The sequence below is a fragment of the Ursus arctos genome, unplaced genomic scaffold, assembly GCF_023065955.2.
Source record: "Ursus arctos isolate Adak ecotype North America unplaced genomic scaffold, UrsArc2.0 scaffold_6, whole genome shotgun sequence".
Taxonomy (NCBI): Eukaryota; Metazoa; Chordata; class Mammalia; order Carnivora; family Ursidae; genus Ursus; species Ursus arctos.
Genome location: NW_026623078.1, coordinates 65,360,338 through 65,504,516, shown reverse-complemented (window position 1 = coordinate 65,504,516; position 144,179 = coordinate 65,360,338). Strand labels below are relative to the sequence as shown.

At 38.0% G+C, this 144,179-nt stretch overlaps 1 protein-coding gene across 6 annotated transcripts; it reads left to right on the top strand.

Moving 5' to 3' along the window:
* The first annotated feature begins 34,998 nt into the window (after positions 1 to 34,998).
* Positions 34,999 to 129,323, top strand: RAD21 (RAD21 cohesin complex component). 6 transcript variants are annotated; one of them, XM_048212490.2, is made up of 16 exons: positions 34,999 to 35,265; positions 35,391 to 35,496; positions 67,703 to 67,791; positions 108,597 to 108,771; positions 113,339 to 113,468; positions 115,472 to 115,571; positions 117,204 to 117,310; positions 118,198 to 118,404; positions 118,865 to 118,990; positions 119,312 to 119,434; positions 121,088 to 121,311; positions 122,389 to 122,548; positions 122,935 to 123,083; positions 125,014 to 125,163; positions 126,897 to 126,980; positions 127,602 to 129,323. In XM_048212490.2, the coding sequence occupies exons 4-16, from the start codon at positions 108,628 to 108,630 to the stop codon at positions 127,791 to 127,793; spliced, it is 1,896 nt and encodes a 631-aa protein (XP_048068447.1). In that variant the 5' UTR covers positions 34,999 to 35,265; positions 35,391 to 35,496; positions 67,703 to 67,791; positions 108,597 to 108,627; the 3' UTR covers positions 127,794 to 129,323. The 6 variants fall into 6 exon arrangements, with proteins under 6 accessions (XP_048068447.1, XP_026351319.1, XP_044238563.1 ...); XM_057307715.1 differs by lacking the exons at positions 34,999 to 35,265; positions 35,391 to 35,496; positions 67,703 to 67,791 and adding exons at positions 101,647 to 101,873; positions 108,398 to 108,441; XM_026495534.4 differs by lacking the exons at positions 34,999 to 35,265; positions 35,391 to 35,496; positions 67,703 to 67,791 and adding an exon at positions 101,203 to 101,534.
* Positions 129,324 to 144,179: the final 14,856 nt, after the last annotated feature.

Here is a 144,179-nt window from a genome sequence, read left to right as displayed (position 1 = left end):
GCATTTACACTTAACATTATTACATTTTCCTGCTGAGTCAACCCTTTATCATTATGAAATACCTTTCATTATCTCCTATATTACTCTGCCTTAAAGTCTACTTTGAGTGACATAAATATTGACATACCAGATTTCTTCTGGTTAGTGTAATATATGCTTTTCCATGCTTTTAAACTCAATCTGTGTCTTGATTTCATATGTGGTTCTTATAAATTAAACGAATATGATAATTTTCATCTTGTATTTGGTGTGTTTTAGTCCCATACATTTAATATAGTTACTAATATAGTTGAGTTTATTCCTGTTATTTTGATATTTTCCGTTTGTTCCATCTGTTCTTTGTTTCTTTAGTCCTCCTTTCTGCATTCTGTGAATTAATCAAGTCTTTTTAATATTTTTGTTGTATCTTACGTATTAGCTATTTTGTTATACTACTTTGAGTATCATTCTCATAGGGGTCACACTACAAATTACAATATGCCTCCTTAATCTATTATAACATACTTTAAATTGTTACCTTTACTACTGCCCAAACAACACAAGAAATTATATCTATTTTTCTTTCATTCTTTATCCCATTGTTGTCACATATTTTACTTTTATTGATGTTATGGATGTAAAAGTCTTTTTTTATTGTTTTAATCAGTCAATATTCATTATAATTACATATTACCTTTTATGATATACTTCATTCCTTCCCATGCTCTCACGCTTTCATCTGGGATCACTTTCCTTCCATAGGAGGAACTTTCAGTGTTTCTTGCACTGTGCGTCTGCTGATGACAAAATCTTCCAGATTCAATTTCTGTATATTTTGCTTTCATTTTTTCAGAGATATTTTGCGAGGTATAGCAGTTGAGGTTGATTTTTCTAGCACTTACAGTTATCATTCTATTATTTTCTGGCTTCCATTGTTTCCATTAGAATTCAGCTATTAATTCTAATCCATTTCCCCCCCCCCCCCCCGGCTGCTTTTAAGACTTTTCTCTTTTCAGATATATCATTTGCAAATATCTTCATTCAGGAGGTTGCCTTTTTGTTTTGTTGATGGTGTTCTTTACTGTGCAAAACCTTTTAATTTGGTGTAGTCCCAATAGTTTAATTCTCCTTTTGTTTTTCTTGCCAGAGGAGACATGTCTAGAAAAATGTTTCTACAGCCAATGTCAAAGATATTACTGCCTATGTTTTCTTCTAGGAATGTTACATTTTCAGGTCTCACATTTAGGCCTTTAATTCATTTTGAATTTATTTTTGTATATGGTGGAAGAAAGTAGTCCATTTTTATTGTTTTGCAAATTATGTATCTGATAAGGAGTTAATATCCAAAATACATGAAGAACTTCTACAACTCAACACCAAAAAAACTAAATAATCCCATTAAAAATGGGCAGAGGACATCAATAGACATTTTGCCCAAGAAGATATACAAATAGCCAAGAGACACATGGAAGGACGCTCGACATCACTAATCACCAGGGAAATGCAAATCAAAACCACAGCAAAGTATCACTTCATGCCTGTCAGGATGGCTAAAATCAAAAACACAAAAAATAACAAGTGTAGGCAAGGATATGGAGAAAAAGGAACCCTCATGCACTGTTGGTGTGAATACAAACTGGTGCAGCCACCATGGAAAACAGTATGGAGATTCCTCAAAAAATTAAAAATAGAAGGGAACCTGACTGGCTCAGTTGGAGGAGTGTGTGGCTCTTGATCTCGGGTCTTGAGTTCAAGCCCTGCATTGGGTGTAGAGATTACTTTAAGTAAGTAAGTAAGTAAGTAAGCAAGTAAATAAATAAATAAATAAATGTATGTTAAAAGTAGAATTACCATATGGTCTAGTAATTTCACTACTAGCTATTTACCCAAAGGAAATGAAAACACTAATTCAAAAAGATATATGCACCCCTGTATTTATTACATTATTTACAATAGCTAAGATATGGAAACAACCCAAGTGTTCATCAATAGATGAATGGATAAAGAAGTGATATATATATATATATACACACACACACACACACACACACACACACAATGGAATGTTACTCAGCCATAAAAAGGAATATGATCTTGCCATTTGCAGCAACATGGATGGATCTAGAGGGTATAATGTTAAGTGAAATAAGTCAGGCAGAGAAAGATAAATACCATATGATCTCGGTCATATGTGGGATTCAAGAAACAAAACAAATGAACAAAGAAAAAAAGAGAAAAAAAAAACAGATTCCTTAATACAGAGAACAAACTGGTGGATGCCAGAAGGGAGGCTGGTGGGGGTATGGATAAAATAGGTGAAGGGGATTAGGAATACACTTATCGTGATGACCACTGAGAAATGTATAGAATTTTTGAATCATTGTATTTTACACCAGAAATTAATGTAACACCTACGTTAATTATAACATAATTACATTATGTTATATATACATATATATATAATATATATATATACATAATGTACATAATTGTACATTAAAAAATATTTTTCTCTTTGTCTTTGAATTTTAGAAGTTTAACTATAATTTGTCGGGTGTGGTTTTCTTTGTATTTGTTTTGCTTGATATTTATTCAGGTTCTTGAATTAATGAAGTAAAATCTTATTATCAGATTTAGGAATTCTTGGTCAATATTTCTTTAAGTGTTGTTTCTGTTCCACTTTATCTCCCTCCTCTTTTGGAGACGTCAATAGTTATGTAGGCCTTTTGATTGTACTCTTTCATTTCATGTTCTATTTTCTTATTATGTTGTCTTTCAAACTGAATATTTGCTGTTGACATGTCTTGAGTCTACAAGTCTTGTATCCAGTCTGCTTTTATTTTTTTTTAAGATTTTATTTATTCATTTGTCTGAGAGAGAGAGAGCACAAGCAGGTGGAGTGGCAGGCAGAGGGACAAGCAAGCTCCCTGCTGATCAAGGAGCCCAGTGCAGGACTCAGTCCCAGGATCCTGAGATCATGACCTGAGCGAAAAGCAGACGCTTAACCAACTATGCCACCCAGGTGTCCCTCCAGTCTGCTTCTAAACTCATTCAATCCATTCTGATTTCAGATACTGTACTTTGCAGTTCTAAAATGTCCGTTTGATTCTTTTTTATAGATTCTGAATATCTGTTAGTATTCTCTGTATTTTGGTTTATTTCCATCTTCTATGTTTTCACATAATAATTGTGGTCATTTTGACATGATTAAATGCTCACTTCAGCATCTGGATTATCTCTGGGTCTGGTTCTGTCTTTTCTTTAAATTATTGATCACTTTGCATGCTTTTTTGCATAGCTGTAATTTTTTAGGCATCAGAGATGCTTTCAATTATATTTTGTTCATCTCAAGAATGTTGTTTGTTCTGATAGACAGTTATATTACAAGTAAATCACCTTAATCTCATTAAGACTTAGTTTTAGGTTGTAGAAGTGTGGGTTTTAGGTTTTAGTTTTGCCCACATTCGTAGGGCATTGTCCTTACTTCTAAAGCGTGGCCTTATTGCTGTCCCATCTGAATTCCAAGGTATTTCTGAGGTTTCTCCACTCTGTCTGGATTTTGACTCCAAACTGTCTCTCAGCACTGTGCAACCTCTAAAATATTTGCTCAGTCCTTACGCCTCACAACTATTCTCTGCTAAGCTTCCCAGGAGTTGCCCACTGTGCCTGTGGTTTAGGAGTAGGACAAGGATTCAACGGGGTTATTTACTCAGACGTGGGGAACTTTCCCCCCTAATAATTAGGTTGCCTTTCTTCTGGGACCAGCTTCCAAATCCCAGACACCTTGGCAGTCTGAAATTTCCATCTCTATCTCCGTCACTTAGCAAGACCACAATTCTCTGCTTAGGCTCCATTTTCTTGCTCTGAAAATTGGAAACTTACCATCAGAAAGAAAGTACTAAGAATGTGGGGATCATGTCTTATGCTTTTCTTCTCTCAAGGATTATCCGCTGTGCTATTTGCTGTCCAGTGGCTGCAAATTGTTATTTTACATAATCCATCCATCTCTTATATAGGTTTATAACAATAGGGTAAGTGATACCAGATGAAAGAAGTCCCTTCTTCTTAGGTGGTAGCCTCTTAGACTCCTCTCTGCTTAGTTTCTAAGCTTCTTGTCCCACACGTGCCATCCTTTGTAAGTAGTAGACACCTCATGGGGAAACTGCGTACGAACTCTCAGACTCACATTTTCGTGACTGCCTTGATCATCCTGCTCTCCCACTTTTGTCTCCCCCATCCGCGAGACTGCCACAGGATCCACGACACGACCCCTTAGCTTCTAAGCCTCATATTGCATGTAGGCAAATGCTCTTAGGGGATAGAATTATGACAAACTTAGGGCTTATGATGTATGTTCTTTCTGTATTGAATCTTGGTCCCGGACTTCTGGTCACCTTGGTTGCTTTCCAATACTTTCAGACATCAGCTTTTTGCTTTGTTTTGTGCTTTAATTCAGCTTTTATAGTTGTTCTCAGCAGAAGGGTTAGTCAGATACAAGTTCCCCTGTCACTGCAAAAATCCCTCGTTTGCATTTTCATTTTGACTTTCCACCAGAACCATTTTCAAGTTCTGGCCCGAGAGTTCAAATAAGCTAAAATCAAATCAAGGGAAGAGATGGCGTGACTGGTTTTTCTAAGCTTTGTCACCTTGTTATTTTTGAATCCCCTCCTACATAATTTATACCGAGTTTCACCTATAATATAGTTCATTGATGCAAGTAATTTCACTGCATTTTAGTCAAATAAATCTCCCCAGTGAAATATTCTTAGTTAATAACTAACACATAAAAAGCCAGAAGTATTTGCCAGAACCATAAATTTTAAGTTAATTTTATAGCTGTTGAAGAGCAGGATGTTATTCCAGGTTGTAGGCCCTGCCCTGCCAATCTTCAGGGCCACAAGACACTTACTGCGGGATTAAACGGACCTTGATAAGCATCATCAAATGTGGCTCTCATGTTATCCTTTTTCCACATTAGCAGTAGACCCTTGCATGAGTCCCTCTGACTATAAATCAGAGGGAATATGTTTTTCTAGTCAGGAAAAGTAATTTAAACTTCAATATTATGAATGTGTACCAACTAATATCAGCGGGAAAATAAAAGACAAACGGGCCGAATTTACATATCTATTGTTAAGCCAAATCTTTTATTTGGTATAAAGATTAAGATTCACAACTGATGTCATGAATGATAAAAATGTGTCTGAGTTTTCCAAGTAAATTGGAAGAAAATAGAAAGTAAAGTAGTTTGGATTATCATATGAAAATGCAGGCAGACCTCAAAAAAGGATAGATTCCTGATAGAAGATAGCGGAACTAGTATTTGAAAGTAGAGGAAGTGCAAGGAAAATGGTGACTATTCCAGCACTTCATTTATAAAGAGAAAAGGAGGGAAAAAATTTCTAACTGCCCTAAGATGAGGAAGACTCAAAAATAGAATGGTGAATATTAACTAAACAAGTCACCAGTAGCACTCACCTCACGAAATTCTCCTCAGACGAAGTATTCTGAAGCCTAGAGTTCCGATCTATAGTATTTGAACAAATGTTTAGAGCGCATGTGCACACACAGCAGACAAGAATACACACACTTCACTAACAAATTTTGTGTAGTTGTTGGTTTTTAAACAAACCGTTTGTTTTAGAATGAGTATAGATTTACAGAAAAGTTGTAAAGATAACAAAAGGTTCCTCACCTGGGGTATCCCTCACTGGGCTTTCCTTAATGTAACACCTTACATTGTCATGATACATTTGTCAAAACCAAGAAGCCAACACTGGTTCCTTGCCGTTAACTAAACTTCAGACTTTATTTTATTTTACCAGCTTTCCACTGACATTCTTGTTCTGTTTCAGGAGGCCACGCTGCAGTTAGTTGTCATGTCACCTTAGACTCCTCTTGGCGCTGACAGTTTCTCACTCTTCCCTTGTTTTGCATGACTTTGACAGTTTCGAGGAGTATTGGTCAGATAAGTTGTAGAATGCCCCTTAATTTTGGTTTGGCTGATGGTTTCTTATGATTAAACTTGGAGTTAAGGGGTTTGGGGAGGAATACAAAGTGCCCATATCACATATCAAAGAGTACATATACCAACATGATTTATGATGGGGGATGTTCACCTTGAGCAGTTGGTTAGAGAGGGCTTGCCAGTTTCCTCCACTGTAGATAGATAGAGATAGATAGATGATAGATAGATAGATAGATAGATGATAGATAGATGATGATAGATAGATAGATAGATAGATAGATAGATAGATAGATAGATATCCCCCCCCCCTCTCTGCGTGCTATCTTTGGAAGGGGAACGGGAGAAATTAGGCTCTACCTCCTGAAAGGGGCAAGGAATAAGCATGAAAGAACAAAAACAAACAAACAAAAAAACCCACCTCTTTCACTCAGTGCTTTATAATAACTCCAAAACCAACTTATAGTATATCTTACTGCAGAACCCGGTAGAATAAAAACCTAAATACCATCGTTTTAACCTCAGGAATTAGGAATTAGTTTTGAGTTCTTGCTATTCAATTGCATGACTAGGTAGGTGCATAGTCCTGAGCTGGCGAATCCAGGAGCTTGCTGTCTCCGTCCTCATGGCAGACATCACTAACGAAGCAAGGAATCTTTTCTAATCCCATCCAATGTAGCTTTGGAGCTCTTTAATTTATTAATTGTGCTGGTAGTAGATGTGCAAATAGAAGCCTAACATCATTTTTTTTGTTTCTCGCAGTGAAGAACACTGCTGCAAAATTTACCATCCTGCTTCTGCAAACAGTTTAGCATTATTCAGTGGTCTTTCTTGAGAATCTAGATTTGCACAACACATTCCAGAATTACTTGGGTATCTTTATTCATCCCCTCCTCCGTGTTTAATTTAGCAAAAATATACTATGATTCTAGGAAATCAACAAAGGCGACCCTGCTTATTATCTATTTTTTATGCATTCAAAAATTTTTTTGAAGATCTGCTTCATTCAATGACTTGTGATAGGCTCTGAAGAAAACACAGAGTTTCACAGGATAGTGCTGCTGCCGCAGAGAATTGATTCTCTACAAAAGGAGACATCTGCCTAAATCAGGGAACACAATGAAAAATCTGTATAAATGGGAGAGGGTATTACAAGCATTAGGAGGATGGGGATCTCTTTGCTCTGAGAAAATCCAGAGGAAGCAGCACAAAAAGCAAGTATACTTCCCCATGCAAACGTGGGTTTATCCAGTCACTATTTATCAAATATTTATCAAATTCCAAGTGTATGCCCGTGGCTTCCATAGATGCTGGGGATTGTAGTACAGTAACAATAACAACAATAATATCAATAATTACTTTTAATTAGAGCTTTCTCTGTGCTGGATGAACAGAATTACAGGCACGGTCTTCGACAAGTGTTCTGAGAGGAGCATGCATAAGATGCTAAGGAAACACAGAGGAAAATCATCTGAAAAAAGAATATATGGTCAAGAAAGGTAAAAACTCTAACAAGCTTCCTAGAGGAGTGACTCTTCAGCCAAGTTCTAAAGGATGAATAGGAGGTAACTATATGAATAGAACCAGAACACCACTCCGGAGAAGGAAGAGTTTGGGGCAAGTCTCCAAAGCCAGAGGTTCCATGACGCACATTGAAGGAGACTTGGTGTAAGGAGAGGAAAAGACACTGCCTGTGCAAAATGGCACTGGAGAGCTGGGTAGTGTATGGAAGGAAGAATGAAGATGAAGACCCACGCTTCATAGGACTCAGCCTGCCAGCTGACTGTGTACTGTAATGCAACAGTATTAAAAACGAATATCTTTTAGTCACCTTCCATGAGCTCCTTTGGATAACAGTATTGCCTCCAGAAACCCATTGAATGTGTTGCCCACCGAGATCACCCAACATCACATTTGCATGGATGAGTTCGTCAGAGTAAAAGTGATCAGGGCAGAGAGCTAGTGGGGTCAGACAGGGCCCAGGAAGATCCTAATGGTGGGGAACATGGTCCTGGGGTGTAAGTCTAAAATATAGACCTGAACCCTAACTTAGTAAAGTTCTAAATGGGATAGCTCAGTTTAGGTGTGCGGAAAAGAGAGCATCCACCAAAACAAAATTTTTTTTTAATTTTTATTTATTTATTTATTTGAGAGAAAGAGACAGAGAGAGCGACAGAGAGCACAAGTAGGGAGGAGAGGAAGAAGCAGGCTCCCTACTGAGCGGGAAGCCTGACTCAGGGCTTGATCCCAGGAACCTCGGATCACGACCTGAGCCGAAGGCAGACGCTCAACCATCTGGGCCACCCAGGCGCCCCTCACCAAAAAATGTTTTAATAAATTTAAATAAATAAAAATATTAGATCAAACTTTACTTAGTTCACAGGCAATGGATATATTTTTATTTTCTTTTTATTTGTTTTTTGTTTGTTTGTTTGTTTTTGGTACATGGTGGTGAGATGCCTGGATCTGAGGCTAATCAAACAGCTAATGGAACTTCTCAGTGGTAGTGACTTGAAAGGGGGATGCAGAGAGTTCTTAGGTGTGGAATTTAATTTTTCTGGGCCCAGCCCAGAAGATGTTTATTTTAGTCACCTGTTCTTCACAGAGCCTTCCCGCCACTATAAAAAGCCTTTCAGAAAGATATCCTACAGAAGAAGTTTTATACCATGACGTGGATGGAAGCTGGATTCTCTGGCTTGGGCAACACTTACCCTGTTTCTAACTCTGAGAACTGATTTTGCTCCTACGCCCATGTGCTACTGTCGGTGGGATAGCATATTGTGTCTTTTACTCAGAGATGTGTTTTCACAGATGCAGGCTATATGGTGGTGCTATAGATCCGTAAATGCCTGTGTGACCTATCACTTTATCATCTCTCCTAGGCAGTGAAAGGTGGTGAAGTAAGAAGAATAAAGATATATGGAGTAGTTTGATTTTTCTCAGGTCTACACTTGTGTTCATCATAACTAGTCTTTTTAAAAATAGAAAATGCTCAGGGGCGCCTGCGTGGCTCAGTCAGTTAAGCCTCTGACTCTTGGTTTCAGCTCAGTCATGATCTCAGGGTCATGAGATCCAGCCCTGCATCAAGCTCCACATTAGGTGTGGAGCCTGCTGAAGAGTCTCTCTCTCCCTCTGCCCCTCGCCCCGGCCCCCCATTCATACATGTGCTCTCTCTCTAAAAAACAAAGAGAAAGAGAAAGAGAGAGAGAGAAAGAAAGAAAGAAAGAAAGAGAGAGAGAGAGAGAGAGAAAGAAAGAAAGAAAGAAAGAAAGAAAGAAAGAAAGAAAGAAGAAAGAAAGAAGAAAGAAAGAGAAAGAAAGAAATTAAGAAAGAAAGAAATTAAGAAAGAAAGAAAAGAGAGAAGAAAATGCTCATTCGTAAGGACGTTCCTTACAAATTGTGGTGAAAATCCACCTCACACCATATGTCTATTTATAAACCCCCTGTGTGCCTGCCCTGCCCTCCCCCCGGGCTTGCCCTGTGTTTGCTAATGGCTGAGAAGGCAGTCACTGTTTGTTACACAACTTTCCTGACTGGTTAATTCTTTTTGAACACCATACAGAATGAGCTGCTAATTTTGTTTGTTTTTAGGCCTATCTGCTGACGTGGTGATTGATTCCCACTGCAGATCATCAATGAAAATTAAGTGTTTTGGTTCAGCTCTTAATTTGAATTAGAATTAAGTTTTCGATCCGGCTTCTGAAATGTTCAATAAGTAGAATTGTCCTTTATATCTAATCATCTGCTCATAAGGATGGGATTTAAGCATGCCCTCCTCTGTCTTGGCCTGACTCCCTGTGCTGGAGTCTTTGGAGGCTCTTCCTGGTTGATGTGAGCACTAGTTTTCTCTGGCCCCTCCCCATCCCCACATCAGACTGTAGGTCAGTAGATACAATCCTCATATCCCCAGTGCCTTAGGCCTACGCCAACTAGATGGTAAATAAATAGTCCTTAAATAAACAAATGAGCGGATGGATGAATGGATGACTAAACCACAAGAAAAACTAAGAAGAAACTATTTATCGGATATTCCTCTGTTTACAGACAATCTTCCCCCACTCTACAACTACTAGATGATACACTCAGACTTCTGGAACTTTGCAGTGGATGGGATTTTTCCTCCTGGTGATGTTTGAGGAAGCCCATCATCTCCTTCGTAGCACAACAAAGCAGAAAGTTGCTGGCTTTCCAGAGCGTAAAACTCATCTCAGTTGGTTTAGAAGTGTATCCTTCCTTCATTTTATAAGACCTTGGTCATCACATATTCCAAAGAATTTGAATTTTACAGAGTTAGATATAAAACTGTGCTCTTTAACAATCCTATAGACCCCCCCCCACACACACACACACTCACCATCTCTTAAATCTATTTAGAAGTCAGAAAAACCGGAGAGCATTTTTTACTTTTCAGAGAGGCAGAGAATAAAAAAACTGGGTAATTTCCAGAGTAGGTGAGGAGATTGGGAAATTAGCACTTCCGTACACTGTTAGCAGGAATATATTTTGATGATCCATTTTTATCTTTATTTTTTAATGATTTATTTATTTATTTGATAGAGAGGGAGAGAGTGCGAGTGGGGGGAGGGGCAGAGGGAGGGAAACTTCAAGCAGACTCCCAGCTGAGCATGGAGCCAAATCTCACAACCCATGAGATCATGACCTGGGGCGAAACCAAGAGTCGGACACTTAACCGACTGAGCCACCCAGGTGCCCCAGTGCTCCATTTTTAAAGGACAGTTTGCCAATACCATCAAAATTCTCAAAGCATGTACCCTGTAATTTAAGAATTTTACGTACAGGAATTTATTCTTCATAAATACTTGTACGATTATACGTACAAGAAAATTTATTGTGGCATTATTTAGCATGGCAAATAAAACTCCCATAAACAACTTAATTGTCTATTATTAGGAGAAAGATTATATAAATTATGGTTTATCCCTGCAGCTGTTAAAAGTAATGAGAATGATCTTTATGTACTGCTGCAGAGAGATACATCAAGTGGAAAATACTGTTATGAAACAGTACATGCCCTATAATCCCGTTTGGGTTTAAAAAAAGATAGTTGTGCGTGTGTGTGCTTTTATGTGTTTAGAGAAATTTTAGAAAAAATTGACAATGACTATCTTAGGAAATAAGATGGGCAGTAATAAAGGCCGTTTTGTCTTCAAATTTTACCTTCTTACATTTGAAATTTTTTCAAAGATTTTATTTATTTATTTATTTGAGAGAGAGAGTGAGAGAGCACAAGCGGGGGCATGGAGCAGAGGGAGAGGGAGCAGCAGACACCCTGCTGAGCCAGGAACCCATCCCCAGCTAGTTCCTGGACCTCCTCCGGGATCATGACCTGAGCCAAAGGCAGCCGCTTAAGCAACTGAGCCACCCCGACGCCCCCACATTTGAAATTTTTTAATGGGCATGTGTTACTTTTATAAATTAAAAACAAATTAGTAAAGAAAAACTTCTGTCTAAAAATGGGTTAATTTTATAATTTTGGGATGGAGAAGGCTTTTCTAAGCAACACATAAGCCCAGAAACCATAAATGAAAAGATAACAGATTTGACCATGTAAATCTATTTTAAAATTTTAACACCAAGTGGGAAAAAAAAAAATTAAAAGGTACTGTCTAGGGCTGGGTGAAGGGTTTTTAGAGTTAATACCAAGAATATAATTCATAAAAGAAAAAAATGATACTTGGTTTAGATAGAGAGTAAAAGCATCCTTTGTGAAAAACCCAGTGAAGAGGATGAAAAGATCAACTACAGATTTGTAGAAAACATCTGCAAAAAAAAAGAAAAAAAAGAGCAAACAACACTTGCCAACTGCTAAGCTTACCCGCATTTTTATCCTTGGTTTGCAACGCTACTGATCATCTCATTTAGGTCGGGAGCCTGCTACGAAGATGCTTTATAAAGCATCAGGCATAGTGCTCGCTTCGGCAGCACATATACTAAAGCATCAGGCATAGTGCCTGCTCAAAACAGATGTTAGTGCTTCATGGCTGATGCCCTTCTATTCATTCCTTCTACTTTTTGGTAAATGATGTCAGTGTTGTTCAGAATTCCCTCCCACCCTCCCAAACAAATCCTGAATGGTAATACAGATTTTCAGTACCTGTTCCCCATTCAGCAGGTCAACAGCATGTTTATTGTTAATAACAGCAAATACTGAGAACGGTATGCAAGCTCCTGTGCCAACTTCACACACGTCACCAGTATGCCAAAGACTCAGACTTCCATGTCAAGAACTAGAGTAAGTCTCCACTGGCATTAAAAAATGACCAAAATACAGCGGCTTAAATGAGAAGGTTATGTTTCTCATTAGGACAGTGCAGAGGGGGACAGGCCAGAGCTGGCAGGATAGCTCCACTATCCTCAACTTGCAGACTCCAAGGGTCTTCAAGTAGAAGCCATTTCCCATCGAGCAGAAAGGAAGACAGGGAAGATTCATGGCAAGCATCTTATCTTTCAGCATGGCAAATAAAAATACAACTAGCAGAGCTGAGAAAAACTGAGCTGAGTGTATTTCTTGCCAGGCAAAAGAGAGCCACAGTACTCAACAGCAAGGGTAGATCTTTGTACAAGAAGAACGCTTTGTCTCTACAGGGCAAGATTTGGAAGGATTCATCTGATTGCTTAAAAAGGGGATAATTAGTCTCCTTCAGGATGGGTCATTTCTGATTTACATCACAAAAGCATAGGACGAGTTCTCAGAAGTCCAAAATGGCATTGCAGGCCCATTGGCATGCACATCAGTCCACATGTCCAACGAAAACTCTAGGGGGCTTATTACTAAAAGGAAGATAGGGAGACTGGGTGCTGAGAAACAGTTATTGATGCCTTCTGCATTCTGCCTTGCTGACCACCAGTGTATCTATGATCACCCTTCTTCCAAGTCATAAAATACCCTTTCATTCTCCTAAGGAAATAAATCTAAATTCTGTCCAGTTACCATAGCCAGCCCAATCCCCAGGGTGTCTAGGTGACGTGCAGTAATCTGCATCGGGTCTGAGGTGGACTTCTGGTGGTCCAGTGACTTCAACACTGATAGACAGGTGATTTGCACCTGCCTGCTTTCCAGATCCAGGGGACAGTGGTAAAGCAGGAACAGCATATTCCCAGTAGAAACTCCTATTTAGAAGAGGAAAGAATGGGAAGCACTGGGGAGTTGTTGTTGTTTTGTTTTTTAATAGTCTAGGGTCCCTAGCCCTGATGACACACTGCTAAGCAGGAATTGTGAGGACCTCCTGCTTGTCCTGAAGGGGGGCAAGTAACTGGACTGTGCTCTCTCCTGCTGTCTGTGACCCTAGCTTTACTCTCTGAAAGAGTCGTCCTTATCCATGACTTTCTGTGGCCGCATCTGAAGATGCTCTATAGGATGATTCATCTCCTCTTTCGTAGTGTGAGAGCCCGGTGGGTAACTAAGGGATGAGAAAATGCACAGGCCTTTGTAAGCCAGTCTTGGGTAGTACAACTGCTGCCAAAACTCAGAAAGGTACCTGCCCCCCCTTTTTTTCTTTTTTTCTTTCTTTCTTTCTTTTTTTTTTTTTTTTTTTTTTCCCAGTTTGTTCCATGCAGGGCTATGCTGGGTCTGGCTCACACCTGCTTGCAAGAACATACTGTACGCATCTCTTCCCAACTCCACATGATTGGTGACATCATATGGGTAGCTTAAAATGGACTGTGGCAGGAGTATTTACCCCATGAGTATCAGCAGACACTAAAAATCCAAGGTTTTTTAAACATAGAACTGGTTATTAAATATTTACCAGCTGGTTCCATGTGGAAGTCATCACACCCAAATTTCTTCTGAAGAACCTTCCTAAGCCTGCCCCTTCCTGTTCCCTATAACTAGCTCAGCCCATCTTCCTCTCCCTTATTTCAACAACTACCTGAAGGCCTGATTCCGGAGGCCATAACTACCTCCCACTAGCCAAACAGTCTCAATGGGACACGCTAGAGAAAGGCTGTGAATGCATCTTATCTCCTGCTCTTTCAGGTACAGATAAAGTTGGCTTGTCTAACCTTGCAGGCCCCAAATTTCGAGGCCTTCAATCTGGATGATAGACAAAAGGCAGAGAAAGTTTCCATTAGCCCAGCTCCATTTCCTTTCATCTCCAGTAACAAATTGGCCAGTTCTCACCTGGGTTCATTTCTTTCTTCTGAACTCTTGCTAAAAGCAGCAAGAAACAATCCAAACACAGAGTCAACCTTTTGCTAATCACTTTCCTAAAGGTAAATGGTCCTCCCTCCATGTCATTTCAGGTGACAGTTTTACCAAACATATTCCCAAGGCATTAGAGGAGGGTCACGAGCCTCCCAGCCTTAATTTATTTCTTGGTTGCCTTCTACCCGACCACTAAGATGGGCCACATGTTTTAGGTTTTTGTTATAATAGCAACATAATTTCAGATACTAATTTCCATAGTAAACAGGGCACAGGTGAAGCGTTACAGCAGATACCAAAATATACAATGTCTTAAATAAATACGGTTCATTTTTCCTACAATATACTGTCCCAGAGCTAAGCAGTCTAATGCTGGTGGCCTAGCTCTTATATCCAAATTATTTCATTCATTGCCATTCCCCATCCATAAGAAGGCTTAAATAAAACAGATCGTTTTTAAGACAGTGACCTAGAAGCTCCCGAGAGCACTTGCACCCACACGCATTTGTCCAAACTTAGTTATACGAGCACACTGAATTGCAGTTACAGCTGGAGAATGTATCTATGTGACCAGCTCAAAATTAGGGGCCTTATTACTGGTGAGAAAAACAGTTGGGATGGAATCCTGTGAACAATTAGTGGTCCCTGTACAGGCCTAAGTGGAAAACAAGGTATTGTTTATCATATGTCAGCATCGGAATATCAGCTCTAGGGAGCAGCTCTTCTCTGACCACATGGGTGAAATCTAGGGGCGGTCCTATGATTCTGTGGTCACTCTCAAATATTCAGAAGTCTCCTGGTCACTTTGGTCCCCCAAATAGTCTCGGTTCACTAATTCATATGTCTAGTTAAGTGTAATAATGAAAACTCAAAACATCCATTAAAAGTTAAAGTGTCTTCTCCGTTGAGCTCAGGTCTGTTGAAAGTAGGAAACCTACATTGAGAAAAGAGTGTATGGTTGACTTTCTTTTCCTTGTAGTCCTAACCATCTTAACCAGCTCAAAAATAGCAGCCCCTTATTCTTCCATGGCTGAGGTCATTCACCTGTTGACTCACTTCCCTTACTCAGGTCAACAAGAGTTCACAGACTCTACTTCACTTACTTGGTGGGAGGACTGCAGAAATCAGGTCCTGGACCTCTCATTCAAGGCTGGTGCCTGGACAGCATTTTCAGCAAATTTATAAATTGTTCCCCCCAGATACCTGAATCATGTGCCACCAGGAGTAGGAAGAAAGTTGCATAATATTTCTGATGAGTAGAAGATGAGGTATAAATGCATGATTAGACATGTTTCATGGGAAGGAGGAGAAAGTAAAAATTTTTTGGAAAAGAGATTGTGTAGGTGGTTCTTTTCTCACTCAGCAGTGCTTTTGCTGTATCTGAAATGAGCAGTTATGGGATTTGAGCTAGTTTTTCACTAGGCTGCCTGCCTTATGGTAGGAAAGATTGTTCTAGTTTAAACATTTATTTGCATGAATATCTCAGTTTACAGATACCTCTCCTTACCTAGTAAATTTCAGAGGTGCTATTTAAAGGAAATCAAGGCTGAAATTTCAAGCAGAATCTGTAATATAGGTAGAGGAAATAAACCACACCCAGTTTGCACTATAGAACCACCATCATTATGGCGGTGAGACCGTGTGCGTATTACTGTTTCAGCGGTATTTGGGAATTGCCTATTCGGTTATTCCTCAGAATAGAGTATGAAAGTAGTGCAAGGATGCAATGCTCATTTTCTAAGGAAACAAGCCCATGGGGGGGAAAAGAGTAATGTCCATTACCAGAAACCAGTATCTTTCTGAATTTGATGCTTTGAAAACATAGAAAAACATTCCAAAACGACAAGTTACTTTGCCTAAAAACTGTTGAAAATGGAAATATCAAAGGTCTCAAAACAAGGAAGAAAAGTGAGTGGCTTATGCCATAATGTGAGCCATCATATCTTCCTTCCACTCCCTCTCCAAAGACTGATGATTGTAGGACAAAAGAAGAAGGTGATATTGAATTGTGCAGAGAAGGTCAGTTGACTGAGAGATGTGGGAAATTTATATACCATCCCCCACCAGAGCTACTTTAATTTGATTTGTGTTTCCTACAGGGGGTACCTCTGCAACTTTACTCTCTCCTCAGTGTAACAGTGATAGTAATGACAGCTAATACAGAGTACTTACTATGTGTGTCAGCTTTTGTTCTAAGTAAATATATACACACACATGACCTCGTTTCATTTCTTACTAATCCTGTGAGAGATGGTAGATAATATTATCCCGATTTTCCAATTGAGCAAACAAGCACAGAAAGGTTAAGTAACTTTTTTAAGTTCCTATAGCAAGTAACACTGGAGGTGAGATAAAAACCCAGGCTTAGAGTCTATGCTTTTACTGACCATCCAGTGCAGCCTCTCTGACAATAGCAATAATTATTATGGTAGATTGTATTATTGTTCCCAACTATTCATTCCCTCTTCCTATCAGAAAATGAAATGTACTCATTCATTGCCATGAGATTTAATGTCTTTGGGGGAGAAGTATACCTCCCTTTCCCATTCTCCATTAATGGCAGTGTTGGCCACGTGACTTACTTTGGTCAATGGAATATCAATATCTGTGGGTCAAGTTCCCACAGAAACTTACAGAGCCATCATGTATTTCCTCCAGGTCCCTCAATCCTCAGTCTCCCTCTCTCTGTGTCTCTCTCTGCTATGAATAATACAGGTTCTCCACAGATGGGGCTTCTCTAACTTGCAGCTGTTGACATGTAACAGGGACTAGAATAAATGTATGTCATCTTAATCCACTGAGATTTGGGGCTTATTTGTTACTGTGACACAGCTGATTAATACAATAAGCATCTCCTGAGTGCCAGTGGGAGCTGAAACGTACTCTCTGATCTTAAAAGTATAATACATTGTTCTTCAGAATTCATAAGGGTAATTGAATAAACCAAGAATCTTCACAAGGTTTATTAGGAAAATATCATTACCCTCACTCTGTAAAGGGAAAAACAGATCTCAACTTCAGTGTCTTGACCAAAATCACAGCATTAGTATTGCAAAGCCATCTCCAACCCCTACCTATCTGTATGATTTCAAAGCACAAGTCTGTCTTGATAGCACATCCCATCTTCTTCCAGGAGAGAGAAGATCTCAGGAAACCTCTATTACCTATAGAGAGTTTGTGACACTGGAGTTTGAAAACTCAGAATCCCCAGCCTACAACCAGCTTGAGCTGGAAATACCCCTAAATTGCTGGATGTGTCACAGCCTTTGTTCTCCTTACCAATCTGAAAAAGTACAATTTGAGTTATGCTGTTTAGAAAGAATTATCGCTTCCAACTCTACCTGGTTATGCTTGATAAACCTATACGCTACCGTGAGAAAACCACTATATATTTTTATCAGTGTTAATCATTTTCTTTCACAGACTTTCATTTATTTAGGTACATACTCCTTCCCCCTGTGAATACTGAAAGACAAAGTATTATCCTTTGAAGATTATAAAATCCAATTGAACTTGATGGTTCAAAGTTACAGAAGTGAAATGTAGCTTGCCCAACATGGAAATTAGAAAGTATCACACTCTTGTTAACTATTAATGTCCTGAGTGGACAGTCTCCAAGGCAACATGGAGAAAAAGGTATGATTGGACAACTTGCTTCATGGAGTATAGACTAGTGCAAATTAAATTAATTCCCCCAGGCAATTTAAAAATCATATGGAAAAGATATTTGGTTCTTCTTCAATGTTTTGTGCTAACTTTTCATTACCTCCTCTCTTCTCTTCCATCTCCATTTTCAATATAAGCTAAATTGGAGCCACCAAGGTTTTAATGGGTTTTATTCGTGTGTTTAAATTTAGACTACCACTTAAGACTGAAGAATCTTGAAAATGTATTCATTCTACATTTTTAAAAGTCCATTCCCTGACTCTGGGGGATTTTTGTTTGAGTCATGATAATGTCTTAGTCGTTTGTATAAGTCACACCTTTACTTTTCTCTTGTGACAATGGCAAGATACAACTATTTATTGTGAAGGTTTAAAAGTAGGAGCTAAACAGTTAGAAACATTCAAGGAATGAAAATAGATTGCTGCAAATTATCCTGAATCTCCCTTTGGTGAATGGGTCAGAGACATTTCATTCAAACTTTTGGTCCTTGTATTTAGGTGCGTGTGTTGGAGATGGGGGGTTAGCAAGAGTGTCTTCTGGGACTCTGCTTCGTTGCCTGCATGGCACTGAAGTAACAATTTTCTTCCATAATTGGACAAGTTTTTTTATAAGAATCTGATGTCACCTGGGAGTATTGCTATTCTCATTCCTATTTTATAAAACAGGTTACCCGCGGGCAAATGCGTCAGAATCTGTATCTCCTTGTAATTCATTGATCCTGGAGAACCTAAAATGTGACAGTTTGAGAGGCTGCCTGTGATTACAAAAGCTAGAGAAGGAGGAAGAGGGCATCATGAAAAGGACTCACAGATAGGACAGACTCGTGGCATTGCCTTTAAGGCGAAACATATTCCTGGGGTGATGGCCTCAGCCACTGCTTCTGCTCCTACTGGATGAACTTGGGGGTTAGGGGGGCTGGAAGCTCCAACTGTCACCTCGAGGAGGCCTGAGGAAGGCAGACACAATCAATGGGGAGTAGAGAGGTGTCAGTGGGTAGCAAGGTAGAGTCCAGGATAAAAGTCATATATATTTAAGGAGCCATTGAACTGGAGCAAGCCAGAGCCCACGCTGATCCACTGGGTTCTCAGCTGTAAAGACTTTAAAGTCCCCAAACCTCCGTGTCTTTCTTCTCTTGCATGCTCCCTCTCCATGGACTCCCAGGGATTCGAATCAAGCTCCCGACGACACCCTTAGTTCACTTCACCTTATTAAGAATTAAAAACATTCTTAAGGAAGAACCTCTCGTAAGGAGACTTCGTAGTAGTAAAAAGCTGGTTAGTGACAAGAACTATTCAGGGATTTTTCTGCTCAAAGTTCACATAAAAAGAATAAAAGGTTATTTAAGCCAAAGTTGACTTGAGCCAGTGAGTTTATTCTTTATTGCCCTAGGAGACACTGTTGGGGGGGGTTGAAGGGGAGAAAAAGTGGGGGAAGGAAGAAAAGGAAAAGCTCCACAAACAACTATTTCAGAAGAAGCTGCAGCTTAGAGTCAGAGAGAAAGGTAAGCCCCTCAAAATCTGGGGAAGACATGGAACTCACAGGGAACAGAATGACTTCAGCTGACATCTAGGTAGTGGGCAGCTAGGTGTAATATATCTTTTAAATAATCTGATGTATATATTGGCTTGGAGGAGCATATTTAAAAATTTTTTAATATTCATTATTAGGCTTATTTTTTTTTCTTATTTGATTAGAAGTCTACTGGCATGTTAGCAAGATCGCAGAGTTTGAAATGAGCTATCCTTTGGTTTGCATTTCACTTTTGCCAATTATTTATCCTTTGGAGACCCTGTTTCTTCATCTCTAAAATGAACATGAAAGTACTATCTACTTCACATGGTTGTTATGAAGATCTAAAATAAGAAATACACAATACATAACACATAGTAGGTACTAAAAAACTTGATGCTTGGGAAACCTGTTCGGTGTTTTCTGGGTTAAAACACGTAAAGTCTGTGAGGCACCTTACCCAACACGGAGCCTGCGTAGGTTATGGAAAGATGTTGTGTAGCATCAGGCAATTTTGAAATTGATGAAGTGGAGACGAGACAGAGCCGTCAATATCTTATTTTTGGCTTCTGTGCCTGCTGTGGGAGCTTCTGCTGACACGTGGTCCATTACATACATCCTGGGTTGATTCAAGTCTAGGAAACAGATTTTCCTCAGAGTCTGGCATCCAGGAACCCAGATGCTCTGGGGAGAGGTGCTACATACTTTGCTAAATTGATGAGCTTCCCGAAAGCACCGTGTGAGCCAAATATATAATAGGAGTTCTGTGTCTTCACAAGAGTCTTTAAAATACTGTCTAGACCCACAAAAATAGTTCTAATTTGTTTTTCACTTGCTTATCTCTCAGAAACCATTATTAAAGTCTGCTAAAACAGCAGCAAACATCATCTACTCAGCCATGCTTTTGCTTCTGCCTTGAATTAACAGTGATCTTGGGTTTCAGTTCATTAGAATGTTCTGAATAGAGATAAATTAATTAATGGATTTAACAACCGGAATCAGCGTGCCCATACTTCAAAAGGATTGCACTTTCTTTATGCCTCCAATATCTCATTAGGAAAAACAGGTCAAATGGAGGCAAACTAATTCAACTCAATTTGTCTCCTTTCATCTTCGGGTCTTCCAAGATTGTAAAAGCTTACACCTATACAGATCGAATTTCATGTAAATTTATTGAACTATCAAACTCCTTGCAGACTACACTCTAATGAATGCCTGAGTACATAATATGTTTAATTTATATAAAGGCTGCTTTTGGAAGGCCTTGAACAGTTTCACAAAGATTATTAGTCCTCAGAACAATCTTTTGAAATTGGGAGAGAGAATAATTTACCAAAACACAGGGTAGCCTTGAAAGAAATACTTTTCTCATTAAAAGTAAGTCCAGTAAAATGGTGCAGCTGCTGTGGCGAGCAGTGTGCAGCTCCATAATAAGCTAAATATAAAATTACTGTGTGACTCAGCAATTCCATTTCTGCATAGATGCCCCCAAAGACCTGAAAACAGGTGTTCGCACAAAAACTCTCACATAGATGTTCATTAGCAGAGCCATTCTCAATAGCCAAAAAGGACCCCAGTGTCCATCAACTGATGAAGGGATACACAAAATGTGGTATATCCATACAATGGAATATTATTCAGCCATAAAAGGAATGAATAAAGCATATGTTCCTATATGCTATAATGTGCATGAAATCAGTATGAAACTTTGAAGTCATTATGCTAAGTGAAGGAAGCCACACAGAAAGCCACATATTGTGTGATTCCATTGAGGTGAGATACCCAGAATTGGCGGATCCATAGATACAGAAAGAAGACTAATGGTTGCCAGGGCCTGTGGGGTGGGAGAAATGAGGTATGACTTCTCAGTGGGTACGGGTTTCATTTTGAGGAGATGAAAATGTTCTGTAACTAGATAGGATGGCTGCACAACATTGTGAATGTGTGAAACATCGTTAATGGTCGATTTTGTGTATTGTACCACAATTTTTTTTTTTAAAGTATTTTTTTGAGTAAGTTTGATTCTCATGTTTCTGGAAGGGTATCACTACAAGCCTGCCTGAAATCTAAGGGGGACTATTAGACAGCCTCATGGTTCCCTTCCAATCTGGTGTTCCAGAGAAATAAATGAAGCCCAATTTAAGTAATTCCCAAGTTCCATGAAGTGAGCTTTCTCCTTCTAGGCCTAAAGATCTCCTAAGTTTTTAAATAAACTACCTGACATCTCCTACTCCTGGTCCAATTTAGGGGCTGACGTAATACCTAAATAGAGGTATCCTACAGTACGTGTATTAGTATCACCACATTATGTCATAACCATTTGCTGGCTCATCTCCCTTCCCCAGCAGACTCTAAGTTGCTTGAGTCTTGCATCTTTTTCTGTGGTCCTTGCATTCTGCCTTGACACACGGGAGGGATATCAGAAATTACTCTACCTCATGCATTAAAATGACAGCCATACACTGCTGCCAAATTATTAGCCTGATAATGCACCAGATAATCCTTCATAAAATAGCATGTCCATTTCCCTTCCATGAACTGAAACCAGATCTTTGCAGGACAGCGTTATGCAAGGAAAGTAGTGCTTTTAGACATGGCTGTGGTTATACTATTTACTATCTGGTAGTTAAATGTGTCAGGAGCAGCATGAGATTTTTGGACTTTTGTTGATCATTCTTTAATTTTTATTTCTTTGAAAATGAACCAACTACTGACTAAACCAACTACTGACATAAACTCAAACTGCCTCCAGACTACTGATGCTCATAAAATGTCACGACTTTAATGCCATGACTAGAGTAGGCATCAATAAGAACAGTTTTGTGATGGTTTGAGAGAATAAAAGCTATGATGGGGTAAGATCTGTGTTAATGTCTTGACATCAGTGTAGAATAAGAAGGTTAAAACGGAGGTGGGGAAAAGGGAGATTACTTAAAAGAATTAAGATAACCATTTTTTTTTAATATGGAGGAGGCATCCTTTTACTGACGTCACCAAAAATTGGCCTACACAAAAAATGGCTCCTTATTTTTAGTTACTGCTCTGTAAGGCCTACTGTTCAACTACCCTGAAGCCAAAAGTCATCATTTCCAGCAGCTTTCATTGGACCTAATTGCCTTATGGTTAATGAGCCAATAAAATGAGTTAGCTTTCAGTTCCTAGACACCTGTATTGCAAACAATTTGTTTTCAATGGTACGCCAGAAGTAGACTAGGTTATCTTTTTGTGTTTATTGTTGTTAGCTGTTAGAAACCTTGCAGCTCAATATTCAGCCCATTACTTGTAAATACTCAAGACAATATTTCGAGTGCTGACCTCACCCTCGTGTCAACTGTTGGTCCATTTGATTTTTCTTCATCTCACTTTTTCATTTGAATCTTATTCTCTGCCTTTACATTGTGTATATTTTTGTACGTTGACATAAGTCCTTTTAAAACAAGTTATTTCTTATATATAAATAGAGGAGACTCAACTATGTCTTGAATGAATGAGAGATTGAATAAACAACTATACTTTGCCAGTTTCCCTCCCTCCCTTTCTTCCTTCTTTCCATCTTTCCTTCCTTCCTCTCTCCCTCCCTTTTCTTTTCTTTTTCCTCTCCTTTCCTTTTTTCTTTTCTTTCTTTTTTCTTCCTGTCTTTCTTTTCTTTCTCTCCCTCTTCCCTTCCTTTACTCTTTCCTTCCTCCCTCCATTTCTTTCTTTTTCTTTCTTTCTTTCTTTCTTTCTTTCTTTCTTTCTTTCTTTCTTTTCTTTCTTTCTTTCTTTCTTTCCCTTCCTTTCTTCCTTCCTTCGGTCCTTCAGTCCTCCAGTCCTTCCTCCTTTGCTTCTTTCTTTCTTTCTTTTGTTCTTTCTTTTTCTTTCTTTCTTTCTTTCTTTCTTTCTTTCATTCTCTTTTTTCTTTTTCTTTCTTTCTTTCTTTCTTTCTTTCTTTCTTTCTTTCTTTCTTTCTTTCTTCTTTCCCTTCATTCCTCCGTTCCTTCCTTCATTCTTTCCTTTCTCCTTTCCTTTACTTTGTACTAAGGACACTGAAGAAATCTTGGGGACATTCATTGTTTAAGATAGGAGAGCCATAAAGAGCAAAAGCATAAAACAAGTTACAACAATATGCAAGCATTAATATCTTCCACATTTTTTAAGACAAAAATCAAAAAGAAGAATTTCCTAACTTTAAATTTTCATTGAAGATGTGGAAACCTGCATTTCCCTCAGTTCCTCGAATATGATTGCTTCAGCTTCTGTAGAATTCTTCCAGATTCTACCCCCTGCATTCCTAAACAAGTAGGCAGAAATTATGAACACACTTAGTATCTTAAAATACTTGGCCAATTACCTTAATGAACTTCTAGAGTTGTTTTAAAAATAACCGATGTGTGAATAAATGCAACCATTCACTGCCTCTTACCACTATGTTGCATGTGGAGACCTGTCTGTGGACTTCTACAAAAAGGAATCATTTTCCCACTATACTAAAATTGGGGAGAGTGAAGGGATTTGAAGGAGTGGGTATAAGAGGTCATCTTATAAGAGGTCATCCACTCTGTCTAAAATCAACGAAAGAAAGAAGCGCACTCATATTATTTAGAATGTCAAAGAACTGAAGTGGTTCCCTTTGGGGCAGTATGGGGTCAGGGTAGGGATACCATTAGGGCACCAACAGTGCCCTTTTGTGTAAGCCTTTATTATGTTTTATGTGTTACTCACATGTACCACTATCATAAAAGTTAAATTTTAGAATATCCTTTAATGGCTACCCTTGCTTCTAAAGACAACATCTGAAACCCAAAGAAGAGCAGAAAAGGCTGTCATCATATAGCCACCTCTGCTTACTGCTCCAGGTGTGCTGCTTGATACCTTACCCCTCCCTCCGAAGCTCCAATTATACTGAGCTTTTTTCACCTCCTCTTGGTATATGATGACTTTGCTCACTTCTGGGACTTTCCACGGGCAGTTGTTTTTGCCTAAAATTTCTCTTCCTTTACCAGCCTTCTCTTGGCTATGCTTCTGGAAGCTTTCCCCTTCCCATCACATCTGGGTTAAATGTGCTTCCTATTTACTTACTCCTTACCACTCTGAATTTTCCCCTACCGCAGCATTTATCATCTGTCCCCTCATCTAGAGTGTAAATACCATGAGAAGGAGAACCCCATCTTCCGTGTTCATTGCCCTGTATTCAGCACCCAGCAAGATGTTCATTTCAAAGTGCATGCTCAACACATACCTAGAATAGTGCCTGACACCCAGTAGGCACAAAAAAGTTGAAGGACAGGAAGAAAGGAAGAGAGGGAGGGAGAGAGAAAGAGAGAGAGAAACAAGGATGTTTGGACCTTTAGATTCATGCTGTTAATTGAACTTAAGGCAAAATTATAAGGTACGGATAATTTACGTGTAGTATCTTTTCTTTTTTTTTCTATTCCCTTCCCTTCATCAGTTGTTCACTATAGGTACTCTAGAACTCAGTGTTTTCATATCACCACCTAAGCTAATTCACACTAAGGAATCAGCAACAACATTGTATTGAAAGATTATTTTAAAAGCACGATAATGCTAAAACCAAAGAATCTTAAAGATCATTTCGATCTCAACTGCTCACTTTATAAATGAGGATATTGAAGCCCAGAGATATCCATGAGTCACCAGACATCACACAGCAAGTTCAGCCCTGAGCTGACCCATAGTGGAGTCTCCTGACTCCCCAAATTTCACTTTTTCCAAGAGGTAACACCACCCACCTAGGGAGGGTGACATCATAGGAAGCCAGCTGAGCGTGATATTTCCAAAATCAGCCAGGCAAGCTTTCTTGCTGCCCCCTGAATTTCAACAGCCTTAAGCAACACCGACCTCAGAGGGTTGGTGTGGGTTTAATGAGCTCTTGGCCATGGCAGCACCCAGAAGACTATAAACTGCAAAGCACTTGACTAGCTAGAAGGCTCAGGGTAAACTGGAAACCATAATGTCAGTGCAAAAGCTGGTAGACTCCAAAGGACATTGGTCATGGGCCCAGCAACCTGACAATCCCATCTCGAAATCCTGAGAAATTCCTTTGCAGGATGATTGCTAACTGAATCCTGTAGAAGTTTAGAGACACTAACATCCTCAGTACCAATTTAGAAGTGATTTTTGCAGAAACTCAATTCCAGGTTGTTTTTTGCTAAACTTCCCTGATATAAAATTTTAAGTGCTGATGAACAGTTGGTATATTTTGCTGCCAGTTCACTCCTGAGACACTTTAAGAAATTATTTCATCCCCACTTCTTTCAATCGCTGAAAACTAAAATGGCTTCCCTGACAGAATTAGATAGGTAGTAGGTTCCATAGGCATTTGGATATCCTTAATGGAGTTAAAAAAATTTTTTAGAGTTTATATGAGCAAAAATCGATTTGGATCGGGCAGAATCCAATCTAGCAAATAGAAAGGAGCTCCAAGGAGCTATATAAAATGAAAGACTTTTATAGGCAGAAGGGAGTGTGAACAAGGAAATTATACTGGGCAAAAATGTGCGTTAGTTATTGCGAAGTTACTTTCCTTTCAGGGTTGGCAAGGGTCTATCAGGCTGATTACCTACTAGTGCTGACAGGCGATTTCTGACTGACTGGTTCAAGATTCCATTTCTGGGAGCGCCAAAACTGTAAGTCTCAGTTTGGTGATGTGGGGCTTAGCATAGTTTGGGGCTTGTTGTCTTGTTTTTAACAGTGTAAGAATGAGGAAATTTTTTCAACAGTCAGAATATTTATTGTGGAATTCCAGAGTCTCCTCCATAGGGTTCCAGAAGGGGTTCCTCTCAGACAAGTCTTCCCCAATATGCTTTAATTGGTCTCTTACTGCATAAGATGGGTCTTCACTACAGGCATGTGTGAGACCCTTAAGCAGCTAGATGGTGTCTCTGGGGTCCTTTGCCCATAGTTTCTGGTGATATCCACATTTGCAATCAGACAACGCCCAAACCTTTATCCCAGGAGGTTGTTAAGTGTGTCAGGGTGCTCCAGATGCAAGAAACTGAATGCCCAAATAAAAGTGGCTTAAACAATTGGATCTTTTTTTTAAATATTTATTTGAGAGAGAGAGCACGGGCATGTGCACATACCGAGTGCGGAGGGGCAGAAGGAGAGGGAGAAGCAGACTCCCCGCCGAGCAGGGAGCCTGATGCAGACTTGATCCCAGGACCCTGAGATCATGACCTGAGCCGAAGGCAGATGCGTAACCGACTGGGCCACCCAGGCGCCCCTAAACAATTGTATCGTGTTATTGCCGCTGCCTCACAGGTAAAGACTAGCCCTAGGGAGGCAGCCTGAGGGTTGGCTCAGCAATTCAGCGATGCCATTAGAGACTCTGCTGCTTTTCATCTCCCCATCTCCCCATCCTCCAAGTGTCCCTATATCTCCCACGTGGGTCACAGGGTGGCTGCAGCAGGTGCAGCTTTCCCACCTCATGTGACGATGTTCCTGCGCAGGAAAAGAAGAAGTAAGGAGGAAAAGAGCTTCCCTCCTGTCTCTCCTTTTGTAAGGAAAGCACATGTTTCTCAGAAACCCCCCCCAACAAACCTCCCCTTATGTCTTTTTGGACAACACTGGATTCCATAGCCCTCCTGAGCTGTCCGAGCGTCTGTGAAAAGTGAAACTGTCAGTCTCAGTCTCTGTCTTGGAGTCAGGCTCTTCCAGCAGGCAAGAAGGTTGAGCAGAAGGGTTGTTGGGTAGGCTATTAGAATAGACACTAGCTGAGAGTGTTCTCAGCACTTCACGTGTATTGATCCGTCAGAGCTTCACAACAACCCCAGGGGGGTGGGTGTGATTAGTGCCATTTTACAGAGAAGCAAACTCCACTCGGAGACGGTAACAGAGCAAAGCAGTGAGGAAGCCCAGATTCGAACTCTATCGCCTGACTCCAGAGGCTGCACTCCTAACTACACATGACACTGCTTGTGGCCTGTCGTGTCTGCCACAGCAGGCAATCCACCAGGCTGCTTCTAGAATCTAATACATGAAAGGTCTGAGCAGTGCCTGTCTCCCTCTGAAGTGCAAATGTGACATTTCCCCTGGCTGCAGTCACATATGGGGGAGAAGAGCAGAGAGGCTTCCCAGAGTGACAAGAATTGCTTCCTGTCATCATCAAGGCTGCAACAGCTGGGGCTGTGATCAGGGCAAGGGCTGGGGCTGGGAGAGTCCACTTCCTGGCCGGGGCCATGGATCGAGTCCATGACCCACCGGGCTACCACAGGTATCAGAAAGTCAGGGTGAGTGATTGAAGAGTCCAGTTCCAACAGGCAGGATTAGACTAGAATAGTTTCTAAATTAGAGGGGTGTTTCACAGGCCACTTTCACTCTTTCATTTTTAAATGAGAAGAGTGAGTCCCACAGAGGGCAGTGTAATTTGTCCAAGATCCCCCAGCTAGTTTATGCTGGGGGGAGGGGGGCAAGTCCTCAATGATGCCTTCTTTGTCCCTTGCACAAAAGCATCCCCGCACTTCATACATGCTTCTGTTATCATTTCTGTTACACTGCTGCATTTATTCATCTGTGCGTGGGTCTCCCCCATCACTTTGGAAGGGGCTCGGTAGCGAGCCCACGCCCAGCCCTGGACCCTAATCTTGTCTGCGCTGCCTGCCAGCCGAGTGACCCAGGGCAAGGTGTATAACTTCTCAGTACTCATTCTCCTTCTTCTACAAAAGGGCAGAAGTGGTGATTCCGACTCACAGTGCTGCTGAGACCATTAAGCTTTAAGCTGCGCATAGCACTGTGTGCCAGGCAAATTCAGGGTTTGGTAAGTTGTGGTTACTATTCATTTTGTATCTCCCTGGTGCCCACGCCCAAGTTTGGCAAATCAACGTTATCAATCAGCAGAGGAGCTGGAGTCAGCGCCCCAACAGAGGGCAGGCAGCACAGTATCCCAGAGACACAAAGGTGCAGTGAAGACGGAGGCAGGCACCGGAAAGGTCTGAGTCCCCGAGGGTGGGAAGGTCATGCACAACGGTGCCCCGGAAAGAAACACACAGGAAATAGAAAAGCCCTCACTCATGCAGTCTCCCAACCCTGCGCCAGCACTCTTCAGTTTGGGCTGCTCACGGTTTAAGTAAGAATGGTACTCATCACGAGATTTTTCAGGTGGAGCTGAAGAATTAGCTTTAGCCCAGAGAGTTCGTGTCAAAGCCAAGACTAACTACTGAGGCCAAATGCCTCCGAAAATGTGTTCTACATGCCTACTAATCACGGCGAGGATTAACGAAGCTATTACACAGGCGGCTCTGGGCACGACGCCCAGCACAGGAGTGGCAGCTCCCACCATCGCTGGTTTCGTTATTATCCTGACATTGCAGGGCTCCTCCTGCCCCGGCCCCCGCGGGGAAGGATGGGGCACCGCCACTCCTGAGGAAGAGGTGGAGTCTCCTAACCCCAGCCTTCATGAGGGTCAGATCTCGATGCAGCGAGGGCACGGCCCCCTGAGAAGCCGTACCCAATTCAGGCTGCTGCGAGGCGCACGGGTTCTGCTGCCCAGCTCCTGGTTCCGGTGAGACGAGAAGAGCCTGCCAGATGCAGAGGTAGGCAGGGTGACAGAGGTTCGGTGTAGACCTGCACCTATTTCTAATCCTCCCCAGACCCTCCTTAATCGCACGGCCAAGATGCGGAGGCGGTGGCGGCGGCAACCCTAAATGCATCAGGAGAGAAAGCAGCTGGGACTGGAGGGCCTTGTGCCAGGCCCGCGGCCGGGAGGGACCCCAGCAGTGATGATCGCGGTAAATAAACGCAGCTGATGGCGGCCCTGGGGCCCCAGACCCTGCCAGCGAAGCGCCCAGGGGAGATGGGATTCTTGTGATGACACTGGGGTAGGCTCAGCCATCGTGGATTTACTCCGATTTGTCCCCAGGCCGAGCGCTCCAGAAACACCTGTTACAGCGGAAATCATTTGGCAAGGCAAACAAAACGCGGACTCATCCAGGCCACCTGTAAAGGCATTTAATACCTAACAACCTGTGCAGAGCTCCTAATTGTCATAATTAATTTGGCGCCTCTTCACCGGTAGGTGCCAACCAAGTATCACACTGTCTAGGGAAAGCCCATTTCCTGCAAACAGGGTTTTTCCCTCCATAATGAAAGCTGTGAGAAATTGTGTCATTTGAGAGGAAAAAAAAAAAACCAAAACAGTAACAGCATATTTTCCTCGCTAAAACTGTTTAAGTTGCTCTTTTTTTGGCCCTCTCTATCCACTATCGGTAGGAACATTTGACTTTCTTTGGCTTATCCCGTTCCTGCTTCCCTATTGCATAATGGAGGTTATAATTATTTTCTCATTTTCCCCTCCAGCTGGCAGCAGTTTGGTCCCTTCTACCTCGTATTTCTTTAAAACGCCACACTGTTGCTCTAGTTTATTTAAACACTCTGGAAAGCCAGGAAATGTAGCCATTGTAGGCACATCCCCACACCCCCCAGAAAAGTGTCCCTGCTGTCCTTGCGTGTGCCATGGCAGGACCAGAATCCAGCAAGCAAACAACAGCTGAGAGCCACTGTAAGGAAAAAATAGGAAAATAGTCTGGCTTCTGCTACTTTAAAAAATCAAGCAAACCCAAAAAGAAGGGATGTCATAAGAGAACAGAAGTCACTTTATGAGGGGAAACAAAGCAAAAACATTGAACAACAGTAGTGTCCCACGTATCATGCTCTCGTCGAATCTCGGTCTTGACAGCTACGATCACAGGCCAGTTCCACTGGTTAGGGTTCCCGAAATCTCAGAGGCTTTTGAAACAAAGAGTTTCTTACTCTGTTTCTGCATCTGTGACTCCTAAAAGATACAGGGACCCAAAGCTTATCGCTAGAAGATAGGGAAAGTAAGGACCGAAATCTTTACAACAAATTGATCAGCACTTTTATATCTGAGAAGGGGAAAAACAGGGATCCACTTTCAGAAGTTCTCCTTTAAGTTTCTTTTGATTCCTGATACAGCACGTCATCCGTATAATCGAGTTATTCACGTGAAAACTAATCAGTGTTGGCTTCTCTGTGTTTAAGGAACAGAGCTTATAAAATGAATCATCTTGAATATTTTCTAAACACAAAATCACAACTTATAAATATTAACTTTAAAAATGTACTTGAGGGGGCGCCTGGATAGCACAGCGGTTAAGCGTCTGCCTTCGGCTCAGGGCGTGATCCTGGCGTTATGGGATCGAGCCCCACGTCAGGCTCCTCCGCTATGAGCCTGCTTCTTCCTCTCCCACTCCCCCTGCTTGTGTTCCCTCTCTCGCTGGCTGTCTCTATCTCTGTCAAATAAATAAATAAAATCTTTAAAAAATAAAAAAATAAAAAAAAATAAAAATGTACTTGAGAATGACTGGCCCAACAGTTTTTTTTTAACGAGGCTATTTTTCAAAGAACAGATCACAAGGAATTCCACAAACTCTTCAGAATATCTCTGTGAGGAAGAGACATATAGAAAATCTATTTTATAAATATAATTTAAGAAATCAGTCTGGGGGTGCCTGAGTGGCTCAGTCAGTTAAGTGTCTGCCTTCAGCTCAGGTCACAATCCTGGAATCCCGGGATGGAGCTTCTCCAGTCAGGCTCCCTGCTCAGTGAGGAGTCTGCTTCTCCCTCTCCCTCTGCTCTCCTCCCCCAGATCCCCCCTGCTCATAACTCTCTCTCTCTCTCTCACACTCTCAAAATAAATAAAAAATCTTGAAAAAAAGAAAAAGAAATCGGTCTGTATATTTATAAGCCAAGAGTTCATATGTAGAATTTCTCAAGAAATCCAGAGACCGGATAGAATGCTACCCATGGCTCATTGACAATGTCCTGTAAGTTGAATATAGTAATACCTCAGTTTTACAGAGGAAAGAAATAAAGTCCCAAAGGCCTTGAATAATTCACTTCTAGTGGGAAAAAAAAGTTAAGGACAAATAAAACATGGTCCAGATAATCCTTAAATCCTCACACACATAAAACAACTTGTATTTATTTTAAGAGAAAGATCATGTCTGTTCTGTTCTTCTTTTCTTCAACAACTAATTTTTATTAAATACTAAAATTATGTCTTAAAAATTAATTTTTATTTTTACAGATAATGACCATTATGAATATTACTTAGATCTGCAACTATTTTTTATTAATTTTATTTTGTGCATTACAGAGGCAGTACTTTTAAGATAAAGATAGATATTCTATATTTTTTTATTACGTTCAGTTAGCCAGTGTATAGTACATCATTAGTTTTTGATGTAGTGTTCAATGATTCATTAGTTGTGTATAATGCCCAGTGCATTCTAATTCAACATGAATCATCTTCACTCCTAAAAACTTAACAAAGGAATTGTGTTAGGAATCTTTGGGGTACAAGTCATAAAAATCCAACTGAACTGACTTAGGCAAAAGGAGATTTTATTAGGAGGATATTAGGGTATTTTCATGTATCCAAATGACAGCAAGCACTGGGATTTTATGCAGCTCAACCCCAAGGACAAGGAAGATCAGCTCTCTCCCTGACTTTTGTGCACTCTGGTTCAGTTTCAACCTCCGTCACTAGAGCTGGCACTTTCTCACATGGTGGCCACCAGCAGCTTCCAAGCCCCCCATCCCAAGGCTTCTACCATCAGGGAATACTCATCCACTCCCTTCGTTCTACCTCAGAAGTTCCTAGGACAAGCTGATCAATCTGCCTTGATCTGAGTGACTATATCCAAGGGAGGAGGGCCATCGTTATTGGCAGACTCTACCCTAAGGGTATGGTTAGAGTCTAGGTGGAGGTAATTCTCAAATAAAAAGGGGCGGAGGGGTGGACACTGAAAACGAACTGGACAGATAAACCAAGAATAATCAAGTAAAACAAAACCGTGCACAGATTCCAGAAGTTCAGGTAATGCCAGCAAGTTGAGATGGCACAAGATAAAAACCTGCCTTAGGCATTCTTCAATATATATTATTTCACATGTATTTCCCAGCCAAAACTCTAAAACTTGATAACACACTATTTTCTCTCTCCCTTCTCTTAAATGCTTTCTGTCACTTCCTGACAGCATCTAAGTTTTTGGCCTACAAACTGCCCCTAAAATCTTATGCAAAGCATCCATTGTTTTGGAGTTGTCTGTGTTATTTTAGGGTTCAGATCTGCGAGTGTTGCACTTCCTTATTCCAGATTCACAACGTCATCTTCAGAGCTTTGAGATTCGGATACAATTTCCAGTTCATACTCCTTTTCAATTGTTGCATTTTCATGTTTAAATCCAGTAAAGTTTCTGGCCAGCTGGCGGTTTTGGAAATGCATTTCCAGCTAAAAGTCAGAAAAAGAATAAGGATTTTTATTAGCCTGAGATAACGGATCAAATGAAACCGCTCTCTGCACAGGAAAAATAAGGACTTTGTGGGAAAGGAAAATAAGATATCAAGAAAGATGTATTTCTCATCTGATACTCCATTTCCGACTGTTTGGCCTGGCCATAAAACTGACTTTCTATGAGACAAGGTAAAATCCAGATATACAAATAGCTTTTGAAATGGCCTTGAGATGAAAACAAAAATAGCTGACGCACAAAGCTGTCCACATGAGAAATTCCTGTGCATGGAAGGCTGTTTTCAAGCAATGCCATGTGATCTGCAATGAAATTATTTATCTATACGAGTTTTCTGAGCTACAAGATAACTGCCCAAGGCCACCTGAGCTTTCAGAACCTGGGCCCATTTACCTGATAACTTGTCATTTCAAGTTTTTAGGATTTTAAATGGCCTCCCTGTCGAGCAAAAACATTTAATGGCACCTTGGAGGCACATGTACGGTTATATGTACTTATATAATCTAACAATTTTCACTCTAGAGTGAAATCTGTTACACAGCAAGGCTGATTTGTACCCTCCTCCGGGGGGGGGGGGGCGGTTATGAAGGTCCTCACGTATTAAAAAATAAATCTCTAGGGCAGTTTACCTAAAACACTGCCCAACAAAGCTTAATCCAACACAATCTTTATTTTGTAGTTGAGAACTAATAATTAAATATTTGCAAATATCTTCAATTAGGGTCTTGTTTAATACATGAGGACCTTGTTCTCTGCCTAAAACCCTCATCAACTCATCAAGGGTGAACCAGGGTGTTCCATCCGTGAAAAAGCAAATAGTGGTCCTACCCTCCCCCAATTTACAAAGTAAAGTCATCGGATAAAATTTTCTTTTAGTTTTCCTCTGCCACATTTTTCTTCATTCTTCAGCACCTGGGAACACTTTTCTGATAGCAAAAATTTGCAAAGAATAAAGCAAATGAACACAGAGCAAACTAAGAGTAACAACACAACCAGCAGCACAGAAAGCCCGTGGCCCAGGCCTCCGTGGGGGCTTCCGTCCTTTGGTGTGGCACAGACGTTCTACAGTCCTGCCCTGCTCTTCCAGCCTCCTTGCCTGGCACCGTCTCCACACCAGCCCCCACCGCAGCTGGTCAGTAGTGCACTTCATGCACATCCACATTTGACATACAATTTTAACTATATGGAACTCCTGAAATTCACTCACAGACCCTAGAAATCAATGCACCTTATTAAGAAGACCAGCTCAATCAACAAATAATAGCACAAATGACATAAATAGCAACATCTCTAAATTAACTGAACCTGTTCATTGTTGTCCCTTACACAAGGACGACCCTAATGCATGATACATGGACATACGTGTACGGTTGTGTGCAATTCGTAACGACGTCTGGTTAACAGCCTTTTATCAGAAACTGCTTCTTCTAGCGGTCGTGGTGTTAAGGTTAAGAAAGCCTCCACACCCTTCTGCCTCTTCCTCATGACCAATCATATACCATGGTGAAAATGTTGACCGAGATGTTGACCATGGTCTGTAGCCCAGGAACAGAGCGTCTGTGCATGTGTGAAATTCCCTGGCTCCTTTCTGGAAAAAAACTTTGATCTTTCATATCTGTGTATTTGTCATCTTTTCTTTTTCTTTCTTTCTTTCCTTCTTTCTTTCTTTCCTTCTTTCTTTCTTTCTTTGGCTACAGTCTTCAAGGTCTATAATAATTATTATAATAATAAAAGCCACTGAATAGTGCCTATGTTCTAGGTTCTTTATATAACATTATCTCATACAATCCTTAGAGCAATCCTATGAGGTTATTACCTCTATTTTACATGAGTAAACTGAAACCCAAAGTTGCCCATTACCATTCCTAAAGTCTTAGGGCCAGTAGGAATTAGAAGAGCATGTAAATGTTAACGCCGGTATTTGAACCTTCATTTGTTGGGAATTTTATTCTCCACGTCCTCCCCACCGCCCACAGGCAACTTTTTATTTGGTAGAAACTACAGAACAAGTTGGGGAGGGGCTGGTTACGGGGGTCTGGGGTGTGGCACTAGTAGACTCCGCGCCGGACAGGTGTCAGCACCCCAGGTCCCGCAGGGCTCCTTCCCTCTCGGATGCCACTGGGGAAGTAGGGGCATCAGCACCGAGTCGGGACACGAGCCGACGGCTGGCCCCAGAACACCGACGACCGGTTCCCAGCTCACCCTAACTGTGCGCTCTCATCTCTTCCTTCCCGCGAAAAGCTCCTCGCGGCCTCGAAAGTCCTCGAATGGCCCACGCGGCTCTGGAGGCCCAGGAGAGGAGGAAGGCAACAGGGTCCCCGAGAGCCCGCCGCGGACGCGCGCTCTCGTCAGGTCGGCGCGCAGCCCAGCGAGGGCGCTCCCGATGGTCGCCCTGCTCGGCTCCTCCCGCGGCGCCTCGGCCTCCGCCTCCGCCCCCGCCCGCCGGCGCCTGGAGCCCCCGGGCGGCAGAGGCCGTGGCAAGGCGCGTGCCCGCCGTCGGCGGAGGTCTTCCAGCAGCCGACAGGCGGCGTGGGCCTCCTCCTGGCCGTGCACGCTCTTGCTGCCCCCGGGGAGCCGCGCGCGGGCCCAGGGGCTGGGGAGCACAGCACGACGCTGGCTGGGACTCCGCCGGGTCCGGGGAAAATTGCCTCTCTGCGGCGGTCGGAGTCCTCGGGGCCCATCTCGGTGACGCCGAGTCCCGTTCCGGGCAGGTATTGCTGACCATTGGTTTCCAAGTGCGAGAATTAGGGCGGGTGAGGGCGGGGCCGGGCGTGACCCCTGCCAAGTGGGACGCCGCTCCTCCTAGCCTCATCTCTGGCCTTCTTCCCATCTTTAGCAACAGCCGAAGGAGGCGGTCCCCATGACTCCGAGAAGAGGTTTCCACTGGATCACTTCTTGCTGCTTGGAGTACCTTCCTAAGAGGAAGACTTGTATCTATCCAGGTAGGTGGAAGTTGAGGTACAGATGGAAAAGTTTGAGACCAAAGGTAGAATATTTTGTCGTAAAGGCTGCCCCGGTTGCCTTTATTTAATGCTCCATTCCTTTAAAATACTTTTTTCTGACTTTCTTCTGCTGGTTCGGCACTGTGTCAGGCGTTGGGGTTTTAGTCTAATTAGGGCCTTACCTCTCCACAGGTGTTGCGCATGTAGGGGAAGCTTGTCTCTCTGAGTTAGAAAGAATAGTCTTTCCCCGTGCCCAACAGCGCGGAAAGCACCTGATACTCAGAAACTCTGTGCCCCTTTTTATATTTGACTCATTTCTAACACCTTCGCGTTTATGAAGGGGTTAAAATGAAAAATAAAAAATCCTCTTACCCCAAAGTTATTGTCTTATAATTCCCAATTCAGTGTAATTATAGGCCAATATTACTTATATATCCTGTTCCAATAAATATACTCAACTGCCTCTTTTTGATGGAGAATTTCTAAAAAGGAATAAACAAAACTTTTGTGTCTTCATGAATACAATCCCCCTGTCCTCTCCAAAACGTGTCAGAGATGTTCATACAATATCTTAGTTACTCATTTGTTCAATAAAGATCTACAAATCCCCTGCAATGTTCTAGGTCCATGGTAGGCTTTGATGGCATTAAGAACTAATTTTTAGCGGCGCCTGGGTGGCTCAGTCGTTAAAAGCCAGCCTCTGGCTCAGGTCATGATCCCAGGGTCCTGGGATTGAGCCCCGCATCGGGCTCCCTGCTCCACTGGGAAGCCTGCTTCTTCCTCTCCCACTCTCCCTGCTTGTGTTCCCTCTCTCGCTGGTTGTCTCTCTCTCTCTGTCAAATAAATAAATAAAATCTTTAAAAAAAAAAAAAAAAGAACTAATTTTTATTAGTGCTTACTATGTGCCAGGCACTTTTTTTTAGATTTATATATTTGAGAGACAGAGCGCACAAGTGGGGGGAAGGGCAGAGGGAGAGAGAGAACAAGAGAGAAGCAGACTCCCTGCTGAGCACACAACCCCATGTGGGGCTCAATGCCACAACCCTGACAACCCCATGTGGGGCTCAATGCCACAACCCTGAGATGACCTGAGCCGAAATTAGGAGTCAGTTGCTTAACTGATTGAGCCACCCGGGTGCCCTAGCACTTTTCTTGTACTAACCCATTTGATCTTCACAACAATCCTATAGTGTGGGTACTATTTGTTTCTGCATTGTACGGATGAGGCAACTAAGGCAGAGGTTAAGCTGTATGCCAAAGATCACGACCCTGGTTAAGTGGTCTAGTGAAGATTTGCATCTAGTAAGTCTGGTTTATGCTGTAAACCACTGGGACGCACCTAGGTATATACTACCTCCTCAAGAGGGGAAAGTAGTTGCTCAATTTACATGTTGTGTGAGTGTTCAAATTCCCTATGCTCATAAAATTCAGCTCTAAAATGGCATAACACTTGGCTAGATAAGGAAGAATTCAGATTACCAGGCCTCTGTAGCTAACTTGCCAAATTCAACACCTTATAATAGTTTACAACCTAAACACAATCAAACTATCATTAGGGGCACCTGGGTGGCTCAGTCGTTAAGCGTCTGCTTTCAGCTCAGGGCGTGATCCCAGAGTCCTGGGATTAAGCCTGCATCGGGCTCCTCTGATGGGAGCCTGCTTCTTCCTTTCCCACTCCCCCCGCTTGTGTTCCCTCTCTCACTGGCTGTCTCTCTCTCTGTCAAATAAATAAAATCTTTTTTTTAAAAAAAGCTATCATTATATATTGTTTCATAAAGATTCTCTAGAACATTTGAAGATGGGTTCTATTGATGGAAATTATAAAAATCCATAAAACGTACAAGAAGCCGACAGAGTATATAAATTTAGGGGTTTTTTTGTTTGTTTTGGTGATAGATTCACTTCTGTTTCTAGATCGTTTACTTCAACAAGAACTTCAGTTAAGTTTGATTTAATTCAACAGTGAATGGGACCTATTCAGTGTCAAGCATTATACCTGTGAGGAAAATAAAAAAGATGAATAAGACATAGTTTTTGCCCTCCAGAAGCTTAGAGCGTGGAGGAGCAAATTCAGTCATGCATTCATCCACTCAGCAATATTTATTTAATGTCTTATTATATACCAAGTATTATACAAGGTGCTCAGACTGCAAAGGTAAACCAGAAAGACAAAATGGTGTTTTAAAATAGATTGGTGTTACCAAAAATTAATAATTTTCTTCCATAGATTGATTTTTTCAGTTGTACATCTTGAATTTTATATTTTTTAATAGAAGTGAATTGAGGCATTGGTGAATTAGAGTGACTATAATGTGTAGAGATATTTGAGTTAGGAAATGTAGTTATCCATTGCTGTATAATAAATTATCTCAAAATTTATTGGCTTAAAACAACAAGAAATGTTTATTATCTCTCACATTTTCTGTGAGCAAGAATTTGAGAACAGCTAAGGTTATGACCTGGGACTTTGATAACATGGTAGATGTCACCAAAACTATGGTCCTCTGAAGCTGGATGTGATTGGGGCTGGAGGATCTACCTGGAAGGTATATCACACACATGGCAGGCACTGGTGCTGGTGGTGGGTGGGAAGCCTCAGTTCCTCTCCTCGGGAACCCTTTACCAGAACTGCTTGAGTGTCCGCATAGTGCCCACCCTCCATTAGAACAAGACAGAGAGACAGATCAAGAGAAAGCCAGATGGAAGCTCTTTATATGTGTTCTGAACTGAAGGCCAGAAGATATTAGGACAATATTTTTTAGATTCAGAAAGGAAAAATTTAACAGATATTTCTATATCCAGTAAAAACATCTTTCAAAGGCAAAATAAATGTGTCAATATAGCAGAAAATTAAGAAAATTTGTTACCAGTCTATCTACATAACTAGAAACACTGAGGGAAATATCACAGGTTGAAGTAAAATGATAGGAGAGGGAAACTTAGATGTATAGACAGGAATGAGGGTTATAAAAAATTGTAAATGTCAGGTAAATATATAAGTGATTCTCATTCCTCTTTTTAAAAAAAACCATATGACTTTAACCTCTATACCCAATGTGGGGCTCAAACTCATGACCCCAAGATCAAGAGTCACATTTTCCACCAAATGAGCCAGCCAGCCAAATTATGGAAACAGCCCAAGTGTCCATTGCTTGATGAATGGATAAAGAAGATGTGGTCTGTACACACAATGGACTATTACTCAGCCATAAAAAAGAAAGAAATCTTGGGACACCTGGGTGGCTTGGTCAGTTAAACATCTGCCTTTGGCTTAGGTTATGATCCCAGGGTCTTGGGATTGAGCCCTGCATTGGGCTCTCTGCTTGGTGGGGAGCCTGCTTCTCCCTCTGCTGCTCCCTCTGCTTGTGCTCTCTCTGTCAAATAAATAAAATCTTTAAAAAATAAAAAGAAAGAAAGAAAAGAAAAGAATGAAACCTTGCCACTTGCAATGACATGGAGCGAGCTAGAGAGTATTTAATGCCAAGCAAAATAAGTCAGTCAGAGAAAGACAAATACCATATGATTTCACTCGTATGTGGAAGTTAAGAAACAAAACAAACGAGCAAAGGGAAAACAAGAGAGATGGGGGAAAACCAAGAAATGGACTTAACTATAGAGAACAAACTGATGGTTACCAAGAGTCTTGGGGATAAATGGAGCTATATATTTTATGTGAAGTGATATGGTATTCACCGTAAGTGCACTGTAAAAGATTAAGAGCATATATTTTAAAGCCTAGAGCAATCACTAAAAAGTAGTGCAAAGAGGTAAAGCTAAGAAACCTACAGAATGAGTGTCTATGTAGACAAATCTGAAAAAAATCAACAAAAAACCTCCTGGAACTAAGAAACAGTTACATCAAGTTTGCAGGATGCAAGTTAATCACTTTCCTATATATCAGCAATGAACAAGTGTAATCTGAAATGTAAAGCACACATCACCTATTACGTTAGCACCAAAAAGAGAGAGAGAGGGAGGGAGAGAGAGAGAGAGATTATACTTAGGTATAAATCTAACAAAATATGTACAAGATCTTTATGGGGAAAACAACAAAACTGCTGAAAAAAATCAAAACTTAGCTGAATAAATGGAGAGATATTCCATGTTCATGGATAGGAATTCTCAATATTGTCAAGATACCAGTTCTTCCCAACTTGATTTATAGAGTCAGTGCAATCCCAAACAGCAAGTTATTTTGTGGATATAACTAAACTGATTCTCAAGTTTATACAGAAATTCAAAATACCCAGAATAGCCAAGATAGTATTAAAGAAGAGCATAATTTGAAGATTGACACTCCCTGTCTGTAAAACTTAATATAAAGCTATAGTAATCAAGAGGGTATGGTATTGGCAAAAAAATGAACACATAGATCAGCATGACAAAATAGCCCATAAACATACCCACATAAATATAGGCAACTGATCTTTGACAAAAGAGCAAAAGCAACATAATGGAGAAAAAACAGTGTTTTCAATAACTAGTGCTGGAAAAACTGAACATCCATATGCCAAAAGAATGAATCTAGACATAGACTTACACCCTTCACAAAAATTAATTCAAAATGGATCATAGACCTAAATGTAAAGTACAAAACTATAACACTTTTAGAAGATAAGATAAAATTTGGATGATTTTGGATATGGTGATGACTTTTTAAATACAATACCAAAGATGCAATCCATAAAAGAAATAATAAACTGAACTATATATTAAATTTAAAAACTTCTGCTTTGTGAAACACCCTGTCAAGAAAGTGAGAAGACAGACCACAGAGTGGGAATAAATACTTGCAAAAAAACGTATCTGATAAAACACTGTTATCCAAAATATACAGACTACTCTTAAAACTCAACAATAAGAAAATAAACAACCCAATTAAGAAGTGGGTAAAAGATCTGGAAACCCCACCAAAGATACACAGAAAACAAGCATATGAAAAGATACTCATCATATGTCATTATGGAGTTGCAAGCTAAAACAATAATGAATTATCATTACTACCAATTAAAATGGCCAAAATCTAAAACACTGACAAAACCAAATGCTGACAAGGATGTGGAACAATAGGAATTCTCATACATTGATGCTGGGAATACAAAATGGCACAGCCACTCTGGAAGATAGTTTAGTAGTTTCTTAGTAAAGTAAGCATGCTCTTACCAAATGATCCAGCAGTCATGCTCCTTGGTGTTTGTATAAAGGAGTTAAAACATGTCCACACAACAACCCGAAAACAAATATTTATAGCAGTTTTCATCATAATTGCCAACATTTGGAAACAGCCAAGACACCCTTTAGTAGGTGAGTGGATAAACTGTGGTACATCTAAGCAATGGAATATTATTCAGCTAAAGAGATATGAACTATCAAGCCATGAAAAGACATAGAGGAACCTTAAATGCATATTGCTAACTGAAAGAAGCCAATCTAAAAAGGATGCATACTGTTATAATTCCAATTCTCTGACATCCTGGAAAAGGCAAAATTATGGAGACAGTAAAAAGATCAGTAGTTCCCAGGAGTTGGGGGGAAGGTTGAATAGGCAGAGCACAGGATTTTTAAGGCAGTGAAACTATTCTACATGATACTTCAATGGTGGATGCATGTCATTATACATTTGTCAAAACTCATAGAATATATAACACTAAGAGTGAACCCTAAAGTAAACTATGGACTTTGGATGATAATGATGTCAATATAGGTTCATCAGTTGTAACAAGTGTACCACTCTGGTGTAAGATTTTGACAGTGGGGAGTTTATGTAGGTGGGGAGAGACAAGGGTACTGGAAACTCTCTGTACTTCTAGCTCAATTTTTCTGTGAGCCTAAAACTGCTCTAAAAATAAAGTAAAAAGCTGGTGGGTAAACTAAATGTTCTTCTAAAAACTTTGAAGTAATCCAGAACGAGGCAGGAAAGGGGGTACAGAGGATCAAAACACCAAGGTAACAAATATAAAATAACTAGTAAAATGGTAGATCTAAATTAGATCATATCAAAATAACATTAAATATTAATGTACTAAATATTCCAACTAAAAGGTAGAGATGTTCAACTAGATTAAACAAAAGTGGGAACCAAATATATTCTTTCTAAAAGAGATACACATTAGATACAAAGACACAACTTCTGTGCCTAGTAAAGCTAGAGTACCATGAACTAGATTTATCCTCTGTTCTGAAACAACCAAGAAACACAAAGTATATGATAGAAGAGACTTTAAGACACTGGATAAAAAGCAATGAAGGACAGTGGTTTCTGAAGGAATTTTTTCCCAACATCCTTTTCAACCTTGCTTACTGATTCCCCTCATCCTTGAGTTCTTTATATTTAGAGTATCTCTTAAACATTAGATAGATGTTGACATAGATACAAGTACAGATAGATATCTATATCTATATCTATATCTATCTATCTATCTATCTATCTATCTATATATATATATATCTGATAGATATATATATCTATATATATACACACAGCATAGGCACAGATATGACATAGATATAGATAAGTATACAATTTATTTAATTTTCACAAAAATTCTACATTATATTTGTTTTGTTTTGTTTTGTCTTGAGATGGGAACCTGAGGTTCAAAGAAGGTAAGAGACTTGCCTAAGGTCATATAGTAGTCAGGGACATAGCAGAGGTAGGGTTTGACTCCAGATCTATGTGGCTGCAAGGGTTATGCTCTTTCCCTTATAGCTCATCAAGCAATATACAGTTGCAGAATTCTTAAAACTCAGCTAAAGGAGGTTAAAACTTAAAATTTTGTTTATTCCAGTTACCTAGACCAGTTCTTCCCTAGCCCAAGTGTCATCCTGCTTCCACCCTTACGTTTAACAAGGCTACCTTCTCTCAGTCTTTTTGACATCAGAAGGTTGAATGCACAGATTTTACTCCTTATTCATGTAGAACATCAGCCAAATAAAAGCCTGGAAGTTCTTATGCAAAAACCTGGGTGTCTCTCTAAATCTCTTTACATAAATTCTTGAGTTAATATTTACCTTTGTTGCAACTCATTCTACCTTTTTTCCTGCCTATTCACCTTTCCCTAGGAAACCTAATTCCCAGTTCTTCTATGTGTCCTTTAGCTGTGCCTTGGGAACCTTAGACTTAATTCCACTTCTTCGCTTCCTCTCCAGCCATCCACTGACGATTAGTCTTTTGAGTAATGGGTTCTGTGTGTTCCCCCTGCAACAGAATGTCCCTGAGTGCTCTGTACAAAAAGGATGAAATACTTCTCTAGGCTTCACAGAGGGGAATTTTCCTTATGAACCTTAAAACAAATACATGTAATTTTTTCAATGAACAGTTTATGGTCTTGAGTCATTAAAAGGTCTGTGGGGGAATGTGGTCATTTTGTCTTCTGGCTAGCAAATGGCTGGCAAAAATTCCTTATTAGTTGTGCAATGTCCAAACTGTAGTCATTGTCTTTCCAACTCAATTTTCCAGAACTCTATAGTCAAAATGCTGGTCTCAAATCCCAGTTTCACATGTTGCTGGCCATGTGACTTCGTGTAAGCTGTCTGGGTTGATTTGTTCACAAGTAAAATGAGAATAATCTTTTCTTCCTCAATTGGCTGCTGAGTAGATTAACTAAAGCACCCAAGAGTGCACTCAACCAAGTAGGGCTTTCATAAATGTGATTCTTTCATCTCACATAGGGGATTTGATAGGGGTTCTTGACATAGGGACATGTTTTTGTACATTACATCAGTGAACATCACAATACTACGTAATCTAAAAATCCAAGAGAATTGGTGCTAGGATTGCAAGGGAAACTGAATCAGGTCTAAACTACAACAGTGAAGTCAAGTTGGACAATGCCCATTCCAATGGGTTGGATGACCATTCTAAATTGTCAGTGGTCATATGGGACCAGTTTAATCATCTCAATCACATCGCATCTTCTAAGTATGTATAGTGAGTTGTGTTATCATTAAAATATTCTCAGTCTCTTGTGGTAGGAAGATTGTATTTCTCCACTCCACTGGCCTCAGACTTGGCCATGACCTTCTTAAGCCAGTAAACTATGAGTAGAAAGGACATATGTGGTTTCCCACTGACATCTTTAGATACCACCCCACAGTCCATCTTTTCTTTTCCATCAGTGTCCCAAAGCAGGCAGTTCTTTCACCCTGGGTCCTGAAATAAAGACATCATTGAGCATGGGGCGCCTGGGTGGCGCAGTCGTTAAGCATCTGCCTTTGGCTCAGGGCGTGATCCCAGCATTCTGGGATCGAGCCCCACATCAGGCTCCTCTGCTAGGAGCCTGCTTCTCTCTCTCCCACTCCCTCTCTTGTGTTCCCTCTCTCGCTGGCTGTCTCTCTCTGTCAAAAAAAAAAAAAAAAAATCATTGAGCAGAGGGGAAGCTGACCTGTCATGAGTATGTAGTTTGAGTAATAAACATATGTAGTAATTCAAGGAGGCTAGTGTATTTGCTTTCTTGAAAGCCCTGATACCAGATTAACTTTTTGATTTATTTCCTTTTCTGAAGTGTACAAAAGTAAGCATCCAGAGGACTGAATTCTGGTAAACAGAAGTTTTACTGGATAATTGCTGAAGAGATGTACAGAAGCTTACTTGCCTCAAACGAGAAAAATCTACTTGTTGTAAGGTGCAAATCATGTCTAGTATCTGTCTAAATACATTTTCTCTTTTCTTAGATTATTTAAATGACTTATGAAAGTCATATATGAAATATACATAATAGTAACTGGTTTTTATTGACAGAGAATATATAAAGGCTCATATATAGGATACTGTATAACATTAGACTGTCAGTTTATAGTCTGAGAAGAATATCACAACTTCATTTCTACAGCAAGTATAAAAAGGGATATGTTTCTTTTAATATAGCTTTGACTGTTTATCTTGTCTTCATGCTCTGGATCTTAAAGACATTTCAATTACAGCCTTCTTTTAAGATTCAACTAAGCATGACACCAGAAAAACATAGAAACTAGAAAACTTACTGGTGCTTTTCTGTAGGGCCTTTTATGTACCATGACATTCAAGACTTTTGAGATATAAAATAAATGTCAAATTTGTCCAAACAGCTTTAATAAATATATTTTAGCATAAGATACACAAGTTAACTATTTTCTTCGGGAATGTCAATTCTAAGAATAGTTATATGTACTCAAGAAGCAATATCTGCTGGAAAACTTTACTGCCTTAAGATTCAACCGTCTTTTCAGTAAAAATCAAAATATTATCCAATCAGCATATATTTGTTGAACTATATTTAGTGCAATGCACTGTTCAAAGAACACCCAAGCAAGGAAGTATGTTAAGAAATGCATTCCTTTTGTAACTGATAACACAATTTAAATTGAAATGGTGGTAATTGCCAGAAAACGGTTTAGTATTTGAAGTAGGCAGCCTTTAAAATGGTCCCTTGGAATGGGATGTCATTTTTAAGATTATGCTACAGAAAGACTGAATTTCATCTTGCTCACTCCTTTCTTGCTTGCTTCTTTTGAAGAAAGCCAGCTGTTTTGCTGTGAACTGACAAATGAGGAGGCCCATGTAGCAAATAATAAAGGGAGGCCCCTATCAGCAGCCACCAAGGAAGTGAAGCCCTCAATTGAACAGCCATGAGGAACTGAATCTTGGTACATGTAAATGTGAATGAGAATCCTCCCTCAGTCAAGCCATCAAATGGCATTGCAGCCCCACCCAACACCTTGATTGCATCCTTAAGAGACACTACCAGATTCCTGAACACAGAGATTTTGAGATAATAAATATTTGTTATTTTAAGTTTGTAAGTTTTATTTTAACTTTTTTTTATAAAAAAAACTTTATTGAGATGCGACTGACATACAAAAAGCTGAACATATTTAATGTGTATGACTTGATGAGTTTGGACTTAAGTATACATTCATGAGACCATCACCACAACCTATGCCATAAACATATCCATGACCTCCCAAAATTTACTCCTTTCCTCTTTATTTATTATTATTATTTGTGATAAGAACACTTAAGATCTACTCTCTTAGCAAAATTTTAAGTGTATCATACAAGATTGTTAACTATAGACTCTTGAGGATTTATTCATCTTATATAACTGAAACTTTGTATACTTTGATTAATATCTCCGCATTGCCCCTTCCTGCAGACCTTGAAAACCACCACTATACTCTCTGCTTTTATGAATTTGACTATTTTAGATTCTTCACGTAAGTGGTATTATGTAGAATATATCCTTCTGTTTCTGGTGTATTTCACTTAGCATGATGTCCTCTAGGTTCATTGTGTTGACAAATGGAAGGATTTTCTTCTCCTGGCTGAATAACATTCCAGTGAATGAGTGTGAGTGTGAGTGTGAGTGTGTGTGTGTGTGTGTGTGTGTGTACACTACATTTTCTTTATCTATTAATGGACATGAAGGTTGCTGCCATGTTTTAGCTATTGTGAAAAATGCTGCAGTGAACCTGGGAGTGCCTATATCACTTTGAGATCCTATTTTAAATGCCTTTGCATATATACCCAGAAGTGGGATTGCTGGATCACATGGTACTTCTATTTTTAATTTTTTAAGGAACCTCCATACTGTTTTTCCATAATGGTTTTAATAATTTAATAATTTATATACCCACCAACAGTACAAGGGTTCCCTTTTCTCAACATTCTTGCCAACACTTGTTATCTTTGTTTTGTGTTGTTTTGTTTTGTTTTGTTCTGTTTTGATAATAGCCATCCTAACAGGTGTGAGGTGATGTCTCATTGTGGTTTTGGTTTGCATTCCCCTGATTATTGGTGATATTGAGCACCTTTCGTATACTTGGTCATTTGAATGTCATCTTTGAAGAAATGTCTATTCAGTTCCTTTGTTTATTTTTTAATTAGGCTATTTAAGTTTTTACTGTTGAGTTGTACGTTCCTTATATTTTTTCAATATTAATCCTCTATCAGATGTATAGTTTGCAGATATTTTCTCTGATCCCTTAGGTTTTTACATATGGTCTTTACATACTGTTGATTGTTTTCTTTGCCATGTAGAAGTTTTTCCATTTGATGTAATCCCACTTGTCTGTTTTTGGTTTTCTTGCCAATGTTTCTGGTGTAATATCCAAGAAATCATTGCTAAGACCAATGTCAAGAAGCTTTTCCCCTATGTTTTCTTCTGAGTTTTGTGGTCTCAGGTCTAACACTTAAGTCTTTAATCTATTTTGAATTAACTTTTGTGTATGGTATAAGGGTCCAATTTTATTTTTTCACATGTGAATATCCACTTTTCCCAACACCATTTATTGGAGAAATTATCCTTTCTCTATTATGTATTCTTGGCACCCTTCTTGAAGACAGGTTGATAGTTATATACATGTTTATTTCTAGGCTCTCTATGTGTTCCATCAATGTATATGTCTGTTTTTATTCCAGTGTCATACTGTTTTGATTACTGTACTTTATAATATGCTTCAATATCAGGAAATATGCCTCCAGTTTTGTTTTTCTTGCTCAAAATTGCTTTGACTATTTTGGGTCCTTTGTGATTACATAAGAATGTTAGAAATTTTTTTCTTGTAAAAAATACCGTTTGGATTTTGGGGAGTTTTTGTGGGTTTTAGTTTTTATTTAAATTTCAATTAGCTAACATAGTGTAATATTAGTTCCAGGTGTACAATGTAGTAATTCAGCACTTCCATACAACACTGGTGATCATCATAGCAAGTGCACTCCTTAATCCCCATCACCTATTTAACCCATCCCCCAACCCTTCCCCTCTGGTGACTATCAGTTTGTTCTCTATAGTCAAGAGTCTGTGTCTTGGTTTATCTCTCTCTTTCTTTCTCCTGTTTTTTGTTTGTTTGTTTGTTTGTTTGTTTGTTTGTTTGTTTGTTTCTTAAATTCATCAGTTTTTTTCTCCACAGTTGAGAGTCCTGGTTTGCCTCCCTCTCTTTTTTTTTTCCTTTTGTTCATTTGTTTTATTTCTTAAATTCCACATATGAGTGAAATCATATGGTATTTGTCTTTCTCCGACTGACTTATTTCACTTAGGATAATGCACTCTAGCTCCATCCCTGTTGTAGCAAATGGCAAGATTTCATTCTTTTTTATAGCTGAATAATATTCCATTATATATACATATACCACATCTTCTTTATCCATTCATCAGTTGATGGACATTTGGGCTCTTTCCACAATTTGGCTATTATAGATAATATAAACATTGGGGTGCATATATCTCTTTGAATTAACATTTTTGTATTCTTTCGGTAAATACCTAGTAGTGCAATTGCTGGATCGTAAGGTAGTTCTATTTTTAACTTTTTAAGGAACCTCCATACTGTGAGTGGCTGCACCAGTTTGCATTCCCACCAATAGTACAAAAGGTTCCCCTTTCTCCAGAAATGTTGAGCACCTTTTCATGTGTCTATTGGCCACCTGTATGTCTTCTTTGGAAAAATATCTATCCATGTCTTCTGCCCATTTTTTAATTGGATTGTTTGTTTTTTGGGTGTTATGTTTTATAAGTTCTTTATATATTTTGGATACTAACCTTTCATTTGCAAATATCTTCTCTCATTCCATAGGCTGCCTTTTAGTTTTGTTGATTGTTTCCTTTGTTGTGCAGAAGTCCTAATAGTTTATTTTAGCTTTTGTTTCCCTTGCCTCCAGATACATATCTAGAAAGAAGTTCTATGGCTAATGTCAAAGAGGTTACTGCCTGTATTTTCCTCTGGGATTTTAATGGTTTCAAGTCTCACATTTAGGTCTTTGATCTATTTTGAATTTATTTTTGCATATGGTGTAAGAAAGTGGTCATTTCATTATTTTGCATGTTGCTTTCCACTTTTCCCAACACCATTTATTGAAGAGACTGTCTTTTTCCCACTGAATATTCTTCCCTGCTTTGTTGAAGATTAGCTGATCATATAGTTGTGGGTGCCCTTGGGATTTTGATAAAGATCAAATTGAATCTATAGATCATTTTAGGTGGTATGGACATTTTTAACATACTAATTCTTCCAATCCATAAATGAAGAATTACTTTCCCTTTATTTCTGTGTGCTTTAATACTTTCATCAGTGTTTTATATTTTTCATTGTACAGTTATTTCACCTCCTTGCTTAAGTTTATTCCTAAGTATTTTTTTTAAGTTTTGATGTTATTATAAATGATATTGTCTTCCAAATTTCTCTTTCAGATAGTGCATTGTTACTGTGTAGAAATTCAACTGATCTTTCTATGTTGATTTTGTATCCTGAAACTTCGCTGAATTCATTTATTGATTTGAGTTGTTTTATGTGTGTTTATGGAGTCCTTAGGGCTTCTATGTATAGGATCATGTCCTATGCAAACAGATAATTTTACTTCTTCCTTTCCAATTTGAATAATTTTCTTTCTTCTTCTCACCTAATTTCTCTGGCTAGGACTTCCAGTATGATGTTGAATAGAAGTGGTGGGAATGGGCATCCCTGCCATGTTCCACATCCTGTAAGAAAGTAATCAACTTTTCACCATTGAGTATCATGTTTGCTGTGGGCTTTTATATATGACCTTTATTATGTTTAGGAAATTTCCTTCTATACCTGATTTGTTGAGAGCTTTTATCATGGAAAGGTTTTAAATTTTGTCATGCTTTTACTGCATGACATCATTGTTAAAATGATCATGTGATTTTTATCCCTCATTCTATCAGTGTCGTGTATCATATTGATTAATTTGCATATATTGAACCATCCTTGCTTCCCAGGGATACATCTACTTGGTCATGGTATATAATCCTTTTAATATGCTGTTTAATTCCCCTTGCCAAAATTTTCTTGAGGATTTTTTTATGCAGGTTAATCAGGGATATTGGCCTATAATTTTCTTTTTATGTGGTGTCTGGTTTGATATGAGGGTGATTCTGACCTCATAAAATGAGTTTTGAAGTGGTCCTTTTTCTTCTATATTTTGTAAGAGTTTAAGAAAGATTGGTATTAATTCTTCTTTAAACGTTTAGTGGAATTCACCTGTAAAGCCATATAATCTGGGCTTTTCTTTCTTGGGAGGTTTTTTATTACTAATTCAATCTTCATCTTTATTATTGCTCTGTTTGGTTTTCTATTTGTTCTTTTTTTTTTTTAAGATTTATTTATTTATTTATTTGACAGAGACAGCCAGCGAGAGAGGGAACACAAGCAGGGGGAGTGGGAGAGGAAGAAGCTGGCTCCTAGCAGAGGAGCCTGATGTGGGGCTCGATCCCAGAATGCCAGGATCACGCCCTGAGCCGAAGGCAGATGCTTAATGACTGTGCCACCCAGGTGCCCCAAGGTTCTCTATTTGTTCTTGATTCAGTGTTGGTAGGTTGTATGTTTCTAGAAATTATCTATTTCTTCTAGGTACCCAATTTGTTGGCATATAATTGTTCATAATAGCTGCTTATGATCTTTTTTATTTCTGTTGTATTGGTTATGATGTTTCTACTTCCATTTCTAGTTAATTTATTTGAGTCTTCTCTCATTTTTTCTTAGGGTTTGTTTTGCTAAGAGGTTGTTGAATTTATCTTTTTATAAGATTCATTTATTTATTTTAGAGAGAGTGCAAGCAGGGGAGGGGTGGAGGGAGAGTGAGGTAGAGAAGCCAGTTGCCTGCTGAGTGCAGAGCCCAACATTGGGCTTGACCTCATGACCATGAAATCATGACCTGAGTTGAAATCAAGAGTCAGACACTTAACGAACTGAGCAACCCAAGTGCCCCTATTGAATTTATCTTTTAAAGAAAGCAAATCTTAGTTTTGTTGATTTTTTTATTTTCTATTATTTTTCATTTTTCTGCTTATAATCCTATTATTTCCTTCTTTCTGTTAAATTTGGTCTTGATTTGTTCTTTTTCTAGTTCCTTGGGGTAAAATTTAGGTTATTTTGACCTTTTTCTTTTTTAATATAGACATTTATCACTATCAGATTCCCTCTTAGAACTTCTTTTGATGCACTCCCTAAGTTTTTGTATGTTGTGTCATCTTTTTCATTTTTGTTGAGATATTTTCTAATTTCCCTTCTGATTTTTTCTTTGACCCATTGGTTATTCAAGAGTGTGTTAATTTCTTTTTTTTTTTTTTAAGATTTTATTTATTTATTTGACAGACAGCCAGTGAGAGAGGGAACACAGCAGGGGAGTGTGAGAGGAAGAAGCAGGCTCCTAGCGGAGGAGCCTGATGTGGGGCTCGATCCCAGAATGCCGGGATCACCCCCTGAGCCGAAGGCAGACGCTTAATGACTTTGCCACCCAGGCGCCCCAAGAGTGTGTTAATTTCTATGTGTTTGTGAATTTTTCCATTTTCCTATTTTTTTTGAATTTCTAGTTTCATTCCATCGTGATCATAAAAGATACTTGGAATGATTTCAGTATTCTTAAATTTGTTGTCTTGTTTTATATCTTAGTATGTGATCTATTCTAAAGAATGTTCTACATGAACTTGAGAAGAATATATATTTAGAATGCTTCCTGTATGTCTGTTAGGTCCATTTGGCCTATTGTGCTGGTCAGTTCTGTTGCTATTGTTATGTTCCTCTTTCTCCTTTCAGATCTGTCATTGTTTGCTTTAAGTAGTTAGGTGCTCTGATGTTGGATTTATACATATCTATAAGTGTCACATGTTCCTCTTGGATTGACTCTTTTATCACTGAGTGATGACCTCTTTGTCTCTTGTGACAGCTTTTGACTTAAAGTCTATTTTGTCTGATATAAGCATAGCCATTCCTGCTCTATTTTGCTTATCATTTGCATGGAATATCTTTTTCTATCCCTTTACTTTCAGTGTATATGTGTCCTTAAATCTAGAATGAGTCTTTCCTAGACTGGATATAATTCAGATCTTGTTTTTCGATCCATTCATCCATTCTATATCTTTTGATTGGTGAGTTTAATCCACGTACATATAAAGTAGTTATTGATTGGTAAGGAGTTACTATTGCTATTTTGTTCATTGTTTTTTGTTTGTTTTGTAGTTCTTTTGTTCTTATTTTTTTGCTGTCTTCCTTTATGATCATTTTTGTTGTGCTATACTTTGATTTTTCCCCTTATCTTTCTTGTGTCTATATAGGTTTTTTTCTTTGTGGTTATCAAAGGCTTGCATAAAACTTTTGGTTGTTATAACAATCTATTTTAAGCTGATAACAACTTCAGTTATATACATAAAACACTACACTTTTACTTCACACACATACTTTGTTATTAATGTAATAATTTATTCTTTTTGTATTGTGTATCAATCAGCAAATTGTGGTTATAGATATTCTTAATATTCTTGTCTTTTCACTTTTATACTAATGTTAAAAGTTATTTACACACCACTATTACACAATTACATTATTCTGTATTTTTTCTATATATTTACCTTTACCAGGAAGATTTATACTTTCATAAGCTTTCATGTTGTCATTTAACATTCTTGTTAACATCACTTCTTGTAAGGCAGGTCTTGTGGTGATGAACCTCCTCAGATTTTGTTTGCCTAGGAAAGTTTTTATCATTTCTTCATTTTCAAAAGAGAGTTTTGTTGGGTATAGTAGTTAGTTTCTTTCAGCACTTTGAATATATCATCTCATTCTTTCCGAGCCTTCAAAGTTTCTACTGAGAAATCTGCTTATAGTCTTATAAGGATTCCCTTGTATGTGACTAGTATTTTTCCCCTGGCTGTTTTTGAAATTCTTTGTCTTCAATTTCTGACAGCTTTTGCTATAATGTTTCTCATTGTAGGCCTCTTTAGGTTCAACCTATTTGGAACTTTTCTGCTTCATGAATACAAATGACTATTTCCCTCCTCAGAGTTTGTGGTCTTCAGCCATTATTTTTTTTTTAAATAAGCTTTTTGCCCCTTTCTCTTCACCTTCTGGGAATCCCATAATAGGCATTTTGAGTCTTTTGATATTGTCCTATAAGTTCCATATGGTTTCTTTACTCTTCTTTATTCTTTTTTGTTCTTCTGACTAGATAATTTCAAATAACTTGTTTTGAGTTGGCTGTTTCTTTCTTCTGATTGATTCAACCTGCCATTGAAAATCTCTATTGCATTTTTTCAGTCCAATCATTGTATTCTTCAGCTCCAGAATTTCTGTTTGGGTCTTTTTTATGGTGTCTATATCTTTGCCGAACTTCTCATTTTGTTCATGTGTTGCTTTCCTGTTTTCACTTATTTGTTTTGTCTTGTAACTTACTGAGCTACTTTAAGAATGTATTTTGAGGGGCGCCTGGGTGGCTCAGTCATTAAGCGTCTGCCTTCGGCGCGGGGTGTGATCCCAGGGTCCTGGGATCGAGCCCCGCATTGGGCTCCCTGCTCCACTGGAAAGCCTACTTCTTCCTCTCCCACTCCCCCTGCTTGTGTTCCCTCTCTCACTGGCTGTCTCTCTCTCTGTCAAATAAATAAATAAAATCTTAAAAAAAAAAAAAAGAATGTATTTTGAATTTTTTGTCGGATAGTTTGTAGATTTCCATCTCTTGTGGGTTGATTATTGGAGCTTTATTTTGTTTCGTTGGTAGTGTCATGTTTCTCTGATTCTTCATGATACTTTTAGCCTTGCATTGATGTTTGCACATTTAAAGGAATAGTCACCTCTTCCAGTCTTTACTGACTAGTTGTGGCAAGGAAAGCCCTTCACCAGTCAGCTCAACCAGAGATTCTAAATGGCAAGGTCAAAAGTTGAACAAGCTGCCTGGGGCCACAGGCTAGCTGCTGAAATCTTCACATCAGTTGTTGAGAGACTCTGCCCTTTATTTTTGTTCTTAGCTAACCCCAGTTCAACCTAGCCATGCCAATTCCCTCCATGTTCTGGGTGAGGTGTGACAGAAGTGCAGTACTCAGGTAGTGCTCTAAAATGCTAGAGAAGTTGAACATTCACTTTGCTCTCTTCTTCTCCCATGGGAGAATTCATGGACTGAGGGAATCTCACTTGACCCTGTGCTGTGCTGGCTTCAGAGAAGGGTGAAATGGAAAAAGTGAACCCTTTTAAAGGCGTCTTTTCTCATTTCTGTCTTCCACTAGGGTGCTATAACCTCTTACTCAGATTTCAGAACTCTTATAAAGGTATTCCATTCATTGATGGTTTTGTTTCTGCAGGGGACAAGGACAATCTCCTATTCTGTTATCTTGCTGACATCACCTAAGCTTCTAAGTTTTAATATAATTTAAGATACATAGAAACAAATAATTAATATACAGTTGACCCTTGAACAACATGGGTTGTTCAAATGATAGTTTGAACTGCATGGTTATATGCAGATTTTCTTCAGTAAATACAGTACAGTACTGTAAATGTATTTTCTCTTCATTATGATTTTCTTTTTTTTTTTTTAAGATTGTACTTATTTGAGAGAGAGAGCATGAGCAGGGGGAGGGGCAGAGGAAGAGGGAGAAGCAGACTTACCACTGAGCAGGAAGCCAGACATGGGGGTCGATCCAGGAACCCCGTGATCATGACCTGAGCTGAAGGCAGATGCCTAACAGACTGAGCCACCCAGGTGTCCCATGATTTTCTCAATAACATTCTTTCTCTAGCTTACTTTATTGTAAGAATACAGTATATAATACATAAAGCATACAAAATATGTGTTAGTTGACTATGTTATCAGTAAGGCTTCTGGTCAACAATAGACATTAGTTAAGTTTGGGGGGAGGAAGTCAAAATTTATATGCAGATTTTCAACTCCGCAGGGCATTGGTACCCCAACACTCATGTTGTTCAAGGGTCAATTATAGTATATCTAAGTATCAAAAATTTTTTTTCTTTTTTTGGTGATAATTCAAATGCTAATTTAGGTACTACAGTGTGCCAAGACTTCAAAGGGGATGTAAAAATGTGTGGCCTAGTCCCTGTCCTAAAGGATGTAGAGTCTAGTGATTAAGGTAGACATGTTAACAACTCATAGTATCACATCCAGTGTTCTGCAACCTGAGGTCATCAGCCTCTTTTTGAAGATACCATTATACGATCTTCTTTGTCACTATCATGCACTGGCTTTTAAGCCATTTCTCCACATTCAGTGCAGGCTTTGGTTCTTGGCCCACTGACATTTTCTTGTCTGTCTGTAGTGTCCTTGAGTAATTGTAAATTCCACTTCATATTTCATTCACTAGTCTATCCTCCAGTCTGCCAAATGGCAAGTAAATTGAGGTTAAGAAATGTGTTAATTTTGTTCACAAGAACATAGAACACATTCACTGGCATATCTGAGGTGGCCATTAACTGCCAATTTAATTAAACTGAGTGGAATCGTTGATTTTCGCTATTTCCCTGATGCTCATCTCTGGCATTTGTTTCACGTCAACAATCTACTCAGAATTTATTATCACTCAGAATGATATGTTTAAAAGCCTGAATTCTGAAAATCCACATCCTTCTTTCTATCCATAATTTATCCTACATCTCAATTCAAGAGAAATCAATTTTTGAAGTCATCTCCTGCCTTCATATTTCTCCTTTCCCAGCCAGAACCCCATAGCAAGTTTCCTCTACTTCAAATCAGCACCATCTAGTGTCCTATACTCCTGGCCTTCCACCAATCCTACCCAGTCAATCCCAACCCTTATTTTATCTATTTGTCCATTGTTTTCACTCCTGTTCCTAAGCAGTCAAGTACTGCCATGTGCCCATGTTCATCACAAATACACGATTCCCAACCTCAGCTGTTTTTTCAATATTGCTCGACAGTCCTTTAACTCACTCCATTTTGGCCATCTCAAATTCCTCATAAAAACTCTCTGGACTCTGAACACCAGTCACCTTTCCTTTGTGCCTGCATTCCCATCATCCTACATACACATTTTTTTTTAACTTCACTGAGACAATAGTTGACAACTGTAAAGACAGAGCACTTACTTCATATCAGCTACTATTCCAAGTGCTTTACTTTCAATCCTCACACTAACCCTATGACTTAAGTACCAAAATTAACATTTTACAGATCGAACAAATGAGGCACGGGGAACATCAGAGAGTAAAATGTTATACCCAGTGTGTGCTCCCAGCCACTGGACTACCCTATCAGTTAAATAATAAAGGCCAGGTGGGGACACTTCCAATTTATCATTTGTTCATGTATAAACATCAATATCTGAACCTATTATTCTGTTTTTACCAAATAAGGGAAAGCTTAAGTAGAGGAAAGAAAGGAAGTAAAACTTAGATGAGAGTAGAATACTTGTGTTTTTGAACAAAAGCAGAAGAAAAATGGGCAAAGTTTTAAACAGAGGATATAACATAATGGAAAATAGTTAATAGACTCAAAGTCAAAAACAGGAGTTACAGGGAAAAAATGAAGTAAATACCATAAAAAGAAATATGCTTATGGATATTCTTTGCAGTTCCATTTGCTATAGCAAAAATTATAAACTAATAATAAGTGTGGTAGAAATTGCTTAGATACCCACTCAACCTTCATTCTCCCCTTCTTCCTTACTGAAAGATCCTGATTGTTGGATGTGTCCACACAACCCCCTAAATACATTTCCCTTAAGTCCTTATAGAAAGGGATGGCTATTTGTTAAGATTTGAACAATGATATATAAGCAGAAATTGTTAGGGAAACTTGTATAAGAGTTTTTTGAAAAATGGACTGACGTTCCTGGCATATAACTTTTGTTCCTTGCCTTCCACTTCTTCCCACCTATAATAAAGATTTGATTTCTAGAGCTCCAACAGATATTTTGGGACCATAATATTACTTTGAGGATGGGTGCCACAATCAGTATCCGAACACTAAAGGCATTCTATTCCTAAAGACATCATGGAGTCATCACACCTGCCCAGGACTCCTCAGCCTTTGTTATGAGAAAGATAAAATTTCTAATGTTTTTGTGACACTTCTTTTTTGAGTCTTTGATGCTAATAGCAGAAGTAATTCCTAACTAAACCAATGGAGATAAATAATTAATTATGGTATTCATAATACGGTATATTCAGAATTCCATAGACTCAAATTTTTAAAAGATAGATCTATGTGCTAACATGGTGAGACGTTCATAACATGATCAAAAGAGAAAAGTAAACTGTGGAATATGTGTCATATGATACCTTTTTTTAAAAATAAATTATGAGTAGATGTGTTTTCATATGTATTAAAGGGAAGTGTAAATAAGTAAATGCAAAATCATCAGCAGTGGTTCCTTTAGGGGCTAGGAGCTGGGGTAAGAAAGGCAGGAGTCTTTCGTTCTTTAATTTGTATATCTCTTTGTTTCAATTTTAACAACAAATACATGCAGCCTTACTTCTATCATAAAAATAATAGGGATGAAGAAAAAGAAAGAGAAGTCAAAGAATCCATTCTATTCTAACTCCCTGGGATTTCTTTAGACAGAGTTCTATCTCAGTGATACAGGAGGGAGCTTGTAACAAATGTTTGCGTAGTAGTCTGAACACATCGGTGCGCTACGTCAAAATAGTCTAAAAGTTCAGATTCATTGTTCTGACGTTTCACTGATTGTCATTTCTCTTTGGAGTTTAATTAAATATTATATCTAGACATAAAATATAAATCTTTAAGCTATTCATTATCCATTTTTTTCTTGCTTCTTGAATGGGTCCCAAATTTACATCTTTTAAATAGGTAAGTTCCAGAAACTTGGCAGCTATATGCTGCAAGACCTCCTTTCCATTGAATCACTCCTCTTTGGCATACACACCAATATAAACAATAGGAGAGGTTTATCTGACTTGGAAAACTCAACCAAAGTGCTGTGGGCTTGGTAGGAAATGTATATAAATGCATCCCTTGTGGATTACTGGTAAATACAGGAAGCCAGTAGAAACCTTCAGTTACATAATGCCAAACTCCATTGTTTAATCCAAACACAGACACCTACAGTATTTATATGAGTTTATTTTTTTTAAAGAATACCACATATACTCCATATGTCTGTCTGCACAAGAACATTTTCATAATGCTCCTTTACCATTTATCAAAAGGAGTTGGCGACCCCCAAGACCTGAGATTCTCTTCATAAAGCTCTGAATAGAGAAGGCAACATAACTTCTTTCTTTTTTTATTATATTCTTTATAGAATCTATCCTGATTGAGAAGTAATATCAAATTATAAAACCCTAAACATAAGATTTTAAGCAAAAAAGTATTCCTTTTCATCAGTACAACACTATACATTAAATTAAAATTAAATAGCATTAATACTAAATGTTAAAAAATATAACATTAAGTTTCTAGTAGGAAAAACAAGGTGACATTTAGCTACAACTTACCTAGCAATGCTCATATATCAATAGAACTAAGTAGGTTTTATTGGGAACACATGAACATTCTCTGTTTCTCCATCAGGCAGGAAAAGGCCATTTCTTCTACCAGAAGACCACTTCCATCTCACTGTATTGAGTTGATCAGAAAGAGAATCAGAATTTCTAAAAGAATTTCCCCCATTGAATGGAGAAATGAAGAGCATTACTTCTTACATTTGATTTACACGTCAGTATTACTTTTTATGAAATCCCTCTGTTAAAGGAAGAGTTAACAGAGTTATAACCACATTGACTACTTCTGGCAAACACAGAATAGAAAAACACCTAAGAAATGGTGATGCATATAACAGAGGAAAAGAACCTGATATTTTAAATGGTCATGAAGATAAGAAGAAACAAGTTGTACTTCAACTTACAGTTTGTTGTTTTGAAAAAACACCAGGGCTATCAAGCAGAGGCTTGGTTTCTATGCAACATTGAAACAGCCTAGCATCCAAAGTCGTTTGCACCCATTCACACTGACTTTAATATTTGTGGAGATAAGGGGCAGAGAATCAACATTCATTCATTCAGCATTCATTTATTCAAGTATTTTTGGAGCACTGATTATCTTCCAGGCACAGTGCTCTAGATGCTAGTGCGGACATTTTTCTTGCCACTGTTGCTTTTTTAAATTATTATTAATTAGGTTGTCCTTATTAACCTTTTATTTCCTTCCATCCCTTCAAATCCACACAGAGTGCAGAACAAATGAACTTCCCAGTCTTGAAAAATATTAACCTCAAAATTAACATACATGCCTGAAACTACTCCACTAATAAAACAAAAACAACAACATCTCTTTTACTTTAAATTCATCTAAGGATTAGACTAAAATTTTCACAAAGACCTGGCTTCTTGGATGACTTATGAATTTCTTTGTTTATGGGCGCACTCAGATTGCTTAGGACAGCTGAGTGCTCGATGTGAAGCAAGACGATGAAAATTGTGAACCTGAAGTGGATACTACTTGTTTGCTATTGAAGGTTAGAGTAAGACTATATAGATACCTACTTTTTAAAAGCTTTCCTTTATTAATTACAGAAAAATATATTAAATAAAAAAAATGTGGGGGCGCCTGGGTAGCGCAGTCGTTAAGCGTCTGCCTTCGGCTCAGGGCGTGATCCCGGCGTTCCCGGATCAAGTCCCACATCGGGCTCCTCGGCTGGGAGCCTGCTTCTTCCTCTCCCACTCCCCCTGCTTGTGTTCCCTCTCTCGCTGGCTGTCTCTCCGTCACATAAATAAATAAAATCTTTAAAAAAAATGTGACATCAAATTTAGAGAAAAGTGACTTCCGAGACATGACTCTTTGAGGAAGGAAAGAATTAGTAACAGAAAAATATGCTGATAGAAATGCTGCATCTAGAATTGCACAACCAGTGATTTAGTGACCCATAGCTCTGTTAACCCTAGCTCTCTGTAAAACAGTAAAGGTCGTAGGGAACCAGAAATATACAGACATGTGCTCTTTATCGCTTGAATCTTGACTTCTCTTTATCCTGTTTGTTCATTTTCTACAAACTACGTTTGCTGCTCCTAGAACATTTCTCACACATTTTCTTTCCTCTACACCTTTGAGCATGTGCTGTTCCTATGTGTGGAATGCCCTTCTCACCTTGCCCAGCTCTTCGGATGAGTTGTCCTCAAATTCCCTATAGGCAGGATTACAGCCTCCCTCTTATGTGTTCCCACTGCTGTACCTGCAACTTCAGCTCTTACTCCTTTTTATGCTAGACTGTTCCTTTGTTTTCCCCCTTCAACCTGTGAGTTTCTGGTGCAGGCATCTTCTCTTATTCGTGGGGTCTAGCCCACTGTTCCATAAATGCTATGGGAAGGATGGATGGGTGGATGGATGGATGGATGGATCAACAGATGGGTGGATCGATAGTTGGATGGATCAATGGATAGATGGGTGGATGTTAAAACTACAGACTGAGATACACTCCAGCTCTATACGGTTCATTGGATGTCATGTACCTAATAGAGAAAGTTATGCATTTATGATTCTAGAATTACACAACTTCTTTTTAACCATGGCATCAGATGAAGCCAGCTCACTTTTGCCAGCAGTAAGAAAGTTAACTGAGCAAAGTACAGAAAACAATAGACTTGCTTCCTGCTTCCCAGTACCTGGCAGCCCCCTGCTGTCCTGAAAAATAAAAGATACTGCAACTGCCCTGAGACAGTGTTAGACACTTAACATACAACCTTAAAGACTTACTTTCACTATTTCATACGCCAAAGCATCATTATCAGCTGCTTTTATTAAACATCTTAAATCAGAATCATCCAAATCCACTTTATGAGTTTTCAGGTTTTCTTAATGGTACCACCATCATCCATTTTGGAGACACGTGGATTTGAGCCCCTGCTTAGCCAGCTACCTGTTAATTGCATGATGTTGAACAAGACTTACCATCTAGCCTAATGTGATAATAGAACTGAATATTTAAAATGTTTTCCCCCAAGTACAAATAATAATTTTATGGATTCTATCATTTTATACTCTTAATACTCTTTTCCCCAAAAACTTTAAAATAATAACACCTGTAATTAATTGACTACGTAATTTACAGCAATAGCATTCACTGGGTGTTTTGTGAAGGGTAAGATACGAGTGTATGAAATAATCATTAGATAAATGAATGCTGTAAGAGCAAATACAAATAACATTAATAATAATTTATGTTTTTAAATTATCAAAATATTTTATTAGTAAAATGGATTAGTTGAATACAGATTGAACATTTTTCACTTCGCTAATTTTTAACCTAACATCTTTTAGCAGATAATTTCAAATAAGTAAATAGCACACACACTTGAGCATTTTGATTTGATTTTTGTTATTTCTATAGAAGCTACATTTCAGTGCACTTGAGTATGCAGAGCCAGTTCGCCTTCCTCCCTCAGTGGTCTTCTCCCTCCCATCATATACAGTAAGATCGCTTCAAATCTCTCACATTTAGCCAGATACAGACAGAGGGCATAGGAAAGAAGAGAACAGGTCATGAACAAAAATGGTCTGAGCCTCCCAGATTGCAGAGCCCCTTCCTGGCTGCTGGTAATGGTTTACTTAGAGGCAAAAACCAACCTGAGAAGACCTTATTGGTTCTAAGTTTGCTCAAATATATTATAATAAAATGGCTAATATTGAATATAACTCTTCCTTCTCTGGATGTGTATTTTAAAGTACCTTTGGTTAAAATTTATACCTAACTTTTGTTTTCTTATAGACTTACTCCAAAGAAAAAGGTATTGAATCAAGAGAATATTGGGCAAAGACCCAATATGCATGTGAAAACTGTGTGTGTTTATTTGATGATTATTTTGAGAAATATCTTCTTGGTGAGCATGTTGTAGGAATGGGGGCTGGAAGGTAGAACTGAACATTCCATAATTTGGAACGTGACTTGGAAGTTTAAAGTCAAATATCATTCGGTAAATTTTTATCAAAGAAATGCATAAAAATGTGAGCTCCTGGTGATGTTTATGCTCCACACTGATACCTATTCATCACTGATACCCAACCTGCTTCCAGAAAGAGGCAGTTTATGAAATTTGACACATTTCCACTGATGGCACTGTGATAAATCTGTGATGGTAGCTCCCAGGATTCTAGGAGAATACAAAGATGGAGGGCTATGAATTCAGACTGGATGAGAATCAGGAGGTTGGAGGAATTGCCAAGAAAAGTCAAGGCCAGAAGAGTAAGACGAGGCCGATCATGAAGCCTTCTCTCTATCCTGTCAGTATAACATAAATAAGCAGGACACAGAAAATATCTTAAGTAATGATCACAAACCAACTATGTTTGCAACCTTGGCTCATCCTCAAATAGGCAAGGAGCAACAAAAAATATCCCAGTGGTCAGAAGGTCTTTCATCAACATTGATATTGTGTCCTGATCATGAAACCTATGCCTCCACAGCCTCAAGGAAGCTCCACCCTCAAAGAATGGTAATGCTCTGTTTACTTGTTCTGCCTGTTAGCAACTTCACCAGGAAGGGGGAAAGCGGGTGATGTCTTTTCAAAAGATCTTCAACGGAGTCACCTGGGTTTCTCAGTTGGTTAAGCATCCAGCTCTTGGTTTTGGCTCAGGTTGTGATCTCAGGGTCATGAAATCAAGCCCCGTGGTGGGCTCTGCTCAGAGGGGAGCCTGCTTCTCTTCCTCTCCCTCTCCCCTGCTCTCTCTTCCTCTCTCTCTCTCTAAAATGAAAACAAGTCAATCTTTAAAAAAAAAAAAAAAGCAGAGATTTTTGAGAGTTTTCTAGTTAATTCTACATTAATTTAAAAAAATGTTTCAAGGTTTCTGGGTACATTGTTTCTCAAGAAAGTTCATCAAGGTTTTCTTTTAGTGATTCAAGGCATTAAGTTGAAACACTAAATATGCATCTGAGTAGAAAAATGGGGAAGATTCTTCATTACAGCTTTTAGTAATCAAATAATTAGAAAATGTTACTCAGAAATAAGTCAAGGTACAGCATGGTACCTAGAGTTAATGATACTGTACTGCATATTTGAAAGTTGCTAAGAGAGTAGATCTTAAAAGTTCTCATCATAAGAAAAAAATTGTAACTATGTATGGTAACAAATGTTAACTAGTCTTATGGTGATCATTTTGTAATATATACAAATATTGAATCATGTTGTATACGTGAAACTAACAATGTTATATGTTAATTATATCTCAATAAAAAAATTTTTTTAAAGTTAAGGCATATGAAAAAGGCTAAGAATATAGGTATTAGATGGAAACAATCAGAAAGCATTCAGTAAATTGTGTTCTTTAAGAGAAAGATTTATGATTCTATAGGTCTTTTTAAAGTTTTTTGATAAAAGGTAATGTTTATTGAGGAAAGCTTGAAAAATATAAAGAGATAAATGCCACTCAATTTCACTACTTGGAAATGACTGCTATTAATATTATGGCATTTCCAAGTTTCTTAACATCCATGAGCTTTAGTTTCCTTATTTGTTAAATGAGGTTAATAATACTACCAACATCATAAGGTTATTCTGAGAATTAAGTAGATAAAATGCATGAAAGCTTAACATTTGCTCAGAGTGAGCACACACGTAAACGATTACCTGTCATTATATTTCAATGCTTATCTCCATTTTTTAAATTTTACAAATCAGGATCATACTTACCTTTTGTCTCATATAATGATTTTTTAATTAAAACATTTTAAGGGGCACCTGGGTGTCTCAGTCAGTTAAGTGTCTGCCTTCGGCTCGGGTCATGATCCTGGGGTCCTGGGATCAAACCCCACATTTGGAGCCCCATATCGGGCTCCCTGCTCAGCGGGAGCCTGCTTCTCTCTCTCCCTCTGCCACTCCCCCTGCTTGTGCTCACTTTCTCTTTTTCAAATAAATAAATATAATCTTTAAAAAAAAACATTTTGAACATCTTGGGTCATGAGAATTTTTTACAATATATTTTTGATAGCTTCATAGTATAGTATAGTATTCCATCCTGTAGACTTGTGGTTAATGTGGTGTAATTTTGCCCCCAGTGGACATTTTGCAATGTCTAGAGCCATATTTTGTTGGCACGGCTGGGGAAAATGAGGTGCTCCTGGCACCTAAGATGCTCTAAACATTCCACAATGCACAGTACAATCTCCCACAACTCTCCAGCCCAAAATTTCACAAGAGCTACAATTGAGAAACCCGAGAATATATCATGATTTTTTTAAGCCAAGCCATTCTTATTAGACACTTAAATATAATGTATTATTACACATACACTAGGATGAATATCTTAGTAACTATTACTTGCTGAGGCTGTTCTGTGGTGTGCATGATCAGTTACTTTAAATTGCATCAATATAGCATTTGTTGGTCGTGGGAGGGTGGTTGTTGCAGGCTTGCACGTGGGAGTATAATGCAAATTATCCCTAATCCACATCATAGAGGCAATTAATTACCACTTCAAATGTCCTAAAAAGGACCAACATTTTAATAGATTATTTGGTACTTAGAGTACTCTTATTGATAGCTACACCAGAGGGTGTGTTAATTCACATAAACAGTATTAAAAATAATTTTCATTTGTGTAGTGAGTGGTGTTTGCAACAGGTGATTAAGAATTGGTTAATGTGTCCTTGAAATATGCTTATTGGTCGCTACACCAGAGGGTGTGTTAATTAGCATAGGAGGTATTAAAAATAGTTTTCACTGATGTAACAAGTAATGTTTCCTAAAAGTGACTGAGAAGGAATAAGTTACAAGACACACTGTTCTTGGATGCCAGCGATGTAGGGATAGGACAAGCTCAGGAATTCAATGCCACTGGTAAAGTATTTGAAGACACAAATTCCTTTGGTCTCTAGTCCCTCCCTCCATGACAGACCCTGAAGGCTCTTAGACTCAACACTCATGGTCCTGCCTTTGGCCATTGTTGTGTTAGCCTTTCAAGCAAGGTGCTGTTAACTGTATATAAAACAGAAAGCCAGCCTTTCCGAGAGAATGCAGGTAGAATGTGTTCAAGCTACGTACTGGGAAATATAACTAACACATCAAAACCATAATTTCCCTGAAATTGTTTCTTAGGACAAAACTACCCTGAAACATGCACACACACACACCTAGAGGTAGAACCCAAAAGATTGCTCTTTGGAAAACAGAAAACTGGACACAGGGTCATCAGGTAGATTTTGGGTTAATCTAGATTCTTCATAGGTTTATGATTTGGGGTAAGTTCCTGCTCTGAGCCTATTTCCCTTATAAAATGAGGATCATAATATCACCAACCTTAGTTTGGTTTTTTTTTTCTTTTTTTTTCTTTCCATTGTGTTCTCTTTTTGGGGAAGAGAAGGTTAGTCTTTCTTTTGTTCTCTTTTAGTGGGAATTAGCTTTTTTATTTGGTTTCAAGAATTTACTTGGGGAACCTGATATTCACATTTCTCTCCCACCTGCCCTGTATTCAAGTGCAACAGCTTACAGAATCCTCCCACCTGCCTTCTGGGATAATTCTAGAAAGAATCCTAAGACAGAGGGAAATAGATCCTGTTCTTTGCCCTTAGGAAAGATTATTTACATTTTATAACTAGAAAGATAAGACATATGCAGTTCTTCAAAATCACACAGGTTGTCTATGTTTATGTATACATATAAAGAATTGTCAATGTAGGTTCATGAGTTGTAATAAATGTCCCACTGGGGTGGGGGATACTCATGGTGAGAGAAGCTTGGGGTGGGTGCAGGGGTAGCAGGTATATAGGAAGCTCTACACTTCCTTCTCAATTTGCTGTGAACTTAAAACTGCTCTAAAAATTAAAGTGTTTTTTTTTTTTTAATAACAACAATACCTCCATCATAGGCTTTGGGTAGATGGAATGAGCTATCTATAAGCAAACCTCTTAGTATAATGCCAGGCATGTAGTAAGTGCTGAGTGTTTATTATTGCTATGGTTGTTGGGGTAAACATAAACAAAGGCAATTGCTTAATTTGCACATCTGTCTTCTCCATAATAATAAAATAATCTAAATACTTGGTTAAAAAGGAGATAGAAAAGGAGTACTGTGTGGAGTACTTGAGACTACAACTCAGGTATCCTGCCTCAAACATTTAACTAGTTCTTCATCCAGCAGACATTTATTGTCCACCTGGTGTGTGTAAGGCATGCCCTGCTGAGCACGGAGGATACAGAGATGAATGAGACCCAGCCAGCCCACAAGGCTGGAGGCTTGCAAACAAGTACGTGTGGTCAAGAGTCACAGGGAGGAGAGTCTATATCAGATCAACTTCATATTCAAATACTAACCATTTTTAAATATCAGGGGAGAAAAGATCTGATTCACAATAACAAGACATGGAAAGAAAGCCCTGAAACTTTAGTAAAGTATATAAAAGTATGTAAAAGAAGACAAATGGCCATTACACTTCTGAAATTAATCCATAAAGTCAATGTAATCCAATGTGCCAGTAGATTGAGTTTAACTGAACCAGTTTTCAAGTTCAAATGTAATCAAATTTGTGAAAATATCTAGGAAAAATTAAAACAAGCATAAAGATAAGACTAGCTAGACTTACCAAATATTAACTGTATGCTGTGTTCCATTTAAAAAAAAAAAAAGGCTGAAACCACATGGGTAGCCACATGGATTCATGCATAGATGAAAGATACAGGGTAGATGAAAATATGCCTCTCTCCTCCTCTTCCAGTTCCTCCTCCTCACCATCTCTTCCTTCTCCTCTTCCTCCTTTTTCCCCATCTTCTCTTTCTCCTTCACCTCCTCCTCTGCCTCCTTCTCCTTCTTCTGATGTAGAAATATTATTTTGAACTTGGGCATGTTATCCCGCAGATCAGTTTGAGGATCTGGAAACCGACCACCAAAGATAACTGTACTCCATTTGAAGACTACAAAGTTATTTGAATGAGGGACTGATGTGCCAAGCAAAGGGGTGTTCAATTTATCCCACAGCCAGGGTTGCTCAACTTCCACACTATTGACACTTTGAAAAATTGGAGGAAATTGTTGCAGGGGAGGTTGTCTTCTGTAGTGCTTTGAGACTGTTCAGCGGCATCCCTGGCCTTTAACCACTAGATGCCAGTAGCAGCACTGCCCTCCCAAACGCAACAACCAAATGCCTCCAAATATTGTCAGGTTTTTCTGGGGGATAGAATCACCCTTAGTTAAGCACCACTGCCCTAAACAAAAGGTAAGCCATTGAAGAATTGAAGAGTTTACAGCAATAAAACACAATAAAAATTACAAGATTGTTTTTACTACCTTTAGAAGCAATTGCAGTGTTATTATGGGGGAAAGCCTAATACACTTTTTAAAGAACTGGTGAAAAAGGAGGAATCTTCAGGGACATTTGCCTATCCCAAATCAAAGCACACTCTCCAGCTTTGCTATTTAAACTGTGGTACTGACATAGGAATTGATAAAGAGACCTAAGAAATGGAACAAGCCATCCAGAAACAGATTAATGTTAAAAAAAAAATAGTGAAATAAGCACTCCTACACAATATGATGGTATTTGTGTAAATTGGTACAATGCTTGGAAAGCTGTTGGTCTATATGTATAAAGTTAATAACATACTCATCGTCTGGGACTATATACTTGTCAGAACACTGTGAAGTTGTTACGAATATCTTTATGAGGAGTATGTTATAACATGAAAACATGCTTAGGATACATTGATAAATGAATAAAATATAGAATATAATATGCATGTACATATTGAATAAAGAATGCAATATACATTTTGGATGTATATTTTATATGAACATGATTAAGCTAAAACAGTTTAGGGAAGTGTACAATAATATTTAGAGTGTTTTTCTTGAAGTAATAAACATTTCATAGGATCTTTTCCTGCTTCTGATTTCTTTTCACTTTAACATTTTTCAATAATGAGTGTGTGTCAATTAAGGGGAAATTCTGCAAAAAAATTAGACATTCTAATTTAAAAATTGAATGGAAAATTGACCATATAAGCATGGATTTATTTCTGGACTCTCTATTCTCTTCCATTGATCTATGTGTTTATTTTTGTGCCAGATCCTACTACCATACTATTTTAATTACTACAGCTTTATCATGTCACTTATCATAATGAGCACTGAGTAATGTATAGAATTGTTGAATCATTATAGTGTGCACCTGAAACTAATGTAACACTTATGTTAATTATTCTTCAATTTAAAAAATGAATGGAAAAAAAACTAAATAGAGATAACCTGGTGTATTTCTTTTTTTTTTTTTTTTTTTTTTGCCTTTCTTGAATGTTTCTCTTGACAATTTACCATTACTGCCATAGCTTCTTGGAGAGACATTTGTTTGTGCTGGAAAAATCTGATACTTACTGACTTATCCAGGAAACACTGAAAATTGAAGACTATATGACAAAGGTTTTGCTTTGGCCTGGTTATGAGTCAGTGTTTTGGGGATGCTGGTGATATGTATTAAATTGACTTCTTAATTTGTCTTCTTTACCCTCACATGGCTGGCATTTTATTCTAGGAGGATCTTCATGGTGGTTTAACTCCATCGTCCATTGTTATTCTTGACAGTATTCATCATGAAATGGAGACATATTGCTGCAGCTCAGGGTAAGAAAAAACTAAATTGAAATTTGTTAGTTTGAAGTTATGTCTGGTTATAGTTATGAACTTAAATCTTTATCTGGAAGTCAATTCTACCCATCCATCTTGCCTTAGATTTAGAATGCAATTCCTCTTTTTTATTTGATGTTCACATTTTTCTTCAACCTGTGTGATTTATTTTTATGATTGGCATCTTGGTAAGATTAATTTTTATCATTTACTCTCAGTATGTTAATACTTACACATAACTTTATTAGTTCCTGCCTTGATGAAGTAAAATTTATTCTTAATTAATGAAATATCCTACCTAGGCTAAATGGTATTCATAGAGAATTGTAATAAATGTATCAGAGAAATGAACTATGTTGAATTATTTCTAGAAAGTGAATCAAGATAAGTCTTAGTCAGGAATAGCATTTTTTTATATATTCACCCCATCATTAATAATACTGATTCCTATTACCATTAAACACGTCCCTACAATGTCTCTTAGTTAATAAAATCTTTCTACTGATTTTCGGAATCTTAAGGAAGACAGAATTTGATGCCACAGTCTAGGAATCATAAATATCTATTGAGAAGTGTTTAAAATTTTAAACAACTCCGGAAATAATATCTTTGGCTTATAGCTTTTCTATTTAAGTAGAAATGTTCCCACTCTGATGAAAATTTTTAAGGTATAAGACCTACCAATTTATAATGCTGGCCTTGGAACAAAGGCTCACACTTGATTAGTAAGCTTTATGAATCATGTTTAGAGGGAGAGATTGTACTGAAGGAAGTTTATTTGACCCTCAAACTGCTTACATGAAATATGAGCCACATTTTTGCTTTCTGATTTGCTAAACCAAAAGAACCACCTATTATATTACCCTAAATGATACAATTATCAGACCAGTCAGAATGTTCTTATTATTTACTGTGTCATCTTCCAAGAAGAAAAATGTCTAACTAGGAAACAAAATTATTAGATCTTTTCTCCCCCCAACTTGGCAACCCTTTAAGTGAGTCATGTCTTACGTGTCTAACACATAACACTACTTTCTTCCACTGTTAAGCATGACACCCTCTAAGTGACAGGATTATTACCAAAAACTTTTTGGAGGATGAGCCTGGAAGTGTAGCCATAGTGATCTTTCTTTTCTTCCTTTTTCTTTCTTTCTTTCTTTCTTTCTTTCTTTCTTTCTTTCTTTCTTTCTTTCTTTCTTTCTTTCTTATTCAAGTATATTTAATATACAGGCTACAATGTAATGATTCAACAATATTATACATTACTCAGTGCTCATTATGGTAGGTATACTTATGATCCCCTTTATCTATGTCACCCCTCTCCCACCTATCTCCCCTCTAGCAACCACCAATTTGTTCTTTGTATCTAAGAATCTGTTTTTTGTCTCTTTTTTCTCTCTTTGTTCATTTGCTTTGTTTCTTAAATTCCATATATGAGTGAAATCATATGGAATTTGTCTTTGACTGACTTACTTCACTTAACATCCATCTCTCTAGCTCCATCCATGTTGTTGCAAATGGCAAGATCTCGTTCTTTTTTATGGCTGAGTACTATTCTAGTATGTGTGTGCACATACCACATCTTCTCTATCCATTCCTCTATTGATGGACACTTGGGTTGCTTCCATATCTTGGCTATTATAAATAATGCTGCAATAAATATATGTGTGCATATATCTTTTCAAATTAATGTTTTTGGGTTTTTTGGGTAAATACCCAGTAGTGGAATTCCTGGATCATATGGTAATTCTTTTTAAATTTTTTGAGGAACCTCCATACTGTTTTCCATAGTGGTTGCACCAGTGGGCATCCCCACCAAAAATGCACAAAGGTTCATTTTTCTCCACATCCTTGCCGACGCTTGTTATTTCTTTGCTTTTGAGTTTAGCCATTCTGACAGCTGTGAGGTGATAGCTCATTATGGTTTTGATTTGCACTTCCCTGATGATTAGTGATGGGAGGCATCTTTTCATGTGTCTGTTGGTCATCTGTTTATTTGCATGTTTCCTTTGGCAAAATGTCTATTCAGGTCCTCTGCCCATTTTTTTATTTGGGGTTTCTGGTATTGAGTTGTGTAAGTTCTTTATATATTTTGGATGTTAAGCCTTTATTGGTTATATCATGTGCAATATCTCCTCCCATTCAATAGGTTGTCTTCTTGTTTTGTTGATCGTTTCCTTCACCGTGCAGAACCTTTTTATTTTGATATAGTCTCATTTGTTTATTTCTGCTTTTGTTTCCCTTGCCTGTGAGACATTTCTAGAAAAATGTTTCTATCGCTTATGTCAAAAAAGTTACTGCCTATGTTTTCTTCTAGAGGTTCTATGGTTTCAGGTCTCACATTTAGGTCCTTAATCCCTTTTGAATTTATTTTTGTGGATAGTATAAGAAAGCGATCCAGTTTCATTCTTTTGCATGTTGCTGTCCAGTTTTCCCAACACCATTTGTTGAAGAGATGGTCTTTTTCCCCATTGTATATTTTTGCTTCCTTTATCATACCTCAACAAAGTTCATATATGAAAAACCCACAGCTAATATCATACTCAATGGTGAAAAACTGGGAGCTTTCCCCTTAAGATAGGAACAAGACAAGGATGTTCACTCTCACCATTTTTATTCAACATAGTGCTGGAAATCCTAGCCACAGCAATCATATAAGAAAAAGAAAAGGCATCCAGGTTGGTGAAGAAAAAGTAAAAATTTCACCATTTGCAGATGATGTAATACTGTATAAAAAAAAAGCCCTAAAGACTGCACCAAAACTACTAGAAGTGATAACTGAATTTGGTAAAATCACAGGATACAAAATTAATATGCAGAAATCTGTTGCATTTCTATCCACTAATAATGAAGTAACAGAAAGAGAAGTTAAGGAAACAATCTACTTACAATTGCACCAAAAAGAATAAAATACCTAGGAGTAGACTTAATCAAGGAGGTGAAAGACCTGTACTCTATCAATAAAACATTGGTAAAAAGAAGTTGAAGATGACACAAACAAATGGAAAGATACTTCCATGCTTATGGACTGGAGGAACCAATATTAATATAATGTCTATACTACCCAAAGCAGTCTACAGATTTAATCTGTAGTCCTTACCAAAATACCAACAACATTTTTCATACAACTAGAACAAATAATCCTAAAATGTGTATGGACCCACAAAAGACCCTGAATAGCCAAAGTGAGTTTGAAAAGGAAGAACAAAGCTAGAGGTATCACAACCCTAGATTTCAAGATATGTGACAAAGCTGTAGTAATTAAAATAGTATGGTGGTAGGCTACTGGCACAAAAATAGACACATAGATCAATGAAAGAGAGTAGAGCTCAGAAATAAACCCACGGTGATCTTTTTTTTTTTTTTTTTAAGATTTTAGTTTTTTATTTGTCAGAGAGAGCACAAGCAGGGGGAGCAGCAGGCAGAGAGAGAAGCAGGCTCTCCACTGAGCAAGGAGCCTGATCTGGGGCTTGATCATAGGACCCTGGGATCATGACCTGAGCCGAAGGCAGACACTTAATCGACTGAGCCACCCAAGCATCCCTCACAGTGATCTTTCTTACACTGCATTTTTTAGTGCTCACTAGCAACCTGTGAAATAGTCACTCTTGCTATTCCCATTTTACAGATGAGGATACTGAAGCAGAGAGAAGTCATCTGCTTACATTGGAGGATGTACCTGATCTGATGGTGGGGCTGGAAATGTGAAGTCAGGCAATCTGATTTGAAAACCTACAATTAAAAATACTGTCTGCCTCACTTCACCATCCTGTTTTGATGTCAAGGGGATTCTAATACCTTAAGAACAAAGTATAAGCTCTTCTGTTGCACTACTACCTTTCAGTCATTTTAACAATTGCAGATTTCTCTGAGTCACTTCCATTCAGTGGCAGCAACTCAAATGAAGCCAGAAATTGTGAGGGCCACCAACTCTAAATTAACCACAATACTACCCTGGCCATCTCTGACACTGACTGCATGTTTGGACATGGACTAAACCTCCTCCCTAGTCTACCTCACAACTCTCAACCCTTCACCATTCAGATTAGAAGGAGTCAGTTGCCTATTTTTAAAAGTGCTCTGATCCTTCTGGGGGGTGCAATGAGTCATGCCATCCTCTTGACTCCATAGCACCCTGGAATCTTACTCAGCTATCACTCATTACATGAATTGTAATGAGTGCATGTACTTGCCTACAGACAAGCTTTGTGGAGACAGGATTGGCATCTTATTTATCCTGGTCTTCCTGGGACTTCTCACACCAATTATGTGCTTTTAAAAAATGTAGGCTGTTTAATGAATGTCATAGAAACATAAAATTTAGTACAATCTTACCCTTGCTGTTTGAATTCCTTGTACAACTCTACAGTTCTTCCATGATATCTACCGAGGGCTATAGAGTGTGAACATAGGGTCTGCTGCTTATGTGAGTATTTAGCTCTGGGTGAGAGGAAACTCAAAACTTGAGAAGAAAGCAAGTAAACTTTAGGTTTAAGATATTTTTACACATTTTTATCTAAAAACGAATGCATACTAGTTGTAGAAAAATATAAAAATGATAAAACACAACTCTAATAACTTCACCTTACTTTAACACCATCAATTATTCCACCTAATCTTTTTAATAGCTGTTGTTAAGCCATCAAAAAATAGAAAGGGGAGGAGCACCTGAGTGGCTCAATCCTGAGATCGAGAACCGTGCGGGGTTCCACGTTCATCCCAGAGTCTGCTTGTTCCTGTCCCTCTGCTCCTCCCCCACTCACTCTCTCAAATAAATAAATAAAATCCTTTTTAAAAAATAAGAAGGAGGGGTAAAAAAGCCTCTTGGAAAAACAAAATATTTTAGTTACAATGATGAGTTATAAAGAGTAAAGCAAGTCAGTGGTAACTAAAGACAAATATGGTGATAACAATGAAATCACCTTTGTGACCTCAGAACCCTCAGCTCCCAGATGATTATCCAGAGATAATTCCTTTCATTAATTCATTAAATTACTGTGACATGGCACAGTATCATATAATGGTTAACCCCTAATAGATTAAACAGAACTGCAGAAAACGTTTCCTCCTTTTTCCAATAAGATCACTCATAAAAAATTTCCAACCACCTACTGAGCAGAAACAAATTAAAGATAATCCCTGCCCTAGGTGATTTTATGTAGTGATCTCTTGTCAACCTCTAGGCTCTATCTCCCTGGAAAATCTTACTTTTGTCAAACTCTAGGTTGGCACAAATCAAGGTCTCATATAAAATAGGGAGTTAAAAATGACTGAAATGACATTAAATATATTTTTAAAAGAATAAATAAATTTTCCAAAAAACAGTTTCCAAAACAAGTCAGATCCATGGCATTAAAACCCAGTCATATTAGATAACACTTTTCATTCATCACTTCTGTTGTTCAGGATACCTTGCTGCGGGGGCGCCTGGGTGGCACAGAGGTTAAGCATCTGCCTTCGGCTCAGGGCGTGATCCTGGCGTTGTGGGATCGAGCCCCACATCAGGCTCCTCCGCTATGAGCCTGCTTCTTCCTCTCCCACTCCCCCTGCTTGTGTTCCCTCTCTTGCTGGCTGTCTCTATCTCTGTCGAATAAATAAATAAAATCTTTTAAAAAAAAAAAGGATACCTTGCTGTGGTATCCTTTTGCTAAGGCAAAATTGATTTCTCCACAATTTTAATATCTCGCAGGTCTTTGAGGTCTTCCTGTGTTTGAACTAGCCCTTACTGGCTTGCAATGTAATGCCATTAACACTTGCATTCATGTTGTTCTGTTTCAACATGCTCTGCAACACCAGCCTGATCGTAAATGATCACAGTGCTTGAGGGTAAGGTTTTCCTGATCTTGAATCTGTAGAGAGGCTGGAGCTTACACACACACACACACACACGCACATTTTCTCTCTGTAATATCCTCATTAATTATACACCTGTGATCTCCAAGCGTGAGGAGCTAAATTTGGGTTCATTAACAAGACTGAACTAAACCACATATATTTTTTTAATCAGTGTTGTTTATATATACAAGACCTCATTATCTTTGTGAAAAAAAAAATTGTCTAAAACCTAGTATGAGACAGAACCCTATTTTGTAAGTTTATTCCAAACTTCCCACTGGGAAGAAATTAGCCCTCCTGAAAAAAAATGCATAAGCATTTCCTCATGAGGCTTAATAGGTTTAAGACTTGTTCTGAGAAAGCAGTCATCCACCCTTCCAGCTGACTCACTCAGTGACTATTATAAAATATTATTTTCTATATTTCAACAAGGATTAGATAATCATTCCCTTTTCCTATAGGTATTCTTACCCAGAGTGAATCTGTGAATTAACTTTCTAGATGCCTTTTTGCTTGTGTCATGCTCATAATTAAATCCTCCAAAAACTTTTTTAACATTAGCATCATAGTAAAGAACTAGTAAAGACAGCAAAGTAAGCTTATAATTACAGTGCAGTGTAATAAATGCCACTTTATTTTTCTTAAAGTTATCTTTTTTTAAAAGATTTTTTATTTATTTGAGTGAGAGAGAGTGCACAGGCAGAGGGAGCAGCTGGCAGAGGGAGAGACAGAAGCAGGACCCCCACTGAGTGGGGAGCCCAATGCTGGGCTCAATCCCAGGACCCTGAGATCATGACCTGAGCCGAAGGCAGATGCTTAACCAACGAGCAACCCAGGTGCCCCTAAATGCCACCTTATAAATCTATCCAGTGTGCCATGAAGATGGAGTAAAAGTGTTGAAAGTAGACTGGGGCCAGGTTAGCACAAGAGAAATTGAAGGTTGGAGAATTTTTGTGAATATTTTATGGACCACTTTTCATTCAATGTGTTTGTTTTGTTTAACTATTAGTTGTAATACAGCTACCATTTCCTACCTATTTTTTGCTAAAAGTACAGAGTTTTACCTATGTTACAGCTCAATAAAAGTCTTTTGGGAATAGTTTGCAATTTAATCACGATGGTAATATCATTACTTAGGAAAAAATATGGCACAAATTCTAAGCAAGAAAATCCCGAATTGACATTCAAAACACAGCCAGTTGGTAAATCAAGACTTCTTGCTATTTGTATAGGAAGGAAAATAAAAAATGATGAAAAAAATTCTTAGCAAAATTCAACTGGATTTTGCTCTGCAAGATCATTCTGAAGAAAGCAACTTTCTGACTAGTTGAGTATAAGTCCCAGTTATTTGATATTAGGAAGGGGAATTTCAGCTGGTAGACACAATGATAACATTAGTCACAGCATATAAATCTTTTGTTACAACAATCCATTGGCATTCTGGTGTATGATTAGACTTTTGTAACTTAGAAAAGGCTGTGTTAGTGCTAAAGTCGAGTCCATGTATATACACGTGGTAACAGAATCAATACAACTGCTTGAACTACATATTGACTCTGTCCTTGGTGCTGTCTAGTTAATATTTCTTTTTTTTTTTCAAGTTTTTTTTTATTTATGTGACAGAGAGACAGCCAGCGAGAGAGGGAACACAGCAGGGGAGTGGGAGAGGAAGAAGCAGGCTCCCAGCGAGAAGCCCGATGTGGGACTCGATCCCGGAATGCCGAGATCACGCCCTGAGCCGAAGGCAGACGCTTAATGACTGCGCTACCCAGGCACACCTAGTTAATATTTCTTATTTGCTTCATTGTTTATTGTTAATGACTTGGATAAATATAGCCAAAAAATTTCCAGATGACACTGTTAACAAATTCAAAACTGAAAAAGACCTACATGAATTAAGATGAACCAAAAATTCACCAATAAGGGGGCGCCTGGGTGGCACAGCGGTTAAGCGTCTGCCTTCGGCTCAGGGCGTGATCCCGGCGTTCTGGGATCGAGCCCCACATCAGGCTCCTCTGCTATGAGCCTGCTTCTTCCTCTCCCACTCCCCCTGCTTGTGTTCCCTCTCTTGCTGGCTGTCTCTATCTCTGTCAAATAAATAAATAAAATCTTTAAAAAAAAATTCACCAATAAGAAGTTAACTAAGGACAAATGTAGGAAACAATTGCACAAATACAAGAAGATGTGACTTAGCAGCAGCAGGTATAATAATAATTTTAAAAATTAGAGGGGCTTTGATTGAAAGTTTATGATGGGTTAAATGTAGGATATAGAAGAAAACAATATGAACTTAGCCCATTTTCAAATGCAATTAATATTCAGTAACTTCTTATTTTACACTATGCTTGGGTCTTCCATATCATTATTAAAGGTTTACAATGAGAAAGAGGATTTTATTCTTTGACAGTCAGACCTCATGTGAAGAACAGTGCTATATTTAGAATACAAAGGAACATTTTTGTATGTTGGATGGAATTAGGTGTTTGGGCTTGCCAGTTTTTAGTGAAATAAAGTCTGCATAGAAAATGTCTAACAGAGCATTTATTATAAAAAGTGTTTAATACAGAATTATATGTTTACCATTTGTTTTGAATTCTTAAAGGCGAAATGGTTAATATAAAAGGATGAACTTGTATGGAACATTATTCAATTTTCACCCTATGAAGAATGTTCCTGAAAAGTATCTCAGTCTCAGGTCACTTCAGCCTGGCAGTCTAATGACTGAATCAACAATTTCTGATATTGGCTGATAACTGATTTTTTTCTGTATCATATGTGTTAAAAAAAATTCACTTAATCCGATAGAGGCATCTTCTTAAAGTAAAATAGAATGAGAATTACCTAATTAAATCAATGAGCAAACTACAATCTTTGGCAAAACCAATCTCAGCCTAGCAGCAAAGGTTTTTTTTCCATCAGGGAAAAGGACTTTTATTCAACCCTGAATTTAGGACAAACTCTACAGAACTGGAGTTGCATGAACTATTAATTTAACAGATAAGAACTGACTCCCAGATGTTTCATGCTACTTAAGGTGAAAGATTCATTTGCCTCTGAGCTACACTCAGAAAACTTCAGATAGTAAAAGGCTTCTCAACATAAATGAACTAAGAAAATTACATGAAAGTCAATTTGCTTTCCTACTTGGAAACTTTCAACTTCGGGGATGAAAAAAATGAGTATAATTTTCTATAGATTTATGGATTCAACTACATGAATACAAGCACCAATAATATATCTTAATGGAAACATGGGAAGTTATTGGTGGCATCCTCATCCTCTACTTCCGCATTAGAAAACCCAAAGACTCAGGCTATCCTATATTTTATGAAGCGGACTACTTGGTCTCTATGGTCTGTATTTGGAACAAGAGAAATAGATGCAATCTGGGATGAGTTGTAAAACCACACTAGATGTGCTGGAATTACACAATTTAAAGGAGACACTGGATTCTTGATCCCATCTTTAGGCTTCAGGCAGAGTTTTTATTTCCTTTTATTGGGAGAGACCTGTAGGATGCAGCAGACACCACTGGCAAAACTAAATTTCCAAAAGCAAAGTAAGTATTACCTGAAAGTTGAGCACATGGTTATGGAGTCAGACTGACCTCAGTTCAAAGAGTGTGCCTGCCACTTACTAGCAGATACTTAAACCTCCTTAAGTCTCAGTTTCTCTATCTGTGATATGGGATAAAAATATTACTTATGGGGGCACCTGGGTGGCACAGCGGTTAAACGTCTGCCTTCGGCTCAGGGCGTGATCCGGCATTGTGGGATCGAGCCCCACATCAGGCTCCTCCGCTATGAGCCTGCTTCTTCCTCTCCCACTCCCCCTGCTTGTGTTCCCTCTCTCGCTGGCTGTCTCTGTCTCTGTCAAATAAATAAATAAAATCTTTAAAAAAAATATTACTTATGGCTGAATAAATAATATATAGATATACATAATATATGCATAAAGTATTTTATTTCTTTCGAGAAACTAAATGGTGTCATATGTTTCACTCACCACCTATCAAAGTTCCTTTAGTAAAATAGAAAATGCTCAAGAAATAGCAGTGATTATCAATATCATTATAATTATTGGCAAGAATTAACATTAGCCCAGTAGTTAAAATTACAGTCTACAAATCTAGACTTTCTTTTTTTATAATATTTTTTTATTATGTTAGTCACCATACAGTACATCCCTGATTTTGGATGTAAAGTTCCATGATTCATTAGTTGCGTATAACACCCAGTGCACCATGCAATACGTGCCCTCCTTACTACCCATCACCAGCCTATCCCATTCCCCCACCCCCCTCCCCTCTGACGCCCTCAGTTCGTTTCTCAGAGTCCATAGTCTCTCATGCTTCATTCCCCCTTCTGATTACCGCCCCTTTCTTTATCCCTTTCTTCTCCTACCGATCTTCCTACTTCTTATGTTCCATAGATGAGTGAAACCATATGATAATTGTCTTTCTCTGCTTGGCTTATTTCACTTAGCATTATCTCCTCCAGTGCCGTCCATGTTGCAGCAAATGTTGAGAAATCATTCTTTTTGATAGCTGAGTAATATTCCATTGTATATATCACCACATCTTCTTAATCCAGTCATCTGTTGAAGGGCATCTTGGCTCCTTCCACGATTTAGCTATTGTGGACAATGCTGCCGTGAACATTGGGGTGCATATGGCCCTTCTCTTCACTATGCCTGTATCTGTGGGGTAAACACCCAGTAGTGCAATGGCTGGATCATAGGGTAGCTCAATTTTTAACTTTTTAAGGGACCTCCACACTGTTTTCCAGAGTGGCTGTACCAACTTGCATTCCCACCAACAATGTAGGACGGATCCCCTTTCTCCACATCCTCTCTACAAATCTAGACTTTCAAGGTTTAATTACAACCTCCACCCTTTTCTAGTAACCTTGGATAAGTTACTAAGCCTCTCTGCTATCAGTTTCCTTGTCTACAAAGTAAGGATGGTGAGGACACTTAATTCTTAATGTTTCCATAAGGATTAAATAAATTAATACCTAAAGTGTGCTTAAATTTTCAACAGATGGTGCTGAAACAAGTAGATGTCCACATATTTTAAAAAAAACAAAAGAGGGGGGGAGGAGAAGGTAGGCCTTACACTCTTCACAAAAAATTAACTCAAAGTGGATCACAGACCTTTGTAAAACACAAAACTACAAGAAAACGTAAATGAACTTTAGTTTGTTGATGACTTTTTAGATCAAGCAACAAAGGCACAATCCATGAAAGAAATAGTTGATAAGCTGCACTTCATTAAAATTAAAATTTTCGGCTCTGCAAGATATTATCAAGACAATAAAAAGACAAACGTGGTAGAGAATATTTGCAAAATACATATCTGATGAAGGAGTGTTATCCAAAATATACAAAGAACTCTTAAACTCAACAAGAAAACTACCTGATTAAAAAATGGGCTAAAAGTTAGAATGGCAAAAATAGACAAGGCAAGAAACAACAATTGTTGGAGAGGATGTGGAGAAAGGGGATCCCTCCTACATTGTTGGTGGGAGTGCAAGTTGGTACAGCCACTCTGGAAAACAGTGTGGAGGTCCTTTAAAAAGTTAAAAATTGAGCTACCCTATGATCCAGCCATTGCACTACTGGGTGTTTACCCCAAAGATACAGACGTAGTGAAGAGAAGGGCCATATGCACCCCAATGTTCATAGCAGCAATGTCCACAATAGCTAAATCGTGGAAGGAGCTGAGATGCCCTTCAATAGATGACTGGATTAAGAAGTTGTGGTCCATATATACAATGGAATATTACTCAGCTATCAGAAAGAACGAGTTCTCAACATTTGCTGCAACATGGACGGCACTGGAGGAGATAATGCTAAGTGAAATAAGTCAAGCAGAGAAAGACAACTATCATATGATCTCTCTCATCTATGGAACATAAGAACTAGGATGATCGGTAGGGGAAGAAAGGGATAAAGAAGGGGGGGTAATCAGAAGGGGGAATGAAACATGAGAGACTATGGACTATGAGAAACAAACTGAGGACCTCAGAGGGGAGGGGGGTGGGGGAATGGGATAGACTGGTGATGGGTAGTAAGGAGGGCACATATTGCATGGTGCACTGGGTGTTATACACAACTAATGAATCATCGAGCCTTACATCGGAAACCGGGGATGTACTGTATGGTGACTAACATAATATAATAAAAAATCATTTAAAAAAAATGGGCTAAAAATCTTAACACACACCTCACCAAAGAAAATACACAAAGGCAAATAAACATGTGGAAAGATGCTCCACATCATATGTCATCAGGGAAATGCAAATTAAAATGAGATACCACTATGCTCATATTAAAATGATCAAAGTCCATTGACAAACCAAATGCTGGTGAGGATGTGAAACAACTTTCATTGCTGGTAGGAATGCAAAGTGGCACAGGCATTTTGGAAGACAGTTTGGTGGCTTCTTACAAAACTAAACATATTCTTACCGTACAATCCAGCTATCACGCTCCCTGGTATTTTACCCAAAGGAGTTAAAAACTTATGCCCACACAGAAACCTGTACACAGATATAGACAGCAGCTTTATTTGCAATTGCCAAAACTTGGAAGCAGCCAAAATTTGCTTCAGTAGATGAATGGGTAAATACAGTATGGTACATCCAGACAGTAGAATATTTTTCAACACTTTAGAAAAAAGAGCGATCAAGCCATGAAAAGACATAGAGGAACTTTAAATATATATTTATTAAGTAAAAGAAGCCAAGCTGTAAAGGGTACATACTATATGGCATTCTGGAAAAGGCAAAACTATGGACACAGTAAAAACATCAGGGGTTCCCAGGAGTTGAGAGGAGAGAAGGAATGGATAGGCACAGCACTGAGGATTTGGGGGCAGTGACAATACTGTGTATGATGCTATATCACGGTGCATACATGAGAGAAGACGTTTCTGTTACTCTAGCTCATTGACACCCTGGGCATGTTTCAAGAACTTTGTTATGATCCATGTTGGATCCCACTGTCCATTGAACATGTGAGACCTTCCTTTTACAGCAATTCCTTTTATTACTCACATTGAACATGTGAGTCCACCCTTTTACAGCAATTCCTTTTATTAATTTGTTTTTCTATAAAAATTGTTACCAAGTGTAAACCATCCATGTTGTAGCCACAAAGAGAAATACAAACTACAAAGTAACTGAATCACTCTCTCAAATGAAGTTTTGGAGCTATGAGAACTGAAGGGCCAAGTTGAGCTCCTCATCCTCTTGATAAATTACTCAGGCTTGATGACTTCAGGGGTTCCCCAAATTGGCTTGGTCTCCTTTGTATTTCATAGTAGGGAATCCTAAGGACTTCCTTTTTGATTTCCTCTTCTCTGACCCATTTTGCTGCTTTTTTTTTTTTTCATTGTTTTGTGTTCCAGTGCCTGATGTCTTTCAGGGTCTGGCCTCAGCAAGCAACTCTTCTTTTGGTTTATTTCTTTAATAATAGTCTAATCTACTCCCTTGGAAGATGATATACAAATATTTGTCTTTACCTGAATCTTCTCATGAGTATTCTGGTGTCATATGCATAGAGAGTATCTCCTTTTAGTTGTTTGGTTATTAAACTCATATGTGGCAGCAAAGACCCTTTTTAGCTTTAAAATGCCCAAAACAAAGTCCTATTATGATAATGCAGACTTCTATTACCAATAAACATTGGCCACCTTCCCAACTAACAGTTCCGTCAATGGAACTTTGCCTATGCTGTTCACCATATCTGGACTCTCTCATTTGTTTATTTCTTCCACCCACCTGTGCATTTATCAAGAGGCAGCTCCAGTCCTTCTCCTTCCCTGAAAGACTATTCATATTCTTTTCTCCCTTCTTTCAGTAAGGGTCCCTAGTACAATCCAGTTTATGACTTCTTATTGTTTCATACACAATAGTTCTTTTCTGTGCCACTAGGTAATAAACTATTCTAAGGACTCAAGCCTAAATCCTCACTTTTATTTCCAAAGCCCAAGCCCATTGCTAAACCTATAATAGCAATGCAATACAATACATACCTAGTGATTGACTGACTTTAGGATTATGATATGATATGATATGATATGATATGATATGATATGAGTCTGACAGTGAGAGACACAGTCCCTGCCTCATGTAGCTTACTACCTAGTCCGAGAAACACATACTAAAATAGCATGTATTACCAATAATTATTTAACTAGAGTTGCAGTTAATACTAAAATTGTCTCTGAGATCCAGTTTTTAATACTACATCTCTTTTTAGTGAGTCCTTCTGCTCCCATATCCATGAAGCTGTCTCTTCCAGATTTCAAGCTCAGATCAATTTAAAAAACTGTTTCACTCCTCTGACTCGAACTCTGTGGTCCTCAAACTGGGGTACTTTTGCCCCTAGGAGATATGTGGCTATGCCTAGAGACGTTTTTGGTTGTCATTTAGGGAGGGGAAGGGAGATATTACTGGCATCTAGCAGGTAGAGGCCAGAGATACTGCTAAAGATCCTAGGCACTGGAAGACAGCTACAACAAAGAATTGTCCAGCCCAAAATAACAATAACGCCAAGGCTGAGAACTCCTGCTCAAATGCGTATTCTCTCAGATGTCTTCTGAGTAGTCTTCTTCTCAGCCCACCTTCCATGTGTTTCTTTTAATCCCTAGACTTGTCTACAATTGTAATGACAAAGGTTTTTATAATAAGATCTCTTTTGTCTCAGACAGAAATGAATATTCATAGAATATGTGTATTATTTGTGAGGGTGGTGTATTTGCATAGAAAGGTAAATGTAAACTGCTGTCTCCTACAGAAATGAGTTTATTTTCTCACTTTTAGCTTTCCACTGAAAAGAGGTAGTGTGTCAAAGCCTACTCACTGTTCTCCACCCTTAAGACACGTTTCTGTGCTGCATCTGACAACTTACACTCAGATTTTCTTTAGATGTATAACTGTACTATAATAAAGATGAAGTCTGTTGTAAGAATCCCCTAAATGGTAGATTTAATCATGTAACTCATTAATTCTTCACACAAAAATGTTACATCAAAGACATGTATTTTTAAATTTTCCATTGATAACATCTAAAACAAATAAAGAAATACCAAACTACATATGACATTTTTAATAGCACACAGTGTTATTGGAAATCACAGTGGCTTGAAATATATTGGTATTAGTAGATCTGTTCTTCATTTCAAGAAGCATATATTAGTTTGAAATCTATTCAGATCTTTGAATAGCCTAGCTTAAAATACATGCAATTAATATAGCAAGCCAAGTGATTAATTACTTAAGAAATCTCTGAAGAAATTTCTACTTTGGAATAAGTGTGAATCTCTGACGAAGGGCTTATCTCTTCACTTCATCCAGCCATTCTGGTCTCCTTACTGTTCCTTGAAACTTGGAGGGAAGCTCCTGTCTCAGAACCTTCTCACCTTGTTCCCTCTCCCTGAACACCCACATGGTTCATCCTCTCACTTCCTTCAAATCTTCACATATCACTTTCTTGGGGGCGCCTTCCCTCACGCCCTCAATACTCTCTACATTTCCTGCACTGTTTTTCTCCCGTGCACTTGTATCACTCTCTAACATGACAAATATTTTACTCATTTATTGTAGTAAGTATTCAATTAATGTGTGTTGCCTTCAGCTAGTAAATAAAAAGGAACAGTGAGGATGCTAGCAACATCTATTCTGCTGGAATGGATTTAGTAAGCATCGTCTGGCTCTGGAGTACTAATGTTGGTAGCAGCTTCTGACTCCAGTCCAAAGCCAAGGTGGTGTGATTATGGAACCAAGTGTCTCAACAATGCCTTTCTGATTCGTCAGCTTCCTCACAGTGGCAGAGATTACTTTTTCTTAGAGGGTGGTTCTCAGCTGATATTCTGAGAGCCACTCCTGGAGACTCAGCTAGAGCCAGCCCTTCTCCACAGTCTGTCTCATTCATTTTAGATTATCCAGTGTTTCCTATTACACACAACTGAGCCCCGACTAGTATTATGTCCCCATTTTACAACAAGAAAGCTGAACATCAGGAACACTAAATTATAGCAATAAGTCAAGCTCAAGTTTATATGATCCCACAAACAAAATGAACACTTCTAGATTCCTCTTTCAGTGACTCAGAATAGTTAAAACTTACTCAGTCCCAGAAATTCCTCCTCCTAATCCCTCAGAAACATCAGTTTCTGGAACTGATGAATACACATATTCTTTCCAGCCCAGCCCTCTGCCTGGAATAGTTTGCACCTGCTACTGATGCCTGTTAAGACCATTCCCAAGAGGCAAGAAAATTTTGCATCTGAGTATCTGAGTGTTTTACATAATGTATCCTGTATGATATTTTTGTGGAATTTTCAATACATGTTATACAGAGAAACTCAAATTAAGTCACAAAAATCAGCTTGGTTTAGTTATGAAACACCCGTTGTGGGTTTACAGCGTATATTATGGATTCAAATCTTCTTGCAACTAAAAATGGCTTGTTTTCCTTTTCTGATTACTCAGTTGATGACTTGTGTGATTTGGGACAATGAAAGATGGAGAATCTAGCTGTTGCTTCCTCTGTTTTGCACATTCTGTTGAACCAGCTAAACTGTTTTCATGTCTAGTTATTTTTCGTGGATCTGCGGAGTTTGCTTTTGAAACTGAAAACGGTTTTGGAGAGAAAACCATCTCAGAATAACATCATGGGGGAAAATCCTCTCCATAATTTATATAGTGTTATACAAACAAGCCAAGGAGGGGCTACTCCTTTGAAGAGAAAAACTTGGTAAGACAGGATTCCATAATATAGAAAGCAAATGAAGAAGAGGGTATCAGAAGTTGAATAAAACCAACATATTTTTTCAGGGATACTTGAAACTTAGTAACGCAAGGTTATCAAATACCACGTGTTAACTATAACTATATTGCACTTTTAACACACTGGTTTTTTCTGTTTACATAAAGAGTTATTCCATGAGTTTTTAAGACTTGGTCCAAGAAATTATAGAAAGAATGAACAGCCCTTCTAAAGTTGTAAAATAGATAATAAGAAATTATCATTAGTAAAAGTTATTAAAAGAGATATTCTGTTTTTGCCATCAAAATCAACCATAAATTGCCCACCACTCAAATAGAAATCTGACTCTAACAATGAAGAGACTACCTCTGAAAAATGGCACTTTCATATTATTTAGCACAATAGTTTATTAGGTTTAAAAGAGAGGAATAGAGAGGAGGGAGAGAAAGAATAAAATCTTTGCCACCATCAATAGAAATTATACATATATACATATAAATATAATCATAAATATATTTATAAACATATTTATAAATACATAAGATATATTTATATAAATTATATAAATTATATAAATAAATATGTTTATAAATAAATCTTTAAATATATAAATTATATATAAATAGATATGTATAAAGATTTATTTATTTGGTATTGAGTGTTTGTGAGTAGGGGGAGGGGCAGAGGGAGAGAAACTTGAAGCAGACTTCCCACTGAGTATGGCCTGATCCCCACTCAGTCTCACAATCCATGAGATCAGGACCTGAGCCAAAACCAAGAGTCAAACACTTAACTGACTGAGCCACCCAGGCGCCTCAAAAGAATTTTTTTTTTATTTTTTAATTTTTGTTTAAGATTTTTATTTATTTGAGAGCGAAAGACTGAGCACAAGCAGGGGGAGTGGCAGGCAGAGGGAGAGGGAGAAGCAGACTCCCTGCTGAGCAGGGAGCCTGATGTGGGGCTTGATCCCAGGATTTCAAGATCATGACCTGAGCCAAATGCAGATGCTTAACCGACTGAGCAACCCAGGCACCCCTAGAAATTATATTTTTAAAAAAGATTTTGTGTTCGTGAACTGTATCATGAAAACCCATTACAAAAAAAGTTATCCTTGGGGCACCTGGGTGGCCCAGTTGGTTAAGCGTCTCTACCTTTGGCTCAGGTCTGATCTTGGGGTCCTGGGATTGAGCCCTGAGTTAGGCTCCCTGCTCAACAGGGAGTCTGTTTTTCTCCCTCTCCCCATGCCACTACCCCCGCCCCTAGCTTGTGTTCTCTCTCTCTCTCAAATAAATAAAATATAAAACAAAACAAAAAAGTTATCCTAGAAACATTACATAGTAAGAATAAACAAATAGGATAACTCCTAGAATGTACCAGTTAGACTCAAGGCAGAGGAATTGCCTTAAGTGTGTAGGGGTTGGAGAAAGACCCTGCTATGCAAAGTCAAGCACGCGTAGGGTAGAAAAGGAAACCCGAGAAGGTCTCATATTTGGATCTGTAGGAAGGGCCCACAATGTACATTTTAAAAAATCATTAAATTCCACAGCCTGACACATTGCCATACACATACTGGTTCAATAAAATATTTGTCCAAGAGTTTGATACCAGTGATGTCTACTGAGCACAGATGCACATGGCAACTCCTTTCTTCCTTCTTCTTTCCTTAAATGGTGAAGTGATACCTAGGGCAACAGATACCATGTTCCAACCATGAAGCCACAAGCCTGATATTTTAAGGGTGAAAGAACAGAAAGATGTAAAAGATGTGGGTCTTTGAGGCTATCAAGGAGCTTCTTCCTCCAGATGTTTTGTTATATGAAAAAATTAGATGTCTTATTCTTTATTCCTGAAACCACTGTTATTTATTACTCACAGAAAAAAAAGGTGATTTATTACTTTCAGGGGGAAAAATGCATTCTTAATTGATACGCAGCTAAAAGGAAAAATTTATCTTTTTTTTTTTTTAAGATTTTATTTATTTATTTGGCAGAGATAGAGACAGCCAGCAAGAGAGGGAACACAAGCAGGGGGAGTGGGAGAGGAAGAAGCAGGCTCATAGCAGAAGAGCCTGATGTGGGGCTCGATCCCAGAACGCCGGGATCACGCCCTGAGCCGAAGGCAGACGCTTAACCGCTGTGCCACCCAGGCGCCCCGGAAAAATTTATCTTTTATCCTCAAAAATAGGCCTGGTCTGATTTCAAGTCCCCTTTGCCACAACACTCCCAGACAAAACAAACAAACAAACAAGTCATCTCCTTGCTGATATCTGCAATTCTTCATTTAACAGAACACTCTATCTCGGACATGTGATACTGACTCATACTTCATTGTATAGCACCTGCTTTGGCATTGCCTTTGGGTCTACTCCAAAAGAGAATTTCCTGTTTTGGGAACTTTTGGCTCACAAATTCAGATAATCCTTAACATATCTATTTTTTAATTATTACAGGTTTCCTGGTTCAGCTATTGCTAAACTTTTGTACTCAAATTAATCACACTGCTACCATGCATTGCACAAATAACCACCTCTGAATTTTTTCCACATCAACCATATTTTTTCCTGGATTCTTCTCTCAAACAGTCTCAAAAACACCATTTGTGCCGGTTATCAATCCCAATCCACCTTTCCTTGTCTTGCTTTGTGATACAGGAACTGGACTATGTGAACATCTCCCATTTGGCAGCTGTTGCAATGTTAGGCTTTGTCAGCAGGGGGCGTAAAAGGGACATTGCTGGAGGAAGGGTTTGCTCTTGGGGGGGGGGGTGCTCCCACAACTGTTTTTGTTTTGTTTTGTTTTGTTTTTTAAGATTTTATTCATTTATTTGAGAGAGGGAGAGCACGAGTGGGGGGAAGGGCAGAACGAGAGGGAGAAGCAGACTCTCTGCTGAACCGGGAGCCAGGTGCAGGACTGGATCCCAGGACCGTGGGATCATGACCTGAGCCGAAGGCAGACACACAACTGACTGAGCAACCTAGGTGACCGGCTCCCACAACTCTTAAAAGCAAGCAACCTATGGGACACCTAAAGCATTCACGCTCCAGCAAGTTTTGCCAGGACCACTGCCAAGTCTCACTAGCACCTCAGAGGGTGGCTTCCCAGTGAGTTTCCCCAACATTCCAGAATGCTGATTATCAGCAAGTTTCACTGGGGCCCCCACGGGTGGTTTACAGTCAGCCATGACTGGTGACACTGCAGCAGATTTCCCTGCTATTAAGTAGGCCACAGCCACACCCTCTCCAGCATGGTCTGGGTGTCAGTGTTGGCCTCCTTTATCTTCCTTCCATGGGTACTGAGCCGCAGCTGTAGAGGTAGATCTGCTATTCTTATATTCTGAGTTCTTTTTATTGCTTAGTCATTAATCCTCTGTTAACTATTAACTATTGAATCCCTTAGTTAATTCCATATTATAAATTCATTATTAATTCATTATTAAATAGTAATTCTTTATATTAAAATGTACCACTCAAATTACTAAGTGATTTCTATCTCCTGGATAGACCCTGACCGACACGTCATCTCTAGGTCATTCGTAGGAATTCTGCATGTGGTAACTTTATTTTACACGAATGTCGAGAGTCTACTGACTTCCAAATATCAGTTGTAATGTCAGGCTAAATTTCCAACCCTGGTAATCCAGCACATTAAGTTTAATCAATATATATTATTTTGCCAAGGTCCAGCAATAGGAAAGACTCAAAAACATTGAATTTCAGTTGTGAATTTCAATTGTTCTTCCTTAAACCCATTGACATTCACTTTAATTGTAGTCCAAGATAATATTTCAACTATCAGTCTGAGAATTAAATTGCACATCTAAATACATCAATATTTGGGGAAGTGTTTGGGTATTAGAAATGGACTCTGCTATTGCCTACAACTCAAGAATTTGAAATACTTTTTATTTCTGCTAATAATGAGCTTGTAAGCAAACTACATTTTTTAATGTATATTTTCAACCCACACTGTTGAATATCAGAACATTTGAGATCCTTAGGGTCTGCACTATCCTTTGTCAAGAATGACCAATCATAGAGAAAATATTTGCAAATTGTGTATCTGATAAGGATCTATTATCCAGATTATGTTAAGAATTCAACAAAAAGACAACCCAATTAAAAATGGACACAGTATTGGAATAGGCATCCTTCAAAAAAGACACATAAATGGCCAACAAGCATATAAAAAATGCTTAATGTCATAGTCAGAAAAATATAAATTAAAATCATAATGAGATAGCACTTCATATCCACTCAGATAAATTTTTTAAAATGCAACATAAAATAACTAGTGTTGGTAAGGATATAGAGAAACTGGAACTCTGCTACCTTGCTGGTAGGAATCTAAAATAGTGCAGACGCTGGGAAAGAGTTACACTGTGTCTCAATAATTACCATGTGACTTAGCAATTCCACTCCTCAGCATATACCCAAAAGAATTGAAAACAGGTGTTCACACAAATGTTTGTACATGAATGTTCATAGCAACATTGCTCACAGTAGACAAAAGGTGGCATCAATCCAAATGTTCATCAACTTATGAATGGATAAACAAAATCTGGTATATCCAGAACACTGTTCAGCCATAGAAAGGAATGAAGTATGTACACATGACCATGTGGATGAATCTAGAAAACATTACACTAAGTTAGAGAATCAGGCAAGAAAAATGTCACATATTGTATAATTCCTTTTATATGAAATATCCAGAATAGGAAAATCCTTGGGTTAGTGGTTTCCAGGAGCTGAAGGGAAGAGAAAATAGGAAATGACTGTTGAATGAGTATGCAGTTCTCTTTTGGAGTCATGAGAATATTCTAGATAGTAGTGATGGTTGTACAACATTGTGAATGCACTAAATGCCACAGAATTGTACACCACAAAATGGTTAAAATGGTGAATTTTATATGTATTTTACCACAATAAAAAGATAAATTATGGAAGGGGAGGAATTGGAGGTGGAAAACATAATTCTTTCAAGAAGTTTTGTTCTAAAGGTAAACTGAGAAATTATATGGTAGCTGGAAGGAGATATGAAGGGAAGGGTAAGTTTTTAAAATATTGGAAATCTTGCTGTCACAAAACAATTATCAAATAAATACTTGTTGAATGGATGATTAGACGTATTGTTACCAGACAGACATAGAGGGTGGCAGAGCTCACCTCGGGATGAAAAGATGAAGATTGCCATTGATGTGCTAGATCCTTGACAGATGAAATTATGACCCACCTTTGCCTCTGATATTTGTGGCCTCACTGTACTAAAGAAATGAATGCTGGCACTAGGGAAGCAACATAAGGCATGAAAGATCATACAGACTAACTAATGCATTGCTTAAAATATCAGGTAGATTTCACCTCAGTTCTCCTTCCCATAATGAGACAGTAGATAAAGGGTCTGTGCTAACAGCAAGGTGTGTGAATGAGAATTCCTATTTCCAATTGATTGTTGGTGAATAAAAGAGATGAATAACTTGTCAAATTGGGTGGTTATATATAAATGTACTTTAATAAATTCCAAATGGTTGACAGTAAATGCTGGTTGAAAAACATTCTGTGAATCTTTGGAAATTTAGGTTAAAATTATTCATGTCTCAATCTCATTTTTTTATTTTTAAAAAATTTTCAGTACTTTAAACATATGCAAAGGTAAAGCGATAATTAAAGTGATCCTTTGTATACACTTCACCCAAATTCGACAACTATCAACTCACAGTCAATCCTGTTTTATAGTCCTACCCACTCCTCTTCCTACTTCTTGGGGATTATTTGGTAATACCTGCCAAACATCCTATCATTTAACATGTAAATATTCTAGTATGGACCTCTAAAGAATAATGATGCTCTTTAAAAAATAGCCACAAGTGGAATAATAAGATGGCAGCAGAGTAGAAGGACCCTAGGCATGTCTTGTCCCATGAACACAACTAAATAACTATCAAATCATCCTAAATACCCCAGAAATTGGCCTAAAGACTGACAGAACAAATTCCACAAATAAAGGGAGAGAAGAAGCCACATCAAAGAAGGCAGGAAGTACAGAGATGTGGTTTATGGGAGAAAACAGATGGTAGGTGCTGTGGAGGAGAGGGAGCCATGGTTGCAGACAAGGGCAAGAGGGAGGAGCACACAGAAGAATGCACAAGAAGGACATTTCCCCAAAGCCATTGGCTTGGAAAATGAGAGGGGCTGAATTTCATGAGTTCTTAAAACCAATGGGGCTTAAAGCCAGGCATTTTAAAGGTCAGTGAGCTTGGCTGGGATAGAGCCCCGAGGGCACTGTCTTGTTCCTAGAGAGAAGGCAGGCAAACAACCCAGGGAGCATGGAAACTGTGATCTGAAGAATGCCTGGGACACACAGTGGGGAGATTATTCACTAGTCTAGGAGCGCTTCCCTGAGAGACATCATCCATGGAGATGCTTCTCTGGAAACAAAGGACCTGGCTGGTGCCATCTCCCTCCCCCACCTCTCAGCATAAACACAGAGTCACAGGCAGAAAGCAGCACAGCTCTGACACTGGCTGCCTAACTTGCTTACACCAAGCCCCACCTCTCTGCACTCTGGAGGAACTGCCCTTCTCAGTCAAGCTTGCCTCAGTCCCAGTGTGGTGGTCCTCTACCCCACAAGACCAGTAAAAACCCCTGCCCACACCATGTCTCCTGACCAGAGTTCTGGAGGGCCTCAGTTCTGGTGGCGTTGGTTTCAGGTCTCATTTCGTAAGCAGACCAGAGCACACCTAGTTAAAAGTCATGACATTCTGGCCACGGACCAAACACTGCCCACAGTAGGCAAGGAGAGCCTCTGCAGATGACTGTCTAAAGGATAGAGCAGCCAAAAACAGCAGAGCACATGCAGCACACACTGGAGACTCCCCAAAGTGCCAGACCCTGGGCACTACATGACCTTGTCCTCATAAGGCCATTACTTTTAGGAGCAGGAGACATAACTAGCTTTTCTAACACAGAGAAGAAGGCAGAGACTTAGACAAAATTCCAAGACAGAGGAATGTATCCCAAATGAAAGAACAACGTAAGGTCACAGCCAGAGATCTAAACAAAACAGATAAAAGTAACACGACTAATGGAGAATTTAAACCAACAATCATGAGGCTACTCACTAGGCTTGAGAAAAGAATAGAAGACATCAGTGAGACCCTTAGAAGAGATAAAAGAGTTAAAAAAGAATCAGAGATGAAGAATGCAATAAATGAGTTTGGAAACAGTTTGGATGCAATGAACAACAGTCTGGAAAAAGCAGAGGAATGAATTAGTGACCTAGAAGATAAAATAATGGAAAATAATGAAGCTGAACAAAAGAGAAAAAGAAGAATTATGCAACACGAGAATAGACTTAGGGAACTCAATGACTCAATCAAACGTAATAATATTAATATTATTGGAATCCACAGAAGAAAAAAAGACAGAAAAGAGGGCAGAAAATTTATTTCAAGAAATAATAGCAGACGACTTCCCGTAATCTGAGGAAGGACACAGACATCCAGATCCAGGAGGCACAGAGAACTCACATCAAAATCAACAAAAGCAGGCCAACACCAAGACATATTGTAACTAAATTTGTAAAATATAGTGTTAAAAAATCTTAAAAGTAGCAAGACAAAAGAAATCCTTAACTTATAAAAGAAAACCCATAAAGCTAGTTGGAGATTTCTCAACAGATACTTGACAAACCAAAAGGGAGTGGCATGATATATTGAGAGTGGTGAGTAGTGAAAATCTAGAGCCAAGGATATTCTATCCAGCAAGGCTCTCATTCAGAACAGGAGAGATAAAGAGTTTCCCGGGCAAACAAAAATTAAAGGAGCTTGTGACCACTAAACCAGCCTTGTAAGAAATATTAAAGGGGATCTTTTGAGTGCAAAGGAGAGACCAAAAGTGACAAAGACAAGAAAGGATCAGAGAAAAATCTCCAAAAACAACAACAAAACAAGTAATAAAATGGTAATAAATATATTTCTATCAATAATTACTTTCAATGTAAATGGACTAACTGCTCCAATCAAAAGACATAGTGCTAAAATGGGTTAAAAAAAGAAAAAAAAAAAAACCAAGACACATCTATATGCTGCCTACAAGAGACTCATTTTAGACCTAAAGACACCTGCAGATTGAAAGTGAAGGGGTGGAAAAACATTTATCACACAAATAGATGTCAAAAGAAACTCAAAGTAGCAATGCTTATATCGGACAAACTAGACTTTTTTGTTCTTGTACTGTTTTTATCCTGCTTTGGTATCAGTGTAATACTGGCCTCAAGGAATGATTTTGAATGTGTTCCCTCTATTCCATTATTTGTAAGATTTTGATAAAGCTTGTCATTATTTTTTTTAATGTTTGGTAGAATTCAGCAGTGAAACCATGTGGTCTTGGGCTTTTCTGTGCTGGGAGATTTTTTTTAATTTAAATTCAATTCACCAACTGATAGCACATCATTAGTTTTCAGATGTAGTGTTCAGTACTTTATCATTTTCATGTAATACCCAGTCCTAGGAGATTTTTTATTCCTAATTCAACTTTCATTCTTACTATTGGTCTAAGAAGATTTCCTGCTTCTTGGATTTAAGATTCATGACTCAATCTTGGTAACTTGTGCATTTTTAGGAATTATCTGGGTTTTTCCTTTAAGTTATCTGATGTGTTAGTATATAATCGTTTAATGTGTTATCACACTATGTATTCCTGTGGTTATCTGTTCTATTATTTTCTCCTCCATTTCTCGTTTTGGTTTTTGAGTCTTCTTTCTTTTTTCCTTAGTTAATGTAGTCAAAGCATTGCTAATTTTGTTTATTTTTTCGGAAAAAAATTGTCATTACTTTCAATGATATTAATTGTTTATTCTGGTCTCTATTTCTGATTTTCTTTGTTATTTCCTTCCTCCACTAAATTTCAGCTAAGTTTCTTCTTTTTCTAGTTCCTTGTAATGTTATTTGAACTTTTTTTTTTTAATACAAGCATTTATAGCATAAATTTCACTGTAACATCTGCTGCTTTTGCTGCATCCCGTAGGTTTTGGAATATTGTGTTTTCTTTTCTTTTTTTTTTTTTTTTGAGACATATTTTGATTTGCCATTTGACTTATTTGGCTTATTGCTTGTACAGTAGTATGTTATTTAATATTTATAAATCAAATATTTAATATTTACATTGTAGATTTTCCAGCTTTGTTTTATTGTTGATCTTTAGTTTTTATACCATTGTGGTTGGAAAATATACTTGTTACATTTCAGTCTTCTTAAATTTGTAATATTTTGTTATGTCTCTTTTTATGTGATTTAAGCAGGGGATTCTTCTGTGTATACTTGAAGAAAATGTGCATTCTATTTTTCTTGGAAGGATTGTTTTATATGTATCTTTGAGAATTGTGTATTCTGAGTATGCTTCAAGTAAAAAATGTTCTTGTTGGGAAAAAAATAACTTTAACTGAGGGTACTCATTTAAAATAAAGCATATCAGAGGGAAAGTGGGTGGGGGGATGGGTAAAATAAGTGAAGGGGATTAAGAGTATACTCAGTACCTGATGAGCACTGAGTAATGACGTGTAGAATTGTTGAATCATTATATTGTACACCTGAAGCTAATATAACACTGTATGTTAACTATACTGAAATTAAAATTAAAAACTTAATATTTTTTTTTAGTTTTTTAAAAAGTAAATGCACAGAAAAATTATACCATGCAAATAGTAACCATAAGAAGAGTGCAGTGGAATTACTAGATAAAACAATTCAAGACAAAGATCATTATCAATGATAAAGACATTTTATAATGATAAAGGAATCTGTTTATTAGGAAGTGATAACAGTCATAAATGTGTGTAAGCCTAATAACAGAGTTTTAAATTATATTAATTAAAAATTGATAGAAATAAATGGAGAAATAGTCAATTCTATAATTATAGTTTGAGATCTTCATATGTCTTTCTTAGAAACTGATAGAACAACTAGACAAAAAAATGATGACATAAAGTATCAGAACATTAAAAAAATAAAATAAAAAATAAAAATATAACCACAATACCATTTCACACCTAAAATAAATAATTCCTTACTATCATCCTTTTTTTAAATTTTTTTCTTTATTTTAAAGAGAGAGCCAACATGCCTGCATGAGCAGGGGGAGGGGCAGGGGGGAAAGCAGAGAGACAAGCAGACTCCATGTTGAGCTTAGAACCCCAGGTGGGGCTCAATCTCACAATCTGAGCCAAAATCAAGAGCCGGATGCTTAACCGACTGAGCTACCCAGGCACCCCTACTATCATCTTTTTGAACCTGACCTTCCACGAGCTAGTGGACAAAGAATTTACCCAGTTTTAAAACTTTTATTCTGCAACTTAAAATCCTATCAATGGTTGAAGTAAAACATTAACATAAATTAAATCCAACAGATTCCAGACAAAAAGTACAGTACATAAGAAAAGAGTTTTATATCAGATGCACCTTTACTAATAAAGGGTGGTTGATTCTGGACCATCCAGAAAAGCAGCTATAGTTATCTATATTCAATATAATGCTAAGAAAGAAAAGATCCTAGTGAGAAAACTATCCCAGGAATAATCCATGACTGTTGCACCTTGGTAATTCTACAACATGTGCAGAGACTCTCCTATATGGACTTGACATGGCCAAAGAGAAGTGCTGTTTGGTTTAGGAGACAATATCATGGAGAGAAAGGTAGTAGAAAGTTTTCCAGGCCTGGCTCAACAAATTCATCATCTCCTAACAATTTCAGATAACATGAAATGCTGCCTTCAAAGCAAACATGTAAAGTATTGCCAGTGAATCTAAAATCTAGAATTGGGAACTGCCAAGTCTTGGAATTAAACATGTAAATATATTTCTTCACCATGAAGCTAGTGACTGTGAAAACTAAAGGAAAATGCTGGAGAAACTGACCATGACTATTGATTTATAGGTCCTGGTTTCTCCCCTATGATTTAAAATGTGTTTTTAAAAGAAAAATGGAATGTATGACAAAGACTTGGAAGAACACATTTGGTGGGAGACTCACCTGCATGACTAAAAAAATAATGAGGAGACAGGGTGCTTGAAAGTGAAGTTTATAGGTGACAGAATTCTTTCAATGAAATCATAAAACAGTAATCTACGAAAGACCACTAAATGATATAACATAGAAGACTGAGCTACTTGAAGTTTGAGACAAGACATTCATTTTTATGTCCCTTGTATCTTATAAAGCACTTGAACCAGGTAAATGTTTGTGTCAGTGAGGACTAGATACAGCTGCAAATAACAGAAGAAACAAAAATATTAAGACATGACTTTCTCAGTTATAAGAAAGAAGTCTGGAGGTGGGCACCTGAGAGGTCACATGAGAGCTCTACAATGTTATCATGGATCCAAACTTGTCCATCTCACTGCTCTACTATCCTTACCATAATCCTTGTGCTCATGGTCCATACTAGCTGCTGGAGCACCAGCCATTGCATCCACATTCCAAGCAGCAAGATGAAGGAAAAAGAAGTTTGGGCTGCTCCTTCTTAGGAAATCTTTAGGAACACTCACATATCCCTGAGTAGAACATATTCACTTGGCCACACCTATATGCAAGAAAGGTTGGGAAATATAATGTTTTACCTGGGGCCATGTGCTAAACTAAAGGAAAAGGGGGAAATTTGGGAAGTGACTCTCAGTTTTTGTCATGGAACTCAATATAGATCTTCATTCTATTATCAATAGTGATGGAGAAAATTATCAGATCCAACTACAATAATATTAGAATAGTAACTATTATTTACTGGGTTTAAATAATGTGCCAAGCACTATGCTAGATGCTTTAGATCATCTTGGGTAATGAACACCACAGCCATGAGGGTATAAATATAATTAGCCTGATTTTACAGATGAGAAAACTGAGTCTCAGAGAAGTTGAGCAACTTGTTGAAGGTCACACAGCTACTGAATGGAAGAGCCATGATGTAAACCCAGGTCTACCTAGTTCCAAAGTCTGTTCTGTAAAAAAAAAAAAAAAAAAAAAAAAAAAAAAAAATCCTGTTCCTTGATGTGGTCCATGTACCAGCAGCCTCAGAATTACCTGGAAGCTTGCCCAAAAGAAAGGCGAATGAAGAAAAGAATTTTGGACCCCACCCCAAACTGCCAGATGCAAATCGGCAATTTCACAAGTTCCCAAGTTGTAAGCCTCTTAAAGTTGGACAAGCATCACTCTCTGCCATTCCACCATGAATATATCAGACCTCACTTTTGCCTCCTTTTTGGGGAAAGAATTTCAGTCTGTTATTTTTCAATGTGAGTTTATATTATGTTAATTCCTCACATAGGATTAGCAGATGCGGAAATAATTTCCAAATTACATGGAAGTTACATTAGTTCAGGTATGATTCCTTTCCCCGGCACATTAACTTTTTGCCACCATCAAGTTAAAGCAAAGCACATTAACACAGCTGAGGCCATGGAGGACATGGGACCATACATGATGCCCATTCACTTCGAGTCAGCTCTTGGCTCAGTTTAGCCACAAGCTATGTCTCTGAAGTGCTTACTGCTAGAGTTTCGTTTATCTCTGTGCATTTTGCCCCTGCTCATAACTCAGCAGCTTCTACCTTCCCTTACATCTCTTCCAACAATCCACCTTCACTTTCTTTTTAGGAAAAGTTCTATATTTAGTGCATGACTTCATGATTAATGGTAATTTAACATGTCTTTTTTTAAGTTTGCAAGGATATTTCATTAAGATGTTAATATTTTTGTTAGTTGTATAGAATTTAAGAGATCTACCCAACCTTATTTTCTTTCAAATTGCCCTACTATTTTTAGTAAGCAGTTTTGCAGAATGAAAGGAACAAAGTATATCATGTTACAACAACAAAAACACCTGCATTCTGCAATGGCTAGAGGGAACAGTATCCATTTGCTTTTGAATAAACACCCAGTCTCAAAATTGCAGCACGATGCACAGAAGAGATGATGGGCTTGAAAACAGAAGAAATGCATCAAAATAATCACTGACAAAAACTCCCAGCTTAAGAGTTAAAACTGCTCTCAGCATTGAAATGTAGTTAGCATGATGAAACTTTCTGAGAAAAGTCTAAGTAATTGGCATAGACCCTGACCCAACTTCTGCGTCTGCAGCATTCCCTGGTTTCAACCTTAATCCTTGACAAATTTACAGTCCCACCTGGCCCATAGACCTGCTGATCCCTGGGCCTGTTCTGGCCCCTTGTGATTCTTCTTTGCTGACACTACCTGCCTGAACAGACCTTTAGGACACCTGGACGGAGATATTTGCAGCCCCTCTCCAGAGCACAATACTGACTCAAACCCACATGGCCAAAGCTGAGCATGTGGCTATGAATAGGATCTACCATTTCTGTGATTTACAAAACCCTCTCTCAAACCCCATTACCAGTCATTTACTTAATATCTAAGCATATTAAGAATTGGTATTTCAATGTTTTGTCCTTAATCTGTCTGCTTTTTATATAACTTCTTTGTCTGATTATAACATTTTTGGCTAGGATTATTGTCCTTAAAATGCATTTCCTTTTTGATCAAAAGATTACAGTCTGTTCTAGAGAGAAAAAGGATATTGTTGACAAGAAAAGCCAAAATCTACAATTGTTTTTTCACTTTCTGTCCATTTCTCTGCCTAGCCCCACATCATAAAGAGGTTATCTGCTCTTTCTGGATTTTCCTTAATGAGGTTTAGAAGTCTCATGCAACAAATATTTTATACTTTGATTTTTCTTTATTTGAAGAGTTTTTTTAAATTATGGGGCAAAATATTCAATACTAACCCATTACTAATGTTGAAATACTCCTGAAAATCTATCCATTTGCCTAATTTCTCTCCAAATGCAATGCCTCCTACTTAATATATATACAAATAATATATAATTCTCTTTTTAAAATTTGGCAATTCAGAGGAACAAGTCTACAACATTGTGTGTCAATCTTGAGTAACTCTGCCACTATCAGGTGGTCATCTTTTTCTGTAACAGTTTTTATTTCACGTTAAGTCTCAGTTGTGTGTGTGTGCATGGGTGTGTGCATGTCATTGTGAAATAAGACAGAAAGAAGACAGCTGCTTTCATAAACATACTCAGGATGGTGGCAGCATCTAGTTCTTCAGACAGTGATTGTCCCAAATCAGAGAAGTTATCAACTAAGTAGTCAGAAAAGAAACGCCGACCATTTTCAACTAAAGGAAGATTAAAGCTATAATTTTTTTAAAGATTTTATTTACTTATGTGACAGAGAGACAGCCAGCGAGAGAGGGAACACAGCAGGGGAGTGGGAGAGGAAGAATCAGGCTCCCAGCGGAGGAGCCCGATGTGGGACTCGATCCCAGAACGCCAGGATCACGCCCTGAGCCAAAGGCAGACGCTTAACAACTGTGCTACCCAGGCGCCCCCTTAAAGCTATAATTTAAATCAGTCCTGTCATGGTTTTAGTCAAACAAATTTACAATTATTAAAATTAACATATGCAGATTCATCAAATAAGTATTTCCAGGTAAAGGAGATGTTCACTACAGCTAACTTCTGTAACAAGAAAGGCTAACTTGACATTTTAGTACAAGGAGATGAATGAGTATGTTGATAGGATGGGACTTTGAGCCATAACAGAACATATACCTTGTTCAAAAGAATCAAATCCAGGGGTGGCACAGCGGTTAAGCGTCTGCCTTCGGCTCAGGGCGTGATCCCGGCGTTATGGGATCGAGCCCCACATCAGGCTCCTCCACTGGGAGCCTGCTTCTTCCTCTCCCACTCCCCCTGCTTGTGTTCCCTCTCTCGCTGGCTGTCTCTATCTCTGTCGAATAAATAAATAAAATCTTAAAAAAAATCAAATCCAGCAGATTTAGGCAGCTAGGGTTGTATGTGAAAAAACTATATAAAATCCACGAAAGGGAAGGTGGACTTGGGTGGAGATCTAATAGATAGGAATAAAAATAGTTCCAGAGAAAAGAAGTGATAGTACCTTGGGAATTCAGTACTGGAGGGAGAGAGGGAGGGGAAGAGAGAAAGAGGGAGAGAAAAAAGAGGAGAGAGGGGGAGAGGGAGATAAATTTTTAAATAAGGATCACAAAATGGGCATAGAGCAAGTATAGTTAAGAGGGATATTTAACACATCCAGGTATTTTCAATGTTCTTAAAAGTTGGATATCTGATAAATATTTGCCCTACCTTGCTGGCTATTCCATTGCTAAGAAAGTAGAAGGAACAAGAATAATAGCCATAGTTTACTGAGTAATTACTCAGTTCCAAGCATTATGCTGTGTACTTTCTATACATGATCTCATTTAATTCTTTCAAAAATCATGAAATTATCCCCATCCGGGCAGTAATTGGCAGGGCCATCTTGTAAAGCCCTGAAATTTTGGGTGCGGAGGGAGATCTATTTTGTAGTAATAGCATTACCCTAAATAATACAGAGGATCAGGAAAGACTCTGTTGAGGAAGTGACTGTGGAACTAAGATGTGGAAGATTAAGAATTAGACCAAGGGGAGGGGATGGCTATGCAAGACTGTTTTAAGCACAGGGAACAGCCAGTGCAAAAATCTGGAGGCAGAAGTGCTCACAGTGCATTTGATGATTTAAAAAGTGAAGTGACTGGAGCACAGTCAGAAAGCAAGGGAACAGGCAGCAGAGGAAGCTAGAGCAGGAGGCAGGGGCCTCATCAAGTATTCTGGGTAATAGCCTAAAAGCTATAGAAGAGTTTTTAGAAGGGGAGGGGAGTGATTAGACATGTGTTTTGCAAAGGTTCTTTAGGCTGCATTGCCGGGAAGTGATTAATTGAAAGAAGTCAAGAGTGGAAGTGGAGAGACCAGTTAAGGAGGCCACTGAGAGAATGGAAACATGATGGTGGGATAGACAACAAACAAAACAAAACTAACCTTCGTATAATCCTCCTCCATCTGCTCTGTCTCAGTGTATGGTTCCCCAATCCTGTCCATCTAATCCTTGCAAGTCAGTCCCAAACCAGAGGAATTATCTTTGCAACTCCCTCTACCACAACCTCCTAGGGAATCAGTTGCCAATTCCTGTTGGTTTTATTACCTTTTAAAAAACCCACAAACGAATACAAATTACACCTGGACATTTACTCTAGTCCTCTCCAATATGCCTGGATGGTCTTTCTAAAATGAAGAAGCCTCCGTTAGTGTCCAGACACATGACTTTTTTTTTCCCTCTATCCTTATCTTGTTGTCTACTGCCATGGGACTTTTGCACATGCTGTTTTCTCTTCTTGGGAACTCAACCTCCACATCCCAGCTCCACATCAATTCCTCCAGGAAGACCTTCATTTCCACTCCCAACTTCCCTACTTTTGGGTCTCCTTGTACATTCGCCTTTGTGTGTGTGTGTGTGTGTGTGTGTGTGTGACAAGTATTTCTAAAGATTCCTCCCTAGATATACCAAAAACTTCATGAAGGCAGGTACTGTCTCTTTCGTATGCATCATTATGCCCCAGACCTTAGCTATCACAATATATGGTTCGGAGAAGACCATCTATAAATATAGGTTGACTCAATGAACCCCTAGATTTTATGGAGCTTGTTTAAGGTTTTCATGTTACCTTCGTCACTACGGAAACATTAAAATGATTTTTTGTGTCATGGCAAACAAAGCTGCACAACAACAACTATTCCCTCTAAAACAAGCATAAGAATAACGGTAAACCCAGATATTCACGCCACCACCAAGCACTGCGCGTGCGCTCTCTGCCAGGTCCGCAACGCGTGAAGACCCTCTAGCAAGAGAATCACCTCTGCGCTTGCTCAGTTCGGGGGCTGCACAACCAGAGGGCGGGGTCCAAAGAAAAGGAAATGGTCACTGCGCCTGCGTCGCTGCTTCTAGGGCTTAGGCAGGCTGCGCAGGCGCATAGATACCATTTTGACCGTAAACATCCTGCCGATTTGAACCGAGGATTTGGGCGGCAGGAAGAGCCGCGGCGTAACGGCAGCCATCTTGTTTGTTTGAGTGAATCGGAAAGGAGGCGGTGGCTGTGGCGGCGGCGGGAGCTGTTCCGAAGCTACACCTCACAGGGGCTCCCCCCCTTTCCCCGCCCCCTCCCCCGACCCTTTTCCCCTCCCCAGGCCACCCAGCCCGCCCAGCTCCCGGCGGAGAGCAAGGTAAGATACTCGGCCAGCCCCACTTATCCTCGGGCTCCCTCCGCCTACCGCTTCCCTGCCGTCTTGCCGTCTAGGAGCCGGACTCGGGGGGGGGGCGGGGGAAGCGAGGGAGAAGAGCACTCGCAGCGCCCCGGGACAGTGGCCGTGCTGCCACCCTCCGAGCTCCGGAACGGCAGCGCCGCCCGCCCAGGCCTCTTCCCCCGGGCCCGCCCTCGGCCAGGACCCGCGCAGCCTGGGCGCGCATTATCGCTTGTTTGGTAACAAATGGTTCTGGTCCGTTCCAAGGCCGAGAAAGCCGTTACTCCGCCAGTCCCACGGGAGCCGCATCTCCCGGAGAAGGTAGAGGAAACCCTGCGCCGCGGAGGGAGAGGCGGAGGTTTGAACGAGCCCGCTCTGGGGACTGGGCCGCCTACTCCGGTAAAAATGGCTGTCTAGGAAGACGCGGGGCGGGAGGCGGCAGCGGGTTGGCGCCCGCGATGGCAGCTCGAAGGGGCATCAACCGTTCGCCGAGCTTGGGTTCTGAGGTGGAGACGTGCGGGCCTTCCCTTCGCGGGCGCTGTGGGGCCGCACCACGGCGGCGGGCCCCTCGCCAGGGACTGCTGCTGCTCCCCCTCCCCTTTTTTAAAGGAAAAATTTTACGTTGGGCATATTACATATTGGACAGACCAATAGAAAACCCGACCAAGGGAAGTTGCTTCTGATTCTTAGGAAATTAGCATAATTGGTGTCCCCCCCCCCCCGACTTTTCTAATGATTAGGGATCTTGAGTGTTTTGATACTGATATAGAGACGCTTTGGGAAGAAGGTGTGTGTTTCTGACAAATGGTTGACGTCTTTTTGCTCGCCGGGAAAGGCTTTGCGATTAATCCGTTGTGATGGAGTGGGGTGACACTGTCTAGTTGTGCTGCCAGATATAGCGGCCTTCTTCAAATTTGAAAGAAGGAAACGCTGGAGGGTTTGCCCACCCTATGATTTGTTAGGCTGTCTTAAGCGTTCAGAAACGCGCTTGCGTTTTTAAGGCTTTCTGGTAAAGGCTTGTGTTTATCGGCTCTCTTAGCAAGCGAAAGTTAATATTTGTTCTCCTAATGCTGTTTAGAATCATCACTAAATTCCAGGAAAAAATTATTTTCATAAAATGAATGCAAATGCCAGTGACCTGTGTGAGTCGGCAGAATTTTGGAGACAGGTTGGAGATTTCCTAAGTTGTAGAGTCATTAAATTTCCTTTTTTAATGTTGGAGGCAACTCAGTTATTTTTGAAAAGACACTGATGACATATACCATATCCAGTGATTAAATTATTTAACACTTCCTAAATGGTTGAGGTGACAGCAGTGCATAACTAATGGACATAGTGCTTTTTATACAAAATTAGAATTACATTAGCAGAGTGTAACCTAATTTTTTTGTTATTTATAAGGACAGCACATTAGTACACTCTAGAATCAAGTTTTCTTGAGTGGCATATGTTTAAAGTATTGTTAAAGCTGATTATTTCTTTCCTGATGAATTTCTGTTTATTAGAACACATACTCTGATAAATTTTGTCTTTTACATTTTAGCACAGAGGAAATTTCTAATTTTTGAGAAATAAAGGTTTTGTGTTGTTTGTTTAAATGTGATGTCTGGTTAGGCATAATCTATGCTCTGCTGTGAAATTTTTTTCAAAGTTACTGTTTACTTACGTCTACAGTGGGATTGTGTTGGTTTGCTGTTCTATTTCATTCTCATAATCCTGTTTGGTAAATATCCTCGTTTTATAGATGTGAAAGCTAAGACTCAAATGTTAAGTAACTTTTAACCCTTATTAAACAACTAAGGAGGGAGCAGAACTTGAGTCTAGGACCTTCTGATTGTAAAACTCTTGTTTAAAGAATGTTAGTACCAAAAGGGTGGGGAGCTCTAGTGTGCAGGGTTGGAAGTAACTTCTGTTCTTGAGACACTCCCCAACTCCCCAGAGATAATTACATTATTACATGAGTTAGGTATAGATGTTTTCCAAGGTTAGCAAATCCCTGAATTTCAATCTTCCAGGTGTTTATAGTTTGTGAAAATGAACCACACAGACTAAGCACCTTAACCTGCTAGTTAATGGCAAAGCAGGATTGAGTCTTGACTTCCAGTATAATAGTATTTACTTTGAGTAGTTGATATTTGTGTATGTTCCGAGTTAAAGCAGTATGAAAAGGTAGGTCTCACTTTCCCAGCAGACCCACTTTCCAAAGGTAACCGGTGTCATCATTTTCATCTGTAAGCCACAGATATTTTATGCAAGTGCATTACATATATATTAGAGCCCTCCCTTTATTTTAAATACATATATGTGTATCATTGTTTAAGGCCACATGGAATTGTTATATGGCTGTATTTATTAAAAGTCGCTAATTAGCAGCTAGGTAAGTTATTTCTCATATTTTGCCATTAAAAGTCATGCTGGCAGGGCAACGCAGTATTGCAGTTAGAAGTGTGGGCTCTGAAATTCAAGTTCCTACGTGCACTAAATGCTAGTGACCTTTGGCACATTGTCCTCTCCTTTTCTCTCGTTTTCTAGTCTGTAAAATGGGCCAGTACTTACCTCATACGGCTGTCATGAAGATGGACACACAAAATTCTTAGATCTTAGTGAGATTTTTTAAGATTTTTGTTACTGATATTTTACATCTCCAAGTATATCTTTGGCATTATTACTGGAAGTGCAATTTCTGGTTTGAAAGTATGAATGTTTGAGATTTTCATAAGATGTTTGCAAACTGCCCTTCAAAGAGGTCATACCAATTTATACAACCATTGTCCTGCCCTGTTTTCTAACAGATGAGTAAAATACCATAATTCATATTGTAAAAACATGAAGTTACTTTTTAGGATATATTGAAAAAAGTTTGCTGCTTTAGGAAAAAAATGAGAAATCATGAAATTGCTAAGCTGTGCTCTGGGACCAAATGTAGGCTTTATGCTAAGATCTTTTGCAAAGGATTAACAGAGATCTACAGAAATTCAGAATCTACAGAGATTAATCGACTTCTTTTTTTAAGATTGGTTAAAGTATAGTAATACTAAGGAAAAAGATTGTTTAAAAGCAATGATTACACTTTCTCCTTCTTTAGATATAAGCCAGTAGTTGATCCACCACAGTGCTTCAGGCTTCCTTTAGTTATTAGGGTGATTTCCTCTTGCTAATTGTTTCCCAGATTAATTTTAGCACCACTCTGCTTTACTTACCCCCGTCCCGTGCCAAGAAAGCATCTATTTAGGAATCTCTGCCTCTGCATAGCTGGGATATTTTAGGCATGGTACTCTGACCGGAGCTTAAGTCCTGGCCATGAGCTACTGACACCTGTTGAAAAGCACCAGTAGTTTTAATTTCTAAAATCTCCAGAATTTTTTACATGTGTCAATTATGAGATCACTTGGTGTATCTCATTTCCTTATTCATTAAGCACATATTTAGTAGTTGACATGAGGCAGGCAGTGTTCTAAGCGCTAAATATTAAGGAGATTTTTATTTGGAACACAGCTATGTTCTGCAGTAAAACTTGGGACTTCACGTGTATGACAGTGACTGTATTTCTAAGAACACACTGCCATATTGAATTTCTACAAAATCCTGTAGACTTTATAGTGTTGTAGATGCAACTTAATTTTCACACTAACATTTAGGCTTGAAGTAAAAGCACTGCTTTGCAACATAGGTTCATTAATTATGGGAAGCATATTTTGAACTATAAAATACTGCTGAGCAGGATATGAGATACACTTGAGGTGTTATTATTTAATTCTTCTACCTTAGAGTGTTTGATCTGAATTCTTCCTAGTTTCGTATTCCTTAGTTCTTTTCTTAACTTCACATTTGAGAGAAAGAGTTCACAACATTGGGCAATTGATGAAGCCTGTTTTTTTTTTTTTCCTTTGGAGACAACTTTCCTGATGTACATTAATGATCCACTGGGAACATCTGGTTCAGCAAATGAGAATTTCAGGACCGTTTGCTATTAAGTGATGGAAAATGGAGAGGAGGCAAACCTGACTGAATTACCACCCTCCACCCTTTCAAACATTTTTGACAGTCATTAAGTCTCTTGCCTCTGATATGTTTAAGTAATAGTTTCTGTACATCACTGGAAAGAATGGGCACAGTTTTTAATTAAAAGTACAGTAAGCAAAATTCTCATTCTAAAATTTACAGTCTCTGTAAAAACATGAAAATTCAGTTTTACTTTGGATTTTTTTAAGCTAATTCAAAAAGGAATTTTTATTCCCACTAGCAGTGTATAAGGGATGAAGCTTCTGTATATCCTCACTGGGCTTTGGTGTTGCCATTATTTTTTATTTTAGGTCTTTCAGTAGATGTGCAGTCATCTCTCATGGGTCTAAATTTGCATTTTCTTAATGAATGGTGATGGTGAACATCTTTTCTTGTTCTTATTTGCCGTATGTCCTTTTCTGTAAAATTTCTTTTGCTCATTTTCTAATTAGATTTTTTTACTTGAGTTTTTAGAATTCTTTATTCTGGATCCAGGTCCCTGTCAGATATGTCATTTTCAAAATTTTTTCCCATTTTGTACTTTACATTCTCGGTGAGCTCTTTCATAGAACAGAATTTCTTAATTTGATAAAGGTCAATTCATTTTTTTTTCCCCTTTGTGGGACATGTTTTTGGTGTCCTGTGTAAAAACTCTTACTGGGCGCCTGGGTGGCTCAGTCAGTTAAGTGTCTGCCTCATGTCATGATTCCAGGGACCTACTTAGCAGGGAGTCTGCTTCTCCCTCTCCTGCTGCTGCTCCCCATTTGTGTGAGCTCTGTCTCTTTCTTTCTCTCTCAAAAAATAATGCGCGCTCTGTCTCTTTCTCTCTCTCAAAAAAAAAAAATAGATATATTTACCAACATTTAGGTATACCAAAGTTTTTTCCCTCTGGTTTTTTCTAAAAATTTTAAACTTTTACATTTAAGTCTGTGATTTATTTTGAATTACTTTTTATATAATGTGTGAGGATCAAGATTCTTTTTCCCCCCTTGTGGATGATGTCCAATCACCCAAGCATTATTTTTGAAAAGACTATCCTTTCCCCTGTGCCAAGCTTCTTCATCTTTGTGAAAAATCATTTGGACTTATTTATGTGGATTTGTGGGTTCCCTGTCCTATTTCGTTGATCTGTATGTTTTTCTGTCTGCCAAACAACGTTGACTGTTGTAGCTATGTAAATCTTAAAATTGGCTAGACAAATTCATCCCACTATATTCTTTAAAAAAAAAATTTACCTATTCCCATTCCTTTGCCTTTCCATATAAATTTTACAAAAATCTTGTGAATGGCTATAAAGAAAACTCACTAGGATTTTGACAGGCATTATGTTAAAGTTTCTTTTAAAACTAAACTGTCACTTATCATGCTACCCAACAGTCATATGTCAGGACATTTGTCCCAGAGAAATGAAAACTCTGTTCACTATAAGTTTATATACGTAGATTTATAGCAGCTTTATTTGAAACAGCCTCAAGCTGGAAACAGCCAAATATCTTTCAATAGGTGATCGACAAAGCAAATAGTGGTATGTCCATCTCATGGAATGCTAGTCCGTGATGAAAAGGAACATACTATTGATACATGCAATAATTTGGGTGGATTTCAAAGAGTGTTAAATGGCTGAATCCAAAAGGTCACATACTGTATGATTCCATTCATATAACATTCTCAATATGACAAAATGGGTGTGACAATTTCAAAGGATAGGAGAGAGCTTTGTGTTGATGAATTAGTTTTGCATTTTATTCCCTCACAGTGGTGGTTACACAAATCTGCACATGTGATAAAATGGCATAGAATTATACATACACATGTACCAATGTCACTGTCCTGGTTTTGATACTCTATGTAAGATGTCACCATTGGGGGAAACTGGAAAAGGGTAAGTGGGACCTCTCTGTACTATTTCTGAGACTCGTATGAATCTATAATTATTTCAAGATCAAAAATGTTTTTTAAAATGTTTACTTTTCACGTGCTACAGATGTGCTTGAGTTTGTTTTTGTAAAAACATGACATATATCATCTAGTCCTGGGCATTTTAGAAAAAAAATCATCTGGCAAGGTAGATTTTTTAAATCTTACGTAAAAAAGAGGGAAAATAAATAATATAAGGAAACTGTCAACACAGGAAACATAGGAAACATGGACAGATAACATACTCTCCAACCTGGGGTTTTTAAGCTACTTTTTTCCCCCATATATTTATACATAGCTTGTTGAAAGAAAAATAAAATGTGAATAACACTTGTATTTCTACTAAGGCTTCTTTAGTCATAAGATAAATGTTACATTATGTCATTGTCCTGAATACAGTATTTAAATTATAACTGGACAAGTGCTTTTCGAATTCCTGAGTTGGGAAAACTATATATATATCTATATATAGATAGAGATAAAATACTTTTTAAGCCTCAGTTTTTCTAAACTACTCATCTGTAAAATGGGACCAACCCTCCTGTTTATCTTTATTTGGTGCAATATGAAATGCTTATTATCACAGTGCTTGTCACGAGATAGTGGTTATTATATAAAGCATCTAGCTGAGTATCAGTTGTTAATGGGGTTCTAAAAAATGGAAATTTACACATTAATTAATATCTGTGCCTGAGTGTTTTTCTTCTTGGACATACTTTTCTTGGATGAAGAATATGTTACCTAGCTTTTGGTCAGAATCAGACTCCACAGTCCGTAATCAGGATAGGAATGCGATGAACACTTGATGGAACTTCAAAATGAACAAGAGTTTTCTGGTGACAATTTTTACTAAAAAACAAAACAAAACCCTGGCAGTTTTATTTGGAATATGAAAGTGATTTGGCTCTTTTGTCCCTTCTCTTCAGCTCTTAAAATTTTGAGGTCTTGCCCTCTCAGAACTAAGCAATAGGTGGGTGTTTTTTTTTTAATGTGTATTGTACTTTACTCAAACCTTTCATAGTTCTCATACTGAAAAGAAGTGGAAACTATTTTCAGATTTCTTATATGTCTTGATTGAATCTTTGTTTTCATACGGTATTTATATTAACTTTTTTTCCCTTTCAGGTTTCCTCCTGTTTCATAAGCAGCCGGAACAATGTTCTACGCACATTTTGTCCTCAGTAAGAGAGGGCCTCTGGCCAAAATTTGGCTAGCGGCCCATTGGGATAAGAAGCTAACCAAAGCCCATGTGTTTGAGTGTAATTTAGAGAGCAGTGTGGAGAGTATCATCTCACCAAAGGTATGTTTGATGTCGGTGTATTTTTGTTCACTTTGTTGATTGTTTATTGATACGTAGAAATTTGTAGAATTTTAGGTTGACATCTGTGTATATTGGAGGCAAAGAAAAATTTGTAGATTATCCATAGTTCCAGTTTGGTATGTTATTCCCTTTAAAAATCCTGTTAGTGCACATATACTTTCATTTGCCAGTTTTCATGGTAGGTAAGTAAGTATGAAGTCAGGCAGTATCCAAATATTTTGTATTTATCCTTCTAGATGTTTTTGTACTTAAATATGTATATAAATGTTTCTAATTTGGGAATTTACAAAATATTCGAAAAAAGGATCCATTAATTGGGAAAGGTTGTAGGGATCAGATCTAATTGTCTTACCCACCTAGTAACCAGTGTTCATAACGCTTGTTCCTCCTTAGCTCCACAGGCCTACTTGCTGTTTCTTGAAAATACCCAGCTTTTTGCTCTTTCTTGAAGATACTCAGCTTTTTTCCTATCTCAAAAACTTTTATACTTGCGTGCTCTTCTCCTAAATATTTAATTACTGTGTCTCCCACTAGAATGGAAGCCTCATGAAAGTCCTTTCCTTACCTGCCTTGTTTACTTCTCTGTGCCTAGAGGAGCTTTAATTGACATCCTCTGAAACTGTTCTGAAGCAGTGTTTCCACCCTTGGATTTCACAAATAGTGTAACTGGAAGTAATCCAGGGTTTTTGTGTTGCCAAGAAAGGACTTCAGAACACACAGACACAATTACATCTATTAACATCATTAGTACTTCATTGAAAAACAGATACATTGATTTCAAAAATGTATAAGGACTAATCTCAAAGGAAAAGTCCTTTATATGTATCTGTATATATATATTAAACGTCTGTGTTTTAAAGGTCCTTTCCTGGACTTTGTATTAACACATACATGCACCCATTTTCCTGTGGAGAAAACGTTCCAGATCATAGCTGTCTGGAACAGCATTGGTAGCTACTCTTAGAATTGGCAGTTTGGACGCTGCTGGCTGCCATAGTTGGTTAAATAAGAGTAGTTCCTTATTGCTGAAAGAGCTAGGGAATCTCAAAGGAATAAACTTGGGATCTGGAAGATACTTGTTCAGAAAAGTCATGTGCGAAAGAATATGTTCTAGGTGAAAAAGTGAAAGTTAGTATTTGTAATTAGAGCTAAATTATAAAATTTCCATCTGTCTGTGGAATTTTGGCTGGTTTTAGAGTTACAGCTGGTGGATTTTATTATGGTTAAGGACATTTCTATCATGTTATTTCTAAGACAATATTAAAATAAAAACTTTACAAACAGCAAAATAGGTGATCTCTAGTCCTATCACCTAGAGAAGCCTTTAGTGTTTTGGTATGCCTTCTAAAACGTGTGCATGTTTTTACGCATAATTTTTCTCATTATATGTGTACGCAACTGAATTATATGTTTTATAACAAGTCTGCATTCAGGAAAAGCTCTTCATAGCTTTATCATCATTTTTAATGTTGCATTATACAGCGTCATAGTCTCTTATCCACAGAATTTAAGTACAAAAAATGGGGACAGACTTGACAGAAACTGAAGTAAGGTCACTTGTGTATTCACTATAGAATCACTAACGTATATGATTATTAGAAACTGCTCTAAATAGATGCTGCTGGGAATGTCTTAATATATATCATATGCTGAATGTTATCTTTATGACCACAAAGCTCTGAATTCCAAAACACACTTGGCCTGTAGGATTTAAGATAAAGGATTATGGACCTGTAATTCATTGTTTTGATTGTACGTGATTTATTTTACCAGTCTCTTTTTTGGATAATCTATATTTTTTACTAATTTCTTGAATTTTAATTCCTCTGGCCCTGTACAGTGTATTAAAATAACAAAGATCTCTCTGGGTAGTAGAACTACAGGTTTACTTTCCTCTTTTTAAAAAGTAACCATTGAATAAACATTGCTTGCAAAATATTTTGTTCACATCTGTGTCTTTTTTGAATTAATTTTTATGGGAGTTTAGAATACATCAAAACCAGTATTGCATAGAGAAGCTTCATGTTCAGTGATCTTTGTACACATCTGTAAATTTTTCCTTAATGTTGACGTTTAGGAATATAATTGATGGGCCGGGTGATATACACTTAAAGATTTCTAATATGCGTTCATAGTTTGCTCCGTGGGGAGATAGTACCAGTTTGCACTGCTGGTCGAATTGTATGAGACTGATGTTTTCTACTTTTTATAGAAATGCTTACTAAGGTAAGTAAATGGAAAAAGGAGAAGTTGAGCTGTTTTTTTGAAATTAATATGTGTGGCTAATCTTTAATACCTACAAACATATTGAGGGTGATTTGGCTTAAAAGGATAACAAATTTTTTCATAGTATGTGCAGAGTACTTTGTACCCTATTAGGGAGGCTACAAAAGAGTACAAGACCATCTGATACATGAAAGTATGTAGGCACACGGTTCAGGAATAATGTAAAAGACTGGACTGTGTGTGAGAGAAAGAATAACTTATTTTAAAAACTATTTCTAAGTGGGTTATTTGATTGATCTTGTTTTATTTTGATAAAATATAAAGATACTTCCACAGAGTGAACTGACCTGAAAATTTCTAATGTTTGATCTTGGTGTGCAGTTCTTGTTATGGGTAAATGTTGGTTTGGTTGTTTAAACAAGTGTCAGACGTATAGCTCAGTTGCAGCTGCGTGCCTTCTGCCCCTCCTACCCCCACCCCTCCATTGGAACAGCCACTGGTAATCTCTAGAGCTTTTTCTGGGTATGTAGCCTGTGTTCCTTATTACACCTACATTCTTAACACGAGCGAGCTCAACAAAAATGCCATACTTCATTTTACCTACTCCTATGTTAAACTCTGAACCAAACTAATATACAAAGAAAGCTTTTGCCCAAACAACAACACCTTTTTTCAAAGTTGCTAATCCTTTACAAGATAATGGCACGCAAAGGGTTTTAAACCCCTCCTCCTTTCTTAAAGTGAGGGTGTAGTCAGTATTTTAAATTTCCTAAAACCACATCATAAAAGTAGATTCTCTTTTTCCATTAGTTGCAGTGTTTTAATTGGGTATTACTTTTCATATCAAGGATTTTTCATATAAGTAAGTCTAGATTTGATCACAAATTTATAATTTTAGATAGCTAAGAATTTAGAGCAGTAAATTTCATAATTTGTGCTGTAAGTCATGTGAATTTGCCATAAATGTAGAGCCTGAGAGTCATTACAAATAGAATCCTAGGCCGCTGTTTTGACAGTACACATATAACTTAAAGATAGTGTTTTATTTTATAAGTAACATATTAATCATAACTTAAGCAAATGATGAACAACTTTATTTGCTACTTTAGAATTTGGTATGATTTGGAAAATAGTCTGGGAAAGTTTGAGTTCATGTTGTTTTGTTCTCAAAAATTTTTCCATATTATAGCCAGAGGAATTTTTAATCATTCTATTTAGATTGGATGCTTGCTTTTCTTTCTTTTCCCAACAAATGCATCTCACACAGTGGATCCCACATAAGTGTTGATTGAAATCTACCTTGAAAAAAACAGGCAGAGGAGTATATTTTCTTGTGAAAATAGATGGGTTACCATTATCCTTTATTAGTTTGTTTGCCTTCCAGTCAACTGATAAAACTCAGTGAAAAGTGGCTTAAACAATAAGGAAATTAACAGTCTTACTTCACTAGAAGTTTAGAAATAGGAAGATTTAGGATTAGTTGAGCAGTTCAGTGATGTCATTCATCTAAAAGACTCACCAATTATTTTTCCTTTTAAAGATTTATTTATTTATTTGGAGGGGGTGCAGAGGAAGAGGGAGAGAGAGCCCCAAGCAGACTCTGCACTGAGCATAAGCCCCATGCAGGGCTCAATCCCAGAATCCTGAGATCATGACCTGAGCCAAAATTGAGAGTTGGATGCGCAACTGACTGAGCCACCCAGGACTCACCAATCTTGTGTTGGTTTCTTGTCCTTATACTTACGGCCTCGTGACTACAAGCAGCTCCAAACCCATCTGCTCACAACACAGGAAGGGAGAAGAAAGAGGCAGGCGTTCTTCTTTTATTGGGAAAATCTCTCTCAGAAACTGACTTCACTCGTTTTTCTTGTTGGTCGAACTGGGTTTTGTGCCCACTCAAGAAGCATTAGCAGAGAGGAATGAGTTAGTTCTTGAAGGCTGGGGACGTTCACTTCCCAAACATAATCAGAGTTCAGTTAGCCAGCAAGGAGCAAGAGCTACAGATTGGCAACCCAAAAGTGCTCCATATTCCTTAATGTGCTTGTGACAGCGATCTGTGGAGTACTTTACTACCTGCTTCATAGCTACCTTCATATCTATGTTAACTAATGAATTACTACTGGTGTGTTCTTTGCGGATACCCAGGATTTACAGGTAAAGGCATGAATAAAATATAAGTGATTATTAAGAAACTTCACATAAATGATAAAGTAAAAGCTGCCTATAAATTGCACAGAATACAAGCTTTTGAAGTATGATTACCTCTAAAACCAAAAAATTAACTTTATAAATTAGATTAATATTAATGTTTTGCTCATAGGTGAAGATGGCACTCCGAACATCAGGACACCTCTTACTGGGAGTAGTTCGTATCTATCACAGAAAAGCCAAATACCTCCTTGCAGACTGTAATGAAGCATTCATTAAGATAAAGATGGCTTTTCGGCCAGGTATCGTTGCCTTATTATTTTTTTTTAAACCTTGGAGTTTTATGTAGTGTGAAAAACTGCAAAACATATATTCTAGATCCCTTCAAAAATAGGGCAAGGCTTGACGAGGCAGTGGTTCAAGGGAAGAAACCCACATCTGTCATTCATTTGGAATTATGACAATCACTTCTTTTTTTAACCCCTTTTCATCAGCTTTTATAGAACTGAAGAGTCGAAAAGTTGAAAACTATTACATGATTTTTTTTTTAATGTAGCTCAGAAAAGAAAATCTTAGGGTTTAAAATTTTTTTCTGAATAATTTTAGCATATTCTTAAAATTCACTTTTAACTTGAGACTTTTATTAAATGTTTTCTATAGTTTTTTGTTGTTTGAGCTTAGGTAATGATTGATTCTAAAGCTGGACTCTAGGAACCAAATTTCCATAGGTAATAACTGGTATTTATCTGAATTCATGTATCACTTTATAATTTTTTAAAGCACTGATGAAAGTTTATTGTAATTAAAATAGTGTATAGGAGAGATGCCTTATACAGTAGTTTCTGCAGCGGCTATGTTTTAGTACTTTATTTTAATATATGAACAGTGAAGATTTTGAGATCTAAGATTTTATTTAAAAATAAGATGTTTATACAGATGGCTAACTGACACATGAAAAGATGGTTAATATCACTCATCAGGGAAATACAAATCAAAACTACAATGAGATATCACTTCACACATGTCAGAATGGCTAAAATGAACAACACAGGGAACAACAGATGTTGGCAAGGTTGTGGAGAAAGGGGAACCCTCTTGAACCCTCTTACACTGTTGGTGGGAATGCAAACTGGTACAGCCACTCTGGAGAACAGTATGGAAGTTCTTCAAAAATTAAAGAACTACCTTATGATCCAGCAGTTGCAGTACTAGGAACTTACCCAAAGGATACAAAAACACTTAATTCGAAGGGGTACATGCACCCCAGTGTTTATGGCGGCATTACCTATAATAGCCAAAGTATGGAAAGAGCCCAAATGTCCGTTGATGAATGGATAAAGATGATGTTGGGGGGGAGGGGTGTGTGTACACAAACATACACAATCAAGTATTCAGCCATCAAAAAGAATGAAATCTTGCCATTTGCAATGACACGGATGGAGCTAGCTAGAGTGTTAGCTAGCTTATGCTAAGCAAAATAAGTCAGAGAAAGGGAAATACCATATGATGTCACTCATGTGGAATTTAAGAAACGAAGCAGGTGAACAGAAAGGAAAGAAAAGGGAGGCAAACCATAAGAGACACTTAACTATAAAGAACAAACATCAAGGTTGCTGGATGGGAGGTGGGGGTGGGGGGGGGTCAGCTAAATGGGTGATGGGTATTAAGGTGGGCACTTTTTAGATGTAAGTGTTATATGTAAGTGATGAATCACTAAATTCTCCTAAAACTAGTATTACACTATATATTAACTAACTGGAATTTAAATAAAAACTTGAAACAAAACAAAAACCAAAGATGTTTAGGCAGAGGCTGTGATACTTGAATAATTTCTAACATATGGGTGCTAATTGCATTTTGCTTAAATAACCGTGCTTTTTGTTTATTTTTGCCTTTAAAAACAATGCATTTTTAGTATAGACCACTTGAAGAATATAAATAATTAAAATAATGTAATCTTACCCTAAAATAACCAACTCCTCTTTAATAGGGTGCTCCTTTGCATTCGTTCCCCTTATAAATTTCATGTTTATTGAGAAAACGGTTATTAATATTTATTTGTTGATATGTCCTTTTAAAGACATCCCCTTAATGCATAGGTGGTGCTTTGACTTTGTTTTTGGAAAGTAGTTTGGCTTATGATTATAGAAAAACAAAAGTACTTGGGCTTCAGTGGTACTTCGCATATATTATCAATCTTTTTAGACTGTAACCTTAGGAAATTATACTGACTTTACCTTACTTTGGTCTTTAGATAATCTGTGGTATAACCGTTAGGCCTTCAAGCTTACCATTTCTTTTCCAGGTGTTGTTGACCTGCCTGAGGAAAATCGAGAAGCTGCTTACAATGCTATTACCTTACCTGAAGAATTTCATGACTTTGATCAGCCACTGCCTGACTTAGAGTATGTCCCTCCTCCCTCTTTTAATTGTCAGCTTGGTATACAAATAACGTTACTAGTATCAAACATACAGTTTTCCTTGGAACATCTTGTCATCAAGTTAACATGAGGTTAAAATGCATATGCTTTCAATTAGGATAGTGTATAAATATGAAACATATAACCTAGAAAGTTGTATAGATACCAACTTTAACAAAGCTAAGATGGGAGAATTCTGATGTGCTTAGGCCAAAGCTTGTGTAAACTAAACAGTTTTCCAGGTGTCTGCTTTATATAATGATATCAGTGAATATGAACTATTGCTTCATGATTTTTCTTTGGACATAATAAAGTCATCTACTGGTTATCATCTTTGCCAGGCTATACTCAGCCACAGTTTCTCTTTTTTTTTTAAATATAGATAACTCTTTCAAGAGAAAGAAAAGATCGTGTCGCAACATACGTTTAAGAGGGGAAGGTTGTACAGAGATGGCTATTACAGCAGAATAGTGTAGTGTGTTTCCCTTTTCTCAAGTCCTCAAAATTCAGCTGTCTTTACCATGACAGGGAATGTGCCTCTAACTTCCTGTGTGATTTAGTAGCACAACTGACAACCAAGAAACCCTTTACACCAAGCCCCATTTTTAGGGACGACAAATTTCTCTGCTGCTTAAAATGATCTATGACTCCTATTTATGATTTATTTTGATATGTGTGTTAATGTCAGTACTGTCTAGCTGCTTTCCTTTTTTTTTCTCTCTCTCTTCTAATGTATTTTTTAAAAGTTTTCATTGTGGAAATTTAACAGCTAAAAAGCAGAAAGATTAGTATTAGGAGCCCCATATAGTGATAAACCAGTTTCTTCAATTATGAATATGTTGCCAGTTTTATTTCATATGTGTTTCCCCAACTCACCTTCCAACCCCCACTGGATTATTTTAAAGAGTAGATACCTTACTTCCTCTGTCAATACTTCAGTATCTCTTTTGAGGTAAGGAATTTTCTAAATCTATCCATAATAACATCCCACCTATAAGTTCTAGTAATTTCTTAATGTAATATTCAGTCAGCATTCAAATGTCCCCAGTTAATACACAGGCCTTTTTTTCTTCAGTTTGTTTAAGTTAGGTTCTCTACAGATTATCCAGACTGTATTTAGTTGATATGTCTCAGAAGTCTCTCATCCTTTTACTTGCCATTTGTTTCCTGAATAAACCTGGTCATTTGTTTTGAAGTATTTTACATTCTGAATGTGGACAATGGTAATTCCACGTTTTTGCTTAATATCACATGTCTTTTATTTAATATTTTTAAACAATATGAGAGATTAATTTGTTAGAGGAAGAAACAGTCTTAGAAAAGCTGGGTAACTTCAGAGTTCATACCATGACCCTGATGAAAACCCATACCTACCTAGACTGTGCATTTTTAAGTTTTTCCTCTGTATATTACATTACCTAGGTAGTGATTTCAGCAAATTCTGTTTTGCTTGCTGTGATGGTTTTTAAATCTAAATACAAATCAAATATTAGGGCTTATAAACCATGGTGACTTTTGTATGTATGTTTTTTCCTTGTAGAGAGAATTAGGATTTTTTTTTTCCTTATGCATTCACTGCAGACTTAAGACTAAAATGTATTTGAAATTTTTTTAAAGTGACATTGATGTGGCCCAGCAGTTCAGCCTGAACCAGAGTAGAGTGGAAGAAATAACCATGAGAGAAGAAGTTGGGAACATCAGTATTCTACAAGAAAATGATTTTGGTAATAGAGAAACAAATCACTAGCTACTAGCTAATAATGTTAGAATTATGTTGCAGCACAACTCGTGATTTAAAAAAGAAAACCCAGACATATGTTACATTTATCATGACAGAAGGACAAAATTTCATCTAATCCTTTTTCATCAAGAAAAGAATTTGCTTTCCTACTAGTATATTAAGCATCATTTCCATTTATGCACCAAACTTGAGTTCATTATTTGCCTATTCCTGCTTTGCATACTGATAGAACCTATATATGGATCTGTGTGAAAAGTCCCAACACTGAAGTAATGCCCAGTTTTAAACTAATCACTTGGAAACAATTTCATTATGTACTTTTTTTTTTTTTTTTTTTTAAGATTTTATTTGAGAGAGAGTGATCTAGCAAGAGGTGGGGCGGGTTGAGGGGAGAGGGAGAAGCAGAATTCCTGCTGATCACAGAGCCCCATACAAGGCCGTTCCCAGCACCCTGGGATCAACGACCTGAGGCCGAGGGCAGATGATTAACTGGCTGAGCCACCCTGGTGCCCCATCTACTATTCTTCCTGAATAGTGTTTAAAACAGGTAGCCAAATTCTTTCTTGATGAAAACAAACACATTCTAATGAAGTTTAAGTCTGAATGTTCATGCAACCTAACCTATAGACATATTTAAATTTACTTAACCTGTTTAGGATAACCTTAATTTGGAGCCTGTGTTTGAATTTGCTAGTCATGCCCCATAATCAATCAGTTTAGATGCTACAGGTTTTAAAGTTTTAAACTGGATGTTTTAATACTCAAATAAGGTTTCAGTTAGCAAATGTGACAGTGCAGTTATAAGAAATCATTAGCCGTTTTATAACAGTGAATGTAACTTTTTTCAACTAATAACTAAAATTTGTTCAGGTGACTTTGGAATGGATGATCGTGAGATCATGAGAGAAGGAAGTGCTTTTGAGGATGATGACATGTTAGTGAGCACTAGCGCTTCTAACCTCCTGTTAGAGCCTGAACAGAGCACCAGCAATCTGAATGAGAAAATTAATCATTTAGAATATGAAGACCAATATAAAGACGACAATTTTGGAGAAGGAAATGATGGTGGTATATTAGGTAGGTGACAACAAGGTGGTTATTCTAACATTTCTTTATTCATTTGCAGTCTTTTAGAGCAGTCGCTAATTCTGGGTCATAAGCAACTCTTTAGATATACTTGTGTGGATTGTGACTAGTTGATTTCATTCAAGTGTTCTGTGAAACTAGAGCCTAAAATGTTACAACAGTACTTGATTTTGTTAAAGGTGCTTGTCTCAAAGTTTTAAGTTTTACTAGTTCTTAAACTGCTGTATTTGTTTTTGATATATTAAATGTTTTAAATAGAGATGTGAACTAGAAAATAGAATTTTTTTCCTATACCATTATACTTTTGTATGCTGCCTTGAAGAGAAACAGATGCAAGTTGAATGCAGATTTTTTAATTCAGTTAATTTTAATGTAATTATATTTTCCCAGTGATCGGCTGTTCTTTTAGCATTTCTTTTTCAAGTTATAATAACTATATTCCCTATTTCAGATGACAAACTTATAAGTAATAATGATGGTGGTATCTTTGACGATCCCCCGGCCCTGTCTGAGGCAGGTGTGATGTTGCCAGAACAGCCTGCACATGATGATATGGATGAGGATGATAACGTATCAAGTAAGCATTTCCTGTTCAGTGATGTGGGCATGTTTATATGCAGCTGAAAAGGTATTACTGTAGAAGACCACAAACTAAAAGTTCCAGCTTTTACTGAGTTATAAAGCTCCTTAAAAACAGTGCCTATGATTATTGATTCTCTTTGATGTTTAACCCTGTACCCCTCTAGGTTCACCTCTGGAGGGCCTCCTTCATAACTAGAAAAGTGTTTGTTATTGGTACCAGTGGGTTTCTTTCATTTCTCAAGGGATTTTTTTTCCCCATTTGTAGGAGATGTATTCAATACCCATGCTTTTTGTGATCAAATTTCTGTTTTTATAGTGGGTGGGCCTGATAGTCCGGATTCAGTGGATCCTGTTGAACCAATGCCAACTATGACTGATCAGACAACACTTGTTCCAAATGAGGAAGAAGCTTTTGCTTTGGAACCTATTGATATCACTGGTGAGCAGACAGACTTTTTGACTTAAAAAATTCAGAACATAATGTCTTAATTTTGGTTCTTGTCTATTCTGTTATTCTTGTTTTAGATAGCTAAGCTTCTTTCTCCTTTGTCATCTATTACAGAGTCTTCAATTACAATCTAGGTATCTTAGAGAATACCTGTGGAAGTTGCTCTGAAATATAAAAATATAGAACTAAGTTTTTTGCTAACCTGTATCGTAGTCTTTTGGGGTCCCAAAATAATAAGTCACAGGAGTAACAGAAAACATTGCAAAGCATTTTACATTGAAGTACAGATTGATTATCTGTTCCAAAGTTCTAGATTGTATAATAGTTGGGCTACAATCTGGGAAAGCCGAAAGAATTTTTTTTTTAACTGGAAATGTGACAGATTCTAAAATCAGTGTTGTATTTCTTTTAGACATAGCAAAACATATTGGGGGTGCTGCTTCTCAATAAAAGAAGCATGTTAAGGCTTCTCAGTAAAAGAAGCATGTTAAGATGTGTAATTTAGATGTGAAGCTAAAATTTCTAGATGGTTTATGAGTAAATCAGAATGTAATTCAAGATACAGTTAATTACTTTTAAGTAGAACAAGACTGACTTTTTAGGTTTTCTCCAAGAATTTGATCACCAAAAATTGTGACTTGGGCTTCCCGTTTATAAAGAATGTTTGCTAGGCACCTACTCTGTGTAGAAACTAAAAATAGAAAAATGAACAAGTGTTTATCCTCATGGAAGTTAAGTACTAATTAGTGGAGCGTGGGTAAGTAAAATATGTACTATATTAGTGACAGGTATTATAGCGAACTGTAAATGAGGCAGGATGGTCAGGTTTTGCCGGCTGTTTTAAGAACTTTGACTTCCAGAGAAGGAAGGAAACTCAGCTGGAGGATAAGGGTTGGACAGAGGCTGTCCAGAGTAACATCTTTACCTGAATATTTTATGCAGAAAAAATCATTGGGCATATAACATTTCTGACAGGATAAAACCTTGAGGAACTTATTTGTATCTTAAGAAATTGAGATAATGCCACCTACTTTGTAGTTTTAGTAAGGATTAAAAATGAATATACAGTAAATAACTAGGACGGAGTTCCAGGTCCGTCTGACTGGGTGTGGACTTTTTTTTTTTTTCACTTAACTGCTTGTACAGCTGCCATATATGAATTGTAACTTTTCCACTAAAAATCATAGTAATTGCAACCCTTTATGGAGAACTTAAGTATTTTACAACTCCTGTAAGTGGTTGGCCATTTTTGAAAGAGGAAATAAAGAGATAAGCAAGATAAAGTTAACTTTTCTTAATGGTCATTCAGGTGTAATAGTAAGTAATAAAACCCAGGACTTGAGCCCAAATCTGTATAAACCTACATGGGCAAAACATACTGGCTTTTGCATTATTTTACTTATTTTTCCCAAAGTCTGTGTATATTCATTAATTCAGCAGATTTTTATTCAGCACCTATAGTACGCCAGCCTCTGTCCAACATGGAACTGCAAAAACAGCAGTTAAAACGAACTCTGCCCTCTTGAGGCTTTTCTACCAGGGATATAGAAAAGCAGGGATACAATGAGACCAAGTCTGGTATTTATCTCTATGTTCCATGATGGCCTCACAGGAAAATGACTTTTTTTTCTTCTGTCATTCCAGTCAAAGAAACAAAAGCCAAGAGGAAGAGGAAGCTGATTGTTGACAGTGTCAAAGAGTTGGATAGTAAGACCATTAGAGCCCAACTTAGTGATTATTCTGATATTGTTACTACTTTGGATCTGGCACCACCCACCAAGAAATTGATGATGTGGAAAGAGACAGGCGGAGTGGAAAAACTCTTCTCCTTACCTGCTCAGCCTTTATGGAATAATAGACTACTGAAGGTAATATAGTGTGCAGAATTTTTTATTCTATATATATTTGGCCATCTTTTAAAATTAACTTTTAAAACCTTTGACATCTTTGATCAGATATTTTCAACTATATGGCACCTTTTTTAACTTAAATCACAATATAATGAACATAACCTGAACTGAAAGATGCTGCTGTGATACCTGTATTTCTAAAAGACGTAGAAGGAATTTTTTCTATACTAAAAAGCCATATTGAGGTTTTTAATATTAGTTCTCCCTTTTCAGCCGTTGTCTTGCCTTAGTGTACGCTGTGCTTCAAGTCTGCAGTGGTTCTCCTTTTCCCAAAGAATTCTCTGGCGTTATGAGAATTATTTTCACCCATAAGACCTTTTTGCTCACCTTAAGTTCTGCACTTCCAAAACAAGGTTCTGAAGTGAAGAACTCAGTGAAGCAATGCTATGAGACTGTTACTCTAAATTTGAAAAAACATTAATTCTATGGTAGATTTTACTATTTAGTGGAGAAAGTCCTTAGAATATTTCTTTGACTCACTGGTCTCATTATTAGACATTTTCCTAAGGAAGTAATTCAAAATACGGAAAAAGCCATTTCTTTGAAGATGTTCATTACATTGTTTGCAGTTAAACTGAAAAAAAACAATATGGTTCAAATGTGATATATATACATCTATATATGTGTATCTCCACTCAGTTGAATGTTATGCAGTCATTAAAATTATTAAAAATGGTAGTTTATAAGATTTCCATATAATTGGTATGATTCCATTCCATGGAGTTTTAAGTGTGTGAATATGAAAATAAGCTGAGGGAAAATTTTAAATTATCTCCAAGTTATACGACAGTGGATAATTTCATTTATTTTTGACTTTTCTAAAATCATTGCACTTAAAATCAGCTATCCTGTATTTAAAAATATTAAGATGTAATGAAGTGTGGCTATAACATTTAGAAGTCATGCTGAATTATACAGACACTGATTACAACTATATTAAAATATACTTAATGGTAAGTAGAAATGTCAGTGGTGAATTTTTAATGTGATTTATTTTATAATTGAGTTTTTGGGGTTTTTGGGTTTTTTTTATAGCTCTTTACACGCTGTCTTACACCACTAGTACCAGAAGATCTTAGAAAAAGGAGGAAAGGAGGAGAGGCTGATAATTTGGATGAATTCCTCAAAGAATTTGAAAATCCAGAGGTTCCCAGAGAGGAGCAGCAGCAGCAGCACCAGCAGCGTGATGTTATCGGTGTGTTCTGTTGGAATAGTTCCTTGATAAAGATTTATCTGTATATTGCCAGAGTAAGAGAAATCAGGAACAAAGGAGTACACTCAAATTTTTGGACAGGGAAATACAGTCAATTGCTGTGTTAAGTAGGAAGCTTTCGGTTTTTGGAAAGGTTTAAAGTTTAGAACTGAGTAATGTTCTGCTCAGAGGATTATTCTCCATTAGATTACAGGTGGTGGAATTGTGACCTTTTCCATGTGTATTGTTACAAATTGAGTAATCTTTGCAGAGGTAACATATTTATTTGGCCTTAAGAAAGTACTTTTGTCTTAATGTATTAAAGTAAACTCTGAAATATTGTTGAAGACTGTATAAGTCACATCTCCTCTTTATATGACCAATTGCAGATGAGCCCATTGTGGAAGAGCCAACCCGCCTCCAGGATTCAGTGATGGAGACCAGCAGAACAACCTTTGATGAATCAGCCATGCCTCCACCACCTCCTCAGGGAGTCAAGCGAAAAGCAGGACAAATTGACCCAGAGCCTGTGATCCCTGTAAGTAAGCCCATCAGTTGTCAAGAATTTTACATCTCTAGTAAAAGTATTATCTAAGTAGTCCTTCTGAAATATTTTGGTTGAGGAAAAAACTGACAAGAGAGAAAGAATGGCAGCCAAGGATGTGAACACAGAGTGCCCTAAGTGAGAGAAGATATTCCAGGAGTTTGAACCTTTCTGACTCTTCTTACAGATAGTCTGTTTCAGAGTGGCCTAACGTGACCATCTTTGGCTAATGCAGAATCCTCGACTCTAAACTTGGTTCCAGTTTAGTTCAGGGTGAATCTCACAATTCTTGATTAAAGATGAAAAATAATACATGAAACGTGTTAAATTCTTCAAGTATGTCATGAGTAAAGTGAACACGGTCAAACTTTTTAAATTAACACCTAGTTCCTTTTTCTAAAAACTGTGGTTTTCTTCGTTAGCAAGATTGAACATTTTTTCTCAAGTTTTAATGAGATAATTGACATACAACATCATACTAGTTTACGGTATAGAACAGTGATTTGATACTGTGGAATCATTTCACAACGTGTGTATAAAACATCTATCCCCTTACATAATTACATTTTTTTTCTTGCCCTGAGAACTTTTAAGATCTACTCTTAGCTACTTTCAAGTATATGTTACAGTATTAACTATAATCACCATACCGTGTATTAGATCCCTAGAACTTATAACTGGAAGTATCTTTCTAAACCCTAGTAACTACCATTGCATTCTGCTTTTACGAGTTCCACATTTTTTTTTAGATTCCACATGTAAATGATACCATATATATTTGTCTTCCCTTGACTTATTTCACTTAGTATAATGCCTTCCAAATCTATCCCTGTAGTCCTACTTGCTTGTTTTTTTGCTTTTATTGCTTTTGCTGTCAAATCCAAAAATTATTGCCAATGTCTATTTTGAGGAGCTTACCTGTTCTGTGTTTTCTCCTAGTAGTTTTATGGTTTCAGGTCTTAAACTCAAGTCTTTAATCCATTTTGGGTTGATGTTCCTGGTGGTCCAGTTTTCCCAGAACCATTATTGAAAAAAGATTTCCCCATTGCATGGATTGACTCCTCAGCTCTGAATTCTGTTGAAAGTTCCTGCAACATAAGACAGTTTTAGACTACCTTATTAATAATCAGAATATACTTATCAAATCGCTTAAAAAAAAAAAAAAAGTAAAGCAACACCTGGCTACTTCATGCAGACTTTATACCATTAAGTTCATTTAGGGTAGGAAAACTAAACTATAGGGGAAGTAAGGTCTAGTGTAAGACTTCCCAATCTTAAATTTCTGGAGTAAGTTAACCTTGGGCTGTTGGTTCAGCCTCCATCAAGAGGTACTGGCAGAAGATTCCTCTGCAATTTTAAGAACTGTTTTTCTGTGCCTTCTGGTGGTAGAGTTGTCCAAAAGAGCATCTTTCTGTATGAGCTCAGGAATAGGGGTGGGGACAGGTAACGAGTGGGTTACTCAAGTACAACAGTCCTGGAAGAACTTGTTTTTTTAACATTCTTAGCTGCTTATATTAAGCCTTAGAGGAAAAATTCAAGAGATAGACTCAGAAAAATGATCTTCTCCTTCCTATTATTTGCTGCCAGAAGAGCTCCTAGGCTCTTATTTAGAGTCCAGCCTTAGTTGTAGTAGCTGTGAGACATTTTCATGCAGTAATGGGTGACAGTACAGGCTATTTAACGTTAAAGCCTTTTTGCATTGCGTTAGTGGGTGGTTCTGTGTTGTGTGGTTTTTCCTAAAATGCCACTACAGAAAGTTTTGGGGTTTTTTTCCTGTGCATAGTTTTTCTTGTGATTTACAAATTTATCACATGGACATTGTAACTGTTTGGTTCCTAAAAAGTGTAAGAACAAGGTATAATCAATTATTGATTGTGAGGAAGTATGGCAGTATGACCCCAGTATTTCTTCCCCTTGCTTTAAGCCCCAGCAGGTTGAGCAGGTGGAAATACCCCCTGTAGAGCTGCCTCCTGAGGAGCCTCCAAATATCTGTCAGTTAATTCCGGAGTTAGAACTCCTACCAGAGAAAGAGAAGGAGAAAGAGAAGGAGAAAGAAGATGATGAAGAGGAGGAGGTAAGGGAACACTGGCAAAGAGAAAATAAATCCTATCCCAGACTGAGCACAGATCTTCAACCTGCTCTTTTACTTTCATAGTGGAGCCAAGGTAATTGATGTTGAGCGTCAACAGTGATGAAAAATGTTCAAGCAGAAACAACATGTAACCAAATTCTTAATGATCTAGATCATTATTAACAACATCAGATTTTATGCTGTGCTGTAACTCATTGGCTCCCTTGCAGGCTTTTGAAGGACATAGGACTGACTGCCCTTTTCCTGATTTCTCAATTGATTTTAGATTGTTTGTAGCTGGTTTTACTATCTTGTGGCCAATTTTTTACTGCTTTTAGCATTTACCTCTAGTATGACATCTCTGTGGCCTGGAAATCTGATAACCATTTTCCATTTGTAGGAGTTTTGTTTTCGTTAGACTGGGGTGAGATGTGACTTGGCTAAAATAGATTGAGTAAAGGCACTTTAACAATGGATTTCATTTTCAGGGCCCTTATTTGGCTCTTCAAGGTTCCCCCCCCCCCTTTTTTCTGGATCTTTGTTTAAATTTAAAATAAAAACCTTAAAATATCTTCTAGGAACCATTGAAGCCTTTTAAAATTTTTCTAAGACCACAGGTTATGGACTGGGTACATATTTTCATTAATATCCGTTTGTATTTGTAATTTATTATTTTTATATTATGTCAACCATTTAGTGGAGTACTGGCTTTTTGTTTTGGTTTGGTTTTTTTTTTTTTTTTAAGTAAAAATTTAGCCCCAGAGCTACTAGTCTAGGGTATGCCATTATCTCAGACTTAGTGTTGAATCAGTATTTAAAATTGTTGTGCTTTCTATTATGTATGAAGCCCTTAACTCCCAGCTCTTTGAAATGTGGTATGTAGTTCCAGCATAGCATGGAAGCATCTCAGCTGTTGCTCCATGCCAACTTCAGAGTTTAGAAAGTCACTTAGAAGGCAAGTCCTGTTAGGTAGCTAGGAGCTGGGCAGCTCAAGTGAAATCAAGTATTATGGATTATAGCCCCCCCCTTTTTTTTTTAAGATTTTATTTGACCAGGGGTGGTGGGTGGTAGGGTGGGGACAGCAGAGAGAGGAGGAGAAACAGACTCTCTCTGCTGATCAGGGAGCCCACCTGAGTGGGGCTCGATCCCAAAACCTTGAGACCGTGACCCCAGCCAAAGAAAGATGCTTAACCGACTGAGTCACCCAGGCACCCCATACCCCATTTCTCTTGAAACACTGTATAGACCAGTACTACTTACTCATCTCCTACTGTGTGCTCTTTGATACGGGTCCACAATGAGGTTGGGATCTGCCAGAATATAAATCGTCTAGAAGATCATGCTACTGAAAAAATATTTATACATTCAGTTGAAATAAGGAGTGTGCTTAGTGACATAGCTGATTTATAAGTTAATTATCTTAACAGGGGCCAATCAGTAACCAGTAGCTCACCAACCAGCAGTATCCAGGGGCCACGCAGTGTAGACCACATCCTTAGAAGACCAGTACAGAATCTTATATCCAGCCAAATGTTTGCTTGCAGATACAGAAGACTTTCTTCTGTAATTTAAGAAAGACAAGCTTCAGAGTTCGTACTAGATGCTAAGAGATTTATAGTTTTCTATTACTCAGAGTACACAATTTAAATTAAAACATTCAGGACATAAGGAAATAGTTCATTTTGCAGTAGACCACTTTTGTCAGCTTTTTTGTGTGTTGGGGCCTTTTCATTCAGGACGAAGATGCTTCCGGAGGTGATCAGGATCAAGAAGAAAGAAGATGGAACAAAAGGACTCAGCAGATGCTTCATGGGCTTCAGGTAGGTACACCAGTCCTGACTTGAGCAAAGACTTGGCATTGCTCCCTTAAAAAAATAGCAACACGGTAGGACCAGCAAGCCTACTTTCAGTGCTGTGGATTCTAATATATAAATTGTTAGGCCCAGAGTAAGCCTGGAGAGCAGCCAAGTGAACACTTTCCCATGGTTATGCGGCAAAGGGAAGCTGTGGTGGTGGTTTATAGAATGCCTTTGTGTGTCTACATCTTCTTGGTTTTCGTAGATCATCTTTAGTGTTGAATTGTTAAATTTATCGAGTCAGATACAGATGAGATATTTTGAGCATCTGTGAAATACCAGGCAAGTTGCTCAAGGTTTCCTAAAATAGGATAGTTGGATTTTAAAAATAAGTTGAAATTTTAGGAACTGTGTGCGTTCAGTTTTACTATTGTATCACATTTGTTGGAATGTTGTTCCTTGGACCTTTGATTTTAGAAATGCCATAATATACTTTGCCCCATTACCTTCACTCAAGACTATTCAAAAAAGTCCACTCCGAGCAGAATATACAGTGTACTTTTTCTGGTATCCAAAATTGGCACCCTTTTAAAATTACCACCTTACTGTGAGATTACTTTAATTCTTCCTTTGGTTTTATTTCAGCGAGCTCTTGCTAAAACTGGAGCTGAATCCATCAGTTTGCTTGAGTTATGTCGAAACACAAACAGAAAGCAAGCTGCAGCAAAGTTCTACAGCTTCTTGGTTCTTAAAAAGCAACAAGCTATTGAGCTGACACAGGAAGAACCATACAGTGACATCATTGCAACACCTGGACCAAGGTTCCACATTATTTGAGCAGCTAGAAGCATTATAGCTAGTGTTCATTTCACTAGTGTATACAAATTGCCCCCATGTGTAGGGCACACAAAACCCTTTGAGAAAACTTAGATTTTTGTCTGTAAAAAGTCTCTGCCTTTTTCTTCGTTTTTTTTCCAGTATTTTATCAATTTCATCTTTAAGGGAAACTGCTTACATGGATGTGTTTGTGTTCTGATGGAGAAAACAAGCACACCCAAGAACCCAGAAGATCATTTTAACAGTTCAGAACAGATGTGTGCAATATTGGCGCATGTAGAGTAGCAGTTGAAAGTCAGGATTTTTATCTTAGTTCTCCATCACCACGTTGGAAAGGAAGACGTGTCGGGGGGAAGATGCCTGAGAATTTAATTAAGAACGATGGTGTGAGTCTTTGAGAAAAAGAAGTTGTCTTTTCCCACTAGTAACACTGGCAGTCTTGTTAACGGCTGTGTTGGGGGATGGTGCCCAAAACAGATTGTCCTCTTGAGATACTATTTTAAAGTGTAATTCCGTAATGACCAAGAGGGTGTGTGAAACTGTGCTGTAACTAAACCCCTTCAGCTACAAAATGGTAGGACTTGGTTTAAAGTGTTCTTTTGTAAGTCATTCCATTTGAAACTTTTTAATGAACCTGACTATTCTAAAATCTGTTGTTTTAGCGAGGCTCTAAAATGAGCAGAAGTAGACTTTTTAGAGTAGAATATAAAAACATTTATAACTTTCCAGAAGCTCTAAATCAAAGTTTTAAAAAGATGTTTGGATATATTTGAGTACTCAGATCATGAAAATAGAAATTGCTATGCCAACTAAAAGGACAGACTGTTGGGAGATTAGACACCTGGTTGACTTTAACCCTTAAGCAGACAATGCTGTTAATAACTAATGGCTTCTCTGATATTTATTGTAAGTTTTAGTACTGATCTCTTCCCAGTGCTGCACACTCCTGTGTTTGGAACTTTATTTTAATGGCTTTGCAACAGAAATCCTATATCCGGTTTCCTATAATTTAAGGAAAGCATCCAAATAAAGGCTTTATTAACAGACCAGATAGCACCAGAAATTATGTGACTGTTACGATTATCAGAACATGTCTTAACTTTTTAGGGCAAAATTATTCACACTGAAAGTTGTAGCTTAAGTGTTGGCACTTTTGTGGAAAAAAATCACTTTTGAAACTCACTCAGACTTCAGTGTATACCCAGTAATTTTAAATTATGTGAAATGTTTTAAATTAGTGAACTCGTAATTACTGTTTTGATGATTCAGTTTCTTGAGAATGGTAAGTGTATAAAATTGCTATTGCAGCTTTATTTTCAATATGTGCCTGTAAACCATGGATTTTTCTCCCTTTGTAAAAAGTCATTTGTAGATAATTGAATGTTTGATTATAGAAAGGTCATTAGTTTCTTGTTAACACATTTTGTTAGTCTGGTTTTGTTGCTTATCGGGTTTAATATTGTTCTTGAAAATAGTTGATGCTATGTTATGTATAACTTTTCTAATAAAAGTTGTGGTATAAGCTGTAAATTTTGGAGTATTGATTATCTGGTTGATGGTGTTCCCCCAGGAGAATGTTAATTAGGCCTTATCTGTTGTTTGCGTTATCTAGAATAATTGTCCATACAGATAGTGATTTTTTCAAGAAGACTTAGGTTAAAAAAATGAAAGATTAGTGTGTCTTTAAAAGAAAACCCATGTGATCTGATAGTATGTTCTAATTAATATACATCATCAGCCTTACGTGTCTAAGATTAAAATGGAAGTGGGGCACAGATCTATCCCTGTAACTGCTAAGTACCTACAAATTTTGACATGCCCTGTCAGTGTAAGCCAATGAGCAAGTACTGGAGATTTCCTGGGTCCATCTGAGAAGCCTGTTGCAAGCCGGGGCATTCAGTAACTTGAAATGTACCTTCCTGTGCATTGGAGCCTTATGCTGCTCCCATCCGTGAGCTTTAAGACACTAAGACTTTATGCTTAAGATATAGCAAGGTTAATGGGATGCCTAGGAGGCTCAGTTGGTTAAGCGTCTGCCTACAGCTCAGGTCATGATCCCGGTATCCTGGGATCAAGTCCCGCATCTGGCTTCTTGCTCAGCAGCGAATGTGCTTTTCCTTCTGCCTGCCATTCCCCCTCCTTGTGCTGTCTCTATGATAAATAAAATCTTTAAAAAAAAAAAAAAAAAAAAAAAAGATACTGCAAGGCTTACAAACAGCATTAAACTATTGATGGTTTAATAGGAAAACCAGTATTTACTAAGCACCAATTACACTCAAACCCAAAGACTCTTTAATATGAGGCACACCACCTGTGATAAAACAGACTTAGGGAGAAATAATCTATGAAAGTGATGGGAGCTCAGAATATAGCATACCAAAGTATCTGGGGAGTAGTCCAGAAAAGATTCTCAGAAGATATAAAATAACTTCGATTCAGAGTCCAAGATGGCAGTGTAGGGAGATCCTGAACTCACCTCCTCCAGGAACACCAAAATCTACACCTACTTTCAGGACAGTTCCTCCTGAACTGAGGGCTGACTGAACACAACAAAAGAGACCATACACGGAAGCAGGAGGCGGACACGTGATAAAGGGAATCCCCACGTCCTGACGCTATGAACTGTGGTAGGGAGGGATAGTACTGAGGGACTGAGCAGATCTGTCCTGGGGCACAGAAGAGGAGTCATGGTTTAAAATGGCAATTAGTATGTAAATGATGGGAGAGCCTCTGGAACTCTCTCTAGGTCCCTGGGGTTTACATTCCCCATCTACCTTGATAGGACCACATTCCCTGCACCTTGGCCAGCCAGTTACTTCAGTGATCCCTGGGAGCCTAGGCCACACCAGTCCTGGATGTCCTGGGGCCCAGAAAAAGAAGCTGTAATTTAAGAGAAACTAGAAAATAAAAGATGCAGCCCTAGAACTCCACTGAACAGCGGGGGAGCTGCTGGAACTCTCGAGTCAGAGTGGCAAGTGCCATGGTTTACATTCCCCCCTACACTTTGGTCAGGAGATAGAGTCTGGGTGCCCTAGCGAGCTTACCACCTTAGCCCTGGGCCCCCTAGTCCACACCAACCCCACCCATCCCACCAACACAGCCCAAGGGTAGCACACATCAGGACACTCCTGGTCATGACTTTGGCTTCAGACAACTTGCTGGGGAGTCCCCAGCACAGAGTACTCTGAGACCTCCCAGTTCACTCCAGCTGCCTCACCAGGTTGCCCCTTACGCAGAGCACCTCAGAAATCCCTAAGCCCATGCCCACCTTGATTCCAGCCACCTTGCCAGGGTACCTCCTGTGCAGAACACCCCAGGAAACCTTGGCCTATAGCAGCCTCAGCTCCAGTGGCCCCACCATGGCACTCCCTGCACTGTGGGTCCCAGGACATGCCAGCTTGCACCCACTTCAGCGGTCCTTCCAGGACATCCACTGCACAGAGAGCCCCATGATCACCCTGGCTCATGCCCTCTTTAGCTACATCATGCCAGGGTGCCCCTGTACAGAGGACCCATAAGCCCCCTGTCTCATGCCTCACCTCAACTCCAGTCACACTACAAAGGCACCCTCTGCACAGAGAACCCCAGAAAACTTTGGCTTCAGCTAGCCTGCCAATGTGCCCTCTGCACATAGAGCCTTGGGCCCCTCAGCTAGTACCCACTTCAGCTTTAGCTGTCACGCCAGGGGAACTCCTGTTCAGAGAGCCCTGGAACTCCCAGCTGGAACACATTTAAGCCTCAGCTGTCCTGCCAAAGCATACACTAAGCAGAGAGCATCAGGACCAGTCCAGCCTATGCCCACTTTAGCTCCAGCCATACCCCCAGTGCAGCCCCAGCAGAGAGTGCCCCAAGACTCAGCCCACATAAGCCACAGCTCTAGCCAGCCAGTGAAAGTCATCGGGCACACACAGTCTACAGATGACCATACACAAGACCATTCTTTGAAGTTTAAGAAAACTGGAAAGACAGAGAAATATGCTCCAAATGGAAGAACAAAACAAACCTCACAAAAGAACTAAATGAAACAGAGATAAGCAATACGACTGATAAAGAGTTAAATGATAATAAAGATGCTTGCTGGACTAGAGAAAAGAGTGGTAGAACTCAGAGCTTCAACAAAGAGAAATTTATATTTAGAAAATATAAAAAAAGAACCAATCAGAGCTGAAGAATACAATAACTGAACAAAAAGTACACTGGAGGGAATCTAGCAATCTAGAAAACAGGGAAATAGAAAACACCCAAGCTGAACAGCAAAAGGAAAAGGATAGGTTAAGTGATTTCTTGGACAACACAGAGAACAAACATTCACATGACAGAGATCCCAGGAAGAAGAGAGGAAAAAAGGAGAAAACTAACTTAAAAAATTAGAGCTGAAAACTTCACTACCCTTAGGTAAGGAAACACATCCAGTTCAGGAAGCAGAGAGTTCCAAACAAGATGAATCCAAGAAGATCCACACGACAACACATAATAATTAAAATGTCAATGATCAAAGAGAAAGAGACATTTTAAAACAGTAAGAGAGAAGCAAAAAGTTGCATGTAACAGAAACCCCATAAAACTCTCAGTTAATTTTTCAGCAGAAACTTTTCAGACCAAAAAGGAGTAGAATGATATATTCAAAGTGCCGGGAGGAAAAAAACCGACAACCAAGAATATCTGACCTGGTAAGATTCAGAATTGAAGGACTGAGATAGAGTGTCTCAGGCAAACAAAAGTCAAAAGAGTTCATCACTAAATTGACCTTATAAGAAATGCGAAAGGGACTCCTCTAAGTGGAAAAGTCCATACTTAGACATAATAAAAATATGAATAAAAAGAAGATATGACAACATACACATGAAATGTAGAGAGGTGAGTAAAAAAATTACTTTAGAATATGTTTGAATTTAAATGACTATGAACTTAATAGAGACTGCTATGTACTTACAATGTTATATATGAACTTCATGGTAACCACAACCCCCCCCCCCCAAAAAAGTGTGTGTGTGTGTGTGTGTGTGTGTGTGTGTGTGTATAAAGCCAGGCATAACACTGCAGAAAGTCATCAATTACAAAAGGGAAAGAAAAAAAAAAAAAGGCAAAAGAAAGAGAACTACAAAAACAACCAGAAAACAATTAACAAAATACCAATAAGTACATACCTATTAATAATTACTTTAAATGTAAATGGTCTCAATGTTCCATTCAAAAGACAGAGTGGAGAATGGATTTTAAAAAGCAGAATGGGAGAATGGATTTTAATATGCTACCTACAAAAGACCCACTGTAGACCTAAAGCCACATACGGACTGAAAGCGAAGGCATGAAGAAAAGGTGTTCCATACAGATGAAAGAAAAAAAAAAAAAAAGCCAAGGTAGCAATACTTCTATCAGACAAAATACATTACATAATGATAAAGGGACCAATCCAACAAGAGGACATAACAAAAATATATCTATCCACCCAACATGGGAGAACCTAAATACACAAAAGTTAACAGACATAAAGGGAGAAATTGACAGTTACACAATAGTACAGGATTTTAACACTCCACATAACAATGGAGAGATTTTATAGGCAGAAAATCAACAAGGAAACTGTCTTTGAGTGACACCTTAGACCAGATGGACATAAAATATATATGGAACATTCTATCCAAAAACAACACAATATACATTCTTTTCGAGTGAACATTTTCCTGGATAGATCATGTTAGGCAACAAAATAAGTCTCAATAAATTTATATGTGAACCACACACTAATGCCACCTTGGACAAATCTACCATGAGGACCTTTCTGTGACCAGAAATCTTAAATACAGCTCCCTCCACCCTGATTGTTTTTGTTTCACCACACCCTGAAGTACACCCTCAGTGTGTAATGTCCCTGATCTGCTTTAGAGATAGGACGATGATTATCATCTATTCTTAATCATTCTCCAATGTGGTGTTTCCCCAGCATGTACTCCCAGACTCTAGGGCTGTGAAAGCAGATCTTAGGGGAGGTGAGTTTACAGAGATCTACTTGTCTTGCAGCCATTGAAGACATGCTTCTGTCCATAAGTCCCCTTAGTAAACCATATCTCATCAACCTGGGTTTGTCAGACTTCTTCAGTCTCCATCAGTCTTCATCTCCTTTAGCCTTTGGAGGTCATTTTGCACATACCTCCCTTTCATGGAAGGGTTTAAGAAGACTGAAATCCTATCATTCATCTTTTCCAATGACAAACAGTATGAAACTAGAGATCAATTACAAGAAAAAAAAAACTGGAAAAAAACACAAACACATATCAGCTAAACAAGGTGCTACTAAACAATAAATTGGTCAACCAAAAAATCAAAGGGGAGACCAAAAAAATACATGGAGACAAATGAGAATGAAAACACAACAGTCTAAAAGTTTGAGGATGCAGCAAAAGCAGTTCTAACAGGAAAATTTATAGTAATACAGGTCTACCTCAAGAAACAAGAAAAGTGTCAAAGCAATTTAACCTTACACGTAAAAAAACTAGAAAAACAAAACAAAGCCCAAAGTGAGTACAAGAAAGGAAATGATATAGATCAAAACAGAAACAAATGAAATAGAGACTAAACAAATATCAAAAGATCAGTGAAACCAAGAGCTAATTTGAAAAGATAATAAACATAGTGATAGGTACATCAAGAAAAAAAGAACATGAATAACTAAAATCAGAAATGAAGGAGTTGGGGCGCCTGGGTGGCACAGCGGTTAAGCGTCTGCCTTCGGCTCAGGGCGTGATCCTGGCGTTATGGGATCGAGCCCCACATCAGGCTCCTCCGCTATGAGCCTGCTTCTTCCTCTCCCACTCCCCCTGCTTGTTTTCCCTCTCTCGCTGGCTGTCTCTATCTCTGCCAAATAAATAAATAAAATCTTTAAAAAAAAAATGAAATGAAGGAGAAATAACCAACACCACAGAAATACAAAGAATTGAAAAAGATTTTTATGAAACCTTATATGCCAACAAACTGGACAACCTAGAAGAAATGGATAAATTCCTAGAAACAGTCTTCCAACTGAATGAGGAAGAAATAGAAAATTTGAACAAAATGATTCCTAGTAACAAATTGAATCGGTAATCAAACTACCAACAAACAAAAAGTCCAGGGCCAGATGGAATCACAGTTGAATTCTACCAAACATTTAAAGAAGAGTTAGGGGTGCCTGGGTGGCTCAGGTCATGATACCAGGTTCCTGGGATTGAGCCCCACATCAGTCTCCCTTCTTGGTGAGGCTCCTTCTCCCTCTCCCCCTGCCTGCTGCTCCCCCTGCTGTGTTCTGTCAATAAATAAACAAAATCTATAAATAAGAAAAGAGAAAGAAGGAAGGAAAGGAAGAAGGGTTAATACCTATACTCTTCAAATCAAACTATTCCAGAAAATGGAAGAGGAAGGAAAGCTTCCAAATACATTCTATGAGGCTGGCATTACCCTGATACCAAAACCAAAGTACATAAAATAGAAAACTACAATATCCCTGATGAACAGAGATGCAAAAATCCTCAACATTAGCAAACTCAATTCAACAATACATTCAAAGTATCATTCATCACGATCAAGTGATATTTATTCCAAGGATGCAAGGATGTTTCAATATTCACAAATCAATCAACCTGACATACCACATCAACAAAATGATAAAAGCCATATAATCATCTCAATAGATGCAAAAAAGCATTTGACAAAATTAAAAATCTGTTCATGATAAAAATTCTCAACAAAGTGGGTTTGGAGAGAACATACCTCAACATAATAAAGGTCATATATGAAAAACCTACAGCTAACATCATACTCAATAGTGAAAAACAGAGCTTTCTAAGATCAGGAATAAGACAAGGATGTCCAGTCTTACCACTTTTATTCAACAGAGTACTGGAAGTCCTAGCTGCAGTAATCAGATAAGAAAAAGAATATAAAAGGCATCCAAATTGGTAAGGTAGAAGTATAATTTGCACTATTTGCCAATGACATGAAATTATATATAGAAAATCCTAGGGGAGCCTGGGTGACTCAGTCAGTTAAGCATCTGCCTTTGGCTCAGGTCATGATCCCAGAGTCCTGGGATTTAGCCCCACTTTGGACTCCCTGCTCAGCAGGAGAGTCTGCTTCTCCTTCTCCCTCTGCTTTTCACCCCTACTTGTGTTTGCTGTCTCTTGTTCTCTCAAATAAATAAAATCTTTCAAAAAAGAAAAAATCCTAAAGTGTCCACCAGAAATTATTAGGATGGACAGATGACTTTCTGTAAAGCTGTAGGAAACAAAATAAATATAGAGAAATCTGTTGCATTGCTATACACTAATAATGATGTAACAAAGAGAAATTAAGAAAATAAGTCCATTTACAATTGCACAAAAAAGAATAAAATACCCAGGAATAAATTCAACCAAGGAGGAGAAAACCCTGTACTCTGAAAACCTGTAGCAGGTTGATGAGAGAAATTGTGAATGGCACAAACAAATGGGAAAATATTCTAATAGATTGGAAGAATATTGTTACAATGGTTTAGAAGAAGTAATATCATTACAATGTCTCTACTACCCAAGCAATCTACAGATTCAATGCAATCCCTATCAAGATACCAATGGCATTTTTTCACAGAACTAAATCCTCAAATTTGTATGGAACCATAAAAAACCTTGAATAGCCAAAACAATCTTGAGAAAGAAGAACAAAACTAGAGATATCGCAATTCCAGATTTCAAGATATACAACAAAGCTGTAGTAATCAAAGTAGTATGGTACTGGCACAAATATAGACACATAGATCAACAGTACAGAATAATGAGCCAAGAAATAACCCCACCATTATATAGTCAATTAGTGTGTGGCAAAATGGTGCTAGGAAAACTGGACAGCTATATGCAAAAAATTGAAACTGGACCACTTTCTTACACCATACACAAAAATAAACTCAAAATGCCACTGCTCACATCCATGAGACCCACAAGACTATGTCAAACAAAGAAGAAATTCTTAACAGGTACATGAGTACTCACCACAGCTATCCCCCCAGCACAAAGGGAGCAGGAAAAATCACCCATCACCACAGTATTTCTCTGAAAGGAGTCTATTTGCATACTTTAAAAGCTGCTACTAAAGGTCAGCCTTTTTTAAATTTTTTTTTCTTTCAGGCTTTATATTTAGCACATATATAGGAGTTCCTGTGATCCTCCCCAGAGGCCAGGGAAATCAATAGACACCTCCTCTTCCACTCTCCCTCTAACTCACTGTGAGACATAGTTTCCTGAAAAGAGCTTGTATGCAGGTCAGGTCCAGTACCTCCACAAAATGGCTCTGGTCGTGCCACAGCCAGTGAACATATCTGGCCGGTCTGATGCCCCCACAAAGCAGCACCATTGCTGCCATATCTGGTGCATAGCTTTGGCTGGGACAGGCACCACAATATTCCCCCAAACAGGCTCTCACCTGGGAGGTATGGGGGCAGGGCAAAACACATATCACTAGTATCTCCATAACAGTCACAGCTGAGTCTTGAAGTCAGCCATCTAGCAATCATGGCCTAGACACAACAGGAGGGCACATGCAACCCACACAAGTGACAACCCTGGAGCACCTGGCCCTGGTGATTAGGAGGGATTATGCTTCTGGGCCCCAAAAGATGCCTTCAAGACCAGAAGACATGGTTGATTTACCTAATGCAGTAAAACAAACACAGAAAGTCAGGCAAAATGAGGAAACAGAGGAATGTGTTCAAAATGAAAGAACAGGACAAAACCTCAGAAAAAGAAGTAAATGAAATGGAAATAAGCAATCTACATGACAGAGTTCAAATTAACAGTCATATATATGCTCAGCACACTTGGGAGAAGAATGGATGAACACAGTGGGAACTTTAGCAAAGAGATAGATAATATTAAAAAAAACAATCAGAGCTGAAGAATACAATCACTGTGATGGAGAATATAAAAGAGGGTATCAACAGCTGATTAGACGATACAGAAGAATGGATCAGCGATCTGGAAGGCAGAGTAATGGAAATCACACAAGCTGAACAGCAAAAAGAAAAAAAAACATATAAAAGAAACTTCATAAGGTAGCAGCTGATTTTTCAGCAGAAACTTTGCAGGCCAGAAGAGAATAACACTATATATTCAAAGAACTGAAAGGAAAAAACCCTACAAACAGGAATATTCTACCTGACAAGGTTATCTTTCAGAACTAAAGGAGATATAAAGAGTTTCCCAGGCAAAGAAAAGTTAAAGTTCATTACCACTAAATTGGCCTTACAAGGAAAGTTAAAGAGATGACCTTTTCAAGAGGAAAGGAAAAGGCTATAACTTAGAAGAAAATTATGAAAGGAAAAAATTTCACAGATAAAAATAAACATATAGTAGGAGTGCCTCATTGGCTCAGTAGGAAGAGCACATGACTCTTGATCTCAAGATCACGAGATCGAGCCCTATACTGGGTGTAGAGATTACAAAATAAATAAATAAATAAAACTTTAAATAAACACATAGCAAAGGTAGTAGATCAATCACTTACAGAGCTAGTATAAGGTTAAAAGACAAAAGTAGTAAATTTGATTATATCTAAAATATTAAGGCATTCACAAAATAAATAGAATTAAAAATATTACATCATATACATGATAAAACATGGAAAGGTGAGTAAAAACATACTGCTTTTAGAATGTATTTTAATGTAAGAGGCCATTGACTTATTATAGACTGCTATATAGAATGTTATGTATGAACCTCATAGTAACCACAAACCAAAAAGTTATAATAGATACACACACACACACACACACACACACACACACACACACACACACTTAAATAAAATAAAGGGGGGGAATCTAAGAATAACACTAAAGGAGTCATCAATCACAAGGGAAGAGAGCAAGAGACTAGGAAAGGAAAAGAGAAGAACTGCATGAACAATCAGAAAACAAGTAACAAAATTACAAACAGTATATACCTACTAATAATTAGTTCAAATATAAATGGTCTAAATCCTTCCATCAAAAACATAGGGGGATGGAATGATTAAAAAACAAGATTCATCTATATGCTACCTACAAAAGTCTCACTTCAGACTTAAAGACACATACAGACTGAAAATGGAGGGATGGAAAAAGATAATCCAAGCAAATAGAGAGGAAAAAACTGTGGTAGCAATTTTTATATCAGACAAAATAGACTTCAAAACGAAGATTGTAACAGGAGACAAAGAAGGGCATTACATAATGATAAAGGAATCAACCCAACAAGAGGATATAACAATTATAAATATCTGTGCACCAAATATAGGACCACCTAAATATATAAAGCAAATATTAACAGTCATAAAGGGAAACACTGATAGTAATAATGGTACTTTAACACCTTTCTTACATCATGAATAGGTCATCCAGACAGAAAATAAGGAAACAGTGGCCTTGAGCAACACACTAGACCAGATGGACTTAAGAGATATATATAAAACATTTCACCCAAAAATAGCAGACTACACATTCCTTTCAAGTACACCTGGAACATTCTCCAAGATAGATCACATGTTTAGCTACAAAAAAATCTCAATAAATTGAAGGACTGAAACCATATCAAGCATCTTATCTGACCACAATGGTATGAAATTAGGAATCAGTTGGCAAAAAAATTTTTCTTTAAACACAAACATGTGGAGGATAAACAACATGCTACTAAATGACAAATAGGTCAACCAAAAAATCAAAAAATACTTTAGACAAATGAAAACGGAAATAATGCTCTAAGATCCAGGGGACATAAGCAAAAGCAGTTCTAAGAGGGAAGTTTATAACAATATAGGCCTACTTCAAAAACAACAAGCAAGCAAAAGTTTCAAATAACACTGCCCCCTAGGTTAGGTAGGGAAAAAGAACAAATGAACCCCCAAGTTAGTACAAGGAAGGAAATAGTATAGATTAGAATGGAAATAAATGAAATAGAGAATTAAAAAAGAAAAACAAAATCAACGAACTTAAAGCTAGTTCTTTGAAAAGATAAAATTGGTCAACTTATAGACAGACTCATTAAAAACAACAACAAACAGAGAGAGGAAGCCCAAATAAACAAAATCCAATACGAAAGAGAACAACTACAACTGACACTACAAAAATACAAAGGATTACAAAGGATTATTAGAACAAGTATACCAAAAAAAAAAAAAAAATTGGACAACCTAGAATAAATGAATAAATTCCCAGAAACATACAATCTTCCAAGACCAAATCAGGAAGAAATAGAAATTCCAAACATAACAATTACTACTAACAAAGTTGAATTGGTAATCAAAAAAACTCCCAACAAACAAAAGTCCAGGACTGGATGCATTCACATGGGAATTCTAAGAAACATTTAAAGAAGAGTTAGTACCTATCCTTTTCAGGGTATTTCAAAAATAGAAGAGGAAAGAAAACTCAGACTCATTCTTCCAAACTTATTCTCTCCCAAACTTAGGCCACTGTTATCTGGATACCAAAACCAGACAGTACAAAAAAAGAAAATTACAGACCAATATTCCTGATAAACATAGATGCAAAAATCCTCAACAAAATACAAGCAAACCAAATTCAACAATAAAGGAATCATTCAGCACAATTAATTTAGGTTTGTTCCAGAGATGCCAGGATAGCTCAATATCTGCAAATCAATCAACATGATACACTTCATTAACAAAATGAAGGATTAAAACCATATATTTCAATAGATGCAGAAAAGCATTTGACAAAATTCAACATCCACTCACAATAAAATCTCTCAACAAAGTAATTTTAGGGAGAATATGCTTCAATATAATAAAGGCCATATATGAAAGCCCGCGGCTAACATCTAACTCAATGGTGGAAACTGAAAGCTCTTCCTCTAAGATTAGAAACAGGATAAAAATATCCACTCTCAGGGGCGCCTGGGTGGCACAGCGGTTAAGCGTCTACCTTCAGCTCAGGGCGTGATCCTGGCGATCCGGGATCGAGCCCCACATCAGGCTCTTCCACTATGAGCCTGCTTCTTCCTCTCCCACTCCCCCTGCTTATGTTCCCTCTCTCGCTGGCTGTCTCTATCTCTGTCGAATAAATAAATAAATAAAATCTTTAAAAAAAAAAATATCCACTCTCTCCACTTTTATTCAACATAGTACTAGAAGTCCTAGCCACAGTGATTAGGCAACAAAAAGTAGTAAAATGTATCCAAATTGGTAAGGAAGAAGTAAGACTGTCACTATTTGCAGATGACATGATATATATAGAAAACCCCGAAGAGTCTACTAAAAAACTATTATAACTAATAAAAAAATTCAGGAAAGTTGTAGGATACAAAATTAACACATAGAAATCTGTTGTGTTTCTATACACTAACAAAAAAGTAGGAGAAAGAAAAATTTAAACAAGTAATCCCATTTACAATTGCATCAAAAGTAATAAAACACCTAGGAATAAATTTAACCAAAGAGGTGAAAGACTTACACTCGGACAATGATAAGATATGGATGAAAGAAATTGATGACAACACAAATGTAAAAATACACCATGTGCTCATATATTGGAAGAATTAATATTGTTAAAATGCCCATACTACCCAAAGCCATCAACAGATTAAATGCAATCCCTACCAAAATACCAATGGGCATTTTTCACAGAATTAGAATAATCCTCAAATTTATATGAAACCACAAAATATCCTGAATAGCCAAAGAAATCCTGAGAAAAAATAACAAAGCTGGAGACACCACAACCGATTTCAAACTATACTACAAAGCTATACTCATATTTAAGAAACAAAACAAATGAACACAGGGAAAAGAAAAGAGAGAGAAGCAAATCAAGAAACAGACTCTTAACTATACAGGGGAGGTTACCAAGGGGAAGTTGTGGGGTGGAGGATGGGTTAATTAGGTGATGGGGATTAAGGAGTGCACTTATGATGATCACTGGACATTTTATGTAAGTATTGAGACACTAAATTGTACACCTGAAACTAATATCACACTGTGTGTTAACTAACTGGAATTTAAATAAAAAACTTTTAACAAACCCACAAAGCTGTAATAATCAAAACAGTATGGCACTGGCACAAAAACAGACACATAGATCAATAGAATACAGAGCCCAGAAATAAACCCACCATTATATGATTAATTAATCTATGACAAAGGAGGCAAAAACAACAGAGAAAAGACAGTCACTTTAACAATGTTGGGAAAAATGGACAGCTACATGCAAAAACCTAAGCCTAGACTACTCTTTTACAGTTTATATTTTTAAAAAAACACACACAAAAAAAACCTCAAAATGGATTAAAGAGTTAGACGTAAGACCCGAAACCAAAAAATTCCCAAATGAAAACAGGCAATAAACACTTTGACATCAGTTGTAGCAGTAGTTTTTGGATTGGCCTCCTCTGGCAAGGACAGCAAAAGCATGTAAAACAAACGAGTGGGACTCTAAGAATCTTTTGCACAGTGAAGGAAACCATCAATAAAACAGAAAGGCAACCTACTGAATGGGAGAAGATATTTGCAAATGATATATCTGATAAGGGGTTAATATCCAAATTATATAAAGAACTCATACTACTGAACACCAGAAAAAAAAAATCTAGTTAAAAAATGGACAGGGAATACACATTTTTCCAAAGAAGACATACAGATGACCAATAGGCACATGTAAAGATGCTCAACATCCCTAATCATCAAAGAAATGCAAAAAAGCAAAACCACTATGAGGTATCATATCACATCTCTCAGAATGACAACAAAAAGACAAGAAATAACAAGTGTTGGCAAGGATGTGAAGAAAAGGGAATTCTTTTATACTATTGGTAGAGATGTAAATTGGTGCAGCCACTATGGAAAACAATATAGATATTCCTCAAAAAATTACAAATAGGACTACCACATGACCTAGCAATTCCACTTCTGGGTATTTACCCCTACAAAATGAAAATGCCAATTCAAAGAAATATATGTACCCTTATGTTCATTGCCATATTATTTACAATAGCCAAGATATGGAAGCAATCTAAATGTCATCAATAGATGAATAGATAAAAATGTGTGTCAGGGGGGTGTGTCCACACAATGTAATATTAGGCATAAAAAAAAGAATGAAATCTTACCATTTGTGTCAACATGAATGGACAAGGAGAGTACAATGAAATAAGTCATAGAAAGACAAATACTGTATCATTCCATTTATATCTGGAATCTAAAAAACAAAACACAACAGAAACAGATTCATAAATACAAAGAACTAGTGGTTTCCAGAGGGAAGGAAGTGAGGGATGAGCTTAGGTGGAGTAGATTAAGAAGTAAAAACTTCTGGTTATAAACAAGTCACAGGGATGGAAAGTACAACATGGAGAATATAATCAATAATGTTGTAATGAATTTATATGGTGACAAATGGTAACTAGACATGTGGTGACCATTTTGTAATGTATATAAATGTTGAATTGCTATGTTGTACATCTGAAACTAATACTGTATGTCAACTATACTTCCATATTAAAAAAAAAAAAAAGAGTACCAAACAGAAGTCACAGAGCTGAAGAATAATCGAATTGAAAAACATACTAGAGATGTTCAATAGGAGACTAAATGAAAAAGAAGAATGGATCAGTGAACTCAAAGACCAAGCAGTGGAACTCACCCACTTAGAGCAACAATAAGAAATAAAAAATGATAAAAGTGAAGATAGCTTAAAGGACTGATAGGATAACATCCAGGTACTTAACATTCATATTATAATGGTTCCAGAAGACAAGAGACTGAGAAAGGTACAGAAAATTTATTTGAAGAAGTAATGGCTGAAATACCATCCTAACTTGGAGAAGGAAAGAGACATCCAATTCCAGGAATCCCAGAGAGTTCCAAATAAGAGGAATCTGAAAAGACCCACATCAAGAGATGTCATAATTAAAATGTCAGAAGTTAGGAGCACGTGGGTGGCTCCGTTGGTTAAGCGTCTGACCCTTGATCTCAGCTCAGGTCTTAATCTCAGGGTTGTGAGTTGAAGCCCCTCATTGGGCTACACATTGGGCATGGAGCCTACTTAAAAATAATAATAATAAAATGTCAAAAGTTAAAGACGGGGAGACAACCTTAAAAACAGCAAGACAAAAGCAACTTTTTATATACATGGGAAAAGCAACTTTTTATATACATAGGAATACTCATAAGACTATCAGATTTTTCAGCAGAAACTTTGCAGTCCAGAAGAGAGTGGCATGATATATTAAAAGCGCAGAAAGAAAAAAAATTCCAGGCAAGTATCCTCTACCCAGAGAAGTTGTAATTCAGAATTGAAGGAGAAATAAAGAATTTTCCAGACAAGCAAAAGTTAAATGTGTTCACCACCACCAAACTGGCCTTCCAAGAAATGTTAATGGGATTTCATTA

Excerpts from the sequence above, each read along its gene's own strand:
- RAD21 (XM_048212490.2), top strand. The coding sequence starts at position 108,628 with ATGTTCTACGCACATTTTGTCCTCAGTAAGAGAGGGCCTCTGGCCAAA. Across the intron at positions 108,772-113,338 it reads AGAGTATCATCTCACCAAAG|GTGAAGATGGCACTCCGAAC; the intron begins GTATGTTTGATG and ends TTTTGCTCATAG. Across the intron at positions 119,435-121,087 it reads GGAACCTATTGATATCACTG|TCAAAGAAACAAAAGCCAAG; the intron begins GTGAGCAGACAG and ends CTGTCATTCCAG.